At 42.9% G+C, this 114,324-nt stretch overlaps 2 protein-coding genes across 4 annotated transcripts; both read left to right on the forward strand.

The window, feature by feature from the left end:
* Positions 1 to 4,412: 4,412 nt before the first annotated feature.
* Positions 4,413 to 19,141, forward strand: UHRF1 (ubiquitin like with PHD and ring finger domains 1). Its single transcript, XM_037382673.1, has 17 exons — positions 4,413 to 4,496; positions 5,390 to 5,554; positions 8,386 to 8,649; positions 9,422 to 9,594; positions 10,029 to 10,244; positions 11,057 to 11,163; positions 11,348 to 11,534; positions 12,236 to 12,359; positions 12,448 to 12,555; positions 13,429 to 13,533; positions 14,423 to 14,529; positions 15,339 to 15,501; positions 15,604 to 15,741; positions 16,110 to 16,221; positions 16,339 to 16,496; positions 16,857 to 16,955; positions 17,655 to 19,141. Exons 2-17 carry the CDS (start codon positions 5,402 to 5,404, stop codon positions 17,799 to 17,801), a joined length of 2,361 nt encoding a protein of 786 aa, XP_037238570.1. The 5' UTR covers positions 4,413 to 4,496; positions 5,390 to 5,401; the 3' UTR covers positions 17,802 to 19,141.
* Positions 19,142 to 21,320: 2,179 nt separating this feature from the next.
* On the forward strand, positions 21,321 to 112,306 carry KDM4B (lysine demethylase 4B). Of its 3 annotated transcripts, none has more exons than XM_037385131.1 (23): positions 21,321 to 21,477; positions 34,560 to 34,716; positions 36,868 to 37,043; positions 37,916 to 38,030; positions 40,120 to 40,313; positions 57,860 to 57,909; positions 61,115 to 61,218; positions 65,520 to 65,657; positions 79,540 to 79,736; positions 80,219 to 80,251; positions 84,327 to 84,496; positions 90,094 to 90,605; positions 91,443 to 91,560; positions 94,810 to 94,988; positions 96,129 to 96,351; positions 98,964 to 99,040; positions 99,229 to 99,284; positions 99,769 to 99,877; positions 105,465 to 105,650; positions 105,805 to 105,969; positions 106,707 to 106,826; positions 109,641 to 109,733; positions 111,641 to 112,306. In XM_037385131.1, exons 2-23 carry the CDS (start codon positions 34,582 to 34,584, stop codon positions 111,821 to 111,823), a joined length of 3,333 nt encoding a protein of 1,110 aa, XP_037241028.1. In that variant the 5' UTR covers positions 21,321 to 21,477; positions 34,560 to 34,581; the 3' UTR covers positions 111,824 to 112,306. The 3 variants fall into 3 exon arrangements, with proteins under 3 accessions (XP_037241028.1, XP_037241029.1, XP_037241030.1); XM_037385132.1 differs by having other exon boundaries at positions 90,094 to 90,590; XM_037385133.1 differs by lacking the exon at positions 80,219 to 80,251.
* The last annotated feature ends 2,018 nt before the right edge of the window (positions 112,307 to 114,324 follow it).

Below are 114,324 nucleotides of genomic sequence, written 5' to 3' on the forward strand. Positions count from 1 at the left end.
AGTAATCAGGAACACAGGCTTTCCATTGCACTCCCCAGTCTTGGAGTTTGGCTAGCTTTACCCCAGTTATTTTGGAAATTGTGGGAGCATGAAGGAGGGCAACGTTTGTCCTGAACTCCAGCATCATCTCTTTCATTTTGGTCTTCTGTGAAGTGGTGAAGATCTCATACAGGACAACTGAGTGCAAAATAAATAGTATGCTTTAAAAGTATTTGCTTAACCTGTTGTTGGTATCTGTTGCGCAGACAGTGGTTTTGCCAAGGGCAGATATGTTTTTCCCTAGGGAAATCTGAAGAATCACAGAGCCTCTCTGCTGAAGCAGCAGAGAGAAACTGCTTCTTGTTCAGCTTCCACCACAAAAGAGCCTTGCATGGAGGGAGAGTAAAATGAAATCTTCCAAGTTCCTGTTGCTGGATGCAGCATAACTGCATCATCCCAATGCATGTGGAAACTTGAACATACCTGCTGAGACCACTTGCCCTTACCTATGGGCCCTACTGTTCAACCTAGGGGAAAGTCTCTTGCTGTGGTGGTGCATGTGACATGACTGAATCATCACTAGTCCTGTGAACATGTGCAACGAATACATATTTGCACACATAAAAGCGTAAATGTAAGCACCTGTAAGGAAGGCCAGAAAAAAAATGATTAAAAGCAGTATGTTCTAGCTGTCTTGATTTTCTCTGACCAGCTGTCCTGGTTCAGGGAGTCCTGGCTCAGGAGGTTAAGCCATACAATGCATCATGTGCTAGAAGAGAAACATAGTACAAACCCCAGGACAGAGATGGCAGAATTCAGTTAAGGCCTCAAATGCTAAAAGGAAGAACATTCAGCGAAGTGATGGAAGTTCATGGATGCTGAGCAGTAGAAAGTTAAGGCTTTGAATGGGAACATGAGGACTCTGTGTCCCCAGCTCAGATAGTTTTGCTTTGGGACCCATGTTTTCCTGCACTGGTTTCCACATCTAAGCACTGATTTCCAAGCTCCATAAAAATCAAACTATTTTAGAAAAGGTGGAAGACAGAATTAAGTTATTTGCCCATCAATTTGTGAGGACATTCAACTCTTAGTGATGGGAGGCCAATAAACAGCTAGCTGGGTAAAAGGTCAGTTCTTGGCATTTTTTCTGCCTGTGTCAGGTAGAATAGTCTCTTTCCCTTCCCTGGTCTTGCTTGTGTCCTTCATGATTCGCAAGGGATCCCCTCTGTAGCTGCATGTAGCTAATCCTCTATAGCTGCGTCTTCTCTATAGTTGGGATTACCTCAGAGCCACAGCAAGTCTCTTGGACAGAGCAGATGTGGCCTCTTGGGCTGGTGAGTGTGGAGGGGAGCCAGGGGGATTAGCTGGAGGAGAAGTCAAAGGTGCACGTCCCTGAGCCTCGCCAGCCTTCTGCAAGCTAAGCAGCTTGCTGTTACCATGAGTCTTTTAAACATTTAGGGTGTTTGTACCTCTGTTGATGCTTCTTGTGGTTTTATGGGACCAGACCCCCTTCTATTTTTCCCTGGGAAGTGCTGTAAAGGCATTGTCAGGGATGGATAGTGAGTCATAGTAACTGTAACGGGAAGACTGCGCTGCCTACCCAAGGATAAATTTGGCCCCTTTGGAACTGATAAGACCAGCTATCAGTTCTTCATCCAATACTTGTTTTAATGACATTTATCAGCTGGTAGTTCTTATGTGTGTGCCTGGACTTCTGTTTCTCCTAAAACATTATGCCAAAACTTCACTTTGAACAGTATTTCCATGGGCTGGGAGACTGTTCGAATTTTGTCTTGCTAACTGCATCATTTTGCAAATGAATTCAACAATGCTTTAAGTTTTCATAAACTGAACTGGATATCCCCGCTGGCAGGAGAACCGAGATATTGTTTCTTCACAGCGTGGGGCATTTACCAGACAGCAGAACAGTGTTTTCAATCAGAATTGTAACTCCAAAGAAAAGAAATGCTTGAAACAATCTGAAAGGGAGGAAACTAAAACTCATCAGCCTCTTAGATAACTGCAACATAACCAAGTCAGGTTTTTTTTCCTGATAGTCTGAGGAAACCTGAAGCTCCCAGGGCTTTATCTCACTGACACCAAGTTCTCTGTAAGCTACTTGGGCAATGTTTTTTGTTTTAATAGAAGAGAGGACCTTAAAAGGAGAGCATACATAATTTAACCTCTAGTGAAATCAATGTTCCACTGCTAGAATTATCTAGAATTGAGCCTTATTTCGAGTGATTTGTAGACCCAACCGAACAGTGTGTAGGGTGCAGCACAGTTTTTTCAGTGTGTGGATTCACTGAATGAGTAAAACTTCCTCTAGAAAGTGGGCTTCTTGTTTCCTGACTGAGAGTTCTAGGGACGCTACTAGTCATACGCAGCAACTGGCCGGAGCCTGTTCCTTGAACAGGCCGTGTCTTACAGTCAGGCTGCCTTCCGCACGCTGTGATGGGAATTGCTGAGGGCAGAAGGATGTACGTGTGTGTATAATTCTTAAATGGACGTGAGATGGGACCCAAATGGGACATATGGTAGGGTCAAATGCAAGGCAACAAGGTGCTGTCACAAACACATTTAGCATCTGAGCATGCGTGACATGAATGGCTGACTGTTCAGATAGATAACCCTTGTTTGTCAGCTTAATGGGACATGGAGTAATCAAGGCAAGAAGGCTCAGGTCTGCGTCTTAAAGTGGCTTTTTTGACCTTCTTCTGGCACTTCTATAGAGGTGTAAGTGATGCTGAAACGGTCCGAAATAGTCCAAAACGGTAAAATCTGTTGTTAAACTGTCCTGCATCTGGAAGTTGTGGGGGATGTGGGTTCTCAGCTCCTCTGGCAATGGGACTGGCACGGGTGATGGAATACGGATCCAGGTATGCTGTTAAACGGCACTAATTTGAGCTTGAGGCTGGGAGATCCAAACCTGAGACATGTTAGACGTCTGCCCTGTCCTTATAAGAGTGAAAATGGTTTTTCCAACGCTCAGCCTTTCCCCCTGCTCCCTGCTAGGTCTGTAACATCTGCAAAGCCTCTCAGCCTGTAGGAAGGGTTTGCTGCTGTGCTCGGTCAAGGTTAAGACTCTAGTACACCTAAAAGGGGGAAAAATTTTTTTTTTTTTTGCAAGGCAAAGCCTTTGGATCTGGGAGGAAATGAAGCCTGACTGCTGCAGGTCGCAGGTCAGCTTCAAGGCTTTAGTGCCCTGACACACGCCTAACCTTTGGTACTAACCTCATCTCGGCCAGCGACTTCTGACCGGTGATCTGTGGCTCAGCTGGGGGATCCCCAACAGACCCCAAGGAAGGAGGGGAATAAGGCAGAGGTGCACGCTGCTTTAGGAGGCTTTCGCCTGCTGCATGCCTTCCCTACAGCAGTCTGCAAATCAGGGGGGTGGGAGGGTGCTGCATCCCTCAGATTTTGCATTTTTTGAGCGGGAGAGGTTAGCTCTGTGGGTGCGGTGGGGGGACAACCCGGGAAACACTGTTTTGCATTTATCTTCAGCGCGCCTCATGTTCCCTTTGTCCATAGAGGCAGGACAGTGGCTCTGCGGGGCCTCGGCAGGTTGCAGTGTCACCAGAGCTGTTCCGGCAGCGCCAATCCCGCCGCCATTCCCGCTTTCCCACCCCGGAATCTCTCCACCTCCAACCACCAGTTTTTGTGTTTTTATACTTTTGAAGCTGACTTTTCTCAGCACTCACTTGGTAATCCCCCACTTACAGTTTCCTCCATCCGATGGCCACTTTAAGCAAACTTTATCATTTTGAACTTCCTCGTACCGTTAGTAGTTTTGGAGACAAACATCCCCCTGGACCAGCCGTTTTTGTCAGCTCCTGCGGCCACGCGCGCGGCCTTGCCGTGGCACCCAGGCCCCGTTTCGGGAGCAGGGCGGTACACTAGCCCCAGAAGCCACCCAGAGCTAACAGCCTGGGGGGTTAGAGGCCTTTTGTGGGTTATTATCCGGATTATTCGGATTATTTGCATCGCTGCAGGGCCTGGCGCTCCTGGGGTACCTGACCCCTCGGGGAGGAGGTGGCTATTAGAGGGAGAATCCCTCGGGTCTCCGCTCCCCCGGGGGCTGCTCGCAGGGGTCTCCGTCACCCGGTTTTTACAACAATCACCCGGGTTTGGGGATAATAACGGCACCGTGCCGTGGCCCCGGAGGGTGAGGGACTTCCCCGGCGCGGGAGTGTTGGGGGAATGGGTTTTACTCCGGGCAGCAGAACGAGGGGCGCCGGGCCGGCGAGATCGCCGGGCCGGCGAGATCGCCGGGGCCACCCCCGGGGGGGCGCCAGTTCCGGCGGGTGAGCCGTAACCCCCCCCCCCCCCCCAGCGGCGCGGCGGTCTCGGGAGGTGGTGGCGGCCCCGCCCCGCCCGCCCGTTCCCGCCAGCGGCGGCCAATGGGCACCCGCCCGCCGCGCACGGGGCTTTTCCGCGCCAAACTCCAAAGTCCGGGGAGCGCGCAGGCGGCGGCCGCGGGGCGCAGCGCGGCACCGGCCTCCAGCACTGCCACGCCGGTGAGTCCCGCCGCGCCGCGGGCGGCCGGCGGCAGCGGGAGGGGGGGGATGGCGGCGGCGCGGGGTGGGGGTGCTGGCGGGGAGCGGCTGACACCGAGTCGGTGACAGCTGCCGGGGGGTGGTGCGCGGCTCCGCTGCTCCCGCCGCCAGCCCCGCTCCCCGGGGGGGGCGAGCGCTCCGGTGCCGGGATGCGCCGCTGTGGCAGGGGACGGCCCCGCCGGTCCCGACACGGGACAGCGGGAGGGGATTGTGACCGGCGGTGCCGGGGGTGGGGGGATGCTTGGCTTTCGGGGCTGATGCAGAACGGCGCTGGCGGGGGTCGCTGACACTCCCCCGTTTTTTTCCGCCGACGGAACGAAAGCAACCCCCGCCGCGGGGTGAGGTTGCCCTTTCCCCCCCCCCCCGCTCCCGCCGCGGGGAGCTCCCACCGGGCTGCGGCGTCAGCGGTGTGGGCCACTGGCTGTGGCGGCCCCTTTAAGACGGTCCGTTTTCCCCGCTTTCATTTGCATAATCGCGCGAGACTTGGGGAGGGGAGGGGGGGTGGGTCGCGCGGAGGGAACGTTTCAATTGTGGCGCGAGATACAGTTGGCGCGCGCCGCCCGCCCGCGAGGCGGCAGAGAGGCACGGGCGCAACCAAAGCCGTTAGGCTCAGCGTGGGAGGGGCTGGGTTAAAACTGGACTGACCAATCGGTGCTGACACCGGCCGGGCTATTGACCAATCGGAGGCGGGGGTAGAGCGGGAGGGCGGGCCGGCCGGCTGGCTGGCGGGCCGGGCGGCGGGGGCCGGGCCGGCGCGGTAGGTTGAGCGGTCTCATTGATACGGTGCCCGACGGGCCGGACTCGACGGGTCTCCGTCGCTCAGCACCCGGTTTGTTTTCTCCCGTTGCGGCCAGGGGACCGGCGCCATGTGGATCCAGGTGCGGACCATGGACGGGAAGGAGACCCACCGTGTGGATTCGCTTTCTAAACTCACCAAGGTGGAGGGGCTGCGGCTACGGATACACGAGGTTTTCGGTGTCGAGCCCCAACGGCAACGGCTCTTCTACCGCGGCAAGCAGGTACCAACGGGGCGGGGGGATGTTTGACAGCACCAGCCCTTGACCAACGGGGGGCGGGGGCCGGCGGGGTGGGGTGGGATGGGGGCCCCCAGCCGCGGCCCCCGCCAGCCCTGTCCCCGCCAGCTGGGGAAGGCTATTTTAATTTTTTTTTTTTTTTTTTTAATTTCGTGAAAATGGGGGGTTCTGCTGCCATCTAGTGACTCCCGGAGCTGCTGCCCGCGCCGCTCAGGCGGCGGGTCTGCAAGGAGTCAGCAAGTGGGCTTTTTTTTGTAGTTGTAAAGCTTTTTTTTTTTTTTTTCCTCTTTCTTATTTTTTGTCCAGCCTGTTGCTTTTCTGCCTTGACACCGCCTTTGCGAAGTCTTTGAAAATACAGATATGACCAGGGGTTTTGGGGGCTTAAAATTTTGAGCCTTGCCAGTTTTACCATTACAAAAGCTGTAAAGATCCTGTTTCCCATTTTTCTTTGTAAATGGGGATAGCAGCTCGTGATTTTGAAGTTCTCCTCCTCCATTAAAATCTTATTGGGTACATAACTTGCTGTAAAATAGTGAGTGGCTCAGCAGTATATGTTGTGTTCTCGACAGTATGTTTGCGATCACAATTGTACAGCAACAGTTTTCTTCTGCGTGAATTAATAACGTATCTAAGTTAGTATTAAGGACAACCGAAACCGTTTTCAGATGCGTTTTCCGTATCCTGTGTAGCACTGCACTGTGAAACCTTCATGCTAAAGAAACTTCTGAACCGGTGGTTGGTTGTTTAAAGAAATTTATTTCAGAAATAGCGGGCTGCTTTAGCCTGCAATTGGAATGCTCTGAGATGGGTGGAGTTAGACAATCTTTAGTAATTTTTTTTCCCTACCTTTCCCTCCATTTTAAGATGACTCGAACTAGCTGTGCATTATAATTAGCAGGTGTGACTGTAGGATATGGAAACACACCTGGACTAGCTTTAGTTTAACAAGCTTGGGTACCAGCAGTAATAAAAAAGGCTTGTAGGAATACATAGCATCTCTGAAGGGCTCGTGTCACCTCCTTTCTGTTGTGTTAGTGTAGATTCGGGTGCAGTAATTACCCATTTGTGGTCGCAGATAAAGCGATAAGGGAGGATTGGCCCAGGGCACACCAACTGTCAGCCTGGCTCGCGCTGAAGTCTGTGCAGATAATTAAGGTTAAACAGATTTTTAGTGGAAGTGGTAACTTTTTCCAGGAAGGATGCGCTTGCCTTACAAAGATGATTCCTCTTTGTGTAATTCCAGTAGTTCTTGATTTAGGCGTGGTTTTAGACAGAAACATTTATCCGGTGTGATCTAACCTCTCTTAGTCATTGTTCTGCTGTGCTCATTTGTGTTTTGTCTGGCTTTTGGAATCATTTGAAATGTTCAAATTCTTACTAGTTACTGTTTTAAAATGCTGTTAGGACAATACTTGTTAATTAACAAAACAAAAAAGCAAAACCCCACCTCCTTTGTTAGCGGTACCTCCTCTGATGCTGGCGCTTCTTTCAGACTGTCCTTTGAACTCCTGTGGTTTCATGTCCTGTTCATGTTCTCTGCCTTTCCATTTCTGTTTGCACCTGTTGTCACTCGTGTTCTTTGGTGATAATGATCCCCTATTTGTGATACTGTTTCTTTGTTAAGAAGAAACAACCGATTCCTGGTTTGTTCTGTGTGACTCGATGAGTTTTCATCTCTGAACCAGAGAAAGTCCAGATCACTTCCTGTACAGTCAGATTTCCAGGGATTGTTCCATAGCCATTTTATGCTATAAATCAGAGTTGAATTATCATAGTGATTCCTGTGAAGTGTAAATTTTTGTGGTTTTGCTCTGTTTCCCGCTGATAGAGAACAAAGCTCTGGGGATTGCTTTTTCTGGTGGTTTGGACTGGAAGGGGATGATCATTTCCTGTATAATTTCTTAGTCAGACCTTAAATATGTGGTGGAAGCTTGTCTAAACTTCTAACTGCACTGTGGTCTCGCGTATTACATTTTAACTCTAAAAGGGTAGTGCTCCTCAGAGTTCTTGAAAGGTAATTGAGAGACCTATTTGGCCCTCTTGCCTCTCTTCCTTTCTGCAGGGGTAGGATCTTGGTTTGACTAACACTCAATGCCAGACTTGTGAAACAGACTTTTAAAATTAGAGAGGGTGTGAAATTAGGACATGCTTGGCTACACTGAGAAATGTTTGGGTGGTTTCAAGTTGAACTGAATCTTTTTTGATTTTACTTTCAATGGAAAGATTGTGTGCTTGCCCAGAGAGAAGTAGGTGATTAACTCTTTGGCTTCTACTTGATGCCACATTTAACAGAGCGATGCTGTAACAATAATCTGGAACATACACAATCAAAATATAAAGGCCAGTCCGCGTTAACATTTGTGTTATGGGATGTGTCTGAATTAAGGAAGAAAGAACTTCCTTTTGAGTCTGTAGGTAATGCGGTGTGATCCTTAAATCCTGATGGGAATGTAGAGGATCTGTAGTTACTTTTAAGTCTTTCTTCCCAGAACTGATATTTCTAGGGAATGTGCTGCAAACCTTTTCAGATCTCCTAGAATGCTGTGGCTTTGTCTGGGTAGCAAGTCTACCACAGCATGGGAGTCTTGTTTTTCTAGCTTGTAGAGTCCGTTGAAAAAAGAACATTTGAAATAGTAAGAATAACAATCTATAAGTAACTGTGAATCTGAAGAACTGCCAAGTTCCTTGTTTGTTAATGGTTTTCAAGCGATGTGGTCTGTCTTGGCGCACAGAGAATTACACCCCGATGGGTGGTTTTGAATTGGCAGACCTCCGCTGAATGAAATAACCAGATTATTTTGATGCTTTCCCTGTAGATGGAAGATGGTCACTCCCTTTTTGATTACAGCGTTGGACTGAATGATATTGTTCAGCTCTTGGTCAGACAAAGCCCAGCAGTGCTTCCTGCTGTTAGTAAGGAAAAGGATTCTGAACTCTCCGACACAGACTCTGGCTGTGGCTCAGGCCAAAGCGAATCTGACAAAAGCTCTCACAATGGAGAAGGTGCCATGGAACTGGAGGGACAGCCAAGCACAGCTGCGCAGCCCGACTGGACTGACCCGGGATTTGGCCTCTATAAGGTGAGCTATTAAAAAACCCTATGGTTACTTAAAACTGCGCTTCGGGAGGGGAGTTGTTTCTCTGTAGTTGAGAATTTCTAAAAATCCGCACAATGGGGACAGAAAGATAGTTTGGGTTTTTTTTGTTTTTTCTTAAACCCTCCAACAACAAACAAAAAAATACCAACCAACCCACAAACCAATTAAATGCAACATGTTGTAGGTCAAAATATTTTATTTTTCATTTTATCCTCCTAGCTAAAACTACAATACATTAATTGATTAATAAAAAAAAAAGAAAAGCATTCTGAGTGCCTGTTTTGATTTTAAAAAAATTTCCCAATATTTTTGCTTGGAGGAGTCACTTATTTGTCAAAGCTTGAACTTTCTTGAATGAACAAAAGAAAATCTCAACCAGCTGTTCAGAGTCATTTTGTCTGTTTCAATGGACTTTATTACAGATCTAGTGATGTCTTTGCCAGCCTATGAGCAAGACAGTTCTGAAACCCTGTTATAGACTAATTAATAATGGTTTATACTAGATAAGAAAGTTGTTTGTACACACGTGGGTGTAGAATGGTTTTTTAGCCTCTGTTAGAGGTTCAGCCTGAGAAGACTATAGGGGTGTCCAATGGGATCAGGAAGGCAAAGGAAATCTTAATTTTTAAGATGATCTGTTAAATATCTTGGTAATGGTGAAGCTCTTGAGATGGTTAAGTCTTCAAGGAGACTCAGAAATTAATGCTTAATTTGAAAATCCACTTTGGTGAGCTGTATGCTTTGCTTTGTGTAGATCAATGACTTGGTTGACGCTCGCGATACGAATATGGGAGCGTGGTTTGAAGCCCAGGTTGTAAATGTAACCAGAAAAAAGCATACAAATGAAGCAGTGGACAGCTGCACAGATCCCGATCAGCCAACAGCCATTCCTGAAGAAGATGTAATATATCACGTGAAATACGAAGAGTGAGTTTTGTTATCTTCTTGGCTATTAAAGATACTTGGATGGCGATGTGATAGGAATTTTTATTGTAGAGATCCACAAGGTAAAACAGAATGGGGTTGACACAGTAATTACATTACTGAGCCCGATTAACTCTTTAAGTTTCTCTTACAGTTGGAATTCTGACTGGCATTCCAGGGGGCTGGAATCATGGTTTCAGAAATATACACTGGTTATCCAATTTTAAGTGGGATACAATAGCAGCAGAGTTAGACTGCCCAATTCCGGCTATGTTTGTGTGGGAGAAGGAGATTTTATTGTTGATGGTTTTTTTTATATGTCACATGGCATCAGTTCTTAAATTGACCTGTCTGTATAAAACCTATCACTTGCAAAAACTATGATGTCGAAACTGATTTTTCTTCTCTGTCCTTCCACGCCTCCCTTCTACTTCAAGTTATCCAGAGAATGGAGTTGTACAACTGAGTTCGAGTGATGTACGGGCTCGCGCACGGACTATTTTGAAGTGGCACCAGCTAGAAGTAGGACAGGTGGTGATGGTCAACTATAATCCCGATGAACCAAAAGAGAGAGGTTTTTGGTACGATGCAGAGATTCTGCAAAAAAGGGAAACAAAAATGATCAAAGAGATAAATGCAAAGATATTACTTGGGTAAGCAAATTCATAACATGGAATAAATTGAATTCCCCAACTCTGCTTAAGCTTTCATGAGGTCTGGTGACTGCTGAAAAAAATGAGGCAACAAAACTCGTGTAACAGAAGTGCTGGGGAGAGGTGAGAAGCGGGACCGTCCTTTCTGGGCGACAGACTGAGTCAGATTGTACCTGTCATTAATTTCCATTGGAGGAATTGGATGTAATGCTGGGAGGATGTAAAGCCCCACGTTCGCCAAGAGGTGAAAAATAGTTTGCTGTGTTAGCTATCCATAGCGGTTTTACAAAACCTTTGGTGTAATATTTTGTGCCAGTATACTGAACCCTCACTTTATAAAGATGATGAAAAATTACTCCAGTTCTCTCCTGAAGGAGAAAACAAGGCTACATATGAGGGACTCTCAACTTCGGGGTGCAGGGGAAGTACATAATAATTCTTAAAGTTTCAGATAAGTTTCACAGGTTTGCCAGAACATTCCTCTTTTTGTCCTCTCACCACAGTGATTTTAACTTTATAAAATATGAGAAGAATTAGGCTGAAATATATTTTAGGGGAGGAACAGTCACTAATGACAATTGGAATCCTATAAATGCCTGGATTCTCATTGAGACAAGAGGGATATGCTTTAATTGCATGAAAATGCAATTAATTGTGGTGCTGTCATACCACTGTCCCAGACCGTGTGATGCTTTAACAGGTTTCTTGTGATGAAGGACTAATACCAGCCCAGTCTGTTACTGACGTGCATGTGAATTCATGCTGTATGATACTTTCAGAGTCTGATTCCTTTTATCAACAACTTCTTACAGGGAAGCTGGCGATTCCTTGAATGACTGCAGAATTACATTAGTGGATGAAATTTATAAAATTGAAGAACCAGGCAGTGCTTGTCCAGTTAGTGCCTGCCCATTAAAACGTGAGTCTGTGGCATAGTTCTTGCATTGTCTGTCTTACGTTGTGATGTTCTGTGTATTGTCTTTGTGGGGATCAAAGGTCTAAGAGTGCCAAGATACGCTGGAAAGGGTGAAAGGAGTTGTAGCTACACATGTCTCAGCACTTTCTGGAGTCTGACATAGGCTCTGGTCTCTCTTTGCCAACAGGACAAAGTGGACCTGTGTGTAAAGCTTGTAAGGACAACCCGAACAAGACCTGCAGAATTTGTGCTTGCCATATCTGTGGGGGTAAACAAGATCCAGATAAGCAGCTGATGTGTGATGAGTGTGATATGGCTTTTCACATCTACTGCCTCAACCCCCCCCTTAGCAGCATACCAGATGATGAGGACTGGTAAGTTCTAAGTATGTGTGTGTGGTATCGCATTTACAGTGTAATTAGGAGCAGAAAGTGAGGTCTAGGGTTTCGGGCTGCCCTTGGTGACAATATTATGACTCTACAAGGTGAAGAGATGTTTCTGTCATTTTTTTGGTTGGTTTTTTGGTAGGACTTCATAGCTTTTCTTGAGCATCAGTTTAGTGAGAGTATGTTTTAAACCCAGTGGTGCTGGGATCTATATCCCTTTTGGAAGAGAAGTGGAACTACCCATAAACCAAACGCAGACCTGATGCCAGGAGGCTTAACTTGTGTAATGTTTTTTATGGGTTAGTTACAGGTCGTCTGCAGGCCCCATCACCATATTAAGCTGGTGATATATACTGTTTTATATAGGACATGTTTCTGGTGATAGCTGTATTTCACCATCTAGATCTATATCTATACAGATAGGTAGTGAAATACACTGTTTTGTGTCCTGTGTCAGCATTTTATACAACAATTTTGATAACAGCTGATTTCCTGACACATGTGCAATGGCTTAGAAGATTGGGTAAGGACATTAGCTAATACAGATACAATTTCACTATGGAGAGTTGTTTGTCTTGCTCTAGTTACACATGAGGAAATGTGAGATAACAACTCAGTATGTTTTGAGGAAATTATTTTTTAGTTTAAGGCGTTGCTACTAATTAATTTTCGTTAACCACTGACTTTAGGTATTGCCCTGAATGTCGAAATGATGCGAGTGAGGTGGTCTTAGCAGGAGAGAAATTAAAAGAAAGTAAAAAGAAACAAAAGATGGCGTCTGCTAATTCATCCTCGCGGAGAGACTGGGGCAAGGTGAGTTCAAAAGCCGTTTTATTTTGAAGAGTAGTGTGCGTTTAGTTCCTTGTAATTCTTGGCTGATTGGTCTCGCTCTTTGAAACAGGGCATGGCATGTGTCGGTCGCACAAAGGAATGTACCATTGTCCCCTCGAACCACTATGGACCGATTCCTGGGATTCCCGTTGGCACCATGTGGAAGTTCAGAGTTCAGGTATGAAGCTGAATCCTGGCCCAAGCTGCTGCAGGGGAAAATGGGAATGATCCAGCTCTTACGAGAAACCTGAAACAGTTAATGTTGGAGTGTATATCACTGGATATGTAAGTGCAGAAAGGAAAGAATTTGGCTTTGTCTAGATCAAGTGTTCCATAACTAATGCTGCATTGTCTAGGCATTTTGAGTGTGGGTGTTTGGTTTTTTTTTTCTTTTTTTTTTTCTTTAGTGCTTTTTTTTTTTTTTGGTAACTCGGAAACCCCAAACCAAATGTATTTGTTTCCAGTAGTTTTTCCTGGAGATGCGTAGTATCTCCCACTTGTTCTCCTGGTAAGGGTGTCTCTCTAATATCTCGACATATTAGACAGAAGATTTTCTCATCCTGTTAGAAGGTTGGGGAAGAAAAAGCACTGACCTGTCCAGACCTTGTTTTCAAGGTTGAGACCTTGAAAGCAACCTTAGGTGAAGGTTGCTATTACAACTCTTTCAAAAAATCCCCTTATGCAAACATTTAATTTTAATATTTATATTATTCTTAAAGTCTGGGAGCTTTTTAATAAGCAATCTCAGTGAGAAAGCTCTAAATTTTCACCACGAAAAGATCCCTATGTGTTCAATTTACTGAAATATTCAATGGCTTATTTTTTAAAACCATTTTTCCTTTTCTTTCTTCTGCCTGGAGCTTTTTAGAGGATAGTGGCGAGAACACAGTGTCACTCTGTAATAGATGCAAACCGAATCTGAAATAGTACTATGAGTTCATTTAGTTCCAAGACCAATGGGTAGTCATACTGTTTGTAGCCTGTTGACAGCAGCTGCCTAGCAAGCTGCTTTTTTTTTTTTTTTTTTTTTTTTTTTTTTTTTTTTTTTCAGGTGAGCGAATCTGGTGTTCACAGGCCCCACGTAGCAGGTATTCATGGCAGAAGTAACGATGGCGCCTATTCCTTGGTTCTGGCAGGAGGCTATGAAGATGACATAGTAAGTGAATCTTGATCATTTACGCCTGAGAACCAAATCCACTTGTCGTTAAAACAAAGATTTGGCCTTAGTTACTTTTAACATTTTGTATCAGACACTTCTCTGATACTGATGTTCTTCAGAAGACAACTAGGCAAACTATGATCCAGTAATATGTGCCAACTTGAGAAACAGGATAATCTAAATTAAGTTTAATATCCATATGTCAGCTTTTAATCCAGGAGTCTTTAGCTGCCTTCTCAGGGTTTCCGTCACATCCTCAGTTTGAACAGTCTCATGGTATATGCTGCCAGAGAGCTTTGCGTGTCACGGGAGCCTTTAGAACAGAACTAGGGACTGAAGCCCGTCTTCTGAGTATCCCATGTGGTTCTGCCAGCCAAATCTTCCCCTGCTGAGGCTGTATCAGGCTCCGCTACTCATTCCTTTTGCAGCTCACCAGTGCGTTACTCACCTGCACCCCCCTACCCCGAATGCCTGTCAGAACTCTTGTAGAACAGGTAGCCACGAATCGCAGCAGCCATGCTCAGCCTTAATTCTGACTGCAGGGTCATGTAACGGTGTAAGTACTGAGGCACGAGTTAGGTTATCCTTATCTGGAACATGCCCCTGCACTTCCACGCTGATCCTGCGCGAGGGGAGTGCTGCTCCCTTGGCAGAGGCCCCTTGGCACTGTTACATGTGTGACAACACAACAGTTGTCACCCGGACTCTTCTCTCTTGGCGACATAAGGGAGGACCACGGGCTAACTGATGAGTCTGCAAGCTTAAGAAGGGGAAGTATCTTTCCCTTTAATATGGTATTCTCAAAAAGCTACTTGATTTAAAAGACTCCTCTGCTTTTATTGAATTATTTTTGTGAATGTGTCGAAACCATCCATATACATTTCAGGATCATGGAAATTCCTTCACATATACAGGGAGCGGAGGGCGTGATCTTTCTGGAAACAAACGCACAGCGGAACAGTCTTGTGATCAAAAACTCACCAATATGAACAGGTTAGCAGCATTCGCACTTCGTTCCTAACTTTGGTAGCTGGCAATCTGTCAGCCTGAAAAATTGTATCAAAAGAAACTGTCTTAAGTCAAAAAACTGTCAAAATTTGGTATCATCTGTGGTGTAGGTTGCAGATCAGTTTCACAATGGAAATGCTTCTTACGCTGCGCTATAAGCGAAACGGTACTGTGAATGGTATTAGTCTCACGTTTGATATTGACTGAAACTTAAGGAACAGAGGAGTAAATTAGCGTGAAAGTCTTCACACTCTCTCTTGAAGACCTTTCACCTTTGGCAGACCAGATCACTCTTATTTTTGAGAGGAACAGTTCAGAATTGTGCGGACTTGAGTGGAGGAGGTGGTCTGTGCAATTAACATTAGGGTAATGTAATGAATAATCAGCATATTTAACATGTGGTCCCCACTCAGGAGGCTTAGTTACTGTCTCCCAGAGTTCTTGGTGTTATGCAAGATACTTGAAAGTGTAACTATTTAAGACAAACAAACAAAAAAGCCTGGCTACATCCTTTTTCTCTGGAAGGGATTCAGAAGGGGCTCCAGTATCTGCAGAGAGGCCGTGGTTTCCAGTTTTTTCGGTAGCTGTTGCTGTGGTTCAGCACAGTGCCAGTATGCTGCTGCTCTTGGTATTGTACTCAACTGGATCAACGTGTTGCTCTGAGTAAAATAGTATAGTTATATTCATTACTTCTTAGTAGCTCATTTACCATGCAAGGTTTGCTTTATCCTGCCTCTGATGCTGAAGAGTTCTGCCTGGTAAATACACTAAGTTGACTGGACTTTCTCTTCCAGAGCTCTGGCTCTGAACTGCAGTGCCCCCATCAACGACAAAAATGGAGCTGAAGCCAAGGACTGGAGGGCTGGAAAGCCGGTCCGAGTGGTGAGGAATGTAAAAGGAGGCAAACATAGTAAATATGCTCCTGTAGAAGGGAACAGATATGATGGAATATACAAGGTAAGAAGGATTTGAATTCACGTACTGAATTAGGGAAGGATAATTTGGTTATGGCCAAGGGGTTTTTATAGAGTTTGATGGACTTGCATCTGACTTTTTTAGGTTGTGAAATACTGGCCTGAGACAGGGAAGTCTGGATTTTTAGTGTGGCGTTACCTGCTTAGGAGGGATGATGAAGAACCTGCTCCTTGGACCAAAGAAGGAAAGGACAGGATGAAAAAGCTTGGCCTTACGATGCAGGTACTCTTTTGGAACATCATCAGGGTTACCTTGAGGGACAGCAGGAATCTTTCTATTCTACATTCTTACTGAGGATGATCCTTGCGTAAGAATCAAGACAGCCCCTCTTACACCGAGGGGGACCCAGGAAAACAAACAACCCACAAGACTGAAAGCACTTCTTACATCAGGAGGCTAAATGGACCAAACTCACTTTCTTGTATAGAATTTCTATAGCCTGAACAAGTGCCCCATAAGAGTGGGGATCTATTGCTTAAAATAGAGAACCCCTGGAGCAGCTCTCTGTGGGTCATTCTTCTGACCTGAAGTAGTCTGTCTGTGAATGGGCGTGTTTATATTGGATATTTTTGGTTTGTGTTTTCCTGCAGTATCCGGAAGGGTATTTGGAAGCTGTTGCAAACAAAGATAAGGAGAAAGAAAATAATGGAGATGATGAGTTTGATACCCCGGGGAAAGGAAAGAGGAAAAGGAAATCAGCAGGTTTGTGGAGTAGGCAAGTGGATATAGAAAGCCCTGTAGGTTTTTGTGCATTTTACCTAGTTGCTCTTTTCTGGTTACTGTTTGTTTGTTTGTTTAGGAAGTTGTGTTTTCTTTCAGGTGGGGAGGAAAAACTTATCAACTCTCCTACAGGCACTCCAAAGAAAACTAAAGTTGAGCCATACAAGCTGACACCTCAGCAAAAATCTCTTATAAAAAGTGATGAAGCCAATGAAAAACTGTGGAATGAAGTACTAGAAGCTCTTAAAGATGGACCGGTATATCATGCTTTATTTCTGCAGAAATAAAGTGACAACAAACTACTGTATTATCCCTAGACAGAAACCTTTTGGCTGCATTGAAGAAACAGCCTCAGACCTATAGTGGGTTTTTTATGTTTTTTTTAGTGTAGACATCCACAGCATAAATTTTAAAACAGTGTATTTGAGGTCAGTAAGAAGACAGTTACCAGAACTTGTTTAATATGACTATTTTTTTCCCTTGTTAAGCTTTGTAGAAAAACTTTCTGTAGCTAAAGTAATCCCTTGCATTTAACATGGGGTGGTAGTTTGGTTTGGTTTTTTCTGTATCTTTCAGAGGGTAGTGGCAATAAGTTAATTCAAATGTTTTCTTTACAGAAATTCCTAAATAAAGTTGAAGAGGCCTTCTTGTGTATTTGCTGTCAGGAGGTTGTGTTTCGGCCAGTCACAACTGTATGCCAGCACAATGTGTGCAAGGTGAGCAGCTGGTACAACTCTCCTGGAGAGTTCTGTTGAGCCAAGCTTTGAGCTGACTCGTTTCATGGTGAGAGGAAGCTGGGGGGTGTCTGGGGAGCTGGTTTGTTTGGGTTTTTTGTGAGTCTTTAGTCTTCTAGCACAAGTCAGGTTTATGTGTGAAAACTTTGTGATTTGATGAAAGTTCTTTGGCATAGAAAAGTCTGCTTTAAAGAAAGTTTTCCAGTATTGTGTCGCTGCTCTCCGATTCTTGTAAAAGATGATGAGAGCAACTCTGTGGGCTCGGTGGTACTGCGAGGTGGCACCTATGGATTCGGCAGTGTCACGGAGTGCGTGGGGTTTTGTTTTGCTTTTTGAAGAATGCTGCAAAGTGTTTACGCAGAAGTTCCAACAGTCTTTGACAGCTGCAGAACTCTTGATCTTGAGAAACATAATGGAATGAAATACCTCTACCAGGTACCTAAATGCTGTGTCAGTGACTGATGGGCTCTGTTGAAGTGCACGTGCTGTTACACGCAGTGAAGGAAGCTTTCTCTCCCGCTGCCAGCCTTGCGTTGCTCTTGGTCTTTCTCAGCTCTTGTCAACACCAGGGTGAACTGGGATATAAAAAGAATCTCATTCTTTCCAGTGGCAGCTTTGTAGAACAAGCTACACTGCACATCTCTCTTAACCAAGTAGTTTTCTTCTTTTTGTTCTCACCAGGATTGTTTGGATAGATCCTTCAAAGCTGATGTGTACAGTTGTCCCGCCTGCCGCTACGATCTTGGCAAAAATTACACCATGCAACTGAACGAAACACTGCAGACCATTCTAACTCAGCTCTTCCCTGGATATGGCAATGGACGGTGATTCTGTAAAGCACTTCTAACTTTCTTTTGTTCAGACTTATTAATGGGTTGTCAATGGGCTTAATTTAAAAAAAAAAAAGTAGTCCGTGTTCTCCCAGACCCCTAAAAGTTTAAAGTCTTCCGTGTTTTTTTTTTTTAAAATATTAAACTTCAAGGAATATCCTTTTGTATGTTTGTGGATTTTGTTTTTGTTCTAAATGTTGAACTTTGCATTATTTCTTTTCCCCCTCCTCAAAACTGCCATTCATTAGCACAGAATTTATATTTTCTAGCGGACTTAAAGTGCTTCCGGTAAGGCTGCTAATGATCATGAAAGTTCTCAGAGTGCCCCATGTGCCCCCTCTTTTTTTATTGTTTTTTTAAATTCCAAAAAATGGCTTGGTTGCTAGAACAATCTTCAATGTTTAAGGATTTGGCCATAAAGGTAGACAAGGGCATGACCTTGGCAGCATTTTGATGCTCAGTTTGTACTAGATGGTTCCTGGCTTACGATCTTTTTACTGCGAGTATTTACTATTTTTTTTTAGAGAACTGTTTTTTATACATTTGACAAACCTATCAAAAGCCATTTCCTGCTAATTTTGTATATTGGGGGAAAAAAAAAAAAATAAAGCAAGCTGCTTGCATATAGCCAAGTAGCTGGAGCAATATGAAGTACTACCTCAGCTGGACTTCTTTCTTATTAGGGAACTATTTGTTCAGCCAGGTGCTGTCTTCTATCCAGAAATGCCATTGTGGAATATACTAAAGCCATTCTTAAGTGCCTTTTGTCCTTTTCTGAAAGACTGGGCTCTGAATCACCATATATATATTTTTCATAAGCACTGAATTGTTTAAACTTGCCAACCGGATTTTATTCTTTGAGTAAAATATAACACTGTAGCTGTATATGATTAGCATGGTTTTGCAAACTTTCAGGTTTCCTCCTAATGCTAGCTGTATTATGGTAACATGACTTTTTGTATCTTTGATTTACTGCGCTTCTACGTGGAAATGGAGAATAAGCATTTCTGACTTTTCTTTTTGTTTAGGAAACATTTTGTTTATTGTACATGACACCGAGAAGGCATACTTTTGTGAATGGGTTTTCTTTTTCTAACATTACCAAAGTTTGCAGTTTAATACCTCAGCGAGACAGGGAATTTTTTAATCACACTTTACTGCGGACAGACTGGAACAAATATGCCTATTTTTGGTTCTCTTAACTCCTACCCTCTTAAAATTATAATGTTAATATGTTAGGGGAAAAAATACGTTTTATAGTGTTTTTTGCTGAATTTGTCAATTTTTTGTACAATGTGCAACCTGAAGTTCTCAAAATAAATATCTTTTCAGATAAAAGTGACTGTTCTCCTTTTTATCTCAAGCAGGTTTCCAGACCTAATTGCTTGTGCAGGAATTTGTGTTTGTTCCATTATGCTAAGCCTTTTATTTTCTAAGGCCTATTATTTTCATTATGATTTTTCACTACAAAGAAATCGGGTAAAGTACTAATTTGATATTCTCGTCCTCAAAATAGTTGTTTCTAGGCTCTAGTGAAAGGCAGGTGTGATGTACAACTAAAAGAACAAAGATTCCCCAAATCTCTTTCTCTCTGGGGCGTAACTTACATAAGGTTACCAAAATGCAAATATTGACTGGCAGTTGGAATTGTCTGCATGTTTAATGAATAAACCCAGAATTGTGAAGCGCTGTGTCATTCATTGTATGAGAGGTGTTTATAGCAAGTAGTGTGAGCATCTCCATCAACTTACCAAACCAGGGAAATCAATTAAAACCCTGACATTTTCATAAACAAATGCAGATGAAGTAAATGAAGAAAACATACAGGCATTTTGCAGACAAAAGCTGTGAAATTAGGCATCTGGTCTCTTTATTTGAAGGTTAGAGTTAACGTGAAACACTCAATTCAGGTATTTAATTGAAAATGTCCTTCCACTCTTTATTCTGTATTGTGATGGGAAGAATTTGGGGTGAGGGGTGAAACTGAGGAAGTGTGTGTGTATTTAAATTGACAGAACCTGTTGCAATGACTTCCTTAGTATATTGTTTTTGCTGTTATTTGGAAAACAGTTTCCCTAGGTAAGTTTCAGCAGACTGTTCTGAGCGTTAAGCGTTTGTTTAGCACGAATCAGAATTTCTCTGCTAATTCGATGCTTTGTAATTTGGAGTTTGCAGATCTCAGCCTAAAGTTCTACTAGGAAAATCCTGCTGCTGTCAGGTGAGCTTCTGTGTGGTTTTGGATACGAAGAGGTTGTGCGTTTAGCGGTGGAGGTTATTAGTAGGATGGTGCTTCGTTTCCCATACATGCTTGTGTATGCTTGAGATTTGAAATGCTGGAGTAAATATCCAATGTGTGATTTGGTAAAGTGTTTCGTGGATAAGGAAGGGGGAAGCAAGAATTACAATGTTGCAGAAAACCCAACCCAAGGATCTTCTATTTTGGGAATTCCCATCTCGCTTCCCAGCAAGTGTACAGAATCTATGGTCTGCGCAGTTTAATTGAGCGCAAATTAAAAAATACCCCTGATAGTTCTTTCTCCTGGCAGGCTTTCAGGGTTTCTTTAACCGCAGCCAGTTTGTGTCCTGCGGGGACGCTGGGGTGCTGGGGGCACAGGTACCGGCCCCTCGGCCCAGGCCGGGCGGCCATGGCAGCCTGGCACGGCGGGGGCCGAACTGGGCCGAGGCGCTGGCAGATCCCGGCGCTTTCCGAGCGGCCCGGGGAGGCGGTTCCGCGCCGACCAGCCGGTGGGTCGCTCCCTTTTGTTTTCTTTTTTAAAAGCTCCAGGTACCGGGGGGCTACGTGGCTCCGCCAACTCCCCCACGAGCGCCGCACGGGCGAGCTGGGCCCGCCGCGGTACATCCCCCTCACGGGGGGGCGCTGGCCGGGGCCGCAGCAGGCCCGGTGCGCTGAGCGGGGCCGGAGCCCCCCGAGTGCGCCAGCCCCGGGCTGGGACCCCCCGCTTCCGAAGGCTCTAGGCCACCTTGGCCGCCTCCAGCACCTTTGTGCCGCCGCTCAGGGCACCCCCGGGGCGCAGCGGAGTATGCCGCGGGGGCCGGGCGGGCTGAGGCGGGACCCGGCCGGGGGGCGGCGGGGCGGTCCCTGCCCGCCCCATTGGCGCAGGGCGGCCGCAGCGCCCCCCCCCCCCCGCGCGCTGCTGTGCGGCTCCTCACGTCCTCACCGCCTCGCGCCCCCGCCGGCGCGCGGAGCCGTGGGGCGCTGACGGGCACCCCGCGCTGCCTATGGAAGCCCGCCTTGCTTCTCTCTCGCCCAATAGCAGCTGAGGGCGAACTGCCGTCTCCCAAAGGCCGTGTTCTATTGGCGGAAAGCCGCTGAGCGACGCGTGAGCGACCGGCTGCCCTCCCTGCCGGTGGGCGGGCCGTTACTCGGCAGCGTTTTCCAATCAACGGACGCTCTTGTCTTGTTGTTCAGTTACCGGCTCCGCCACGGGCGGGAGCCGCCGCCTCTCAGCGGCGATGCGCCCAATCACCGCGAAGGGGGTGGCGGCCGCAGCCAACGAGCGGGGCGAGGAGGCGGGCGGCAGGTGCTGGCCGCGGGGCGCTGCGCTCTCCTCACAGCCCCCCTCCCGCTCTGCCCCTCCGGCCGGGCCGCTCGGCGCTCCGCTGACGGGCAGCCCGGGGCCGCCGCCGCCGCCGGGGACCGCCGCCGGGCTCAGGTACGGGGGTGGCCGGTGCCTCCCTCCCTCCCCGCGGGGCCCTGCCACCGCCCGCAGCTCCACCCCCGGGCCCGCGGCGCCGGAGCCCCCCGCAGCTCGGCGCTGCCCGCCCCCCTGGGGCTCCGTCCCGCCGCCGCTCCCCGGTCTGAGCCCCTTCCCCGCCGCTTCTTCTCGGCGGGGGTCCCGGCTTTGCCGCTCGCTTCCGGACGGCGGCCCCGCCGCGCCTCCCTCCGCCGGCCGGCCCTCCTCCTCCTCCACCTCCTCCTCCTTCTCCTCACGGCCCGGCCCTCGGCCGCGGCCCCGCCGCCACTGGCCTGTGCGGCCGGCGGAGTGGCCCTGCCCCGCGGCCCGCTCCTGGCGGCCCCACCGCCCGCTTTGTCTCGGGGCGGCGCGGTGGGCGCCCCTCGCCGCCCCCCCCCCGGCCCCGCGGGAGGTTCCGCGTCTGGGCGCGGTGTGAGCGCAGGGCGCTGGCGGTGGGGAGGCCCCGGGTGGTCCCTGCCCCGCCCCGGGGCGCCGCGGTCGTTGTGCCCGGGGGCGGCAGAGCCCCGCGGCCGGTGGCGGGTTCCGGCCGGGCGATGGCGGCTGGACCCCGCAGGGGGGGCCGCGGTTCCACTGGGATCTCCCTTATCCCAGATCTCCGAGACCTGCTGGCAGGGACAGGGCGCTGCTGTGCGGTTCTTTTTTTCCTCTTTATTTTTAATTTTTTATTTATTTTTTCTCCTTCAGACGCTGTCAGAGTCTAGAGACAAACCTAACCTTTTTTCTGTTTTGGTTTATTTTTTTTTAATTTTCCTGTAACGAGCCCGATGCCAACAGAAAGGCCCGTAGTTGCACGTGGAGGTCCTTCCCTTCACTCTTGTCTTGAGCATGAACGTTGCAGGCTGGAAAAGTGAGACGACCGGCTCTGAAACTGTTGTGGTCTGCAGAAATGGTTTGTCCGGTCAAGCTTTGGTGGCTTGCCCTGGGTTTTAGCTGTTCTGTTTGCACTCTTTTTTTTTTTTTTTTTTTTTTTAAGTTGGAATTACTTGGAAGATGCATCCGGCTCTTTTGGGATGTAGCGTGTGGTGGAAGGGGAAACTCTTCAGGGGAGCCCTGAGCCAAAGGTGGCACTTGGCTTTGCTTTAAAGCTGGTGCTTCTGCTGCTCCTGGAAGATGGGCTGTGTAGCTACTTAGGAGCTTGGTGCCTGGCAGAAAGGCTGTTTTGGACTGCTTTGTTTTAAAGGGTTACATTCACAGATTAGATTTGTTTTTATGCCCGTTCTTTTAACTTTCATTCTTTCTAGTAAAAGCAGCTGTAAAGAATGGGTGCTGTGCAGGGGCACAGGCTGTTTTTGTGTTGCTGTTAAGGCCTAGAACATTGGATTTTTGCTGTGTGACTCTGTTGTCTTTGTACTGGGGTGGTGTAAACACGTTACCGTATTACATCAAGGTTGACCCTTCCAAAGTTGTTTCCTTTAACCAAAAGGAGTTAATTTCAAGGAACTCTGTTCATCAGAAACCTAATAGCATAGTTTTCCCCCCCTTTTCATACACAGTAAGTCACTTTGTTCTTACAAACTTTTCCTTTTTTCTCTTCCGTTTCCTTTTCCTGATATGTAAAAATTCACATAATCACTAGAAATGTCAAGACTAGATTTTAAAACTTACAGTTACATTTCAGCAATTACGTAAAATAACTGTTGGAGTATGTAGGGGTAATTGCTTTTTGACAGTAAGTTCCTAATTCTTAAGTTCCCCTGTAATAAGTGAAAGAAGTTGAGGCAGGTAGACTGACTCCTCCAATGCCAAAAGGAACCGACAGCTGGTTTTTTCTCATTAGTGGTAGGAGTTACTCCTATGCAAAGTATATGTAGGTGGATATACTTGATTCCTTGTTCCAGAGCTAATGTTCAAGTATAAGACACTCACTGAAACATCTTTTGACAGGAGGATGCTGTCCAACACTCAGTAACATATTATTCTTTCTCCTTTTTCTGAAAAGAGATGATTCCTTCGACCATCTGGTGGGACCAAAATATATATAAAGATATATATTTTGTGTGTGTATATATAAGCTTAGATATAAAGGCCTTGTACGTGAAGACTGTAGTTTTCTCACTAAGTTGAACACATGGGCGAAAGAGCAAAGTATGCGGGTCTGACATTCAGAGTTTGACTTCAGGGTGAACTTGGGCTTCTCTAATTAAGACCTTACATACATAAGAGGTTTCATCAGCTGTTGATGAGAAGTTGATAGCAAAATGCAATTTGAGGGAGAATCCCACCTATTTCCTTTAGATAATTCTGGTTATTGGTCTGAGGCAAACACGGTGCTTGGAGCTACTTGCCGGCCTGTTAAATTGAACTGTTGGAGCAAAATGAAGTGAAAACTATTTCTAGCCGTACCATCAACTCCTGTCACTTACCGGGTAATGCAAGTGATGGTTTTACAGATGTGCGGGCACAAGGTGTTCTAAATTACAAAAAATATAGACAACTTCTTATTTTCATATAAGTCAAACTTATTTTCATATAAGATGTCTTGAGAAATTACATATGAGTTGGAAAAACCAGTTTGTCCAGACGTGCTGGATAAGCATGGTAGTTATATGGGTTTTTTTTGTACATTTATCAGGAGTTATGTATTCTTATTTTCTACTAGGATGTCCAGCTGTAAGACAATAAACAATGTGTTGGCATTCAGGTAGCTGTAATTAGCCTTCAAAGTTTACATCTAATTTCAATGAATAGGGAAGTTCACATGTAAGCAGAAATAATAACTCAGTCTTGCTGCAGGCTGAGACAACCATGCATTGGTTAACAAGTTATGAAAATCTCTCTGCAGTCAGAAGAATTAGAAACTTTGTTTCCTTTTAATTAATCCTAGGCAATATAGAAGAACTGCGGAACGGTGAATTTTCCACCCTTTCTGGCTCTCTTTTTAATGTCTTGCTGTGTGCTGTTGAAAAGGGTTTGCAGCGCCTGTTACTGTCTGTCCATTCGTTGTCTGCTTATGCTATACGCAGCATTACTTGCACTATAGCATCTGTTAATATCAAAGATGGATGACAGCTAAATATGTCACTGCAAGCGAGGGATTTGCTTAATATATTTGGATGCCATCAGGATTCTCTGTGGACGTGGAAGACACTGTTTAAGTATTTGTAATCTATTTAAGAATCAAAGATGATTTGTCCATTTGATGCCCTAGCAAACTGAAATCATTGAATACTGCAGAATATTGGCAGAAATCGTGTCATTTTGTATAGGTTTAGTGATACTAATGCCATGTTAGCATTCTCAGTACTAAATCGTCATGGGATGAGAAAGGTGTTTTTCCATTTTCAGTATTTTTCAGTAAATGTGACCATTGCTTAGTAAGATTTTTTTTTTTTTAAATCTTTGTTTTGGACCAAATGTGTTCATTCTTCTCACAACCTATGGATATGGTCACTTATTACCATGGCTTAATTAAAGTACTTAGTTTTTTTCATGGAGTAAATTATTCTCTTTTATAAATTAAACAGTTCCTCAATGACATTCTTAGTGGATGGCTGCTGACATAGGAGAACAGACTTGTATTCTGTTGTAATATTTTTGTGTAGTATCAGATCCTCACTTGGTCACTGTGTGCCTTGGTCATGGCAAAAATGACCTTCAATGAAATTTTTTTCTTTATTTTCTTTGCTGTTTTAGAAGGCTCATGAACAAGCCACAATTCCAAGTTTCTTGGAAAATACAGGATTGTTCTTTTGTTTCCTAAACCTGTTTGTTATAAAGACTGTGTTTGAATACAGCCTAAGAAGACCAGGTTGGAAGCTGATGCTGTGTTAAGGTGATTTCCTGAGGTGTTCTGATGTGCCTTCACAATTTCCGATACGTGTTCAGAGTAGTGGGGAGGATTTTGATGAGCCTCTGTGGGTTTTTGTGTTGTAGATAAGACGTTCATATGAAGTTTTCCACGTTCTCGGTTCTGTGTTAGCAAAACAAGCAGTGCAGCTCTGGCTGTGGTGTATGTGGTAGGGTTTGGAGCGGTAGCTTCCAGACAGAACTGGATAAAATTGAGATGGGAGAGTTTAAAATTGTCTAATGTTACTTTGAGGCTGATGTGAAACTAGCTTGGATTTCTGCTGGGTTTTGCTTTAATTTAGGGTTTAAATTGCCGCTCCTTTCAGTTGCAGTTTTGGTTTAAGAGTGTGAAATGGCTGTGAGATGAGGTAGGCACCACCTAAGTGAAGACTTTGGGGTTCCCCCCCACTTCTCTCTGTGCAGATGAGGAGTTTGAGCTAGTTACAGGTGCAGCTGAGCATAGATACTTCTGCTGAGGTGCGCTTCTGGAGCCACAGGAGTGGAGCTGTGTTACCCTTCTTGGTCCTTTCTTCCGCCTGCCGGTTGTTCCTCTTGCTCAGGCTCTTCCCGAGTAGATCATTTTCTGGCAATGCAGTTGCTCTTAAGCCTGGAATCTGGGTCAGTGTGTCACACCCACTCTAGGCAGGACCTAAAGCACCTTGTGCAAAAAATGCAACCAAGATGTTGATTTTCTATTGGCAAAGGAGTCAGAAGCACTTAAGACAATCAAATTTGTTGAAATTTTGTCTAAAAAAAGCTGAAGCAACCTAGAGAAGAAATTGAGCAAGATACTGAGAACATTGCTGCAGGCTTGCAGTTCTGGCAGGTTTGTCGAAAGACGACTGTTGGGAATTAGTCCTTGTTAAGGTATTAATCTGATGTAGGAATTAGGTTTTTGTCGAAGCGGTGCAGTAATCAAGTTTTCTGAAATGCCTATGCTTTCTGATAAGAATAATGGACTGCGGGTTACTTTCCAGTATTTTAAGGTTTGCAGCACTCTTGCCTTCTATTCGGGTGTTGTGGGTTGAGACTTTGAATTCTTGTTCAGACCGGTCAGGAATACATAAAAAAGAGGTATTTTTTTCTACCTCGTTTGCTCCAGGTCTGGGCAGGAGGTTTCTCCTTTCGCTGTTGTCCTGCAATTTGAAATGGTGAGCTCCTAAATCCTGTTCCTCACATTTCAGCAAAGCGAACCCAAAGTAGTTTTGTGTACCAGGCGTCAAAGATCCAAGTCACGGCAAAGCTGCTGAGAAGCAGCAATCCAGGTTAAACGAACCTTTTTTTTTCTTTTTTAAATACTTCTATAACCTTGCAGTAAACATAGCGAAGATAATAAAAGACAGCAAAAGTAAGTATTGGGTGACGCAGCAGATGGAAGTTTGTAGGACACCTGGTTGAAGGGTCGGCTCAGTGGCGGTGTGCTAACGGAGCCGGGTGGTTGTAGTACGGCTTTATCTTGCCTGTTCAGTGTAACGTGGAATTTGAGGAGGGAGACAGTTGGGTACTGATTCTGAACTTAGAAATAAACATTACATGTTGACTACCTTGCTTCAGCTGATAATGAACTGTTTAAATTTCTTACAGATTTATTGCTCTTAAATCTAGACACTTCTTCTGCTTTTAAATGCTGTTTGTGATTAAATAATTTTGCTGCATTTTGAAGAAATGTATGAATAACTGTACACTTCTATAGCTAAGAGGATATTTTGAGGGAAAATTTTATTTTTCTTTAATGAGCTACATATGCTGCTTGATTTCAAGTACAGGAGAATCTGTAAATCTGGAGGAGCCTTGTGGAGTGTAAAATTTAATAGAAGATACTCTTAATTTGGCAAATCCCAAGCACTGTAGATCTTAATCTGCTGGGCTGGTGGGTACTCGCTGTGCCTGGATGGGAATGTCTCTTCCTGTCTCTCAGATCTTGCCTCTGTTATGTTTACTTAGACCTTATGAAGGATATACAAAACTTAAAGCAATTTGGAGTTTAAAAACCGTAATGAATTGAATACATAAATAATTTTGAGGAAGAGACGTGCGTTTAAAATTCTCGCTGTAATCTTGCAGTCATTTCAAACGGGGCTGAGCGGTACCACAGTGAACTGCAGACTTAATTCACACTCTCTTTGTCTAAATGCTGTAATCTGATTCTTGGGAAGAAAGGAAAGTTGTCTCGGCTATGCTCGCAACGTGTAATTCTTCCCTAAAACTAGTGATGTGTAATTGCCTATTTTATATACAGTCTCGATGCTTTGCAAAAGTTTGTCTTTTGTCCTGTTAAGTAACTTTTGATAATGCCTGATCCATGAGAATCTAGGTATAAATTTGAGTATAGTTGGCTTACTGAGAAAAGTAGTAGATGGAAGTAGAAGAATCCGCCCTCTATGTTCCAGCCTAATTAATCAAAAAAATGCCATTTCAAATAAACACATGAGGTTTCCATTAATATTTGTGCACAGTACTTAGTAGTCAGATAATGAGTTAAGAGTAAATGTAAGGAATTCTTTCATGAACAGCGTTCTTACCTTGTCATATGGGAAGTGCCTCAGAAATACTAAATGAGTCCGAAGAAGTTAATTGAGACAGACTTAAAATCTGTATTTTGGTGGTTTTGGTTTCATCTTGTAACTTTACAGTGTTTTCAGTTGAGGATCAGATCATATTTTTGTTCCGAAATAGAACTTGCTTTTGTTCCCAGTTTGGCAGGGACCTGAAGCCGGCTGGGGCGAAATGGGGGTGCTCCGGGGGCTGTGACGCCTGGGGCAGAGGTTCCCCCCAAAGCGGTTCTCGGAGCCCTTCTGGCAGAGAGCAGCGGGAGATAAAAACTTGCAAAAAGGCCGTGAGTCTTGATTTCTTGTGATGCTACTTGGCTGTCTGACCCAGTGCCCGGTGCTCCTGCTGAGAGGGTGTGTGTTACTGCAGGCAGGGGGGTTGCTGCGCCCTCCGTCAGTGCCCGGCTTGGCCTTGGCTCCCTGAGAATGGGTGTAAAGTTGGCCTGATTGACAAATTAATTGGAGACAGTGAGATAAATGGCCAAGTTCAAGTTCTTCATTCAGGTTTTCAGTTCTCCAGGTGCTGGCAGAAGTAGTTTGAACATTTTGCCCACACCTGTGGGGAAAACAACGATGCCCTACCATCGTGGCAGGCTTGGAAGAGGAGGTAGCTCCAAGGAGGAGCTGTGGGTACCGCTGCAGGGACAGGGCAGTGTGAGGTAAGCGGTGAGGTCAGAATGGGTTTCCAGGGTGCTGAACATTCCACAGCAGTCTCCAGCGTGGGCGCAGTGGTAGCTGTGTGGCAGTTTGCTTGGAGTGATGGTGAAGTAAGGCACGTCGCGTCGGCTGGTCGGCACCATGGCCAGGTAATGAGGACAGCTTGTGCTGTCCATCCTGCCCTGAGATGGGGAATCCTGGGATGAGTCAAACCACTCTTTTTCTAGTTATTTTTGAAAGGTTGGGGGAGGTTTAGTAGTTGTATTTGGCTCCATAGACCTGAGTTTTCAAGGGGGATTGCCAGGTAAGGCAAGAAGACGGAAGGTTGAACAATTTGGGTGTTGAAACCAGATTAGGGATTTTGTCACCGTTGATATTCGGATTCCCGTTGTGTTTTAGCTGTGCTGCCGGGCTTTGATTGTGCATTGATGCATCCAGAGGGTTACAGTGAAAAATGGTGGGGGGAAAAACGGAGGCTTTAAGATTTTGTTTTTATGATTTAAAAACCTTGCCTAAGATATGGCATGTCTCTCTTATCTTTCTAAAGTATTAAACCAGTAAATTGCCTCATAGCAGCTTTCTCCACTCAGGAGTAGAATGCGCTCAGAATTTCTTCCCCAAAGAGGGAGCTGCTATGTTTTCAGCATTGAAATGAATAATTTGTTATATATTAATGATTTTTGTACTTTGTGCTGGAAACGACATCTTCTTTATGTCTTCAATTATCTAAGCTATTTAGATGTGCCTCATTTAGATCTTCTCATTATATCTCCTCTAATTTTTTTTCCTCCTCAGTATCTGGGATTTATTACACTTCCCTGACTTGGTTTGGTGTGTGTTGTCCTTAGATGGTCTCCTGCAAGGGTGTATAATTACTCACTGTCCTTAACTTGGTGTAACGAGCTGTGGAACTTAATTTTCTTAACTGCTAACAGCAGTTTTACTGGTGTTACAAGTGCAGTGATGTTTGTTGTCTGCATTGATTAGATTAAGAGTTGGTAGGTTCAGTGTTCTGTAATAAAAGGGAAATTCGATTGAAGAGCACCAGTAACCCTCAATCCATTTTTAGGTGTGTACGGGCTCTGGTTTGCATAGGAGCTAACAAGCTCTCCTGTTCGGGGAAGAGAGACTATGTTGTAGGAGGACAATCTGTTGTAAGCCTGCCTCCTCAAAAAGTTCAATCCATTCAGATTATTCCTATAACTGTTTTGGGTGTTTGAAACTGTCTCTGTGGCGTGATGAGGCTGTGGTTGGAGATGGTGGCTTTGCCCCGTTGCCATAAAAGTCCAGTCCATGCTTGTGTTGAAGCATGGTCATGTAACCAGAGTCAGCTCCCTGGTCGTTTTGCACTGTGGCAACACAAATCATAGTATTTGGCACAGGAGAAGAACAAATGGCCATGGATGGGAGCTCAGTAGCTATCCAAGTTGGTACTGCTGTGAAATTTCCTCTTGCTTCAAACTGCGGCCAGCACTTTATTCTGTGAAATTTTGATGGCTGCGGTTCCTTTTCCCTTCAGCGGGTGTGATGCCCTTGCCGGTGTGTGTGCCCACCACCCGTGCAAGCAGGTGCAAGCGACTCTGAGTTGGCAGCAGGTTGCAGGGTGCACTCAGGAGGGTATTTCCATGTGTCTTTTCTGCCCCTTCCAACACAACCCAACTAAAATCTTGTGGAGTCACTGTGGATGCTATATATCCTCTTCCCATAAAGTTATTTTTGCTGCTTCTGGCTTCCATGCAATGTTTTTGACTACCAGGCTTCCAACGCCTGCTTTCTCTTTTTGTGTTATAAGCATATGTTCCAAAGGGCATTTTCCTTTGTCTTTTTGAATTTTGGTCATCTGGCTTCAAGGCCTTTGGGCAAAAAGCTAGTGGGAGTTTTTGTGGGGTTGATGGTGGAAAACTGCACCTTTGGAGAGACAGGAGGTGGTTCAAAGGCGGTGTTTTGTCTGTTGTATGCGGTGTAATGTACATGGTAGCAGGGTGTGCAGCACTTGGGTAGAAGTTTACCTGTAGACCTGGTGCCTTCTTTAAAGGGCTCCGAAGGTACACGCATTCTGTTTTATTGAAGAAACTGATAATCCCAGGGAGCTTGTTAAGTTTGTTTAGCAAGATTAAAGATGGTCTTCTAGTGTTACTGTACAAACAAAGTGAGTCCTCTGTCATAAGTTCTGCTGTGTTTTGGCTGTTCAAATCCAGATTGGTAACGGAGGGTTTATAGCAAACCAGCAGGACTAGTTTGCTTCACATCTGTGGACATGTGCCCTGGGTGTGGATACAGGATTTAGCTCCAGTGCTGGTGCCTAAAGGCAGGTTTGTTGCCCCTAACGGTTGCTACCTTTAGCCAGAGTTACCCCCCTGACTTGAAGGTGGAGGAGAATGAGTTGGCATTATCCGCTCCTCTGGGATCAGTAGTGGGGGAGCAGTGGGGAACTACTTGAAAGTCCCAAATCCTTCCCTGGAGGAAGGATTCCCAGTCCTGAAAGTCCTTTAGCAAGTACAAGTCATTGATCTCAGCTGGGTTTCTTGGGCTTTTCTCTGCTGCACAAAGGTTTCAACCAACAGGTGTAGGATTACAGTCACAAAAGTGTCTTGGTTCACATGAATTTTAGACGGGAACGTCACTTGTAAAAAGTCATTGAAATTAAAAACTCAGCTCTTTGTGTCTGGAGATCATCCCTTGGAGGCAAGTTTTAGTGGTTCCTTAGCATGGTTGCAAATTAGAAGGTTTTCATAGTATTTCAGGTTGTTACTCTGCCTTACAAAGAAACAGAATGCACCCAGCTGAGAAAAATACTTCAATACTTCTTTTCAAGAACTAATAGGGGGCTTAGACTCCGCAAAATCATCCTTTTCAGTATTAATAGTGAAGAGAGAAGAGTGTGTTCGCGTTGTCACCATCCACCCCGCTGCATGGCAGAGCCATGGGTGAAAAATGCTTTCAGTGTTCTCAGAACAGTGTGCTTCTGCTGTGAAATCTTCCCCAGTGATGCTGGTGAGCTGATTTCAGCGCTGTTTTATTGAGGCGGTCTCCTGAAAATCCTGTCAGGAAGCTGCAGCATGGCTGGGCTGCTGTCGCAGCCCTGCGCCTGTCCCGCTGCCCTGGCCTCCTGTCCTCTGACAGGTAACAGTAGATACTGCTGCTTGTAATCCAAACCACATCAGTGCTGCTCTGTGCAAAGTAGTTGAGGGGGGAAAAAAACCCACCATTTTCTCCCAAAGCTTTCTCTGTGGCTTGGGTGTTTCAAGCTCCTTGGGGCTGGCGGGGGGAAGCATGTGGCCGCCTCTCTGGCTGAAGTAGCTGAACTGATTTTCCCTTTGCCTGTGCTCCGCGGCTATTTTTTTGTAAGAGCTTAATTAGTTTAGTGAGATGAACATACATTGCAGCAAACATTATCTAGCGTAGGTGTTAAGATGTTCCTTAGAATAAAGAGATGGGATTAAACATGGAAAAATCCGCTGTGCTTTGCGGTCTTGCACTACAGCGTTCCTGACTGCCGAGCGACACTGCTTGCATTGAGGCACGTAGGCCCTTTAATTAATTAATTAAACTTTGCATGAAGTAGTTTTTGATTTCCTCCCTCTTGTTGGAGCATGAATTTTTGACTATTTGCTCCCAGTTCATTGAATAAAAATTGGAATCACTGGAGATGGTCTTGAGGGAAAGATGGGATAAAACCTGGCTTTGACTATGTTTACCCACGACTGGGGAGGGGGGAAAGCTGCGAATACTGGGAAGGCATCCCTGGAGCAGATGGTGCTGGCACGGATCCTCCTCAGGATGGGATTCAAGTTCCTTTCCCCGAGCCATGTACTCCCGATCAGCCGGCGTGCAGTGCTGCTGCAGAGCCTCGCTCCTCGCTCCGTGCTTCCTGGCCGGCTGAACTTGCTTGGCATTTCTTGACCTGGTTCAAAAATAGCCGGAGTATTCTCAGTAAGGGTGCGTTGGAACAGAGGTTTGGGGGTGGTTTCTGCCCGTGTCCCGCTGCTCCAACAGTCACTTTTCTTTTTCTTCTGACTCTTCACCAGGATCAGCTGTATTTTCCTGGTGAACAGTGTTTTTCTTCAGTAGTTTGGAGGAAAGCTCTGGCAGATGGAGGCCTGGAGCTTATCATCTCCCGTGGTTAGTCTGGGGGACAGGAGATGCTGTTTCCTCTTTTTGTATTTGTGCAAAACATTGGTGTAGTAAATAGTTCTTGTAGGTATGGATCAAGTATACTTCTTATCTTCAAATGCTGACCCTGAAATATAGCAAATTGTTTTTTCTGTATGGCAAGACTGGAAATGTCTTGGGGCATGGCCACCCTGGAGATGGGAGGGGTTGGTTAAAGGGCCTTTTTGTTTTAAGGCTGTAACAATTTCTGTTGGAAACACAGCTGTTGGAATATCTGTGGGGGTGAAGAGAGTGAACAGTATCTCTTTCCTCAGTCGGTTGTGCTCTGGGATCTTGTGCAATATTGGGATTTATAGTTTGATGTTTATTATGGAGCGTGCCTTGCACCTCTGGCTCCTGGCTTGGGAAGAGCTCTTTGGTCATCGCGTTTAGGGGCGCAGTAACGCTGCGGTTGAGGAGGCAGCAGGCAAATGCTAGAGGATAGGATGAGCGTGCAAGGGGCCCTGATTTTATGCATGAAATTCCTTTAAAGGCCGTACTGGGGAGGGGCTTAGACTCGCAGACCATAGTTTGGAAACAAATTTTATGTAAAAGTTACTCTGACAAGTTCTAAAATTTTCTGTTCTTTAGAATTTCAAGTCAAAACTGTTTGTTTGCCTTTGAGATTAAAAAATTGTTTTAGCCAGGTAAAAGTGTAAGAGAAACCTTGGTGACCTGCGTGTTGAGTGTCTCCAAATTCATATCTGGTATTTGTTTTAATTATAGGAGGCAGGCAAGAGCATCTGCTGTCTCTTTGGGGGAGTCTGAGCTTTATGCCGTGCATGCTGATTAAAACGCTGATACAGCACTGTTTCTCTATTTTGTTTTTCCTAACACAAAGAGTACTTTTAGTAGCATCTGGAATACTTCTTGGCTAGTTTGAAATCAACTGAAATGCAAACATACTTTGCTTGTGATTCAGAAATCACGTTTGACATCGTGTTGCTGCGCCTTTTATTCCTTAGAAGCCCCGTGCTGCCCTCCCGTGGTAGCGTGAGCGTATTGAACGTGCCGTAGCTGCTTTTCGGACATGGAGGATATTTTCGTAGTTGTGTTTGCAACTGAAATGCCACTAAAACATTTTGTTTGCCTTGTAAGTTTCTAGCATAATCTTACAAAGGTACATTTTAAAAATTGTGATCTCATCCTGAACTGTTCTGGATTCCTACCCCCGCGTCCCCCCCCCCCCCCCCCCCCCCAATTTTGAAGTAAATTTAAATTGAGCAATTTTATTCTTCACATTGAAAGATGCGTTGGAATTGTGTATCTACATTTAAAAGTTTTCTGACACTTTGTTTTGTCTATGTACGTTGCAAATAATGAAGTGTAGCGAAGTTATATTTAAAATCCCCTAATGTTACGATTTCTAATGTAACCTAGCATGTGGATGAAAAAGAATGTTGGTCAGAGCTGTTGGTTTTGAACCTAGATACAGACAAGGATGAAACATTCTGGTGGAAGGCTTTGAGGGACAGCTAGTTCTACACACGCTGAATAGATGCTGAAGGTAGCGGGGGGTTTGTTCGTGACCGCCATTCTGATGACACACAACTTCATATGATGAATGGAGGGGGCGATGTCAAGTCTACGGTCTATATTTAGACCCTATCCCATCTCACAGATGATACCGGTATCGGGAGCTCCCTGATACCTGACGCGTCTTAGGGCCCTGCTAACAAATTGGTGAAGTGGATTTTTGCTCAGGAGCTCTTCAATGTTAGAGGATAATACTTACAAGTGCTTTCTGGGGGGGAATAGGGGAGAGAAATGAAAAATACATCCGTGTCTTTTTGTGAAACCCATTAAAGCAAGTAGAAAGAAAACAAAGTTTTTTAACCAGTGTGGTTTTTTTCTGCCCCTTTTCTTTCTTTCTCCCTTTTCGTTTCCTCTCTTCAGGCGCTGCCGCCGTACTAGAAATATGGGGTCGGAAAACCCGCAGAACCCTGGCTGTAAGATCATGACCTTTCGTCCCACCCTTGAGGAGTTTCGGGACTTTGGGAAATACATTGCTTACATGGAATCGCAAGGAGCTCACCGAGCAGGGCTTGCCAAGGTGAGTTGCCCCAGGTTAGGTAGTTGAAAGCCTCCTGAAGGCTGCCCTCCCCAGGCTTGGCATTGTCTAAGGTGCCTGTGAAGCGGTACCACTCACAAGCAGTTCGCTTTCATGTAGTCAAGCAGAATGTGGTTTTGAAAATCGTGCTTGCAATCTCTGTTTCCGTTTACCGAGAGAGGAAAAGCAGCAGAGTTGCAGGCCTTGCATAAAGGTGAAAAGAAGTGTTTATTTGCAGGATGTCTTTTCCTGATCCCTAAGTGGAAAAAAAGGACGTTCCCAGCTCTGGTGGAGATGGGTTGAGGGTATTTCCACGTCCTTGTTCTGTTGCTGGCCATACAGACAGGCGTAGCCAGGGTCCTTGAGGGCTGGGGCTGTGAGTTTGCAGCTTCCCTGGAGTGTCGGGTAAAGCATCAAGCTTTTGAAGTCTGCTCAGGTTTGGATGGGGAAGAGGGCCTAAATCTGCACCGTGTGAATGGGTGCAGACTTTTTACTCCGACCTTTTTAATATTCTGGGCTACTACTTCAGGCTGACTTGAATCTAGACCTGTAAATGGGTGGTGTACATGTGTGCCATTCCCAAAATACCTGAAAGCCTTTTTGAACTTTAGGAAGCAGTTCTCCAGCCTGCTTGAAAACATCATTCTGCTTCCTTCCCATCAGCATCTTTACACTGAAACTGATGAAACATTGTGAGAACTTTGCATGTGAAGCTTCTGAAGTCCAGTACTTGATGTAGAACTGCTTGGAAAAATTCAGGACTAGGTGATTAGAAAGAGTATTTCTGTGCCTGTGTCATGTTGCACCATAGGCTGAGAGAGGTCATTTATTCTGACAAGGTAGTTATATATGGTATTTAGCAGAACTTAATAAAGCTGTTAGGCGTGTAATAATTCTTATTTCTTCTAAAACACAGGTCAATTACTGTTTTTATTACAGTTCTAAATAGAGCTGGGTATTGATAAAAAGCTCTCTGTGAAATGTTTCCTTGTCCACTCAAGTGTACTAGCAATTACGTTCTGTGAGTCTGCTAGGGTAGATTATTAAAATAGAGGTTGTTGGTGAATTCCAGATGTTGTAAAGAAATTACTCTACTTGTAGGACTACATCTAAGCATTTCAAGTTAATTTTTGTATGTCTCTGTTGCAACTGCAGTTCAGAGCCTTGTAATGGAAGCAGGGCTCATCATATCCTGGAGGAGCCATTCCCACAAAAATCAGTAACTTGTTCTCCAGTTCCCCTAACTTTTTTTGGTTAATCCTTACAGCAAATTAGATTGCAGATATTTTATTTTTTCATTCCACATGCCCACTGAATGTCCTACTGATTGTTCTCTGATCTTGAGCCTAGAATTGTTGGCAGCCCTTCTGTTTAAAATCGCAGCTTTTTCTTCCAGGTTCAGCACTGCTTTGCAGCAGTTTTTTTGCGCAGCCTCCAAGAGTGAGGAAAGCGTCTGGATGTGTTCCTGATGGTTTTCTTTTGTTCTTCTCTACCCCTTACCCTTTTCGTTTAAGGAGTTGGTCTCTGATATGTCACCTACAAATACAGGAACATCAGCAGCACTAACGCAACAGGATTTTCAGCCTTCCTAGTTAGAAAAAAACCCTAAACAAATGATACACACACCTTTGATACACACCCCCCTCCCAAAATCTACCCCCTCAAGAAAACCCTAATGTAAGTAATCTTCTAGATGGAGTAGTTGTTTAGACTACTGTAAAAGGACTTCTACATATGCAACATACTGATAAAGCTGCTGGAGTCTTCAGGAAGCTCTGTGGAATGGTAGGTGAGAGAGAAATGCTGTTCTGGAGGGAAAGCATGTGCAGTCCTTCTGGCATGCAGTGTATTTCCTTGGTATAACTATCTTTTTATCATCACTGGCCGCCTTCTGTGACACTGTGCTGGTGGGATTGCTAGCAGGCAGGCTGTCAGCCCTCTGACTATGCCAGCTAGTCCTGTACTTCAGCAGATGCAGAACAGGTGTCTTGTCATATGTGTTGGTTATTTGAGAGGCTGCTGATATCTGATAACCTGCAGCAGCAGGATGAAATGCCTTCCACTTAAAACAGCTTTTTCTTCAGTTGAAGTTGTGTTTGCCTGCTGTGAACATGGTTTGTTTTTGTGTGTGTTTTTTTCCCCTCCCAATTCTAGGTGATACCTCCTAAGGAATGGAAGCCCCGAAAAACCTATGATGACATAGATGACATGGTTATCCCAGCCCCTATTCAGCAGGTGGTTACTGGACAGTCGGGCTTATTCACCCAGTATAATATACAGAAGAAACCTATGACTGTGGGAGAATACCGGCGTCTGGCTAATAGTGAGAAGTATGTTGGTGTTAAGTGATGCGCTTTTGTTGTGAGTGGGGGAGTTGTGTGGAAAGCCTTTCTTTCTAGAATCAAGCTGAAAAGAAAATGCAGCCTTGTTAAATAGGAAGCATTTTGGAGGAAATTGCTTTTTCTTGAAAGCTTACATCCAGAATCTCAAAGAAGTTTGTGGGTTTTGGTGTATCTTAGATCTTTTTCTGGGAGCTGACATAGAAAGATTCTTCAAAGTCAGTATTTGGCTAAGAATCTACCTGGAAAGAATGGCTTGGGACTCAAGGGAGAGTTCTCAATGTATTAATGGTTGTTCTGGAAAATGGGTTTCATTGCTGAGGTAGAAATGCAAATATCATGGGGTGCCTGAGCCATTATTAGTAACGTGAGTGTCTTCCAAAGTGCCTGGGAACTTTGCAGAGCGCTTCAGTTAGCTGGGACAAGCCAACTGATACCAACCGCAGTGGCATCCTTTTTCCAGAGTCACTCTTTAATGCTCTGGAGTACCTTGTGTTTTAACTCGAGCAATGCTGGCATTATGCAATCAACTTTGAAATACTGTTAATGCAGCACACACCTGAGTGCTTTACCTGCCTTCAGCTCCCTGTGTAAAACTGCATCTCGGGTGTCTTTAGGGTGGGCATCTGGTGCTTCACGTAAGTGCACATCCTGTTTGTCAGTGTGTGCAAAGAGGTTTTGTAGAAAGGTGTAAAAGGCAATAAATGGTATTAATCTGAGCAGAATTAAAAATGAAGTGCACCTTCAATAACCTCCTGAGTGTGCCTACTTTGAAATGCATGCTTCTTTTCAGTCATTCATCCTTCTGTGATGAGTGTTCCTTAGGTGGTCTTACATTCTTATCTTTTCCATGTTCTTATCAGGTATTGTACTCCACGCCATCAAGATTTTGAAGACTTGGAGCGCAAGTACTGGAAGAATCTCACTTTTGTCTCACCAATTTATGGGGCTGATATCAGTGGCTCACTATATGATGCAGTAAGTTAAATGCTTCTGTTTTATTTATTTTAAATATGGACACTGACTTCCTTGTTGCTCTTTTCTCATTAAGGAAAAGAGTAATTCAGTATTTATTTGATTAGCAGTCTTAAAAAAAAAAAAAGTAATATCTTTATTTTTCCCTCATTATGGAAGTGTGACTAAACTTTCCACCTTCCCCAGAGTTTTAAGGTAACAGAGTCAGTGGAAGCTGTGAAAAGTTTAGTTTTACTAGAAAAATGAGGAAAAAAGTAATTTAAATGAGTTCTTACAAAGCGTGTGGCCAGAAATTGTATTTAGCTTGCAGAAAAGTTTGTTAAAGAAGCCTGGACTGGTATAATGTTGTGCCCAGATGTATGTGATGGCATGCAGGTAAATTAAAAGTAAGCTGCTGATCCTGATCCCTATTATGCTAGGGTTTGGGTTTGTGTTTTGTTTTGTCTTCTTTATTTCCTATTTTTAAAAAGGGGATAAAAAATAGCTATTTCTGCTGAAGCATCTTCGAGAGCCAGAAAAAAGCAGCATTTTAAGAAATTGGATGCTTAATCAAAAATACTTTTGATTCTTAACACAACGAAAGTATTTGCATTTGGATTTTTCCTTTGTAGGCAGCTATACTGGGATGCAATGCACCTGTGCGCTAAATTATTTTACACTTCAAATTGTTTAAGCTTTTCCTTTGTGAAATTGCATCCTAGGCTTAAAGTAACTCTGTTGCTGTTTCTTCTGCTGTAAATGATAAAGGTTGCTTATCTTCTTGCTCTGTTTAGGCAGATAATTTAAAGCAGTGCCCTTTCTCTGTAGTCTCCTTTTGAGGGGAAAGTGGCCCTTTTTTGGAGTGGTGTCTGATTGTCTGCAGTATAAACTGAATGTTAATGTAAGAGTTTATTATCAACATGGTTTAAGATGGAATTATTTGGGATACACGTAGATATCTGAGGTCTTCACAGCCATGGACGTCAAAGTTATCCATAGTATTTGGTGCTTTGATGAGAATTTCACATTCTTGTCCATGATACGACCAAGGGGAGGTGACATAACCAGGCACAAATGCAAACTTCAGGAGAGGTAGCTTCTGCTATGTACTGAATACACATTGTGTTGCCTTCTATTTCCTTCAGGTTCCTATAAGCAGAAATTAAGTAGTTGAATCACCAGTCACATCTAAAGAACATTTCCTATTGCCCAATTACTGACATTGCTGCAAGTATTGAGGTGTGAGAGTCATGAAACACATTCTTCCTCTGCATTGTCTCACTTTTCATCTCGCTTTTTAGCCATTTCCTCCCTGCCCCTGGGTGATTATTTTTTTTTTTCAGGTTGATGTAGAAAGTTTCAGGATTGAGCAGCCTGTGTTTCACTGTCCTGCAGTTACTCCTGCAAGCAGCATGAAGCTGGGATTGCTCGCATGCTTACCAGTTACTTGCATGCGTGTTAAGTAGGCTGGGGAAAGGGGTGTGAAGTAGACTCTTGGTTTCCTTTTGGAGTCTATTACTCTCGGGTCATCTCAAGGTTACAGATTTATACCAGTTTATGCGACTTCACCATTTCATACTGAAGTAGAGAAAGCCAGCTTTCAGATGTAGAATGTCTTACTGCTTTTTCTGTTTGAATGTTGATAACAAGAAGACTGTCTTCCCTGCTCTTTCTGTGAAGCACTGAGCTGAGGTACAGGTCTCTGCCACTTTGGCCACCTTGAAGTCTAGCTGCTATGTGTTCATCAGGTGAAGAACATCTGGATGGAATATATCATTGAGAGAAGTGTATTTTACCCTTGGTTTATCTTGTGTTTAGTAGTAGAACAGTTATTTAATAGTAGGGTATTGCGTAGTACAAGTGCCTCTTCAGAGAACACATTTAGTGAGAAGTTAGCAATCAATTCCTTTGCCATGAAGTAGCGGTAAGGCATGCTTTTCATGGTTATTGATGAACATTAAAAGTAAGCGTTCTGGAAGGAGGTGGAATTAAATTAACACAAATAACACTAGGATATCCACGTTTGAAGGCATTGAAAGGAAGCTGTGGGCTGTTACTCTGCTATAGCAAGTCCTGATCTGCTCCAATACAAACCATTTATCCCAAACTACAGGATGTGGAAGAGTGGAATATTGGCAATCTGAATACCCTCTTAGACATGGTGGAACACGAGTGTGGCATTATCATAGAAGGTGTAAACACTCCCTACCTCTACTTTGGGATGTGGAAGACAACGTTTGCTTGGCATACAGAGGACATGGATCTCTACAGTATCAACTACTTGCATTTTGGGGAGCCAAAATCCTGGTAAGTGACAGAGCACTAATAGATGGTGGCTGCGTACCTTTGCCCTCTTCTTAGAGACCACTGCAATATCCTTTTCTTCACATCTACCTGATCCCATTAGGCTTACTAATCTCTCACTTCCTCCTTTTTTTGTTTTTTTTTTTTTATTTTATTTTTTGCTCCTCTCCTACTCAACACTTTCTTTCATGCTGACTTGCTCAGAGGCCTAATTCTAACTTTCTAGAAAAGCAGTAGAATTAGGGAGACTTGCTGACACCACGATTAAAAACAGGTTTCAACACTTGGGGATTTTTGAGAACTAATGTGCAGGAGAGCACTCCCACCAATATGGGAGAGCAAATCGTGATGGGAATGTGTGGTTGCTTCAGATGCACTTTAATAATGAAAGTCTGTTGCACTTGGGTTGTGCTGTAGGCAGGAAACATCTGTTACTTTAAAATTTCCATTATTTAAATGTGTAAATATGCTTACAACTCCAGGGATAAGGTAGGTCAAAGGGTTGCTTTTTCATGGTTAGTTCTTAGAAATTCTAACAGTAAGCATTTTTCAACATGGCTGATGCATAGACTGGTTGGAAGTAACTTTCCACAAAAATGACCAGTAGATAAGGATGAAATTAACAACCTGAGAAATCTGAAATAAGTTACCAAGAGTCTGTATTCTTCTTTCTCAAGCCTCCTACTTAAAAGTATAACCACAGAGACTTAGCAACCCAGAAGAGCTTTGCTGAAGATCTTGATGTGACTAATAAATATTGACATTTGCGTGCAAATTAGAGCTTAAATGTCATTGTGAAGCTGCTGTCATTGTGCCCTGGCAGTGGCAGACGAGATTCTCCCATCTCTCTGTGATATGAGTCCCCAGTGACACCAAGTATCTCCAGGCTGTTAGTGCCTGTGGGCATATAAAAGCTACCGACAGCAAAGAGGCTGTAATGAATGGATATAGTGTTCTTTTAATCTTGAAAGGGAGTGGAAGGGAGGGGCTGAATCTGTAACATCCAGCTATAGTCTTAATGTGAATTTAAAAAATCTTTCCAACGTGTCAGAAAATCTGTTTCCTCAGCATACCTGATCCTTAGTCTCCCTCTTTCAGGCAGATGTGCATGGAATTTGCAGAATCTCTTATGATACCTCTGTTTAAACAAGCTTGATCTCAAGAAACATGTCTCTGGCTTACAAATGAAATGTGACATGCTCTTAGTTTAGATGCTGTCAGGTTTTTCCTTCAGCTTCAGAAGTGTTCATTCAGAGCCCTGTTTATTTGGTTCCTGTTCCCAGTAGATGGTGCCACCAGCACGCGAGAAGCACTGCCTCTCCTTTGCCCATACAGCACAGCGACCACCAGCAAAGCCAGTGTTGCCTTCAGTGTGGTGGTCTCAGCATGTCAGCACCAAAGAGCTGGCTGCTCAGAGTTGTACGAGCATCTGACCTGACGTTTGCATTAGGGTCGTGCGATCATGGCTGCCTCTGACTGCTCCTTTCCTCCCTGAGTGTTACAGTTCTGCCTCATCTGTCATCATCTTGCTTTTTGTTCCGAGCCCAGAATAGGGTTATTGCTTTCAAAAAGTGGAAATCGGAACAGATGACCTTGAAAAAAGAAGCTGGTTATGGCATGAAAATAACGGCTGTTCTGCAGACTCTCACATTGTGAGCAACAGTTAAGAGAACAGATGCTAAATGAAGTATAGATGAAGTATTTCTAGCCTGACCTAAACTGTTTTTCTGCTTGCGTGCATCTTAAGAACATCATGCTGTTGTTTGGTTTGGTCATGTTTTGGGGGTTTTTGGTGATTTGGGTGTTTTTTGAGTTTTGGTGTTTTTTTTTAATACTATAGATACAATGTGTGCGTATCTTCACATACTGTGTACATTATAAGGATGATAAAGTCATTGCATGAAGCTGTTGCCTCATCTTTACTAAACAGAGTTTTTTCCTTATGTCTTTATGTTTGCTTTTGTTTCCGTGGGGAATACAGATTGCGTAGTAGAGAAACAAACAAACGTCCAGACAGGAAAACCTGAAACAGCTTTGTGTAGTGTGTTTGTGTGAAGAGGTTAAGAATCAGAAAGAGGTAGAAATTGTAGATGGAAACTTGTATCTGGCACATATCAGATCTTACAAGTTCTTGGTAGCTCTTATTTCTGTCTGATCGTCTGAGGATTTTGAGATGCTGGGGAACACCTAATATTCCCCTAAGAAGGGTTTCAGCTGTTGAAATGTTCAGTCACTACTGCTTGTTTGGAACAGAGAAGAGAAATCATAAAAACCTGGAAGAGCTCAGGTGTTGCTGGTTAAAAATCAAAGCAGGAACATGCTCTGCATCTGGTTGTTTTTTGGTTGTTTGTTGGTTGGGGTTTTTTGTGGTTTTGGTGGTTTTTAAAAAAAGTATTTACTCAGGAGGGGATGATTTTTAACCAACCATTCTGTGTTTGTATAGTTCTTTTACAGTAACTGGTTCTAGAAACCTTACACAGCTGGGGGAAAACAAGGATTTTGAGGTCAGACCATGTTTTGGGCAAAACGTTTTCCCGTTCAGTGGAGTTTTTTTTTTTTTAAATAGATGACAGTGTGTAACAGAACTAGATACATTGTGACAGGACGCCACTGCTGGTTTGGCAGCCCCTCCCCCCGTTCCCAGGAGTATGCCGCTTGCCCGAGTCGTTTCTTCCTTGTTTTCCACTATGACAGCTTCTGCTGACGAGTTCTCACGCTCCTCTCTGAACAAGCATTGGCTTGGGAAGAGCGAATGTGAACCCCTTTGAGCAGCCCCGGAACGCTCCGGGTACCCGCGATGACAAGCCGTCCATCCCGGAGCTCGGCTGGGGGAGCTCTTGGGCTGCGGTGATGAGATGCCGGCAGCGCAGCCTGGCTTTGCTCAAGGATGGCTAAAATGTTGGTTCTGTTTTTCTGGCACCACCTCTGCGGAAATTTCCCAGCTTCCTCCATCCTTTTTATAGACTCTCTGACTCTGACAGTGATCATCTTAGAAGCACCTCGGGGAATAGCAGGAGTATGGAGAGTTACGAAGTCTACCGGTTTGGGGCTGAGCTCTAAAATAAGATGCAGAGTTATTGTTTGGGCTGTCAGAGATATTTATATAGTGAAACCAAGCACTCTGTGTATTGGTAGTATTCTACTTCAAAATTATGTGTTAAAAACCATAACTCTTTCTTCATGTCCCTCATAAATTATCTTAGGCTGCTTTATTCCAGGTTGTGCGACAAGAAGCCCTGCTTTTCAGGGTAGCGTGTAGGAGTGGTGAGAAGCCACCAGCTCTGTTTCCTTATGAAGGCAAGGTGAGGAAGGAATCGGGCCGATTGAGGTTGCCTCCCAGACCTCATTCAAGTGTGTTCTACAAGAAAATTCAATGTTTATTTGCTGTGAGGTGAAGTACCTTCTCAGGGAGGTCTGGGTGGTATGTTTGGACCATGAGAAGCCACCTCAGTGGACAGAGATAAGCTGAGACAGGAATCTGGCTCATGGGTCAGGGAGATGGTTATTGAAGTATGATTTTGTATGTGTCTCTCACTTCTGTCTCTGGAATTTTGGGTTATACCTCTTATAAAACAGGTGCTTTGGGGGCTGTTGGGATTACAGTTAAAATAAATGTCTGCGCTTCAACAGCTGAAGGTGGCTCCTTTGTATAACCTAATGAGCATCTGCTTCGTCATACAGCTCCTTGATTAATGTGTGTCTCTGTCACTGCAGAGAAGTCCTGCTGCCAACACTTTCTGGTGCTGTTTCTTTCTGTAAGCAGAGTAGAACAGGCTGCAGCAATATGAGTTGTCTACACAGAGTTGTGTCTCGGGGGGTGCAGGGTGAAAAATCGTTCAGTGCTAAGTGAAGTACTTGAGCAGTAAAGGGTCATCCAGTGATGAGGGAGAGGAAAGGGGGTAATGGAAGACAGCTTTTTTTTTCCCTGCTTTTCCCATCTCATGAAGTGATTTATCTATACCTGTACATTGCAGTGCATTTATTTCTTAAATTCTGTCTTCTTGTATACCAAGAAGAATGAGCACTGTTATATATCTTTAGCCGTAATGACTGCTGCTGCAAAGATACCTATGCTGCCCCTTTCGGGTTATACTTGCCTCATATTGAAGATGATAATCTCTTCTGATGCACCGTTTCTCAGGCGTATGCATCTGGTCTACATTGTAGTCACACTGCTGTTGTTTTTTAGCTGGAAAATCAGTCTGACAGGCTGAAGAGGTAGCCTGAAAGGTGTGGGCACTTTCCATCAAAAATACCAGGAATTAGGAGCTGTTGTGTAACTTCATGTTAAGCTTCTCGGGCAGGGAGCTGCCAGATTGAGTTGCTTGCTTGCTTGCTTTTTTCTCAGATGACAATAAAATGTCCCTCTCCCATTAGTAGTTTAATTACAACCTTTTCATAGTCTCTCTTGATTTTGCAGCCTATATTAAACCTCTTGTGGTAGGAGTTTTTACTGTATCAATTATACATATTATGTATAATTACCTTATATGTTCATATGCTGAGATCTAACATAAGAGCATATTATCAAAAGATGCTGACAGAAGACTGATTTTTATAATGACAGAAGCAACAAAACTGAATGCCAAGCCTCATACTTCATGGTTATAATAGCATTTTATTGAGGAACGTATGCTTCTCAGCCCTTGCAATTTCAAAAGCTTATTTTTAAACACTGCGATACTCCACCATCACTTCGTTTCATTTCTATAAAAATGTGCAGTACCTACCTTGAGGGCTTGCTGTGGTAGGGAAGTGCTGAAGGAAACTTTAAATCTCAATAATGTGAATTTGATGGATATATTTTGGAGGTGTAATGTCTCTATCTTGTTTTGTCAACACTGCAACACCTGACTGGGTAATAAGGTTATTTTTCCTCATATATTTTGTGACTGATCCTGCTGTATAATATTTAATATACATTCTGTAAGTACTAATGGGATGTTATACTGTATTCTTTCTTTTGGAAACGGCGTATGTTAAAACAGAGTGACAGTGAGGATGGTAATTGATTTTTATGAAATGTCCCTGTTTCCTTATCATGATGGATGCTTAATCTCATTTAATTAAAATAAGGAACCAGCTTTAGCTTAAAGTTATATGGTCTCCTCTCCAAAACATTCCCTTGCTGAAAGTGGATCATGCATAATCTGTTTGACTTTGATATCACAAAGTACACTTTATGCCAGAACAGCAGTTTAGGCAGAACTAAGGACGAATTACCAAAGGAACTTTTAAAATAATATGATTAGTTGAAAGCACTGGTCACAGATACAATTACATTTTAAAAAAAAACACTTCTAGAATTCTGACTTGTAAAAGTCTAAAGACTACTCACTTGAAAGTACATAGTTACCTGAAAACTTGGTTGGTTAAAGTGTTTTAGAATTTCTGCTTCCATTCCTCCAGGTATCTAGCAAGGTTCCCAGTGTTGGGTAAGTCTGTAGGAATCGAGGAAAACAAGTCCACCGAAGGACTTGCGTGTAATACCTACAGTTTAATAAATTTGTAGTATCTGTAACTGATGCCACCATCAACAGGGAAAGCTTACGTTTTTTAACAGTGATATGATGGGGAGATTTAAAGCAAGACATGATTGTTCCCCTGGGAGAGGATTGTAAAAGGAGCGCTCTGTATTCTTGGCTGAAAGCATATACTAAAGTAGCTGCAGATATGAAGTGCTGAGAATCACACTGCTGATTTTATTTTTCATTGTTTTATTTTTCATGTTGCTCCCTTCTTAGGGAACATTGCAGCTGTCTTAATCGGTACTTTTGTCCTATCCTTCCCCCCAGGGCAGAAAACGTTAGTCCCTGGAAAACTATCTTGGAGAATGAAAATGACCTAATACAGCCATGGAGCTTAATTCTTGCAGCTTCTCTCCTGCCTTTTCCATGCAGGATGCAGGGTCCTTATCCCCATTTCCCCCATGTGGCATGCTGCACCATCCCTCTGCTTTAACACACTCTCACATATGTTGCAGTTTGTTGGGAGCTTGATGTAATCTCATTTAAAGCAGCTGGGTTTCATGTTTGATACTGAATTGTGTGGCAGCAGGGGGGAAGGGCACTTGTCCCTTGCATCATTTATTGCCTTCTAACTGTTACATTTCCTTAGGAGGCCATTGCATGAGGTGGTTGAGTTGCTGAATTGATCAGATGTGATTATAAGTCTTGATTGTTGGGATCTCAGTAACCCTTGCACCCGGGAGATCCTGTGAGTTTCTTGAAGCTAGATTACCTGGGATCACATGTGTGTTTTGCCCTTGAGGGAACTGAGGACTCTGAATTTGCTACACTCTGACTTTTCATTTTGCTCCATATGGATACTTTTTTTTCCCCCTGACTTTTCCTGTTTCTTGGCATTAGGGGAATTTAGAAGAAGACTGCAGCCTTTCCTCTCTTGATCCCCCAAGGTCTGCATCAGCCTTCCATGCAAAGTGTGTGAGGTTGCCTTGCTCTTAAATGTGTGTGCATGTTTGCTGTTTGTGTGTTCCACGCCTGACAATAAGAGATTTATAGGCTTGTTGGGGTGGACTGGGGGAGAAAGGAGGGGCAGGGGAAGGCCATTTGGCCATGATGGACTCCTTGCAGCTCACAAATTTCCTTCCTGCCTTTGCTATCCTGTGTAATCTGTTTTACAGCTCTGCAGTTTTGGACGGAGAAAGAGTAGAATTTATGGTGATGGTTGATTTATAGATTAACTGCAACACCATTTGCTCTCAGGCAGATTTGGCAAAGCAGGACCCTTTTCTGGTGATAAAGGGATAGAGGAAGGAACAGTGATATTCATTAAAAGCATTAAGAGGAAAGTGAGATTAAGTTTGGCCAGGCCAAACAGCTTTCCACTCTCCTACCCCTTCCAAAACTGTTACGTGAAAGCTGCTTTGGAATAGGCTTTCTGCATTGAGAATCCACGTGCATGTTGATTTGCTCTGAGATTCATGAAAGGAGTGATATATTGAGATGCAGAGTTGCATCCTCCTGTAATTCACTGATAAATGAGAGCAGTGCAGCAGCGAGTTATTAATACAGCCTTTCAGGCTTCATATACCGCAGACATTAGTTAATCAATATAAACCACACTATACTACTCCTATTCAAACAAGCCTTCCTCTGGGCTGCCTCCGGGTCTGAGGCGTGCTGTGCGTCCTGGAGGTGGTGCTGTGGGTGAAGGATGATGTAAAGCTCATTAGAAAGGGAATGGTGCTAGCTGAGCGTCTGCTCTAAAATACGGAGACGGAAGGAGTTCTAACTTGTGTGATGTGGATTGTCTTCCCAATTGGGTGCCTGCAATTGGAATAGTGGAGATTTTTCTTTTTAATAGACTTGGAGTTTTGTTGTGTTTTATTATGCTGTTGCAGACAGATTATTAAAAGATAATTTTTCTGATGCAGGGGAGGCAGGTCTGGTGTGTTGCCTTTCTTCATTCACCCTCATCTAGTTTCGAGAGAAAATGCTATGAAGATCAAGCCAGAGGCTTGGACTGATGGGGTCAGCTATGGAACTTGTCTGAGGAGGGACTGTTGCTCTGTCTGAGAACAGATGAAACTACCTCAGCCAGCTGGCTGCCTGTACCCACTTGGTCTCCTTTCCTCTCACTCAGTTTTGTGCTGTGTATGTCACCCCCCCCCCCCCCCCCCCCCCCCCCGCCCCCGGAGTCCTCTTTATGTTTCTTACTCTTGTCTAAACCGACTGCAAAAGACACTGGTATTAGTATGTACTTTGCTGCCATGTTAGTTTTCAGTCTGTGCATTTTATGTCCATCTTTACTTGGCCTGTTGTGTTTGCTGAAATTATAAGCTCTTAGAGGTTGGGTTTCATCTGTGACTTGTGCCTAACCTAGCAAAGTGCAGATCCTTCTGATCTATGGTTTGTCTTTGTACCTTTCCATAATGATCTTGGCAGGTGGCGATGCTGATCTGTGATCACATCCTTGTTTTTAGAGTAGTGTCTGCAAATGGGCTTCTACTCTGCTGACAGTGTTTATTGTGTGTACTGCTCTTTCCACCAGCACTAATAATTCATCACAGCTCAGTGGTCCCAGTCTGGATCGAGAGCAGCATGTCTTTGATCCAAGAAGGCTCTAGCTGCGGCTTACTCTTGCGTTTTGAAAGGGTCTGCTCAAAGCTTAGGCCTGATTTGAAATGAAGATCTATGGAAGTTTGACAGGATCACAGATTGGTTTTAATAACTGAGGCTTCTGAACAGTGCACTCTGCCACTGAGACAAGATGGGAGGGAGATGTGCTTCCACGCTTCATACAGCTCTTTCAGCCTGATCTGACTTGGGCCCTGTGGGAGACTGAGCTTGCAAATTCTGGCACGGTATGGCACGGAAAGCAGGGGTTGGAAGGACCAGAAGGAACCGACAGTGGTACTGCAGAGCTTTGTCTTTATTCACGTTTTGTTAGCACGTTGGCAGAAATCGGGGTGGGGTGATGTTTCTTTACTAATCGGAGAAAACTGACGTTAGGTGATGCCAAGTGCAGTGCAAGTGTAGTTTAAAATAGCAGAAGGCTATAGTAATGACAGTACTTAAATAGCAGTCTGCATTGTCCCAGTGCTGTGCAATTGTTAACCAGTTAATGTTCCGAGTAATACATATGCCGGGTTTCTATCCACTTGATTTCTAATTGGCCAATCAATGTGACAAAGGGGATCAAGTAGAAGAGATAAAGGAAACTTTACAAACTGTCTCTGATCTTTATCAAATCTTAGTTGTAACACTTCTAGCTTTGATGCTGACAAGAGCATAGGCACTGGCTTCAAAGTAGTAGCTGTGGTTTGAAACTGCAGCTTGATGACGGGTGAGGAGCATTAAACCTTTGGTATGTGGGTTTTTTTCTCCTCAAAAAAGAAAAGTGTGTGTGTATAGAAGCATTGCGCCTCTAGCTCAAGGGGTTTCCTAATCCAAAAATACCTTTCATTACTAGTGAGCAGATTTCTTTTGTTCTGTAGCAATTATCCATATTTTTTTTCCAAAGGCAGTGAGCAGGAGCATGTGTCCTAAGCCCAGTGAATCATAAGATTGTAGAACGGTTTGGGTTGGAAGGGACCTTAACGCCTCCCTGCTACAGGAAGGGACACCTGCCACCAGCCCAGGTTGCTCCAAGCCCTGTGCAACCTGCCCTTGAGCACTGCCAGGGATGGGGCATCCACAGCTGCTCTGGGCAACGTGTGCCAGCGCCTCGCTCCCCTCACAGTGAATATTTTTTTCTTTATATCTAATCTAAATCTCCCCTCTTTCAGTTCAAAATTGTTACCCCTCCCCCTATCACTACACTCCCTGACAAAGAGTCCCTCCCCAGCGTCCCTGTGGGTCCCCTTTGGGTACCAGGAGCTGCCCTAAGGTCTCCTTTCTCCAGGCTGAACACCCCCAGCTCTCCCAGCCTGTCTGTGTAGGAGAGGTGCTCCAGCCCTTGGATGGTCTTTGGGACCACCTCTGCACTTGCTCCAACAGGTCCAACTCCTCTTTATCTTCTGATGATCTCCCCTGGTTACCTTGTTCTCCCCTTGTTTCTTGAATTGCAGTGAGGTGGCTTTTTTTTAGAACACAAGGTCTTTGAAGCATAATCTTCCCTTTTCTTTATATTTGTACAGTATCCACTACAAAAAGCAACTGGTAATTAATAATCTGATTGCCAGTTTTGGGAAATAAATCTAATGTGAACAGGTTCTTCAAAACAAATAATGTAGAATGGCAAGGGGATGAATATTGTAGTCATTCATCTCTGTTGAATTGTACACTAATTATCTTCTTGGCCAAACTGAATGGATAAATGATTTCATAATGTTTTTCCCAAAACACCTTTTCTTAGTAAAATACCTCCTTCATGCTGCTGATTCACTGGATGCAGAAGCAGACGATGGGTTTATTTTGTACATGTGGAAGGAGAGTCACTCCAATGTGATCTGTAATTTTCTGCTTTGTGCCTGGCGTTTGTTGCTACGAAGCTAACTGGACTGGTACATTAATAGTCTTTCCAGGAGCAGATGGTTGTTCATATTAAACTCTCTGGTTTAAAATAGTATTTAAAAATTGCATTTGAGTTCTGGAAAAATCTCCTTTTTGTATTCATTGAATTTTGGATTAGTGAAATACTGTGAAAGTAGCTCGTTGCCCGGTTGTTTCATGCAGATCTTGTAGTTAGGAGTTCAGGTGTACCTCTTGAAAATTCAACTTGCTTTAAAATTGGAGTTCTAAAAAGCTGCTGTCTCATGTCAGTTCTTGAAACTAATGCCTCTTCAACACCATTTCTGCCTCATTACGAATTGAATGGTTAAAGAGTCTTTTAGCAGTGTGTGATCGACACAGGTGAGGTTTGACTGTAATCTCCCAATAGTCAACCCGTAAGGATTTGGTCCCAGCTCCAGAGTGAGCTGAGATTTTCTGCCTGTTGTTACTGGAAAACAAATGGAGATTTGCTATTGCACTGACTTAGTTTCTCGAGGGAGGGAGGAAGTTTCTCATTTTGCTTACTGTTCTATTAGCAAAATTGCTTCCCGTTTCTTCATATTGTGCTTGGCAATGGGATTGATAATTAGCGATGCACGTGGAAAAGAGATCTTACAGAGTGAAACAGGCGCTGCGGTGCCAGTGCTGAGAACGCGTACTGTTAGCCAGCCCTTTCTGAGCAGGTTTTGTCCTGATTTTCTTCCTGTGCTGGTTCCCAAAGGACTGTGTTTGAGCAGCTGTCTGCAGAGCTCATTTTTCTCCGAGCTTTAGAAGACAGGTTGATTTGGTGTGTTTGTGTGGTTGTAATCTTGTTCTGTCATTACCTATTTACTCCTTATTATGGCTTTTTGAGCAGATACTCCCCAGCCTCTGTGTTTATCTTTCTCCCTATGTGTATTTCAATAAAAATACCATTATTTGAAATCATTGACACTGCTGGTTAAAGATACTGAATTCCATCATCTATTGTCCTGTAAAATGATCCATTAAAGATAAAACTGCAGACACTTGATAAAGGTTCTTTCCTAGGAACAAGGAGCTCTCTGATCCATGTGCGATCTTATCTCCAGAGCAGGGGTTTGCATTCTTGATGTAAAGGAGCCACAACAGAAGGGGACGGATGAGGGAGGCCAGAGATTTTAATTTCCAATGGTGATCTTGAGGAGGGGAACTGGATGCTTACAACAATTTTACTGTGGGGTAACTTCAGATATTGACAAAGAGGAGGAGAGTTGATTTCTGTCTTTTAACAAACTGAGAGGGAGAGGGGGATGAAGAGAGGTTGAACATGGAGGAAAGCAAAGGTGAGAAAAAGAGAGCTGAGCATGAAAGGCAGGGAGATGACAATGCTGTTCATGGAGCAATCCATTCTTCTTGTTGAAATGCCTTTTCTTTTTGGTGATTATTTTTTTTTTTTTTTTTTTAGTTTTCTTTCATACAGGCTGCAAAACAGCTTAAAAATATTGTGGAAAACCCCTGCTTTTGTTGCTGTGAGCTTTAATTTGACACTGCTAGGAGATGTAATATTCTAAGTGTTTTACCTTGCAGAAATACTTGGCCTTAGGAGCAGGATGCAAACATTGCAAATGAGGGACTACCCTGTATGTAGTCGTGGTTCTTAATGGTTTCTATTGGGTGATAAATATTCTTGATAGACTAAGGGGTTTTCTTTGGAGGCATTGCTGCTGTCGTGTGGGCTAAAGATGTTGAAGGTCAGGGTTCAGATTATGCATTTATGGACACACTTTGTCTTGCAGAGATTGAAATAATAGTTTTTTATTCTGCCTGTCATGATTGAGAGTAGGTTGGTATTTGAATCTTCAAAGGGTCAGTATTCCTGGCACAGATAAATCTGCTTTGAAGACAGATAACTAACCCCCAGCCTGACACATGGTCATAGGCATTTTAAATGCACTGTTCTGTTTTGGTTTCTGTTCCTTATTTCAGTAATTATAGCATGTTAAACTATGTGGGGCTTGTTTGGCCAGACCTTGTGCAGACACTGTGAAATTAACTTTCTTACTTTCTCACATGAGTCGGACTGAAGTGACATTTCCAAAGCCTTGTGGTTGAACCTCCTGCCCATGGTGCCCAGTCTCCAGTCGAGAGTGGGTGCATGAGGTTTAGTAGTCTAATCACTGCTTAATTGTTCTGTGTTGGTGCAAGGAGAGACTGACGTGTAATGAGGTGGGGAGGCAAGGTGGTGTAACTGTCAGAAATTCTCCGTGCGTGTGTGTCACTGTAGCAAGAAAAGGTCTTGGAAGCTTTTGGAGGAGGTTGAACTAAGGGACGGGACAGTCTGGTCCTCTGCCAGAGCTAGTGATAGCTTCAGGAGAGAACAGCTCGTCTTACAGGGAGGAAACCTGCGGCCAGGGTGTGAGCAGGCTGAGGACTGCCTTTGTTACAGGTAAAGTTTTTAATAGCGTTCAGTGGCCAAGAAGATGGCAAAATTGCATTGCACCCCCTTTGAAGAAGCAGCGGTGAGGACAGAATCTGAGCTAGACTGGAAAGTCCCTGAAGAGCACTTGATGCTGGAAGCTGCCGCTGCTGTGGTGAACTCCCTGTTAACCATCCCTTAATGGCTTCTGAACTGGTCCTTGTATCCCAGGATGGTCCGTCTGCTCTTTTTTACTGCCACACTCGTTTAATTCCTAACTTGCAAGACATTTGCTTATTTATTTTCATTGTTCCTGATAATAATTCTAAGCCATTAGAGGGGAAAATTGTATTCAGAAATGCTGTTTCACACTTTATTTGTTTGATGATTTAGAGCGATAGAAAATAGCACATTTGCTGGCTTTTATAGTCTGATAATTATCCGTATCCATCAAGCCATTCCAGGGGAATAAACAAAACACCAAGAAAATTACGCTATTAATGACATCCTTTATGGCAAATAGGAAGGATCTTTCTTTTGTGTTAAGGATAAAAAGGGGACTGTCCAGTTAACTTAAGTTTAACGAAGGCAAACTACCACTGTAGGGGAATGATTGTCTAACATGTGTAGCTTTGGGGCAGATACCTTGTGGACCTGTGACCCTGGTGCCTGGTAATTACAACAGTTTTGCAGGATATTCAAGAAATCAAAAAATTACATGGAGGTAAAGATCACAAATGCTGGAATTAGGTTTCATGAAACAAATTTGGAAGATGAAAGTCTTTCATGTAGAACAGTAAGTTCCGTATTTGTAGAAGTGATACTTAATCTATTTCAGAGACCTTCTCTTGTTTTGGTAGAAAGAGTAGAAAAATGTAATTTAAAAGGATCAGTATATTACTTTCAGATTGTTGACTCTGGGGTAAGATGACATTTTGAGTCATATAGCTTTAACTTTTTCTTGTCTTGAAATTTTATTTTTTTCCCGTTCTGTAAATCTCGTGTTCCCTGGCAGCGCAGCAGGACGTTATTCATGCTGTAATCCGGCAGAGTGCTGAGTGGCAGGTTTTCAGGTTAAGCTTGGCCCTTTGTCTTGGTCAGTCACTGCAAGGCTGACCCTTGGAAGTACGTACTTAAAAAAATCAGTCACTTGGTTTGTTTGCAAGCCCAGTTTTCTTGGTAGCTCGATATATCTTAACACAGTTGCTGGTTTAGCACTATGTACGTAGACTTCGCTTTCTTTGGGGAACCGGGTTGAACCCAAAGGGACAGATTTGGCACCTGAAGCAGTGGCTCAAGGTCAGCGTTTTCAGCACTGTTGTGCTTTCTGTTGGCTGTTGCAGATGCTTTCTCTGAAGCAGAAGTAGTCTATAAAAAAATGGTTCTTAAATGTTTTAACAGCCCTTATGCTACCACTGTTGCTTCCCTTTACTTTGGCTTGTTTGGGGCGATGGAAAATCCTTGCTCCATCTTTGCTGTGGTTAAAAGGGAGTGTCAGCTCGCGGCTGGGTCGAAGCTAATCCTGCTCTGTGCTAATTGAGTCTTGCCCAGGCAGAGAGATGTGATGAAACTGCTTCTGTCAACGTGGGTGAAGGGCTGGGAAGTTCTGAGTCTGGTAGTCTTGACCCAGCTCAATTTGTGGAAACTGTAGTTTATTTTGGCCAATTGATACAAAAGTGGTATTTTGCTTGTTTGAGGTTTTTTTCATCTCTTTTTCCTTGTCTTCATGGAGTGTATTTGTGCTATGATCTCAATGGGACAGAGAAGGGAAGTAATTTAACATGTGTTTTGATTTGTCTTGTTTGTTTGCCTGCTTTTTTTAAAGATTTTGATAGGGTGGAGTGGGTTAGTTGTTTTTTGGTTTGTTTGTGTTGTGTTTTTTTTTTTTCTAGAGGAAACCTATTATGTTTATTATTTGGGCTGGGGTACTAAAGGAAAATAACCATACTATTTGTGGGTTAAAAAAATCTTGAAGTATTCAAGGGCATGCATATAGAAAAGGCAATTACTGGATGTGCTTTGCCATGCATAATCTTGTCAGTTGTCCCTGGAATTAAAGATGTTTTTGCTGTTGATCTGAGCCCCAGCCTGTGGGTGCAGGAGGGATAGTAACAAATCGTACTGAATGACAGCATTTTGTCAGTTCCCTCTGTCAAGGATTTTTGTCCCCCACAAGTGCCTGGCCATTTTTCATAGTGAAAGCAGGAGGATGGTACCATAAGGTCGTACACAAAAGCCAGCCCTTCATGGATGTTTATGTGCTCAGTAACAGTACTCCTTTGATTGCAGCAATTTTTAATCTTTCCATGTCGCCTCCATTGTTATTCTGCCTTGTAATCAATCATTTTCTGTCTAGGTTGAGCTAGCTAGCTCAATCTGTGCGATACTTGCTGAAGCCTTCTGTTGCTGATTTTAAATAGCAGTCCAAATTCTTTCTTTATTGCCTATCTTTATGTAAATCAGTCAGATTTGTGAGTGTAACTTAAAGCAGAATTTGACCTACTTCTCATTCTCTTCTGCAGTTAATTTTTTTAATTCCTCAGAATAGATGTATAAGGATGTATAGGCTTTGCTTCCTAAAAGACCGGCTCAAACACAAAAGTTAATTTCTAAAATTGGAGTCAGCTATTGCCAGGAGGCTGTTCTGTGGTAGAGTATTCTGATTTGTATATTATTACACATAGTTCTTTTTTATAAGCTGGAAATTCCTCCTCTCTCGCTGGTTTCTATCCAAGCAAGTCCTTTTTCTTTGTCTCTCCATGGACCGTTTTCTCCAAAGCTCAGCTTGGCTTTTTGCAGTCTGCAGTTTCAGATAACACAATAAGCATGTTCCAATGTATTAAACTTTTAACATCCTCAAGATTCAATTAATCTTATCTTTACAACTCCCAATTACAGGCACTAATTAAGTGAAGGTTGCATTGTAGGCTGGGGATATTACATTAATCATTGGCAGCCTTGTAGCCATAAATTAGTTCTTTCCCAATCCTTCAGCATTTTTCCCAGAAGGAATGGAATGTCTCATTTCCCTGTTTTAAGGGCCATTAATCCCACAAAGGAGCTTTGGATCAGGATTAGTTTTATCACATTTATGTAAGTGATGAATGGTCTTTGTAAAATGAAAGCTACTAGCTTTGTCCCAGACAAATGAAATTGAATTGTTTTATAATTATGCAGTTTAAGGCACTGTCAAACTTTGGTCGGAGGATGTTGGGAGTCCATTGCTGCATTTATTATTTTACAAGATTAGGTACTACATAGTGTTTTCCCTTGGATTTTTTTTTTAAGCCATCAGTTTAAATCGGCTTAATGTCTACGTCTTGAAGCATCCTATGTATGATTTCTGTCCTTTGTTATCCTTTCTAGCCTGCCAGACCACAATAGGTAAATACTGGTTTTGTACGAAAGCAATATGGGATATGACTTCTATCTATTTCTCCTTACATTGTTGATAAACTTTAGACTTGAAAATTCAGAAGCTGAGCAAGGGGACTGGCTCTAAGTCCTCTAAAATCAAGTGTATTTTGAGAGATCCTATCATAAGTAGAGCAATACCGTTTACCTGTTGCAGAGATCACGTGGTTGCCTGCTACAATATCCTGTTTTCAGTTTGTAATAATGAGATGTGATGGTTTGACATCTTTATTGGAAATAACAAAAATAATGCATTTTTTATTATTCACGCTGAACAAAAGTTATAGCTGGCAATAAATGTCATTCTCACAAATGTAAATTTTCAAAATTCTGTAAAAAAAAAATAAATGGTGTGAGAGCCACATTTAATTTGGCGCTGTATGTAAACGATATAATTTACAAAATTCCATTGACTTTATTATGTGTGTCATCATGTTAAATGTGTTTTAAGTGTATCATGGTATTTAGTACCCTTGGTATAACCTGAGTGCATAACATCTTATTTGCCTGATTTTGGTTCTGTGACTATTGAGGTAGTTTAACTTCAAAGCAGTAAGGTAACAACAACTTTTGGGAGGAAAACCAACAGATTCCAACTTTCCTGATTTTTGTAAATAATCGTTGCACATGGCACTTTCTGCAACTATTAGAAATGCTTTTGCAGGTTTTTTTCAAGTTGTTCTTAACTTCTTCCTTACGCGAATGCACACTGAAGTGTCCACATTGCCTGTAAGAAAACAGAAATTTCTTGTTCTTAACTGTCTGCAGCGGGCTGAGCGCATGTGCAGTGGCTGTGAGCTGTTCCACGCGCAGAAGAGCTTGGAAGGCCCCTGAGTGATGGAAGTGGACGGTCTGCATTTTTCCATAGCCTAGCGCATCATCTTTTTGCATGGCAGTGTTGGTTTAGAACTCTTGTTGCTGTTTTCCAATGATCACAGGAGAATATTGCCATTAGGCTTGTGTGTGATTTTAGGCAGCTGATCATTTTTCCAGAGTTACGTTCAGTACTTTGCACTTGTGGGGAAATCCCCCCCCTCCATGTTACAAATTCTTTTGTGCTCTTTTTACTCCTAATCTAACAAAACTGTATTTACAAAAGTCTACAGTTGTTACCTATACCATATAATGTTTTTATTTCTCAAAGACCCTGCTGTTTCATTTTCACATCATCAAGAAAATTATCAAAGAGTTTAATTCTGTTACTTCACATCAGACAATACCATCCAGCGTAGATAGGATTGACTGCTTCAGCCTTTGTGAAGAATATTTACTTTCTTGAATAAAATGAAACAGAGTTTTCTTTGAAAAAGTTTATCTTAACGTGCTCTAAATATGCTGGTGCACACAGACCCTCCTTCACACCTTTTCAGCCCATCCAAAACGTCTTGTGTGTTAATCATTAACACAGCCTCATGTGTTTATTTTGCAGATACCTTTCCAGCAGAAAACCTGCTTGCTGTTCCCTAGACCAACTTATTTCTGTTTTTTCCCACGCTGTATCATCACTTTGTCTTCTCAGTTTTCCTTCTACCTTGTGAAGTCTTGTGGAGCCGTTTGCAGGAAAATTACACACATCATATATTATATCTAAGCATTTTTATTAAAATACTGGCATTCTCCCATGTATTACGTGTTACTAATACCTTCCAGACTTAGAAAATTCTTGTATTTCCAGACGGTGATAGTAAATGTGATGTGCTCTAAGTTATAACCACACTTGTTTCTAGACTTTTTCTTTCACTGTTTTTACATTATACAGTGATTTTAATTCTTTCTGTTCTTCTGTGTTAACTTTCTTCTAGGTATGCCATACCTCCAGAACATGGCAAGAGATTGGAACGCCTGGCGAAAGGTAAGCTTTACTTCCTCCTGTGTTTGGACAAACGTGTGGGTGTGTTGTTGGTGAAAACTGAATTATCCCAGCAGAGAATCCTACCCTTGAGTTTTAAATAGATTGATAAAGAATTGATGTTGAACTGGCTGCTATGATTTGCTCTTGCAAGAGCTGCTTGATGAACTCACTGCACTGGTATAATATCTTCAGAATCAGGAAAACTGTCAATGAATTTTCCTACTAGTGCAGCTCTTTCTCAAAGTCTTCATCTTCTGACACACCGTGACCATAACTAAAATTCATAGGACAAACCCCTTGAATTCTGAGGCATTGAGACCAGACGCTTCCATGTCTGGGAAATGGGTTTAATTAGACACCCATCATTCATCTCCATGTGTAATACGAGGTTTGTCACGGTGAGGTGAGAACTGTTGCTCCCATTGTGTGGGGTGCACCCCTGGGGGCTCTTTCCAATACACACACACACACACACACAGGCACACTCCCAACCCATTCTGCAGGGAGAAAGGGTGGTAGGAACTGTTCTTTCCTCCTAGATTACAAATGTTACGTACTCAGTATTAGCATTGGTTACTTTCAGCCTTAAATAGGAAAGCGCTTACAAATTGATCAACAGTGTTCGTGGAGAATAGCTAGTGGAGTTCTCGCTTCACTCCGTAGTGATGCTTTATTTGGTTACTTTCCTTTTATTCCAGCCTCATCCTCCTTTATCTTTTCAATACAAGAAAGGCTATCTGGGGGTGAGGGGGAAAGGGAGAATAAAGGGGGGGAAAAAAGCAGGGCTAGCGTGAGCTGTGGTGAGCTGCCACCCCTTCGCAGGCTGTGTGTATGTGTTTGGCTGAACCAGGCGCAGCCTTGGCTGCCGTGAGCCCACCTTGGGTTTGGGATCTTGCCCAGCTGCCTGCCAGGGTCGCCCTGCCAGCGCCCGCCTACCCCCAGCACAAGCAGTGAGCGCAGGCTGCCCTGTCCTGTCCTTGGCATTCCTGCTGGTTTTCAGTTGGTAGTGCTGGCAGCTTCAGGAAAGATGTCTGACTGCAGAAGTATATATTTTTTTAATTTGTTGATGTTGTGTTTGGGGTTTTTTTTGTTGCTATTTTGGTTCACTTGCAAATGTTCTAGGCGCTTCTCAGCTAAAAAAAGCTCCTGTCCTGGAATAATTAACTCAAAATCTACATGTTCCACCTTCAGTGAGGCATATTTTAATGATTTAAATCTGTTGTTGAAGTTAGTGCGGCAGAAACAGGCAGGAAAATCTGGAAGACACTGTTCTGATGCAAAATGAAAAAAATTACTGATACTGCCTTTCCAGAAAGGAGGCAAATTCATAGTAAAGATACTTCTAGTTGACAGTCTGACATTCTGTTGACCGTTTTGTACTGGAATAGAAAAGGGGAGGGTGCTGGAGGGAGCAACTGGTTGTGTGGAATAAACGCAGAATGAATGGGGATAAACATCCTGCAGCATGGTAGTGGTGGTTTCCTGTGCACTGAGAGCCACGATCCCTAAATACAAATTATATTGAGAATTACTGCTCAGAGATGTTGCAGTTCAAAGCTACCATCCAGTTTAGTCATTTCCCCGGTTTTATAAAAGTTAATTTCCATCTATTAAGTCAGTAAATCCAGACGACCTGTTCCATGGAACCTGAAATAGCACACAGAAGTCTGACATAAGCAATTGCTGTTTGTAACAACTTTTTGCCAATGATCAGGTTTTGAGACACATCGATGGCTGGCAATGTATAAACCAAAAGCAAATTATCAACCACCTAGTCTTTGAGTTTTCTGTTGCTTGGTACCTTTTGGAAGTTGGGATAGGTAATGTTTTGAGACTGCAGTGACACAGTGTTACTGCTTGGGCGTTCTCCCTGTCCTGGGCAGTGGTCTATACCCTGAAGAAGTTTACTGTGGAGAAATGAGTGTGCAATTAATATGGAAAATGAATAACTGAGCTGTAAATGGGCACACTGGGAGAGCTGTGGAGCCCATGGGGAGAATGTTAATGTGTTGCCATGTTATTGGTGCTAATCACTTAAAATGTGGTTCTTTATTAGTAGCTTAATGAGAGCCACTTAAACTGTGCATTAAAAAGAGGAACTGCAGAGAGGGATGACAGACTGGGTAGCAGACAGTCATAACTTTAATTGAAATGCTTTTAGTACAAAAATATAAGAAAACCTGGAACCCAGTAATCCTTTTTACTTTCTGAAACCCCTTCCATTATGTCTCATCAATTAGTTTTGTTTCCAAAGCTTGGGTTATTTATTTTCCGAAATGGTGATGTTTTTTAATCCCTATAAACACATAATTTGTTATCAAATCACCCACTTGGAGTGAAACACATGGTCTGGAAGAAAATGGTGTTACATTGGTTGAGCTGACGTTTCTGGGAGCAAAGTGCCGGCATCAAGGGGTTTGTTCAGTTTTTGCCACAATTGTAGTGATTATTTGCGGGTTGTTTTAATAGCTCAACATGGATCTTGTAGCTCTGGTAGAATTTTAACACTTAACAGAGCTGAGATGGCGAGTCAGATGGCACTGCCTCTGCCGGGTTTGGTAGTGACCTCTGTGGGCAGTGAGCAAGTGTCCCTCCTTCCGCTGCTTTGTGATGGATGTGTTTTGTTTCCTTTCTTTCTTATGGTTGAATGTTAACATCTACATGCTTATTTTTTTGGGGTGGTATGTGGAGCGGATCGGTTGGAAATCATAGGAGTTGTATTACTTTCCCAAGGATAATAACAGCAGCCTGTCAGAGCAGGTATAAAAAGGACGTGGCAGTGTTTGGAGCAGGGGGTACATGCTGTTACTTTTTCCTTGTCCGTATTCAGAACCAGGGTGGCTCAGGGTTTGGGGCATGAACCAAAACTTGAGACAGACAGCTTCTGTTTTTCATTTGCTAGAGGTCTGCTGAGATTTTGGCCAAGATACTTATTCCCAGACACAAAAGACGTAGATGCTAACTCTCAACTTGAATGGAATTTAGACTTACGTGCCTCAATGTGCAGTTTTTTGTCACAAAATTTATGTAGTATTTTAAACAATGAGGGATGTACTAATTACTTGCATCTTCAGTTGTATGCCTATTGTTCTGATCTATATCAAGTATTTAGGCAGGTTTCCACTTTGTCATTTTGTCTCTGCTTAAATAATTGAGTGGATATACTATTCCTATAGTGATTCTCCTCTTGTTAATGTCTCCACAGGATTTTTCCCAGGAAGCTCTCAGGGATGTGATGCTTTCCTCCGTCACAAGATGACCCTAATTTCGCCCTCAATCCTGAAGAAATATGGCATTCCTTTTGACCGGGTACGTACAAAGGATGCATTGAAGACACTGGCAAGTTGTAGAGGTGCACAAAGCACAGCACCCCTCTTTTAAGGAAACAATTCATTGCAAGCTGCTGGGGAGCAATTAGCTTAATTTCTAAATGCATTATTATGTTAAATGTATTCTGTCGGTTTAAAGCAGGTGGCTGCCTGTAATTGAGGATTTGTGGTTTGGCTAAGACACTTTCTGTGAAGTGCTGCTTTCTCTTCATAAAAGCTTCTGCTAGAACTAACTTTGTCAACTGGGGAGTCTCTCCAGGTAGAGAGGGGCAAACTGCAGTACAGATGCTGTGGCGTATCAATCGGCAGCATAACTCATTGCCAATTCTGGAACACAGACTTTTTTTTCTCCTGGATCCGATATGAACTGGAGTTAGGCGTGCTGGGTCTTTGTTGTGTAAGCGTTTGTTCTGCACTAAGCCAGTAAGGATTCATGAATCTCTTAAGTCCTCTTATTTGAAATGAAGGGTCATGTTTATTTGGTATGATCGTTTTAATGTGCTTATTCTTAAAGTCTTCTGGCAAGAAGTAAATCTCCTCAGCCAAGCATGCTTACCACGGATTTAGTATCTGTGCAGAATCAATCAAACAACTACCGCTGCTGTGTGTTACCAGCACACAGAGCCTGTCCTGCCAGGATGCCCTGCCTTTGGATGTGGAAAAAGGCACTGAGTTAGAGGTAATGGGACTCAACTCCAGTGGGAAGTGTCAAAGAATGCCTGGTGTGAACTGATTTCATCCTTCCCTGTTCCCTTTGCATCATCATCTGTAGATATTATGGCCATCTTTCATAAAGTAAGAACTCTCGAGTTCTGATCACTTCTTAATATTTCTTAGGCATGGTTTTGTTAGAGTTAGTCCACCTGAGACAAAGCGTAGCACCTGTTTGATGAGCCTGGTGATTCTTTGAGATGGAAGTAAAAGATCTTGACTTTTTTTATAGCATAAAAACTGAATTCATTCAATTTACTGCTCCAGAGACTGTTTCATTTTTCCTAGTGGTAGGCTATGATGAATGAAATTTGAAGTGTGATCATCTGGCTTGTCAGATGAGCTTGCTGTCAGTGCAGGGGAGACTTGCACGAAGCGATGTGGTACTTATGGTTCAACATCAGTGGCTAGGCTTGGCCTAGTTTGCACGATGGTTGATAATAAATTGTTCGTAGAGAGCAACAAACCATTTTTCTTGTAATTCTATCTGTGGAACCTAATTCGCAAGTGTGAAAACATAGGTACCTGCTACACATGGTTGAAAATAATAATGAAAATATCTAATTACAGAATTTGAGTTTTTTGGTAAGGATTTTAACGTTACATATTTCAGAAAAGTGGATATGTGGATTGGAATAGGGGAGGCATCTCCATTTAATGCATAGACAGACCTTTAGAAATTACTTTTGCTAGAGGATAAAAGATGTTCTCTATACCAACCATAATCAGAAAAGAGCACAAAATCTGTAGCCAGTGCAAGCTCTGAAAAATCTGTCTGACCTTATCTTTATTTGCCTAAACCGTAAAATTTTAAAGACTTCTTTTTATGCTGGCTTCTGCTTCAATTATGAGCTGAACACTGTGTCTTGCTACTTCTTGCAGTGTTTTCCTTATGAAGTTTTTTTGACCAGAAGCCATAAGTTGTGCAATAATTGGCTGAACAGAGCCTAAAAGGCATGCACTGCTCATCTAAAGGAGCTGAAGTGATAATGTAAGAAGTCCTTGTTGGTGCGCGCTAGCTGTTGTAAGTGAAGTTTGCTGTGCCATCCCCTGGTGACATGCTGTCATCCAGCAGAATGGAGGAGAATAGGAAATGGGAATTAATTTCTGCCATGTCATTCAAGCAGCGTGTTGGGGCAGTGCTCTTGGGTCTGGTGGAGGTCAGAATGCAAAGGAAATTCTTGCAGAACTTGTAATATTTGTGTTTTGTAGGCAGGCATATTTTTCTCCAGTATAACACACTGTTATATGTTTGATTTTTTTTATCTATCTGAGAAAAGTGGCATCAACTAGTAATTGTATAATAACCTATTTCTGATTGATAACCAAGCAAGAGGAGCAAAGGAGTTTTTAAAAAGGCAAGAGAGGAAAACTTCCTTCCAAGCTTATTCCAAGTCATCTTTGCTGAGCTGTACGGTGATAGGGATGGGATACAGAGGGGTTTAAATAAGGAGGTTCCTAATTTATTGCTTGGTAAAAAGTCTTCGCCTGTTTAGCTAGGCTTCCCACTATGAATTTTCTGATTTGTGATGTAAAAGCTTTTTGCAGATTGATGTCTGGTGTCTCCTTCATGCTGAGTGTATGCAGAAATTTTAATGCTAAGAATCTGGGGTGTGCCTCCCTGTTTCTTACACCACCACCCCCCAAAAAAAAAAAAAAAAAGACCAGTATACAGAAAGGATGATATTAATGTCAAAAATAAACTTTCTTTTTTTCAAGCAAGAGGGATTATTAATATGTTACTTAAATATAATCCCAATTTAGAGACTGTGGGGGGTAGTGTGTGTTTTATGATAGGTACTTCCTCCTCCATGGCGCTCCCTGGAAGGATGTTTTTAGATGTGAAAAGGAGGAGGAGATCTCTCTAGTCTGAGCAGCCTATATCTGAATACCTCCTGTCTGGAAATAGTAGCTTTTGAAGGAGGATCACTACTATTCAGAAACAGTGAACATGTGCCATTTTTCTTTAGAAACAGAGATAGGATCCCTTCATCTAAATTCTTGGCAGATTTCAATGAAGTGAATAGGCACGCATTTATAAATCTCTATAATGGTATTCTGGGAAAAAAAAGAAACAGATCAATACTAGGGCTTTTTAATAATTAAAAATGTGTATTTCTGTAATCTCCTATTGATTTCTCCATTTATTCCTCAAGAGCTTGCAGAAGTCAGTAAATTTAGGGCTTTCTCCATGAGTGGCAGTTGGTGCTGGCTTTCCTTCAATAGTTATTACTTTTCTGCATGGCCTATCCATCATCTTGAGTGCTTTCTAATTTATTGTAAGGATAATGTTGACAGCAGTGACATGGAGGACATACACTGTGGGCTTGAAATGAAGACACCAGGATGTAGATTTACGGACAGAAACATAATCTTTCCGTCTTCTGAAGCTAGCAATCTACCACTCTGTTTTGATTTATGGAGGGGTGTGGACAGGAGGATGCTCTGTGGAGCTGGGTACATGCAGGACTTCGGCACCTCTTGTCCAGAAATACTGCAGAAGCTTCTTGTATTACCATAATCAGTTTTTATTCTCCCTTTTTTCCATTATTCTGCTGATGTTAATGACATTAGCAAGTTTAGGTGTTAGTCCAGCCAAGTGGGTATGTGTTTTAAGTTCTGCCCGTTTACACTTTCTGTTTGCACCCATCCTTGTGTTTGTAAGTGGAAGTTCTTTGAGATCTCCAGGCTCTGAACTGCTGTGGTGTGAGTTACTGCTGGTGGGAAGGGATCCAGATGGAGCTGTTTGGCATGTGGCTGCTATGAAAGGTCTGTCAGCACTTCTGGGCTGGAAAGACGGGGAAGGTCAAACTTTGCCTCTTTCCTAATCGGTGGAAGGGAGGTGCTGCCGCCTGCTCGCTGGGCTGGAAGGATCGCTCCAAGCGCGCTGTGTTGCTGCCAGTTGCTCTTACGATCCGTGCCATACTCTTTTTAACACTTACCTTCCTTTTTCCCCCAATGTCTTCTCTGCGTAAGATGTAAAAAGAGGATTTTCTAGAAGCATTGCAGATAGATTGGCCTCTGATTGCAGCTGTAATCTGTGGAGTTTCTAACCCTTGTATTAATAATATCCATAATGCTTATTGTCGTTTTAATTTTGCTTAAGTAGACAAAATGGTGGGCTGTAATTTTTAGGGTGTTTGACTTACAGGTGAACAAATGGGAGAGGAAAATCCATGTCTCTTGGCTCCACTAACATGCTGGTGGGAGTGTAGGTTTGGACTTAAGGTGAGCGGAAGTGGTCATGATCTGAAGATTTGTTGATCATTTGGAATTTTGCAGTCTGAGACCCTTTTTGTAACAGGAACCTGAATCTAAATAGTTCAGATCTTGTAACCCCTTCCATCCATTGTGCTGTCTTTTTTCCTTCACAGAAATACTTAGTATTTCTGCAATTAACCAGAAATTGTTCTAGATTTAGCCAAGAATTGGCAATGACTATTCTACCTGCCCTCCAGTTGAAAGAGAGATTTAACCAGTGATTTATTTAATTTTTTTTAGGTCTCTGTTTTCAAGCTGCTACATTAACTGATCTGTGGGCTCTCTCTTCCTTTTGGTTTTGGTTTTCAGATCACCCAGGAAGCTGGAGAGTTTATGATTACATTTCCTTACGGTTACCACGCTGGCTTCAATCATGGATTCAACTGTGCTGAGTCTACTAACTTTGCCACTTTGCGATGGATTGACTATGGAAAAATGGCAACCCAAGTAGGTGTCCGTTGGGATGAAGGATTATTTAAAACCACTAGCTCATGAAATACAAGGGAATGAGAGCGGGAGACTTACCCTTAAGAACAAAATGGAAAGTGCTGTTGTTTTGACAGTGTGCTCTTTCATTGTGCCATGTTGCTGTTTTATGCCTGTTGATAATTTGTGTCATTTTGAGGGCATAGAAATGACTTTCTCAAATGCTAGGTGTTACGTACACCTTGCAAAGAGGTTGTTTTGAGGCTGGGATTAGTTTTCTGATGCATCCAAACTGCATTTCACAGTGAATAAGGTGACTGATGTAACTGAATACAATTCATTAGGTACACACCGAAGGGGAAGGAATAAGCTGGAAGTACTTTAAGCTTTAATAGGACTGTGGTAATAACCTTCTGAAAATATCTGAATTTCTCTAATCTGTGCACTCAGTTAAGTTTGAAGAGGAGAGTCATTCTGAAATGACTTTGTGTGGCTATTTCTCATTAGGGCAGATTTCTTGTACTATTTGTTACTTTTGGCAGTTCTGAAATCAGTGACAGTTTTCACGACAGCACGCATACTACATTCTCTTGTTTTTAAGTTTGAAGTATAACTGATTCAATAGGATCTGTGAATTTTTAAATCAGCGGTCAGTTCTACACAGTCTTTGGGAAAGGATAAGTGATTACAGAGGGGGGGTAGCACTTGAAAAGTGCCTTAGATGTTCCTTTCCAGAAAGGCAGATGTAGTCTTCACTCTAGAATAGCACTTCTGATACCTCCTTCACTTAATTTCTTTCTGTCAACTCAGCTTGATTGTAACTTTTGTAATGCATCCTAATGCTTTCTTTTGGACAAAACCAACTCCGTTCCAAACGGACAGCCAGTACATTTGTGTCTGTGTGTGGAACAATGTAGTGATGTCCATTTTTATTTACAAAGGTTTATATTCTGAGAGTAGCAAAAGGTAGAGGATTACCAAATGGCGTAATGCTTTTCTCAGCTTTGGGATCCTGGGGTCCTGGACAGTGCACTCTTTAACCCTCCACCTTTATGCTGTGATGCCTTTGGCCACTTTTGAGCCAAGCTGAAACTTTCTATGCAGAATTATATTTGGTTGTGATCTATGTTGTGTGTTGTTCAGCCTGAGTGGATGCTTGGTGACTAATGTGAGTCACTCTTTTTTGCTTCTGGAGGCTAGTGCTGTTCTGGCTCTGCAGGCTTCAAGGGATCTTGTAGAATCACAAAAAAAACCCCCTGTGCGGTTTCTTTCTATTTTTCCTTTTTGCTAAGTGACTATCATTAACCCAACTAGAAAAGGAAGATGGTTGTCACCCCACAGGAGCCTTTTTCCTGCTTTTCCCCCTCTTTGTTGTTCTATAGCCTCCCTCAGCAGCTGCAGGCGGGCAGTCTTTGACTATCCAATGGCACAATAATTAGTGTCGGAGAAGCTCATCCCATGGAAAGCAAGCTCAGCCGATCAGGTTCCTGAAATGTGAAGTGTCTGTCTTGTTTATTTTTTTTCAGTAATGTTCAGCCAATAGTTTCAAGGACTCTGCTGTTAGCCAATAAATTTGGTATTTGAGCTCTTTTTTAAAAATAAACAGATTTTATTACTTCATTTCTGAAATTACAGGGGTGTAAAAGCATCTTGTTAGGTATGCTAGGGGCTGTGCCATGAAATATAAAAATGAAATATGCCATAAAATGTGCCATAATACACGAACTTGCAGTGCCAGTGTGGTAACATCTCTAAATTTCTAGTGATGGCAACTGAAATTACTCTCACAACAGAGAAATCCTCATGCTGAAAAGTTTCATATTTGGCTTCTCTGTCTCCCACCACTATTCAAGTGGCAAACTCTACAGTGGTGCTTGTAATCTCTTCATATCCCATCAGGTCCGTAGATGAGACCCCACGGTAGCAATCGAGGCTCCAGGGCCAGGTAGAGGCTGGGGTGGGAGTTGTACATTTGCATTTGTTCTGGAGTTAAAGGGATGGTAAGAAAAACCTAGAACCGTAAGAGTCCTCAGTCAGTGTTCAGTGTCTTAACCTCAAAAATAGCCAAGCAAACTTGGTTTGAAAATTTTTTAAAAATCGTGTTTGTCTGCTGTGACCTTGTATACCAGGTTTATCTGTAGCAAACGGTCATGGTATTACACCCCAGAAAATGGGGTTTATCATGGAAATTCTGACAGACCCTTAACTACAGCAGTGCCAGCAGGCACCGCTCTAATATTAAAAGCAATTTTGGGTTCAGCCATGTGTTCACAAACAAGTGACATTTGGGAAGTGCAGTTTTAGATTGAGCCTCCATGCTTACATTGTTAAGCAGCGTAGCGTGAAATTACTGAACAAGCAGCACAGAGAGCTCTGAGCAAATCTAGGGAGAGGAAGTTGAAGTGTGGAAGGAGACGCCCAATTTATTTCCATTGCACTCAGTGGCACTTGTCTGTTCAGAGATTTCCATTTAATATTGCCTAAACCAAGCACTGCATACATGTTAATTAACCCTTTGATACCTTACTATCAGGTTCCAGATGAGGTATGAATGCTGTTACGCTGTAAGGGCAAAAGGTGTGTTTAAATCTCATTTTAAGTTAAACAGGGACTTAATGAAGTATCGGCTGACTGTGTACACTTGAGCCGCCTGCACGTTTGTGGAGAGAGAATTTGTGGAGAGACACATACTCTGGAGGGTGTGATTTTTGGTTTAACTACTGCAGGTTTAGTAAATGTAAGAAACAGCTATATTGATTTCTGTGCTCTCAGGCACAATTAAATTATCCTTTCCCACATCCAGGCAGGTTTTTGTTTTTACTTGTCATACATTCTGTTGTGAAGTTCCTGGAAACTCTTGGCTGGGCAGCACTCTGCCGGCCCACACTCCTGCTGCAGTGGAAGCTGATTCTCCTTTCCTCAGGTTAGCAATACCTTGTCCTACCAGTACTCATGAGATCAGGGACAAGGTAAGGTTCAAAATTAGTCAGCTGTAATGTTCTCCTGGACGTTATCCTGGGGATGAAATCTGGATTCTGCTCTACTGAGAGCAATAGATGTCGATGGCATAGCGTAAGAGAGCACTCACACAGGAAGGTAATGGCTCACCTCAGAGAAACAGACAGAGCTGTGCTAATTACCTGCCAGATGGATGAAATGTTCTGCTAACCACAGCAGAACCTGCCTAGGCTGTAAAAAATACATAATAACTAGGTGAAGTCTAAAGATCAGCTTCTTTAGACACTAGTTCTGCTCTAATTGTAGAACAAGCATCAGCATTAGCCAAAAAAAAAAAAAAAAAAAAGGCAAGGGCTGCAGAGTTGTGTAGCAAACTGATAGTGTGTAAATATGCTTGTGTCTGTGTAACCTTGTAACCAGGATGGTTACAAGTTACTAAACCAAGTGGAAATTGGTTTAGTCAATACCCAAGTGAATAAACTAGCTGTCCTGTGCAGTTCAAAGCTTTTTGAAAACCTAGGGAGAGGTTTTGGAGTCTTTCAGAACTGCTTAGAAGTTGATGCTGTATCCCTGGAGACATTCAAGGTCAGGCTGGACCAGGCTCTGGGCAACCTGGTGTGGTTGCAGATGTCCCTGCTCATGGCAGGGGGTTGGACTGGATGACCTTTAAAGGTCCTTTCCCATCCAAACTATTCTGATTCTATGACTCTGTGAAGGAATTGGAGGGGTGTAGGTGTAATGATTTCATGCCTTTAGATGGAAGTTGTAACCGCTGCTGATAAGGAGCCTCGTGCCATAAGAGCAAACCTTGACTGAAGTATCTTTATGAACCGAACATAGGGCCAGTATGCAGAGATGTCTTCATCTGCATCGGACATCTCCAGCGTCTGTTTAGCGCGTCCTAGGCTCAGGTGGGCAGCTGAGCGCCGATGGCTTTTGGCACGTGGGTTACCACCAACATTCAGCAGAATTCTCTGCTTTCTGTCTTAGTTTTTCCCTGGTCTTGTTCCAGCTTTGTAGTTGTAGCAGGTGCTTGCCTCTTAAGTCTGATTTGCTGATCCTTCTAATGATTGCTTCTCCAGCTTCAGTGCTGGTGTGTGACAGACAAAATTCATGTCATCTCTCGTGATGTGTATAAATCCTCAGGACTGATTGCTCTCTGTTCTTAGCAAATGTCAATCTCTTTAGACTCAGAGGAAGGGTATAACATTCTCCTTTACTTCATGTCTTTAATTACATGGTGGTGTACCACTGGGAAATAGATGTCTTGCCTACAGCTGGACATTGTGCCCAGAAGTGTAAGAATTAACAGCTCTTTAGCTGTTCTCCCATTTACTGGCAATGTAAATGTCTCTGTCCTCAAGGATCCTTGTGTTGCAGCTGACTGACTTTCCAGTCAAGGTGACTTTGAGGCCAACCACAGCTTGCCTGCTCCACCTGATGTGTGTGGAAAAGCTGTGGTTGAACAGCACATCTGTCAGTTACCTGTCTAGGGGTGGAGAGGGACCTTCAGTTAATCTTGGGACTCCTGTAGATAGTTCTGGTGTGCTGTCACTACGTCTTCCCAAAGACGTGATGGGAATTCATTTCAGCACTCTTCGCAGATCAGACTCTGGCAGGGAAAGCTCTCTTCAAGGTACAGTCCTGTTTGACTAACATGAGTATCAGTGTGTCACAGGGTGCATAGTAAAAAGAGATCCAGAAGGAGCGAGTTTGCATTAAAGGGGTTTTCACAGTGTTGGAGGTATTGGCACGATATTTCAGGAGTGAGCTTTGAACCGAATACCCTGCTTCAGACCTTAATAGTACTGATTAAATAATACAGTTGAGTAGGGATAGTTTTATTTTTATATACTATAGTTCATGTTTACCTGCATAGGCAGAGCCTAGAAAATTAGGAAGAAGTATTTTCCTTTGTACTCTGTAGTTGGAGTTCTTCAGTCATTTGTCTTCTGTGAACTTTGTCATGTGTGGGTTTTGTTTTTGTTTTGTTTTCTTTTTTCTGTTCCATTGTTGAAAGCATCTTGGTGAACAAAAGGCAGTGGAAGTTAATTTTAATTTCTTACCATTTGGGTTTCTTTTTTCTTTTTGTTTTGCTACATGAGCCTGCAGTTCCTTTCTGCATTACTGGTTTGATTTGTGTCGTTTCTGAAAACTCTGGGATGCAGCCATCAACAGACAGAGGGCCTTAATAGCTGTGTATTTTTTATATATATATAAAAATATACATAATATGGTTTTATACATTGTTGTATATTTATTATATAATATACATTGTATTATTTTGTATAACATATATTCAATAATACTGATTATAATAATTACAACTGATATAATTATTTTTATTTGTTAAATTTAATTTATAAAATGTAAATATAAACCCAACCCTTTTAAACCCAAGTGTTTTACTGAAGTGTCCTTCCTGAAGTCGAGGTGGCCTGTAAATCTCCTGGTTTTCAAAAGGCGCTTTGAGAGCGTACGCTTTTGTAAGAAATTGAAGTGTACCTCATGAGTAGGCTTTTCCATTTCTTTTGCAAACCAGACTGGTAATAAGTGGATGGGAGGGGAACATTAAATTAAACTTTCGCTTACGCTAATAGCAGACACTCCTGGGTGATAATGCCTGTGTTACTATCAGTTGACATTTTCATACCTTAATTTTATCTCCTGTTTACTCCAGAGATAGTGCTGGAATTATCTATCTCAATATAAAATGGGGTCAAGTTGCCCTTCCTTCCCGAATCCTACGTTTTACGTTCTGAAATAAGTAGCCTTCATCTCATCCTGTGCCGTGTTCCCACACAGCCCTTCACTCTGCGCAGTTAGTCCCGCTCTGCTGCTCAGTCATTCCTCTGGGGAGCGGGGGAAGGCAAGTAAGACTCTTATCCTTGGATTTTACTGATAGATAAAGGCATCTTTGAGAGAGGTGCCTTTTGGATCTCAGACTTAGCTTATTTCTTCTGAACCCTTTCCTCACATGTTTGGGGTTTTTTTTGTGTAATATTGGAATAACAGATTTCAAATTTATATTTGGAGTATTGGTGATTTACAGTTGTCTGGCATACAATTTTCCTTGTGAAGTTGAAGCTTGCTTCAAACAAGGACATTTAAAGATGTCCTTATTTTCGAAGATAACAAAATTCATAAGGATTTTGCAGAAACTGTTTAGTAATACTAAAAAAAAAGGGGAAGAAGAATTGTATTTTTGCATTACTTTGTATGTGTGCCTTAACTGACTCTAGACCTTTTAAGCTTAGAATACATTTAAAAATCTATTATGGAATGGCATTTCCATAGTTTTTTGTCAGATTCAGAATTACTCTTGTACAAAATCTCTTCCGCCTTTAACTTTGTACATATTTTATTACTTGTAAACATCCCTAATACCTTACTCTTGACAAAACACTGATTTTGTGCAATAAAAAGGAATTTTTACAGTGTTTTTCATGCTAAGATGGAAAGGAGACAGTTTTTTTTCTGAAATGGTCTTGGAGCTTCATTTTACCGGCTTTCTTCCAAGATCATCTTCTGAAGTACTTACTGGAAGGTTGCTTGTCATCATTTTTGTTAATGCAGGAAGAACACTTGCTGTTCTGTCAGCAGAAAAAAATACATCCTGGAGGTTTCCGGGGTTTCAGTCCCTGGGATGCCCAGCTGCTGCTGGACCCGACAACTGAGGTCCGTGCAGATGGGTGGGTGCTGAGCAGGTATATGCCTTGTCCCTTCGGGATGTCCTGCCCTGGAGAAGGAGCATCTGAAAGACTAGTTTTAGATCCAGAATGTAATTATAAACAGTTCAGGCTTTGATTGACAGTAGATGGGACATATGCACCTTGGGGCAGGCAGCTGGGGGCAGTGATGATGCAGGCAGCCTGTCCTTCTGCTCAGTGTTTGGCGGTACCCTTAGGGCACGGGACTGGGGAGGGTCTGGTGTGTGTTAGACCAGGCCTATTGATGTGACTCAGCCTAACTTACGCCTTGCAGTAATGAAAAAATTTAGAAATCATAAAAATTTAAAAAAGTAAAAAGAAGTAAAGCATACTGTTCTTGATGTTTTGAACGCTGCTTAGTAATGACTCCCCAGGAGTGAGTGATGGAAACTGCTGGATCTCTGGGATGGAAAGCTGCCCTGAACCCATGCAGTCTTGATGTTGCTGGGTTGACACAGTCTCCTGTTCTCTCTCTGCCTCACTAACCCTGTGATTTATGTTGTGGTGCGCTTTGCGGCTGTAGTAAATAGCAATGTGAGGAATGTGCTCCCTGCAGCTTATTCGTTCAGCTCCTCTGTCACACGGGAGACCCTCATAAAGTACCAGCCCACATCATTTATGTGTCAGAGCAGAGGCTTAAGGGTCATCTGGCTTTGGGGATGCTAGTATGGCAAGGCCATCAACAATCCCTCTTAAAAGCTGCCTTAGCATTGTGCCTTCCTACGTGGCTGGTGTTGCTCCATTGGAATTGCTTCAGAGGTGACACGTGGCGGGGCCCTTCCTGCCCTCCAGCACATCAGCATTCCCACCCAGCTTGGTGTCATCTGCAAACTGACTGAGGGACACTCGATCCCTCTGTCTGGGTCATTGATAAAGTTATTAAACAGGGCTGGCCCCACCGCCAAGCCCTGGGGATCACCACGTGTGACCGGCTGCCAGTGGGGTGCGACTCCCCTCACCACCGCTCCTCGGGCTCAGCCATCCAGCGGTGTTTTACCGTGTTCTGGCCATGAGCAGCCTGTTTCTGCAGGGGAATGCTGTGGGAAACGGTGTCAAGGTAGACGCCATCTGCAGCCTTTCCCTCAGCCGCTAAGCTTGTCACTGAAAATGAGGTTAGTCAAGCAGGACCTGCCTTTTGTAACCCCGTGCTGGCTGGGCCTGATCCCCTGGCTGTCCTGTGTGTGCCGTGTGATGGCACTTGGGGTGATCAGCTCCTGACCTCTGGCACCGGGGTCAGGCTGGCAGCCTGTACGTCCCCAGATCCTCCTTCTGGCCCTCCTTGTAGGTGGGCATCAACGTTGGCCAACCCCCATCTGCTGGGACCTCCCAGGTAAGCCAGGGCTGCTGGTTTCAGCTTTGTATCTTTTGGAAAATGTTACTGAGGAATACTCGTTATTACCTTGGGGAAGAGTTTGATAGCGTGCTAGAAGCAGATCTTGAGTTGTCACTTTAGATACTGACACTTCATGTTCCCCCCAACATAATTATTCATGCTTCTTCTACAAACTGTCTATAGATCATGGTTGTCATACATGGGATACAAAATAGTGGATTTTACTACTTCATCTGTTACAGGTTTACAGGCATGTAATAGAGCACAGCATTTGGCTTTCTTTTGAAAAGAGACGAATAAAAAGCAGATGATCAAACAGGAGGATAAAAGGATAACTTTAGTCACTTAGCAAGAATTGTCTGGCGTGTCTGTCACTTCAGAGCTGTAGATCTTCACCAAGCCATGTCAGTTCGTGCTTGCTGCTTGCTTAACGCATGAACGCGGGGTGCTGACCTGCTGAAACGACGTGCTTTCTGCCAGCCACAGTGGTTGGTGGTAGGCTTCTTTCACCAACTGCAAGTCTTAGGATGCGGAAGAAATAATAGCTTGAGATAACCTCAGAGTGATCTTCACTATAGACCGCATCATAATGACTGGATAAAAGTCTTATTTTGTTTATCCCTTCTACTGGAATGAGTCTGTCAAAACAGAAAGGAACTGGTACTTCATTGAATCCCCTTCTTGCAGTACCACTGAATTTCCTCCTGCGTTCTTTCAGCCTTAGCCGAGACCTGCAACTCGGGGCCCACCGAGGTCAACCTCCCACCCTGCCCCTCCGCTGTGGTTGTGTTTGTCTTGCAGGAAGGAGGATTGTGTATATGTGAGAGAGATTCAGGAGTGGCTGGCATCCTTACAAGGTAGTCTACAGAGTAGTAAAAGATAAAAAAGAATTCTGGCAGAGGCTGTAAAATAGTTTTGCCAAAAAACTGAACCCCCCCCCCCCCCAAAACCCCCAAAACTTTCCATGTGACGTATCAGCAGAAGCCTAATGCAGTTGGAATGGGTTATTATTTTATATGCCTAAAATGAAGCAGGTCACATAGCATTTTATATTCTGTCATAAACCAGAATCCTCTTATTACAAATGCCGTGGCGTGGGGTAAATCTGACTCCCTGCCTAATGCCACTTGCTATTTACCCAACTCTTCTATGCACAAAAATCCGCATGGAATATTACGGAAGCAAGTTAAGGAAGCACACAAGTGTGCCCTGCAGCCAGGGACCAGGGGGAGTCCTTGGAAATCTTTGCCTAATTGTTTTGTTTATGAAACTCTGTGGAAGATTTCCAGTGGGTTTCCTAATGAACTGGTTTGTTGTTGAGACTTACGGCGATGCTGGTAATTATGCTCGGAACAGGGGGTCAAGACTCATCTTCTTTCCCACAAGCTTTCAACTACCAAGCATTAAACACGCGAACTATGCATTTTAGGGTTTTTTTTTTTCCTCCTTCTCAAAGTTTAACTCCTCATTAACTTGCAGAATATCCGCCACTCATCTTTGAGGCACATCCTTGCCATTTGTCTGCCTTTGTCACTTTGCAAGCCTTGGCTGTCTGGGAGAGCACTGCTGTACGGGGACTGAGTAGAAGGAAAATTAAACCAGAGGCCAGGCTGCTTTATTTTTTTTTTTTATTACATTGGATGAGTATTAACTAGTTTTCAAGTAACACGTCTATAATATGATAACAAATTGGATAGCTGTTTAAGAGTATTATTCTGGGAGGACTTTGTGTTTCTCCCGAAGGCTGAAACTCTATACCTTGTCCTAGAAATTTATGGAGAGCAGCTTCGGAGCGGTGCCTCCGTTAGCAGTATGTGGTCCTGTAATACACAACAAGAATTTCTTGGCTGCCTTTTGAATGTAACCGTCTTGCTTTCCCAGTAACTTGCCTTTAGGCTTCATTGTTAGGAAAAAGCAGACAGAAGAGCTTTAAGCAAAGATTTTGGTCTGGCATTTAATGGTGGCATAATAGCTGAAGGAACTTCAACTTTGAGTTTGTTGAGTTTTCTTATATTTAAATTTCCATTATGGCAAAATGGCTTAAGACTGCCTGAGTCTTAAGCAACTGTGCGGTGGGCCCTGATTTCCTCTAAATGTGAGGGGTTTTTCCATGGGAACCAGTGGTGCCAATTTAAATATATCGTTCTTGTGACTATTTCTGCATAAAGAGTTATTTTACATTAACTTTTTATATGTTGTGAAACAGATGGGGCTCAGCCTAGTGTGAATAGCTTACACAAAAGCTGTGCTGAAGGTTGAGGTTGAATGAGGCTGTGTTTTTCCATATATCATTTGATTTTATTACTTCAAGGAGACAGTCTTTTTATTTGACTGTTATTTTATATAGACTTATTAGTGTTTTTATTTTTTAAATGAAATTGCAAATAACTGTTACACGTTCAGTAGCCATAAATTCCCCCTCTATCAGTCTTTGAGTTATAATTGATGAGACAGGGTTCCTGATGCGGTCAGATATTTTACCGCAGCCTCCAAGTTTTAGTAGCAGATAACAAAATAATAAGTAGAGGAAGAATGTTGGCTTTCTGTATTTGAGAAGAGCTTCACTGTGCATTTCCTTGCAGTGTTTTTGTATGTGCTGAGATTGCAAGTTGCCTTTGCGTGTTCTTGCTCTGTACGGTTAACGGTCATTAGCTTACGAGGAACGAGGGGTGAGGCTAAGGAGAGCCTCGGAGGGTGGAACAAATTCCGTTCCTGCAGATTTAGCGAAAGTGGAAGCTCCTCTTGTCTTGTTGCTGTTTTGGGTCTCAGATCCTCTGTGTAACTGAAGGCAAAAAGCTAACCCTAGAATTGTTAAGAGTTTTATTTTGCTTTTTTCTACCCCCATTTTCAGGACTTGCAGTCAGTCCTTGGAGATCCTCATTATTAATATTCTGTGGTTTATTCTGTTGTTTGACCTGTTGCTCTGACAGCCTTGCTGTTCCCGAGCAGTTTGGCGTGGTGGTCTGGCTACCAAATGGAGAATGACAGAGGAGGGACGGGAAGATACTTGATTAGATCTCCGAGTTCCTTAAATTTCTCACCTGTCATTTTGACATGACAGACGTATCCTTCATGTTGCCATTTAGTCATGGCCTGTGCTTTGGGCAACCATAGCGCTCTTAAATTTTTCACAGGTCTACAGGTACGTAGGAGTTCTGTGAATACCTGAGTCGGGGCTCTGTGGTGCAGTTTTGGCTCACATAAAGGAAGAGCTTCTGTATTTCTTCTTAGTGGTGGTGGCGAAATGTAGATTTGTTAATTCTTTTTTTCTTTGTTTCTATAAAGTTTAACAATAGTGGAAGATTGAAGTGTTATAATTTGAGGGGGGGAAAGGGAACACAGAAGGATGTGTTCTGCAGAAGCTGGGAGAGACAAAGGTGGAGGGTGTAGGCTTAATGTGTCTTAGGAAATACACGTGTTCATGACTGCAGTTAAATATTTTGAAAGAAAAGCAACTCTGTGTACATGGAAGGGGAGGCAACACATGGAATTGGGTATCATTGACAGGGAAGCACAAGCTTGCTGTTTTTGTCCTGCCGTAATGGAATAAAGCAGGTAATTAATTGCAAAGGAAATTTTTTGCCCTTCTCCACCCACAGTCTCCCCCTCTGATCTCCCCCCTTCTCCTCCTTCTCCCACCCCTCACACATTCCCTTTTGCAGTTGTATTGGAAGCATCTGCTGTATTAAGCAGGATCTTGCTGCTGGATCTGAGGGGAGGGAATGGCAAAATACCCTGGCCATTATGGGAACGTGAGTGTGATACAACTGCAGCAGCTGAGGAAATATAACTGTATGGTCCAGAAGAAGCCCCAAAGGAAAGAGGCTTTGTAAATTATTCATGCTTGCTAGTGTGAAAGCAATAAAATGAAATTAAAATTGGAATATAAACATGCATCATGTTAGATTTGTGTAAAGAAAGGAAGTTGGCGGTACGCAGGCTTCTAGTTTTGTGGTATGCTGGAGATTGCAGCCCACAGTGTCATTTCTCTGAACAGCATCCAGATAGCTCAGTATGTGGTTTCTTGATAATCTGTGTGTACTTTACGTTTTCGTGGGACTCTTAAGCTGGTGGTGGTTGGAGACCGTACTGCAGACCTTTAGGCCCATCTGACTTGGGATTTGCTGTGCTTGATTTGAAGGAGTTGACATAGGTGTGCTGCAGCATGTTGGTTCCAGGTTAGGATCAGAAAACGGGCTCTTCCCCTTTTAAGCCATTTTTTCATGCTTTGTAAAGGCAGAGGAGGTCAATCTCCATAGCTCATTGATGATGTGTGCTGTGAGGTGCTCTCCTGTATTCCTCTTTGTAGCGGTGCACAGGTGCTTTTAAAATTTCTTAAGGGAAAGTGATTGAAAATCTGCTCAATGCAAATCCCTTGAGCCAGCATTGATGGTGGTGCTGGTGAGAGGCTTCTGCCTGGCCAGGAGTGCGGAGCATGGCTACCATCTGTGTCCTGCCGTCCTTTGGCCAAATTGCATTTCCATCCTTTCTGTCCCGTGTTACTTTTCATTAAATGAATTGGGTTTTCCTGAAAGTGCCTGTCTGTAAATGAATGCTCCTTCCCACTCAGCACACTTGGGTCATTAGAGCTCTCCCAGTCAGAGCAGCAGAAGGTAGCCAGCGGTCTTTGCAAAATGGAAAGTAGGAGTTGGGAGGGAAGTGGCATAGCAGAGAACTGTGCAGAGAGAATCTCTTCTGTCTCTCTCAGTGGCTTCTTAACTATTGCTATAAATTTTTTTATAATGGTAGTAAAAAAATTAAAGAAGAAAGGGGAGCAGCAAGCTGAATTTCATGCATTTCTGCTAAGAGAATGATAGAATAGTTTTGAAAAGGTATGGAGGAGGGGTGGAAAAAAAGATTCCTGCAAAGTGGCTATAATTCCCTCATCCTCACCTTGAAAAGCAATTTAGTGCATACTGAGGAAAGCTTTGCACCTTAGAGCAGAACTGAAAGGGGACTCAACGTTTCACACACAGCAGCAGAGCCGTAGTTGCAGCCCCCATGAGGCCAGTGGGTGTTGGGGTGTCCTTTTCAGTCCAGCACCTTCTTTTGAGTTAAAAGTTTATAAAGAATAGACCGTTCAGTCTGGTGTCCGTCCTGCATGCAGATCGTGTTGCTAGACTCAGTCTGTTAATTCTGTGCTTCATCAGAGCAAACGGACATCCAAGCAAAAATGCCTGTAAGTACTCTTTGTGTAGGCTTGTACAATGGCAAGGGTGTAATTCCAGGAGTTAATTTTAATGAGTGTATGTTAGTTGAAATGAATAATGCACATTTTCTTTGACTTAGGCATAGGTGGTTTAGATGCAGAATGTATTGTTGTAGCCTTTTTTATTTTTCTACAGTCTTGTGAAGGATTTATGTGCGGTGTCATGTGTAATTATGAAGTTCAACTGCCTTGTTCACTAGGTTAGTCTTTTATTCCTATAAGGCTTTCTTCAGTTATGAAGTGATACTAATAATCTCTTTTTAGCCTGAGAAACTCTGCAAGAGACCAGCTAATGGAGGGAAAGTAGGTTTGAGGTCAGACTCAGACCTGGTCTACATCAGCCAAAGTTACTGCTGTCCGATGATTGTAAGACAGCAGATGAGTGGTATACTGGGTACCAGTCACCAGAAAGTTCTAGCTTTGTTGGCAGGCTTAGAGGGAGAAGAGTCTTGGAGAGCATGGCAGTTTGTGCTGTCTCTGGTTTTGCCAAGGGCAGGCAGAGGCAGCGCTTTCCCTTAAGCTGAAACAGCCACGTATACATCAGTGCCGTTCCTAGCCTTGACCCCCTCTAGTAACCCACCTTGCAAATGGTGGAGCATTGGTTTGCCTCTGGAGAAAGGCAGACTCAGCTGACGAGGAAAGAAGGCGTTCCTCTGCTCTGACGTGGTGTTGGTGTCTGGGTATCTCTTGCAGTGTACCTGCCGCAAAGACATGGTGAAGATTTCCATGGATGTCTTTGTGAGGGTTCTACAACCGGAACGTTATGATTTATGGAAACAAGGAAAAGACATTGCTGTCCTGGACCATATGAAACCCACAGCTCTGACTAGCCCAGAACTAGATGCCTGGAACGAGACAAAGGCAGAGCTGAAGACTAAATTGCTTCGCAGGTAAGGAGAAAAAAGGAAAAATGCTGTGTCCGAGCACTGTGTTTGATTTTAATTGCTAAGATTTTAAGTGCTGTAATTCTTAGTTTGGGGTAGTTCAAACTTTTTTGTTGTTGTTTCTGTTTTGTTTTGTTACAATTCCTCTTGTAATTTTTCTTAGGTAGTGTGCTCCCTCATTGTCCAGTTAACTTGAAATGTTACAGAAGCACATGTTTTCTGGAAGTAGGACGCTGTGTGCCCCCTCACATCTCATCTCTTATCCTCGAAGACAAAAAATCTATAGTAAACATTTATAGCTTCACTTATCAGAAAGCAGGAGGAGAAAAACCCCCATCAATTACAAAAGGGATTTTATGCATGCCTTTCTATGCTTCCTTTGATCTCTGTATTAATTTTCTACAAGTTTGTGGGGTTTGTGTGTTACAGCATGCTTGAATTGAAAATCTGGCATGCTAACCTTTTACTGTTGGAATCTTGCCTTATAGGATAGGAGATGAGGAAGAGGACAACAAACACCGGTATGTGACTTCCATCATCAACTTAAATGACTCCTTTTTTTTTTTCCTGTCAAGTTTCTTAAAATAGTAACTCTGAAAGTGTTTTCCTTTTCCAGTTAGTTTTTTCATGTCTGCTTCCTTGAAATGGCACAGGAAATCTTTGGGCATCGAGGTTTCTCATGTCATCTTGGTTTTGTGTAGTTTTCTGAATTCTCCTCTTGCTTCATTGGGGAACCTCAGCTATCTTGTGCCTGTTTTGGTTTTCCATTCTTGAGTCGGCAGTTAATCTATTGAATTAGTAAGGACATGTAACGATTAACTGGTTGTGGATAAAGCTAACTGGTCACCAAAGCAGGTAGTTAATAAAAAGCTGCCGCTGTCTCAGAAAGAGGGATTTGGAACTGGGATTCTGAAACACTGGAGTGTTTTAGACAGGGGCTGCTGATGGGAGAACCTTCCCTTCCTCATCAAGCTTGCTTGAAGAATGAGACTCTACATTCTAGGAAACTGAATCGTCATAGGACTTTAGTGTACTCAGATGTGAGGTGTGTGCCCTTCCATATGCTCGCTTACCCTTTTTTACGTCATTCTCATTCCTGCTCCGCCTGTTACCCAGAGTGCCCGCAGTACAGCACACGAGCTTACTTCTTTCTGCTCTCATCTAGTAGTTGTTGAAAGTCTGGTATGAGTGTTGGCAGTCTCTGGAAATTGTACCGCTTCATCCAGATGCAGTATTCTGCTTGTAATTTCAGTTCCAGTATCGCTTCATTGAAATACAGGGAAAAAAAACAACTTTAGAAAGACTTTTAAGTTTCTGGGACCATCTTTGATAGGGACTTGGAGTAAGTTTAAAAACCGTTGACCTGATAATTTGATGATTGCTGATGTATTTAGGCATTCTAGCAAAGGAAAAGGTAATACACTAGTAAGGGTGTCTCTCTTCCTCTAGCACTGGTGTTTATGGTCTTCCAGGAGATTTCAGTCACCCCCTGTTCCTTTGGACTGGCGGTCCGGTGTCTTGCCTTTTCTACGTGAAATGTTTGGTCCCTTATTTTACAAAGATTGAAATGGGAAAGTGTGTTGCCCACTAAGTCCAAGCCCCAAAAGACATAACATATACAGTATTTGGCAGAAAACCAATCTCTGTGATGTTGCTCCACTCCAGAAATTATATTTCTAAAATATTTTCAGCCATTCATTCTGCAGCAAGCTTCAGGAAAAGCAGCGTAGTCTCAGTCAGAAGTTGCCACTTAGGCTTTGTGGGCAGTGACAGGACTCCAGTGGGCCCCTGGAGTCTGCTACATCTGGAAATTTACTGCCTATGGCTGTTAAGGGTTACTTAAATATATGTAATGTTTGCATGGTGTGAGGTACTATATGAACACCAAGGATTATTTTCCCCTCTTCAAGCCTATTGCTTAGCAGAGGAGCCTCTCTCTTAACCTGAGCCTATTGCAAAAGATCCGGGTTACTTTTTTTCCTTATCTGCTCATTGTTTCCTAGATTATTTCAGCATTATCCTGAAGCAGTTTTGAAACTGTTGATTACTGCTTAGCAATAGTCTTTCTCCTATGTGTAAGTCTTGGAAAGACATCGTTTTACTTGAAGACTGACTTTTCTTAGTGGGATGGACTTTACTGGAAGAATGGGATTCACCTCTGCCCAAACCTCTTCACAGTTGTATCTACTTAATTTAAGTCACTTTGTGGTCTGTTCTTCAAAGAGTACAAATGGGGCTTTTTTGCCAGCTCTCCTGGAAAATGCAGCTTTTAAACTTTGCAGAGAGGTATGTTATTTCTTCTCTAAGGTCATTCATAGTTAGTTACCTTGAAAAACTCAGCTTTGTTTACTTTATGGCTTCAGCGAGAGACTGTTTTAATCTAGTCCACAAAAAGCCTGTTTCTGGTATGCGAATTATGTCAGCTACAGAACATCTTCCCTTCTGGAAATGTACAGCCTTCAGCTTGTAGTTTTGGAAGCAGAGTTTCTTTAAATGATGTGCCTTCCGCCTCTCTCAATTTCCCCTCAACTTCAGAGTGAGAAGAGTACTGCAAAAAGATCTTTTTTTTTAAATCTACTGTGAGTATAAAGCTTTGTGATTTAATTTTTGCCTGGCATTTCTACACCACAGGAGTAAAACACACACTTAACTAAAAATAGCTTGTAACACTTGCTTCTGCTCTGATGCTTTCTTCAACAACACTGGAAAGTTCCAGCTGCAATGGATAAGTCTTACAGATTTATCTTCTTCTCCCACCTTGCTTTTCCCCTGCAGAGAAGGTGATGTGTACTTAGAATGTGGGTGAAAAGTTGATCCTTCTGGGTTCAGCTGTCTGTTCCTGCTAATGAATGTCTTGCAGGTGTGAAGTTAACATCTATACTTGGAGGGCTACCATATGGTTAGAGTCTAGTAATTATAAATCACTGTGCATATGGATCAACTTTCTTTTCTATTAATCATTTCATCTCAGGTTGAATTTTTTTCTGCTGCCTTTGTTGGTTAGCTGATTAAGGGTTCTTAACTTCATTGTACTCCAAATCTAATAGCAGCTGAGTTTCTGGGCTCTGAGGATGGAAAGCTGAATTTCAGCTTTTCGGGGGTTTTGGGCAGTGTGATTGCGTTTTCCATGATGGTAGATGCGAGGCCGTACGGAAGATGCTGCTTTCAGAAAAACCCAAATAGGTGTCTGCATGCTAAAAATGGTGTAAAAGCTGCAGGTCTCTTCTGAAAAAGACAGTTTGTTAGACTTAAAGCCAACATTCAACAAGCTGTTTGATAGATCCTGTAGAAAGAATCATACTGGGTCTGGCGGGGATGGAGTTAACTTTCCTCCTAGCAGCCCACAGGGCTGTGTTTGGGATTTGTGGCTACAACAGTGCTGATAAGGCACCGATGTTTTGGCTGTTGCTGAAAGGTGCTTGCACAGCCTCAAGGCTTTATTTTTTTCCCACTCTTCCCCCTGCCCAGTGAGTAGGCTGGGGGTGGGCAAGGGATTGGGAGGGGACACAGCTGGGACAGCTGACCCGAAGTGGCCACAGGGATGTTCTATGCCATAAAGCGTCATGCTGAGCAATAGAAACTGGGACAGAGAGAGAAGGAGGGGTTGACTTCCAAGGTGGCTGTGGTTTGGAGACTGGCTGGGCATTGGTCTGCCTGTGGGAGATGGTGAGTGGATTTCCTTTGCTTATTTCTTTCCCTTTTTTATTCTTTCCTCTTTCCTTCACTTATTAAACTGTCTTTGTCTTGACCTACAAGTTTTCTGGCTCTTACTTCTTCCTGTTTTACCTCCTTGTCCCACTTGAGCAGTGGGGAGTGAGTGAGTGTCTGTGTGGGTGCTTGGCTCCCAGTACGGTTCCTAACCAAGAGCCTTGATCCTGACATCTGAATTTGCATTTGTCTTTGCATTATGGCTACTGCCATCTCTTTGTCTTAGTGGCGTTGACTCTTCAGAAAGAATGGAATTGCTATTGGCCTCTTGGTATTAGTCTGATCATATTAATGTGCACTTTTTTTAGTTAGACTTTTTCACAGGCCTTGGACCTGGTGAATTATACTACTGAAAAATCATAGACTGCCTATTGATTATGCTATAAGCATTCATTGGACTGTGCTTTTAGAAACTGGCAGTGCTGGGTAATGTTTCGGAGCTGGAAGATGATGCTTTGCAGGCTTCCAGCACTTTGCCAAAGGGAAGCACGTATAGAATGAAAAGAAATGTTGGAATGGAGGCAGAAGATGAAAGAAAGATGTGTAACGAGTTGTCATCTATATTTTGAAATACAAGCAAAATAAATTTAAAATACAATTAAGATAATTTTAACTGCAGCTCGTGAGCTTACGTTAGTAATGGTGGGAAAAAGCTCTTCAAGAAATCCATTCGTAGCAGCCATTAATGTCCAGATCTTAAATGTTGTGTTAAGCAAGGTTCATCTGTTTCCTTTCAGATATCTCTTTTGCCCTGTAGCTATTGTTAGCTACCTTGTGTTTTCTCTCCAAAGAAGATCCTTTTGTTTTGTATTCAGCTTTTTAAGTCAGTGATCGTTTTATATATTGAAGACTGTGCTTTTATGTCAGATCACAATTCTGTACTTCTAGGTCTCACCGAAAAAGAAGTCAACCCAGAAGACATAAAACAGAGGATCAGAAGTCTCTTGGCGATGTCATGGCTATTGAAACTGCCTTGGAAGATGTGAAAGTAAAAGAGGAGCTGAAAAGAGGGACAGATCTAGAGGAAGAGGAGAGAAGCAAAGTGATTGAGGGAGAAGGTGAGGGCCCTGCTCACTGATGGTAGATCACTTCGGTGAAATACTGGGGCAAGCTATCTCTCTAAAACACATTTGTAAATAACTTGTCTGCTGATGTTTATTTCCATGGAAATACCAGTGGAGTCTCTCCCAATATTAAATCTAGGGTCACTGAAATGCACCATCATTTACAGCAGCAATTGATTTTTTCCTCTCTTTAAGGATTCAGTCCAAATATCTTTTTTGGCAGGGCTTGAATATTCTGCCCAAACTATTACAGGTTTGTAAGAATATATATTAGCGGAGGAATATTTTTAAATATTTCATAGAGAAACAAATATGTTTTGTGTCCTCCTGTGAAAGGGAATGATTTGTGCACTCCCTTGTGCAATTAATCTTTCCCCTTTCCCTCCCTCCCTCCCCATTTCTTGCAGAGGCTGTGAATAAAGTCAGCCTTAGGTTGTGTGGGATCCACAGCTGCTGCGTGAGTTCAGGTTCCAGGTTTCGTTTCAAGTCTAGCTGTAGGAGGGAAGCGTTTCAGCTTTCTTTGCATGGCTGAAGTTAATAACCAGTCCATGACAACTCCCAGTCCTTTATGATTTCTTCTGCATATGGTTAGTCCAAAGGCCTGACCTCAGCCAACTTGCTGGAGGCCCTTTTTGTGATAGCTTTTTTTTTTCTTGGCTGTGTATGAAAGGATGCAATTCTTGCTGGGAGTAAGCTTCTTTTTTTCCGCCTGTGTGCATGGTTAAGTAGTTGATGTGTCTGTGATGCACTCTCCCTTAGAGGCACTCTCGAGCATTTCATAAACACTAGTGAATTCATTTTCATATATTCTATATACCCGTTATTTGTTTAGCATTTGGCAGAAACTGACGCTGCAAACTGTTTGGAGAGCCTTGATAATGATCTTAAAGGAAATCTGTGGAAGCTCTGGGAAGAGAATAGAGGTCTTTGTTCAGTTCCAGAGTCTCCTAGCTAGACAGTGTGTTTTCACTTCTCATGGGAAATAAGGAGTTTGAAAATGATCGTTGTACAGAGCAGGAGTAGCACAGTGCAGATAGTTGATTTCTATTGCCCTAAGCTTGAGAGTGTCATCAGGGCGTTAAATTGTACGCTCTTAGGTCTTGTACAAGTTTAACAGTTGATGCTTGTAATAAATGGCCTGAAAATGCTGATATCCCTTTGGAGACAAGAGATAAGTGACAAGGACAGATCAGAGATCATTAGAATGGCAGAGGAACAATAAAGTCTCTGTTCTAGCTGAACAGGTTCCAAATCATACACTTAGACTACATGTTACGAGCTCTTTAACTGTTAGCACAGGAAGGAAAAACTTATTTTCAGCACCATTGCAGAAAACGTCACTAGAATTAGACTATTTGCTTTGCAGTTTCTGAGCGGTCTAGTGCTTAGTGTGGCTGTTAGCAAGTACACGAGTTTCGTAATGCAATATGACACTTAAATACCAATAAGTTCGCTAGTTTTCTACATCCTAATGCCTGCATTACCTCTCACAAGTGCCTTACAGTTTCATCTTGGGGGAAAAAAAAAAAAGCATCTGTTTGGATGGCCCTGTTCATTGCAATTGAGCTTCCCTCCCCCTTGCCTTCACGTTTTATATTCCTCTGTTTTTAATTTGGCTTGATTTTCTACTTACACCAGAACAGATGACCTCGAGAAGGAGGACGAATGAGATTTCAAAGTGATCATTGGTAGTTTCAAAGTAGGTCTTATGCTTCGTTTTAGTTATTTGGACTAGCTGAGTATTAATAACTTGAGGTTTTCAGGATTTTTGACACAGATACCTTAAGGTGTTTTCTTTTGTTTCTTATGACTCAGCTTTATATTAATAATTTATTATGTTGCTATTAATGTATTTAGAATTCTTAGCAGGTTGTCTTGGGACTTGAAATTAAAAACGAGAGTCTTTAAGCCTTGCTTCTCTCTGGATGTGCTAAACAGCACACATACATCCTGTGAGTCTGCAGGTATGATTTGCGACACTGTGCTTGTTGAGTCCTGCAGACATGGGCTACAAACCATATATCTTACAGGATTCTCTTTTTTTTTTTTTTTTTTTTTTTAATGTGAAAAAAAGCAGCGAGGTGCTGAACTGCAAAATAGTTGTGTGTTATTTTCCACTGTGTTTCATTAAAAGGCATTCCCTCGTATCCTCTTGAGTGCTGGTGATTGTAAACTAAGTACATAATTACATGAAGTAATACTGTGATCAAGATGCCGGTAAACCAGAACCGAAAACTTCTTTGCTGTTATCTGTATATAATAGCAAATCAGTTCATAACTGGTTTTTAGATAGCCATTTGCTACGTGAGGGTTTTACTTCGGGCAAAATCTCAAGAATTGGCCAAATGTCAAGTAGTGGCTGGTCTCTCCCCACTTGTAAGCAACTTGTGTTGCTTAAGTTGGCGATGTAAAGTCATTAGGAAATGAGAATTTTAATGGGGTGGAAGGGCTATCATGAAACAATGTCATAGCATGAGAGCTTGTCCTGGAGACTTTCTGGACTTTCCTAGCATCATGTATTAAAAATAGAGCCTTTTCAGAAATCTGCTGACAGTCACTGTGGCCATCTATGTATTTGTAGCTTGTGCTGTATGAAGTTCTGAGCAGACACAAGCCCCTAGAAGCAAGTAGAAGGTGTTTTCCTACTTTTGATTTCTGCTTTTGTATCATCATCATGTTTGCATGTTCTGTTAGCATGGGTATGTACGGACTATAAACACTGGGCGTGTAGGATTGCTCTAGGTAGTATTCTCCTCCTAGAAGGAGGGACTCTATTCTAAGTGAAAACGTGAACTCAGTGTTCAGGAGTAACTTCGGGGTGGTGGAATAGTTTTTGTGATTATCCGCAGCAGTCTCCCACGTGGATTGAAGGAAAAACCTTGTATGCAACACAGATGTTTCTGCAGGTGCAGTGCTGTATTAGAGGGACGTACTGGCAGAATTCTCCTGCTTTCTTCTGTGTTAAGTTTCATCTTATCTCTGTGCTTGTGCTTCTGCTAGATAAATAAGTCTAATTTACAGTTTCTTTTTGAGCTGTTGACAGTAGAAATTATTCAAAGTTGTGGCTGAATTACTGATGCTGAAGTCCATTTCTAATTGTCTTTGCCTAGTACCAGGAGGTACTGCTCTAGCTCTTGTAGCAACTTTTTATAATCCATTTGCCCAAACCCTACGATGTACAGTCCTGTGTAAGTACTTGGACTTCCCCACCAACACCCCTTCCCCTCAAAGTTATTGTACACCTACAACTTCATGAACTCCGTATAGCATTTCAAATTAGAGAAGCAAGTCTTCTCGCCATGAAAAAAGTCACAATACTGTTTTCCATGCGTACCAGCTCTACTACGTGTGCCTTCATGCTTCAGCAGGAGGTGGCTGATAGGCATTCCTCTGTTAACTTGTGTGTTGATTTATGCATAAAGATCCCTTTCCCTTCTAGAAGTATTCACAACAGCCAGATAAGGACTTTGAATTTTACATCACTTTTTCCTGGCTTCTGATTTTATAGATTCACTTGCAAACTATTTTGTTCATCTTAATGCAGAAAGTTTTAAACAAAGTTCTACCTGCCAGCTGCTGTCAAATTACCCATTTAGAAGTCAATAAAGCTGGTGAGTGGCATTTGTTTTGTTGTTGGATAGAGAATTCTCTGAGTGTATAGAGAGTAAATATGATCCGGTTTTGTGCAACTGGGGAAAAATCCAATTTGCCTTTCATTCAATATGTTTGTTTCTCTAAGGAAATTCAATATTCCTTTCTCTGTGATAGAACAAACCAGTTTATCTGCTGGACTGCCTACGCAAGTACAGCAATATTTGGGCTGGACTTGGGCAAATTGGGCTAGACTTGTTCCCATTTTTTAGAAGTCTGTGTAAATAAAGACATCAGACCAGACTTCTGGGAAATGTCAAGGTTGAGGTATCCCCTAGAAGATTTCAGCAGGGATTTTAGCACTTAATCTTAGTGTGGGATTATTTACCTTTTCTTTTCAAACCCTTCCTCCTGCAGATACCTTGTTATTGTGTGATGGTTTATCTGATCTCCTGTTTACTGTGTTTGGCTGGTCAGCTTTCGTCTAGTCCTTCATGGAAGAGTTGGAATTGGTGAAGCATCATTATTAGGGTGAATGGTCTCTGTCTTTCCTTGTCATCAGCCCTCCTCCCCATCCTGTTAGGGGGAAAATGGCCTTTTGCAACACAGTCATCTAGTCATAGCATCTGCAGGTGAAAAACAATCTCTTATGAAATAAATTGAGCACTGGCATCTGTCCGTGGAGCATCTATTATTTAGTTTCCTTTGAGTGAACTGATAACTTCATTCATGAATTGAGGGAAGAGTTGAGCAAAGGGAACATACATCATTTTAGATGGAATAAGGCAAGATGTGAAAGCATCTCCTGTCCTAACCTAGAGGCGCTCGCTCAGGGGCCAACAGGAATTTCAATTACTGCTGTAAAATCGGAGTGTGTAGATCCTTTAACAGAGTTGTATTGGGAATATAGGTGGGGAAGACTTTTATGGGTCATCACTGCCTTGGGTAAAAATATTAAGACGTGTGTCTGTTCCAGAAGTGGTTTTGTTGTCGCAGCTATGTAAGAGACCTGCAATGCTATGCAGATAAGATGAATGACAGTAAGCTGGGAGAAACAAGGACAAACGGAGTCGGTGTTGGGAAAGGATGTCTCAGTACTGGCATGGTGTCTATAACAGGCTTAGTTCAATGCTGTACTTGATTTATGCTTTAAAGGCATCTTTTTAAAAGACCTTGCAGTAGAAATCTTTTGGTAATAATGATTCAGGTATCTTTGTTCGGTTCTTCATTTCCTGGGGCTGTTGAATGCATTGACACGCAGTGATAGTCAGATAAGAGCTATGCTTGTAAATAGAGGGAACAGTAAATGGGGGTGGTCCAGAGGCTAGGGCAGACTAGTGGTATAGAACGGTGGTCTCCAAATTTTTTTGATTGTGCCCCCTTATCAGCAAAAAAATTTTGAGTGCACCTCCTGATGCATGTATATTTATTTATAAAATCTATACATGTAATGCTGTGCTAACATATTGTGTCCGTTATAAAATACACACAAAAATAGAGATTGAAAAAAAGGATCAGATAAAGATAAAATAAACATTATTAAAGACTTACTTCATTCATTAGTGGTAAAAAAAATATTTTCTTCCTGCACTCCAGCTGATGTATTTGTGCACCCCACCTTGGAGACGGCTTAAGCAGAAAATTTGAAATACAGAGTCAGGGCTAATGCAATACATTACATGTTTTTTGGCACACTGTGCAGTTTCTTAGGGGTTTAGAAATTTTCCCTCCAGGCAACATTCGTTTTGGCAGTCTTTCTGCTCCAGTCAAGAATTAAATAGTCCATAGAAATGACACAAGTCTTTTCTTTCTAAGGTGGGCTTCTCCAAGTCAATGCTGAATAAGTCTAGAGCTTTCAGTCTGCCTGTTGGAAAGGAAGAATAGTACCATAATGTAGTGTGTTAGCCCAGCATTAGAGCTTTTTGGTGAAAGGAGAAAAAAGTTAAATGCCCAGAAATCGTGGCATATGAAGCTAAATGTTGCCTATTGCCTTGAAACAGGTGACTGCAAAGCAAAGGCCCGTCCTCCAAAAGTAAAAGGAGAGAGAAAGAAGAAACACCTTTTCCATCAACACCAACACCAGCTGCAAGCACCTCAGCCTCCTCTACAGCAGCAGCAGCTGCCACCACCGCCTGCACTGCAGCAGCAGCTGGCAGAGGACAAGGCACCGGCAGCACGACCACCGGTGCCCCCAGCAGTACCCACATCGTCTGCAGCAGAAAAGAGCTTGCCCCCAGCTCCACTGAATATTGTCCACCCCTCAGAGGCACCCGTGGAGGAGGATGACTTTAAACCTCGGCCGATCATTCCCATGCTTTATGTGGTTCCACGGACCAAAAAGGTGGTGTTTGACAAGGAGCACATGTCCTGCCAGCAGGCGTTTGAGCAGTTTGCCACGCAGAAGAGTCCAAGCTGGCGGGAGCAGACGGTCCCTATGGAAATCCCTATGAAGGAGGAGGAGAACGTGGAAGCAGAAAATACAGAGATGGCTGCAGAGGTCAGTGATTTACAGGTATGCATGACCGGGGAGTTGACTATAAGATATGCCAGTTTTAAGCAACAGGTTGAGGACCAAACTATTAGAAATGGTGGGGATAGGGGGAAATGTGCATTGCCATACCACATGGCACAATTAGCATAGCTTTCATGTAGATGTTTCCAAGACACAATGGTGCAGACCAGAGAGGAAAAAAATGCTGTGCTGCCCTAACTACCTTCCTCTCCGCTCACTCCTGCGTAGTGTGGAATGTAGTTGGATTTCAGTCCTGATGCTGTAGCACTGCTGCTTGTGTTATGTTTGTGAACCGAAGTGTGTGGTTCTGTCAGTTCCTAGTGCAGAGTAAGTCTCTGTAACATGTTCAGCGCCTTGCACCGGAGAGGGCTGTGAGCCACTGTAATTAGGTTGCATGCGGCATTTACAGTGTTGGCTGGCGCGTGGGGCAGTGTGTACAGTACAATATAAACATGCTTGTCGTAAAACAAACTGTAATGTTCTAGTAAAACGTTTCTGGTCCTATACGCCCTGTACGTAATTTTTATGCTAGAGTTCCTAGCTGTTTATGTGATGGACCAAACTTTCCGTAAGCTAATGGAGTTGGCAGGCTTGAAGCTGTTAAAAAAACCACTGTAGTTTACCTTTACCCGACATCTTAAGAGATAGCGTTGGTTTCATCTACTCCAGTAATTGGCTTGGGAGGCTTTACTGATGGCAGCCAGAAGGCAGTGAAAAGTTTGCTGTGTAAATTCAAGTACTTTTTACGATAAGGATTCTGTCTCTGTTGTCCTGTACTCTCCTTTGTTTGCCAAGATATTTTGGGGTTCCCAGCTAGCTTGTCCTGGTTTGTTACAGACTGCTGCTTTTTCAAAAATGAAGATGGAGATAAAAAAGAGTCGTCGTCATCCACTGGGCAAACCACCAACCCGCTCCCCATTGTCAGTGGTGAAACAGGAGACCTCGAGCGATGAGGGTGAGTGCACTAGCATTAGGAATGCTTGTATATCTTCTCTGATCTGAAAAATTGCTGAAGTCATTAACATAACTAGATGGCCTGCAACTTTGTGCGTTACACTTAACTGATAGGAAATGTAGCATGTTCCCGTTTTGATAACCCAGCTGGAAACAAAATTCATCTGTGGGAGGTGTACCTTCTCACTTCCCACCCTTTTTCTCTCAAGAAAAATATTTTGCTGGATGCCACATGAGGCAGTGTTTTGGACAAAGGGAGAAAAGAGTTCGCAGAAAATAACATCCTAAAGTAAAAGCTCCGTCACACATATTGCATTAAAATGAGATCTGTTCACCTCAAAGGGCTGTGGGGGTTAGGTCTGCTGTTATGTGTCTGGGGAAAGTTAATGCAACTTTTTGGTTGGCTTTGTCATCTGTGTGAGTGGTGGAGTCCCAACTTTTCTTGGCAGAGCCAGAAATGAGAATTGGAAAGTCTCTCAGTGCTTAACTGTACATCACTGATTTTTCTTTTCCCACATTCCAGTCACTGCGAATGCCCTAACAGTCTGAACAGGGTGGGGGGGGAAGACTCCTGTTGTGTAGTATAATTTACCATTCTGGGTCTTCCCCACATTATAAAGTACTCAGAATGTAAAAAGTCCACAGTAAGAAGCTTTTGCGTGCTGGGGCAGGTGCGGGAAGGTGCAGCTGGCAGTCCCTGCTGCTTTCAAGGTACTTACAACCTTATATTCAAAAGGACATCTTTCCTGTTCATTTTCCTTCAGAGAATATATCCATTGATTTTAGAGAAACTTGGTGTAGGAAGGGGATATTCTGTACGTACATAGCTCCATTTCCTTACCAAGGGTGATGCGTTTCATGTCTTGCATATGTGTAATGTGGAGTGAAGCACTGAAAGGCAGTTGAGACTAGTTATTTTCTTCTGGTGTGAGACCTTGCATCAAACTTTGTGCTGAAGGATCCTCATTAGATGGATTCTTTTCACTGTTTTGACTTGTTGGATGGTGCATGGGGACTTTGCTGGCTGACTCAGGAGCAACTTTCTGTGAAAGCTGGCATTTCTCGGGGACTGATTTGCAGCACTGTTGGGCAAAATCTGATCAAGCAGATTCTACCCTTCCCCACCAGGGAATAGAAGTAGCTCTCTGCACTCCTTAATTTTTCAAGGCTAATGTATAAGCATGATCTGCAGGTTGCAGTGAGGAAGTGTGAGCATGTAAATTAAGCAATCACATATGCTACACTAAGATTTGGTTGGGACAAATTGTTAGTCTTTTCTACTTGCTTGAAGTATAGGAGCCATCCTGAATGCTGTGTGTCACCTAGAATCCATCCCGGAATGAGTGAAGGTGGTGATAATGTGCAACAGTCACTTCCTTTTTTCTCTCAGTCTGTCACTCTGGATTACAATGCTGGTTTCATTGATTTCAGTGTATTATAAATCCTTGCCTGTCTCCTGATGTGCCTTGACTAAAATTTGGCGAAACATGTGGTTTGGGTTTTGGCTTAGGTCTTGAAATGTCATTAAAGGTGCTTGATTTCTTCGAAAGGTGAGGGTTGAGCCCTGCTTTGGAAGTAAGACATCGTGAAAGTATCAATCTATGTACCCGAGGTCACTGGCCTTTTTAAAATTTTGTCTGTGCCTTACACAGGGCCGGACACATAAGCATGTGTGGCTGAAGTTAAGACTGTGGAACACCTCCTTGTAAATCTGTTTTGTTGGAGGGCTGGCTCTGGTGTGATGCACACTGAACTGGCAGCCAGCTCCTGGCATGAGCGGTATCTTCCTTGGGGAAGGAAAGCCCAACCTGCCTGCTGGCCCGGCTGCTCCTGGTGGGCTCCCTTTCCAGGAGCATCCTGGGCGGTGTTGTGGAAAAGGCGATGGTATCGGTGATTACTGTTAGCCTTTGGATACAGAGATGAAAATAAAAAGACAGTAAGAAAAGACACTTTTTAGGAAGTAACTCTCATTTGAAGTGTGATAGAGATACAGAGATACACAGACAGCATTCATCGTGTCAGAAAAAGGATTGATTAATTAACGCAATAACGTTTCCCACGTTGTGTGGCAAACATATATCCAATTAGTTGGGGGAACCTTTGAAATCTGAGATGTAAACTTAGCCATTAGTGTTTTACTACAAGTTCCTTCTGTCCTTTCTGGTAACCTAAGAGTCCGAAAATCTGAAAAGGGAGGTAGAAGTAGGGAGGAGACTTAGGCTTGTTGAGAGCAGAACATTTAACTGTGTCTTTCCAGTAATTAACAGTGAAGCAGTGAACAGTTTGGTTTAACGTGCTGAGCTCTGGGGACAATGTTCCACGGAGATGTTTTTGAGTTCCCCTGGCCAAAGCTGTTCTTTTGGAAACTTTGCAGATTGTCAGTGCAGTGAGGGATTTACACATACCTTTGTGTGGAAAATTTCTTTAACACTTACAGTGACTCAAAAGTCCTTAACAAGGAATGGTAAGAAACTTGGACCCCCAAACTGACACAAATGGATTCTGTGGTGGTAAAATGCCAAGGGCCCTTTAAAGGTTTTGTAAAAACAAAGAATTAGCGAACTAATTAGCACAAGCAGTACCTATCAGAGCTCTGGCAGAAGCAGAGCTGGTGGTGAATGCAAATTGAAGGCTTAGTGGCTGCTTGATGGAAGTAGCTGTGAAGCAGCTGCAGAAAAGTAAAATGAAAACTTGAGCCCAGGATATCTTATCTTATGGCCAAGATTTGTGTTTGCAGAAACAGGTATGGGATATGCTTTGGCAAGGTTGGAAGTGACTTGCTGCTGACTGGTGGGAACTGGGAGCTGGCCTAACCAAACCGGTGTGAACTGCATGCGCATCTTCTGGAGAGTGCATCTCCCAGTGGGGGACAGGAAAGGGGGATTTCCTTGCACTTGCATCATGCATTTTGAACTTGTCTTCATTAGGAGGATATCTTAGGTTTCCACAGCTAGAAAGTAGAGAGAGTTAGGAAGGTTGTACATCTAGATTCTCTTCCTCCTCCTTCCTCATGGTCTGTTCTGTTAGGGCATTGGTGTGTCTGTCTTGTCTGTTTTACCATAAAGTGTAAATTATACCCAATGAAAGAAGTACTTGAGGCATACACATAAGAGGGATCGTGGATGAGTTGACCTGTTTTTACATATTGAACTTCTTGTGTTGTTGAAACGTAAGCTGTTAACCCTGTCTTGCTGTGTTTTGTCTCTGCTGACTGTCTGTTGTTTTGGGATTATTTTTTTTTCCTTTATAGAAACCTTTCCATTTTCTGGAGAGGAAGATATGAGTGACCCAGAGGCTTTGAAATCTTTACTTTCACTCCAGTGGAAGAATAAAGCACATAATTTCCCAGCTGAAAGAAAATTCAATGCCGCTGCTGCCCTGAGTGAGCCATACTGTGCTGTCTGTACCCTCTTTTACCCGTATAACCAGGTAATTCCTGATACAGCTCAGATGGACATGTCAGTGGTGGGTGCTGAGTGGGTGGCTGCTGTGTAAGTTGTGGTGCAGACCTTTGTAATACAGAAAGAAGACTCATATAAATTTGCACACCAAAGTATGTTTGCATTTGGCAGAGGCAGTGGATGGAGCCTTCTTTTGTTACCTTTCCTGACTTCGCTGGCTTTCTCAGCTTTCATTTTTTAAGTCATGTTTAAAGAGTTTTGCAGTACCAACACCATTTCGTGCAGGGGAATGTATGTTACTGGGCATGTGATTGCTCTTGTTTAGATATGGGCCAGGAGTTCTGAATATATGCAAACAAGGAACAAAAGAAAAATTTACTGAGTAAGCACATATATCAGTTTTTGGAAACTACCAATATGCTTTGGAATATGTTAGGAGCAGAAAGGCAGAATTTATCAGATTAATTAGTTATTTGCCCAGTTGTGTATGGATTTGCTCTTGCATGCTTGTAGAGCCATATCTGGCTTTCTGTGTCCGCTAGGAATATGTACCTTAGATGCACGTATATGTGTGTTGTAAACTTCCTCTAAGAAAAGCAAAACCCACCTACCCCTTCAATAAAATCTCTTGATTTATTATACAGACTGAAAACAAAGTATCTGTTCCGATTGCCGGATGTTGTTGTGTAATGCTTGTAAGGAAAACTGAGTACACCTGGACTGTTCTAATCCATTTTTTTAAACTCTGGTCTGCTACCAGAAACCTTGAAATGCCCTTCAGGAGAAATTCTTGCAGCGAGAGTAGGGAAGGATGCCAAAAGGATGGGAGAGGGGTAGGGAAGGTCTTGCTTTTACTATTTTCCTTTTTCAGCTGCAAATGAGGAATTTAGATTTTTACAGAAGAAAATCAGGGAAAGCTTCTCATTATTCTAATACTTCTTTGAGCTTTCAGAATAAATTACAGATCTCAGTACAGGCCTACGGAGGAGAGAGGAGCAAAAGAAAGGGGTGGGGGTGTGCATGAGAAGACAGGATTTAAAGTTCATTATTTGTGCTGCATGGCATCAAGTGTTGGATGACTTTTTTTGCAAGGGTAGCACTGTGATTTTAAAGTTAAAACTCTGACCAGGGAAGAGGTGATTCCATACAATGATATTTTCTCTTTAAGTCCTTACAGATGGATAAAGAAGCTGTCCCAGTCTCAGCAGGGGAGACCACCTCTTTTGTCCACCTTTCTAAGTGCGGACAAAATACCAAGCCTCTGATCCCGGAGATGTGCTTTACCTCGAGTGGAGAAAACACGGAGCCCCTTCCTTCAAATTCATACATTGGAGAAGATGGAACCAGTCCTTTGATATCCTGTGCCAAATGCTGCCTGCAGGTTCATGCTAGTGAGTGTCTCCTTCTTCACCAAAGCGTTTTGGGTATTGAGAAACTCACATGTTAGTTTGTTTGTGGCCTGTATTTAATTTCTTTTGGCACGCTTGCTATGCCTGTCGCTTCCACTTTTTCCTTTTGTGGTACTAGTAGGCCTGTATATTCGAGTCCTCCTTGGCAGTCAGTGATCTTAAAAATATGCACAAATATCCTTTTTACTGTTTGTTTTGTTGGCTGATTCTTCTCTGTCTCACAGAGAAGATTCTTTGTTCGGTTATCTTCCATTTTTTGTAATAAAGCAGAAATCACAAAGCTGATCACACTCTTTTCGCTTGTTCAGATATTGGTCTGCTGGGTAAGGCTGTATTGTTCCTGCGTGCATCAGAGATTATGGAGTAGTTTCTGAGATATGTTATTAGTGTCTGTGTTACTGCTTGTAGTAATGGCAGTTGATTACAAAAAGCAACATATGTCTGTCTGTTTCCCTGATAGTTACGTCTAAAAGAAGATCTGATTAATCCTAGTAGAGTGTACCTTCACTGTAGATTGTACAACATCTAGTTAACATTTGCACTCATACTAGGAGATGTGACAAATTACTGTTCAGCTGTTTGATCTTGACAGATGGGAAATCTTATTTGACTTGCATCAGCTGGAATTACTTTTGTTGTTTCAATTTTATAGTCCGCAGGTCACCATGCAGCTCAGCATGACCGTCTCTTGTGGAGAACTAGAATGCAACTTTTATTTCTGTACTGAATCCACGATTTTGGTCGCTTTTGGCTCATGTGAGCATGTGACGCAGAGTGAGCATGAGGATAGAGACTGCTTTCTTCACAAATTGCAGTCTCTGTAGCGATCAGAACAGAGACGCTGCATCTTGTACATCCATATATGTCTTCAATAGTCCAGTCTATCAAAATAGTTTCAGTGGCCAAATTCTGTTTAGGGACGGAGGGATGCGGGCAAGATGATCTCAGACAGGGCGTAGAGAAATTTGGCTTTCTATTTTGGCTGCGCTCTGCCCTTGAGGATAGGACAGAAGTTAAATCTAGTTTGATGTAGTCCCTTGTTGTTTCCTTGTTGCTGTTTGTACTTCTAGACTGTGATATCCCTTTGACTTTGCTGCAGAGAATCTGTTTGCTTTTATTATAGGATTGCAGTGTTGAGGTGTATTTTGGTTAATCTGGCAGCATGCTGTAAAACCAGTTGGCAGTCTGCTTGTTATTGAGAAGTGCCCTCACCCAACTGTGCTAGTTTATGACAACAGCAAGGGCGTACAGAGAAGAAAGCTTTTGCAAAGGTTTCCGGGCTTTTAAGGTGTTGACAAAAATCTATAAGAGCGTACTTTTTTTGGTCCCCTAGGATCATCCTTATGGGACAACGCAGTGTTCTGTAAGTGTGAGCATTTCTCCCACCAGGTCCCATAGTCCAGCTGCCTGTCATCCTGCAGCAAGAAGTCAGTGCTGAAATTTCAGCCCGTTCTACACCGGTTTGTGGTCCAGCAGTATTTCAGTTAAGGCTGTCTACTTTTCTTTCAGTTTCCAGATCAGTTTTTTAGACTCAACTCCCCTGCCTGTTTTCTAGGACTAGGCTGAATCTGCTTTCTTGATTTGCTGTATGATGAAAAGAGACATCAGGTGTGGAGAAAACAGCTGTGGATCTATATTATTGACTTTTTTTTGACATAATGTTTATCTGGTTAAGTGGATGATTTTTATAAATCAGGTTATTGTGGCAATCTCAGTGCTTTCTGAGTAACTTCTAAGTTTAATTCAGTAATTTGAGACTGTCATGCCCACTGGAAATTTTAGGTTCAGTTTTGTTAGGATAGGCAAAAGCCATGGGATGAGCTTTGTGTTAGTTAGGATGCTGGCCAGCAATCTGCAATATGTTTAATTCTCTGCTTGCTTGGCAAGCTTGCGGGAATCTGGTAGATACACTTTTTTAAAACTGTTTCTGTGTCTTTTCCCTGTTGTCTTTGATGGCAAACCTCAGTGCCTCTTACTTTTTTGTTTTAATTTCTAATTTTAAGGGCTTTTTTGGTCTTATTTCCCTGTCTTTATAATGGGTGTAGTACCATTTTACTATTCTGGTGCTGCAGGAGAAGTAGGTAGGAGGATTTGGTGCTAAAATTGAATGTTTCTAACACTTTGTATAACGAGATATTAGTATTAGTTTAAATACTGTTAAGTATGTGAAATACATGCATTTGATTTCCGTGCAATGTACTGTGTTTGTCCTTCCTCATACCACTTAGCAAAGATGACTGCTTTAATCATGCTAAAATGCAGTGGGTTTAACTGGTTTGATAACGTGAATGCATTCCAGTAGTGGCACCATCACTTTTGAGCCCAGTTCTTGCCTGAAGGATCAAAGTACTGCTATTGTAGTCCTTACAAAAGAGAAAAAAAAGAAAATGTTGAGGGTTACCTGTGGGGGGGGGGGTTTGTTTGGTTTGGTTTTAGACCTGCTGGTCCCAAATTCTCCCCCACTTCCCAAAGATGTCTTTGCTTATGACTTTTGTCTAGACCTGTTTTCAGAGATGTTTCTGAACTGAAAAGTCAACAAGTCAATACTGTAGATGTTAGAATAACTCTGAAAAATATAACCTTATTTCTTTCAGGCTGTTATGGAATACGTCCAGACTTGGTGAATGAAAGTTGGTCTTGCTCACGGTGCTCAGCCAACGCATGGGCAGCGGTAAGCATCTGCTCTTCTGGAGACAAAAGAAAACTTCGTGCAGGAATTAATTAGATACTTCAACGGAGATGGGTGGTGGGATGGTACAATTGGCCTTGGCATTCCAGATGTGGTTAGTCATTTTTTGGGAAAGATAGGCTGCCTAGCAGAGGTTTTTGTTCGGTTCTGAAGGAGTTTCATTCCTACAGGAATGCTGCCTGTGTAATCTCAGGGGAGGAGCTCTTCAGATGACCACTGATGGACGGTAAGTGGTGTTTTTTAGTATTTTTTCCTACCATACTGTATTTGATCTCCTAGTGTTGTGAATTTGGTCCTGATGCTCAGTGTAGCACCTAGTTTTGGCATTACAGAGGTCACTGCTAATTGCTGACTTGGCTGTCTGAGCTTGGGTAACTGTGCTGTCTTACACTGGGCACCAGGCTTCTCAACAGCAGAGGTAACGTGGCTCTGACTGCTTGCTGAGTTTGGTTATTTCTTGGAGAAAAGTCTTTTCAGGGAATGTTTAGTAACATGCAAGATCAGATGCACAAGAAGGTTGATCCCTGTTGTTTCAGAGACATTTGCCTTGTGCGACCATGATTGTTAATGAGTTGGTAATGTTGCCCAGGCTGCCTACCACCATAAATATGCCTTGATACTGAGGGAGTCAGAGAAATGTTAACAGCCCTCTTGAGTATTTGAATTAAATAATGGTAGACTCAGATTTGTCTCTTCACTTTTTTTCCCAGGTGGGTCCATGTAATCTGTGCTATTGCTGTCCCCGAAGCCCGTTTTCTCAATGTAATAGAGCGTCATCCTGTGGATATCAGTGCTATTCCAGAGCAGAGATGGAAACTGGTACGTGTCTTTTACCTGTAGAGAGTGAAAACAAGAGCGGAAAAAAAGAAAAAGACTTAAGCTAGACAGAACATTGTGGGATCATAAAGTAGCTGAGACTGGAGGTGGTGTTCTCATTCTTAGTTCCAACAAATGCTGTAGGAAGCTGTATCATTTGGATTTCTTCTGAGGTACTGTCTCAGTGCTCTGACACACAAGTTGTGATGACCAGATCTGCCTTTACTCTAGGAGTGTGCTCCTACCCTGGGCAGAGCCTAGGACGCATACCCACCTGGCAATCGGGTCTAAACTACCTAAAAACTTCATTTACCGAAAGTGCTGCATAGCAGAAGCGTGAAGGGATGTGGTCACTAGAAAGGAGCTGACATGCTGCTGACTTGTTCATCTGTAATTTATTCATCTTTCTTTACAACATTCCTCTTTTTCTTGTCAGGAAATCTCTTTCAGAAAATAATAAACATTTCTTTGTGACCATGACTCTGAGGTGAGGGACTGCAAAGATTTTAATAAAAGTCCAGCTACAACTTGTTATTTAGTTGCATAGCCTCATCTGAGGGATTAGTAAATGGATGATTCGTTAGCTCAGAGCAATTAATCTTAATGTTAGTTAATGCCCTGTCATTATAGTGTGCTATTGCAAAATAAATGGTGCTTTTGCTGCGCTTTTTTTTTCCATACAGAAATCAGCTGGGCGACATTTGGGAGTGTGGTACGGGGGAAGGTGATGTAGCAGTGATACGTTGGTTAGCACTGATGTATTTGTTAACGCACAGCTATTTAGTGCGCACAGCCCAGCCAGGGCCTGGCTGAGAGATTAGGAAGAATCTCTGTCTGCTTCCAGAGTTATTTCTCTATTGTGCAAATGGGTTTTGTACACAAATGTGAATGTAAAAAGCATTCATTATTCAGGCGGAGTGATGGAGCGGTGTGATGTGAGAGTGATAAATCTTGCAGCAGTGGTTCTTTATGGATCATCTGACATTTCCAGCATGCATCCTCTTCATTACCAGCACTTGTAACGATGAACTAAAAATCCTTTTACACAAGACTCACTTGTATTGCTTAATGGAGCCTCACAAGGAAACATGACTTAATTCTTTAACTCTTCGATGGTTGCCTTACAGTCCTATAGAGCCAGGGCAGTATTAATTTACGTAAAACCCTGTTGCTTCGTTCTGCGCTGAATACCGTCCAAAGCCTCTGTGCAGACCTACTACACATCTTCCTGTTTCATTCCTGAATTAAAGTTTCATAGCTTTGTTGATTTCTTCAGCATTGTATTCCGTTTGCACCTCATGTTTTCTTTATGTCTCAGGAAAGATAGAGAATTTTTGTATTAAGTACTTGGACTTACACAGTCCAATGATGTGCTTCCTTAGGCTGAAGTTAGCCAGGTTGGAAGCTCAGTTCTTTCCAAAGCCTGGCCTTAAGCCCTTCCCTTGGAAAGTGTTAGCGTGGGTGGTGCTGCACACTGCTTCGTCATAATTGGAGTAACTTTCCTAGAGGTGCAATGCTGTTTGATTTCTGCCAGGATCTGTGCCGCCTCTGCCAGTAGGGCACGTTGGCTAGTCCAGGTGGCTTTGGACACAGCTCCAGGTCTTGGTCCTGAGTTTCTGTCAGCACGCCAGCATGATCCCTCTGTAAAACAGACCAGCTGTTAGGATGTAAGAAGTAGGCTTTCAGCCTCACTACTCTATGCTCAAGAATGTCATCATGTAAGTACTGTTGTATTTAGACTGATTAGTGAAAAATTCTTCTCCTCTGTGTTACTTTGAGCACCATGACGGTATGTATACATGCACCATCAGTGTCTGTTGAAAACAGTTTGTTGGCATTGTCCCCATGTACAGTGAGTGACACATTATGAGTGTTGTTTCCTACAGGAAAGAAAGAAGTAAATTATCTTGTGCTAAAATGGAAATGGGTTTTAGAGTTATGAACTAGGTAAGGATTAAAAAAAGGTCATTTGGGTAGCAGGATGTAAAGGCAGTGGTGGTCGTTGTAGCACCATTGGTACGAGAAGTACAAAGGAAATTTAAACTGGATGAGGGGGTGCAGAGAAACACACTCGTGAGCTATCGTGGAGAGTTGTAGGATCCTTTATAGGAAGTTGCAGCACATGAGGAGTCAGTGGAGGACTTGCTGTGTTTTGGAGGTGTGCAGCTGCGATTAGGAAGATAAACTGAATCCGAGTAAAAGGTGGTGGTGTTGGATCTGATGACTTTGGTAATGGTGGAGTTGATGTGGTACTAGATAAAATTGGAGATGGCCTTTTGCTGAAAAAGGAAAGAAGGAATGATGTGAAAGCTGAGGACAGTTGAAGTGAATGGATTAAGATAACGGAGGAAAGAGGGGGGTAGGGGTTATCTGTGATTATTTTTTTATTTTTTAATATATTTTTGTATTGTTTTAAGTTACTGTGAGAGGGCTGAGGTGGCAAGGAGTTACAGCGATCTGTTTAAAGGTATATTTTGTTCTTTGAGATGCACGAGCCCTCCCCTTTCAGGCACAGACTTTTCAGTGCATTTGTAGGCATCACATCATTTTAAAGAATGCAGTTTGCATGCTTCCTGATTAATGGTGTATTACGGGCCTCTGTGCGTAAATTATTTATGACGTGGAAATTTGGAATAATTAGCTGTCATTCCTCAGTGGAGTAAATGAATTGCAGTGTTCATCATGCAGGAGACAGCCTATTTCTTACTCTTAGCTATGACCCGACTCTCTGGTGTGCATTTATTCTGCAGATTTTTCTCCTGTGCTTTGCACCTTCTCTCTCCCTGCTACCTCCCCTCCCACAGAAAATGTCTTTAAATCTAAATATGCTGCTTTACTGCAGCACTTGGTACCACTGCTTCTGTCCATCCCATCTCCCATGCTTCCAGGTCTGCGTTTTCACCCTTTCCACCACCCTCTACATTTCAGTCTCATTCTAGCTCATGTTTTTCTTTCATCTTTTTGATCGTATTTCCTCTGAATATTCCATTAGTGTAGCTCTTTTGCCTGTCGTAAGAAGTTTGTCTTGCTGCTGGGGTGTCATTAGGTGCATGCTAATCCTTCTGGCTGGGAAGAACCCTGTTTACATCAATAAGGCAGATCCTGATATGGGAGGGTTAATGCTCCCCTGAGAGGCAGGACTGAGCAAGCTGTATATCAGCAGGTGTCCCTGCTGGTGGGAGAATTAGGTATTGACAGTTTAATAATGAGATCTCATTGCTATTGACTTGCTTTCAGCGCCGTGTTCCTGCTGTGCACTTTGCTGTGGTGCTTATCTAGCTTTGGAACATGGTTTACAGAGCGATAAAGGCATAGCTTATTAAATACTAAACCCCACGTTCTGGCAGCACTGAGGCTCTGGCTTTGAATTTCCTGGCTTTTGTTAGTTTAAGCAAAAAGGCCAAATTAATCTTTGGTGTAAACATACTGACTTCAGTTAATTCACAGGAAGTGAAATTGACTGATTTCATATACATGTGGGGCAGACCCTGGTTAGGAGGGGTGGTGTTGCGCAGAAATAGTGAAGAACGTGTCTCCCTTTTGCACGTTTTGCTTTCAAGGAAGAGAAATACTTTTTGGAGAAGGGCTGGTCTTTTATTTGTCTTGGCAACACATTGTAGCTAGCACAGTGGGGCCCTGCCTCTTAGCTATGATAACACAAATAAAACCTAACATTGAAATGTGGCAATTCTTTTTTTGCATTTACTGGATAGTTTATAATATGGTACACCTCTTCGTATTTTTGCGGGTACGCTTTTAAAATCGCCCCACATCTAGAAGCAGAGTGAATTTATACTTCTGGGGGTTGTGTTGGCTTATTGTGTGATCTTATGCAGCTTATGTTGCGTTTCTAGTCCCGTGGGATGGAGTAATTTATACGGATCTGAAAATTTAGGTCATGTGTTCTGTGATGTTACGTACTTTTGAGCAGCGTTTTAATGGGAGTGAGGTAAATGAGAGGCCCTGAAGAGTGAGCGAGGGGAGGAAAGGCTCTGTTTAACATCAGATGCTGTAGAGGGAAGAAGAATCTGTCATTCGTGTGTTGTAGCATATTTGCAGGACATATGTGTTTAGAGGATGGATGGATTGGGAAGGGGCAGTGGCTGGAGTGAGCTGGTTGGTGTGCGTTGGAGGCGGTCATCTGGAAATGGGCACTAAAAATTACTGCTTTCCTCTGGCCCTCCTTATACGTGGAAATTATTTCTTTCTAATAAATAAATTACATAGCTGTATAGTCATTCATGAGCATATAAGAATCTCTCAGGATTTTATTTATGTGAGCTGTTCATGCTAACAAATAAAATGCATGTTCGTCTCGTGTGTGATATTAATTTTCCCCTGATTTGCCTTGTCCAAGCCTCGGATAAGGTAAAGATGCTGCCATCAATCAGTGACAGATTCCCTAGACTTAAGACGTTAAAAGCTGAAATGGTGTTTCCAAATAGTTCCCTGGAAACATTATGCAAGAATCCAACTTGCACAATTTCTTTCTTTTTCTCTTTTCTAATTCCTTCAGATTTTTATTCCCAAAATCTGGTCTTCTGTATTTCTGAGGGGCTGGAAACAAGACTTTGGTGCTGTTAGGGAATGAGGAGATGTCTCTCGTTTCCCACTGACACCTAAAGCTTGCTGCCAAGTCTACAGTGCCATAAGGCTTATGATTTTTAGCTTTGAAAAAATTTAGATTTCTTTCTTTAAAGTAGTCACACATCTTAAGTTGATGACCTACCTTTCCCCCTAAGTGCTGCCTGATTAGAGCAGCCTAATAACTGGGTCTGCTTTGCAGACAGTGAGTTTTAAAAAATACTGAAAGATTTCATACCTCTTTTTCCCCTGTAATTCTGGTGTCTGGTACAATGTTTGTATTTCTTTTGTTTGAAAAACAGTGACTGAATGATCTAAAATAGCTAATCTGGCATGGATACCAATAAAAAAGTTACGGTTGATATGTTTACGCGTGTGAAATAAACATGCAATATCTTTGTTCCGCTGTATAAAATTATATTCTATTAGATCTAATAGGTATAATGTTCCATTAAATATAATAGAACAAATTATTGCACAGTTATTCTGTGTTCTGTTCCTTCAAAAAATGAAAACGTTATTTTCTATCAGTGTAGCTGTGAAGATCCAGCTGCCGTTTGAATTAACGCAGGTACGTTTTGTGTACCTAAGGAGGATGAGTACTGAGCTGCAGCAGTTCTCTGCTGTCAGGGGTGCCTGTGTGCCTGCTGCGCCCTCCCTTCCCCTCGGCCCTCCCGCCGACAGGCTCAGCCTGGATTTCGGGCTGCTCCGCTGTCCAGTGTGGTGCCGGAGCGCTGACCTCCTGGCCACGTTTGAGGGAATGAGAAGTTGGTATCTGCTGGAGTTTCTTGGCTTATGAGTGACTGTAGGCAAGTGTATGCAGGCAATTCTGGAAGCGTTGGACTTGACCTCTCAGCGGCAAACATCACTGTTTGTGGCTGTGGCTTCTGGGCCCCAGACACGAACGATACAGACTTCTCTACCACGTCACGTAACACGGTGCCCTACGACAGGCGTTAAGCTGCTGTCAGCTGCCCACGTAACACTGACCTGTGTTTCTTTTCAGAAATGCGTGTACTGTCGGAAACGGATGAAGAAAGTGTCTGGTGCCTGCATCCAGTGCTCCTATGAGCACTGCTCCACGTCCTTCCACGTGACCTGCGCACACGCAGCCGGCGTGCCCATGGAGCCAGATGACTGGCCCTATGTTGTGTCCATCACTTGCTTCAAACACAAAGCAGCTAACCAGAATGTACGTGTCTTGGGTTTGGGTTGGGGTTTTTTGGTTTAGTTTGGTTTGTTATTTGGTGGCGGGTTTTTTTGTAGAGCAGTCTGTCTGCGCCTATATTTTCGATGCAGCTTTTATGGTTGAAAATTACAGGTTATTCCCCTTTCTCTATGCACAGATTCAGTTTCGAAGGGAAGTGACCCTTGGACAGACCGTGATCACAAAGAACCGGAATGGACTCTACTACAGATGTAAAGTTATTGGCATGACAACACAGACTTTCTATGAAGTGAACTTTGACGATGGCTCATACAGTGACAACGTGTACCCAGAAAGCATTATTGTAAGCAGCCCTCTGTGGAGACTGTTACCCTTACAGATCAGCGCAGTGTCATGCATGCATTCCTCTTCTGTGCGCTTTGGGGTGGGGCAGCAAAGTAAAACTTAGAAGTTGCTGCTTGCATAGAAAAGCTCATGCTGCTCTTTGTTACTCTTGTTTATGATATTTCATTCTTTTTTGTTCCTTTACAAAGATGTGATTTTGCTGTATGCAGATGGCTTAACAGAAAGCGGTGTTTGTTTTAAGTTGCATCCTCTTTGTTCTGTGGTTGAATAATCTATTTTTCAACTGACAAGTGAGATTCATGGGGGAAGTGGATTGTCTGTAAGCACTTTTGGTTCAAAATAGGGATTCGCTTAATAGAAGGAATGTCTAGAAGAGACTGGCTTGTCAGCTCATGAATTCTCTTCCTGATTGCACCACTGATTCACCAGTGAAGCAGAGCAGGTCACCCCCCTTGCTTTTGTTGATACAGGAGCTCTGATCTTTTGGGGTTTGTAATAAGAAACTTCCTAGAACTGAGTACTCTCACCAAAAGCAGGTGTTTCTGGCCTCTCGTGGGTGAATGGTTTTGTTTGAGATAACTGCAGTTAATCAGAAGTGCAGAAACTCCCTTTTACTTAATTACAGCATTACGTAGCAAGTGCCTTGAGCAGTGACTTTAACACACCTCTTTACCTACTTGTTGAGCTTTGTTGGTGTGTGTGGGCTGTCTGACCTCTTTCACTCTGTGTCTTCAGAGCAGAGACTGCATCCAAATGGGACCCCCTCCAGAGGGTGAGTTGGTTCAACTGCAGTGGACAGATGGAATCATCTATAAGGCCAAGTTTATTGCAGCCCAGATCAGTCAGATTTACCAGGTGAGTATGGAAGAGTACCCACAGACTTCATGTCAACATGTCTGATTGTTGCTCGAATTGTATAGCTCACTAGTGTTGAATATTTGCTCTGGTCAGGAAGGGAGAATTTGCCTTCTGAAATTAATAGTGCTGGTAGTCTAGAGAGAAATACAGTGTTAAAATAGGATCAGGGTAAAGGGTTTCTGTCACAGAATGTGGACGTGGGGACAGGCATATGTCTAGACTGTACCTGCTTTTAAGATATAAAATAAATTTGCCCATTTCATTATAGCTCAGATGTGACTCGGGTCAGAAGTGACCCATTTGAACTGTTCTCTGGCGGCTGTCCTGTGGCTGGAGCTGAGCTTGTCATCTGTAGCTCCCCATGAGTTGATAACTCCGTAATTACAACTTTTCTAGATGCTTTGAGAGGAAGTAAGGGAAACAATGGGTCAGGAGACTACTTCAGGGTGGGAATAATCCTCTGGTCATGGGAGGGTACTTTGTGGAGCATCATCATCATATGGGAATAATGTCCTGATGCTCTTGTTTGAGGAGCTGGGAACCTTCAGTCATACGCTCTCACCATCTCTGGTTTTAAGGTGAGAAAAACAGCAGACAGTATTTTTTTGTCTTTGAATTTGTTCCACATACAAGATTCTTGTTTGTGGAAGGTTGTAATAGTCACTAAAGGAAGATTTAACCTGGTACACTGTGTTAGTATTTCAGTAAAGAAAATTCTATAAAATGCAGTACATTCATTTGATTAAATCCTTTTTAAATGGTACCAAGAAATTGAAAATAACAGTGATTTGGAAAGTATACTTTATGTACATCCTTTTGAAAAATACGCTGAAATTTGCAAGTAATTGTTATTTTTAAGAGATTGATGCCTCTGGACAAAAGGGAGAGGAAGTCCCTTATCTTATATTTGTTTGGAATGGAGTTCTGTTTTCTGTCCTTTCTACACAGAGCGTTGCATATCTGTGTGAAGAGCACAATGATCCACCTTGTCAGTTAACAGTCTTTTTGGTGTGTATAATGGATGTTAACTGCTTCAGAGAAGGTGTGATCTGAGGTGACCGTGGTTATGAATAAAGTACAACATATAGTTCCATAAAGATCTATTGTTATGCATGCTTTCCAGTTTAATCACAGTATAGGAAATTGTCATTGATTTCTCTAAGGCACAATAATTTGAAATAGGCTATTCCGCTGATAGTGCCAGATGACAGAAAAATATGCATGAGTCGCCTGTGTTTTTCAAATCAAGCAGTTACCTGTAAGTAAAGCTCTTCTCCATGGGGGAAATAGCCTGAATGGCTTTCCACATTGGTTCCCTATGTAGATACTTATTCAGTGCTTATGGTGCATATCTTTTATCTGATTTGGAATAGGATTATATTTATAAACACAGTTTTGTTACGAAATAAGTGTGTTCATAGGAGGAAGGCATGGATTAGCTTTGGCATGTTAAACTTTTTGCAGTGGCTTCCCAGTTCACATCTCTTTAAGTCTGTACTTTGTGTGCTCAGATGAGATATGTGGGGTTTTTTTTACAATTAAGCCGAAATGACTGTCTTGTAACTTGCTCTAAGGTGTGTTCATAACAGGGGTCTAACCCATACCCATAATTTGGAACTTAAACAAAATCCAGTCAGTGGTAGTTGAGATGGCACTACCCTCAGTTGCAAGTCCTGTGCTTCTGCTGGAAGTTGTGCTTGTGTAGTGGAAATGGCAGATGGCAACTGCTTGTGCTTCCCCTGTTAAACTTTGTAATTCGTGTTCCCTCCTGACTCAGTTACGGTAGCGGTGCTCTGTAAAACCACAGAGTAAACGGGACCAGTAGCATCTTAAACCACCTCAGCAGGGCTCATCTTTCCAAGCCTGTTCTCCCACCTGTGTAGCTCTTGCAGCTGATGTATCTGCTCAGTTAAGGGACCTCAGCAGGCATCGCTGAGCTTGCTTAACTGATGAGCAGCAAGACCTGGGCAGCGCACGAGGAGGAGTTCAGAGCACGGATGCTTTCTTCCTTCTGAATTTACCCTGTCTGAAGCTGACACCCTGCGTTGACCTGTGGCTTATGTCCTGCATTATCCTGAAAGGCGTAATAACTCTTGAGCAAAGGAAATGAGAATCTCTTAAAAACTTTCAATAGTTTTAACATTTCTATATGCACGTTTCCATAAATAAACTTTCCTGTAACATGTGATGCATAATTGATACAATCAGTGCTTAGCAAAAAAGGTTGGACATGAGGAGTTACCACCATTTGTTGTACCTGGCTGACTTATTTCTGCTTGTTAAAATACAAATGTATTTTAGTAGCTGGAGTCGTTTCCCTCTGACATGTGAAAATGCTTTGTTTAAGATGAAAGGAATTATTATTACCATATTGGCCTGAATACAGGGCTGCCTTTTATTGTAAGTGAAAAGCTGCTTTTCTCAGGATTTGAATCAAAAATCAGTGGAAATCTTTAGTGCTCTGGCTGGGAGCGGGGAGCAGAGGTGCTGGTCCAGCTGGAATGTAGACATTTTAGGATCCGTAGGAGCACTTGAATGAAACCACTTGGGCTGGATAAGACCGGGGTGTCTGAGCAGCACTGAAACTGGCACTTTTTGGGTTCAGCATCCTTAACACAGCTTAGGGTTGCTCATTCTAGGGCAATCCTAGAGATGTGCAGTGCCGAGAACAGGGGATCATCCGTGGGAGCTGGCCCCTGATGCTTCCTTGGTATTCCCATGAAACGACTGTGTGTGGCGTAGTCTGGGAACGGACTGTTCAAGTACTGTGTCGAAGCCAAGTTCTTATTTCATCTTCTGCCTACTCTGCAGGTTGAGTTTGAAGATGGTTCTCAACTAATGGTAAAGCGTGGTGATATTTATACCTTGGAGGAAGAGCTTCCCAAGAGAGTGAAGTCTCGCCTGGTGGGTATCAAAGGAACAAAACCTGTGAAAATAGCTGTGGGTTGCGATACTCATTCACATTTCCTTAGCATATTGTTTAGACATTAGGTCAATGCAGCCTCCAGTTTCTGTGGCTGCAAAACCACTTGTCTTTCACAAAATACGCAGAGTAGAAGAAATCCTTGAGGGTACATGCTTGAGAAGCATTTAAATGATTTTCCCCTTTCACGTGTTCAGATCTGATTTTTGGTTTCTCTGGTTAAAAGGTTATGTTCATATCATTTTACACCGTATGAATTTAGTTATGTGGACTGCCATTCTGTCTGAATACTGCCTTTCATCAGAAGTGAGGTGAATCGGTCTACAGCTGAGTCGTTTCTGGAGAACCAATAAGCGACGGGGGCTGAACCCCCGTTTTTCAGCAAATAGGAGATTTAGAACATAAGTCTTATCTATAAAGCTCTTAATCGGCTGTCTTTAGCTGCATACAATGGAATTACTGAGCGCATATAATAGGAGGAATTTATTTCATAGCTTTTTTGGTTCCGGACTTGCTGGGTGTTTTCAAACCCGGTGTTCTAACCTTTGAAGTTACCCCATTTAAACAAATGGTGAGACTGGTTTCTATGCAAATCCAGAATATACGGTTTTCTTCTTCATTCCAAATGTTTGTCACGTCAGCCACTGCAGGATAGGGACAGATCCACAAAGTTAACCTGTGATAAGGTTCTGGGCTTCTGTCTCTTTTACAAGACAAAAAGAGGCTGCACCAACCTTCCCTTGAGATGATAGGAATCGCTGTGCCGAGTTAACTACTGGTGTAGTTCACTGAACCTGTGAATCCATGGCCGCTAGCAGGAGTGCAAGATGCACATCGTCAAAAGTGGCCTGGTGACAGGCAGTTCTGTGGAAGAACTGATGACAATTTGGAGAAAACTTGTTTACTTATGCATGAAATGTTCTACCCAAAAACCACTTGTGTAAAATGCTTCCTGTAATGTCGCTCTGAGTGGCTTCTCCATCTTGTTTAAGGTTGTTCGTATCAGTAAGACCTCATGGCATAGATTTTCAGAGGTTAATAATAATTTACCTTGTTATCCTTGAAAGACTTCTGGTGGCAAAGCAGCACTGTAGAATTAATTTCCAAGATGTGCACAATATTCCAGTTTACTTAAGCTTGTCTAATAATAGAGACAACCTGTTGGAGCCCTGAAGTACAGGATTTGGAAAGAACATACTCTCTGCAGCGGAGACATCGGGCTTTAGAACAGTTCCAGAGAACGGAATGTGAGCTGGAGAGTGAACAGGAAGTCTTGAGTCAGTTTGAAACTCGGGCTTTTCTCGTGTCCTTTCAGCTGCCAGAAGTGTTTGACTGTGCTCTGTGGGAAGTGATGCTCACGGGGCTTTAATGCAGTACAGCAGAAGGAGGAACAAAGCCATAGGAGATGATAATTTCTACCCAGAAATGCATCTCATTTGAGGGTTTAAGAGCAGGACGAACAGAAGCCGGTTGTCGGTATAGTGATGCCCACGTGCTTCCTCTGGGTCTTTGTTTTTTAAACACGTTAGGGAAGCCCCATTTTCCTCTCTGCCTTCTACTGGGAATGAACAACCTGAAGAGGCGGAGGAGGATAGGAGTAAACAGAGAATTGACGAGGCAGGAGCTGAAGTGAAGGATATTCTGAAACAGAAAGAAGGCAACGTGAGGGTTTCTCTTTCCAGTTTGGTTTCAGGAGCCCAGAATTTTTAATTCGCGCTGTGTGCTTTGCATGTTTCAGGGTTCTCTTTTTCTGCAGAAATGCTGTGAACCAAATTGTTCACTTGCTATGCCTGCTGTCGTTACGCAGGCATGCTCCATCGTCTGCACCTGTGTGTCTGCCTGTTTTCCTGCTGTGCCTCTAATGATTGTACTTTCGTGTCTCCTGCAGTCCCTCAGCACTGGGGCCCCTCAGGAAGATGTATTTTCGGGAGATGAAGTGAGAGCCAAGCGTCCCCGGCTGGGGAATTCAAGAAATCCTGAAGAATACGGACAAAACCCAGATTACTTGGCCTTTATGGAGAGCCTGTTGCAGACACAGTACCAGCCAGGAACTCAGAGCAACATGTTTTAACCAGAATTGATTAAAAATATTCAATTAACCCTTTTCAGGCCTATGGAAAAATAAAATAACGAGGAAACGGTGGAAGACCAGCCCTGTGCAGTAGCCTGCTGTGAATTTCTTTCATCTGCTCTTGGTTTGGACGGCAAGGAAATCCCGTCTGGCTGCACGCTACCTCCACTTTGCCAGATGTTGCTGACCAGTAGAGTAGGGACCTTGAAAAAACCTTCAGACAGCATTTCACACAGAGACTTTGGAAGAGTTTGTACTAATGTACTTTGTGACGGGCTCCTTGTTACGAGGCTTGGAAAGGGTTAAAGTATAACAAGATGACTTTTTAAAATATGTCAAACTTTTGTCTTTAAAGGTGCTATTACATTGACTACTGAAGCAGCCTTTGGAATTGTGTTTTCTGTACATAGACGTAACCTTTGTGAAGTTTTCTATAAATGAGCATTATTAAAAAAAAAAGCAAACAAAAATAGGAAAACAAAAGTTTCCACAAAAAATTTTTCTAGATTATGGCTTTAAAACAGAAAATAAATAAAATCCTCCTCCCCTTTCACCCCCAAATGAAATGTGACTAGTATTACAGTGGGGGGAGAGAGAGAGAGAAAGACCAGGTGTCCTGGAAGGTTCTGGGTTCTTTTTTGTAAAGAAACACTATCTTCTTTGTAAGCTGGGGAAGATGGGGAAAGAAATATTTCATAGCTGGGATGTTTCTTAACGTTAGTTCTCTTACAGACATATGATAGATGTGTGCATTTCTGCCATGTCACCAGGAAGGGACTTAGGGAAGAAATGGCCAGGTTTTGGTCATTCTTGTCATCTTCCTTCCCCATCTTTTGCCATCACAGTTGCTTTCTAGTTAAAAATCAGCATGGCTTTCAGTTACATTATGCCACTCCGTTTTTGGCAAGTTGCTGCTTCTTGTGTTAGTTCCTTTATGAGCCATCCCGCTTCCCCACTGCAGACTAGAGCGTCAAGGGGTTGCTCTAGCTCTCTGGTAGGCATGTCTCCCATAGGAACCTTTTTCTTTGTCTCTTTTTTTTTTTTTTTTTTTTTTGAGTTGTGCTCCTTACAGTTGTGAGAATCATTCCATGACAGAAGCCTGGGAGGTGTTTTGTATGTTTTTCTTTTATCTTATTAAAGAAGAAATTCCCCAAACATCTTTGATTGTTGTGACATCCTTTACTTAAGTAAAGACTGAGCCTTTGAGTTATTCATGGGGAAGAAGAATGCAAGCCCTTCCTTTGATTGGACTCAGTTCACTAAGAATTGAATGAACGTTAAAAGCAAAAACAAATCCTAAAGTATTGAGTGGGCAGCTCCCACTTGGAACACTTGAAAATCACCTCCGGTTGAAGAGCTGTTATGGAGCAGTGTTTCGTAAAAAAGCCTGATCCAAACCCCTGCTGAAGTCACTGGAAAGTCTTCCCCTCTCTCTGGAGGACCTCTATCAATTCAGAGGGAAAGAAAAAGGCAGCCTTAGTGCAGAGCTGGGAAGGGGCCACGGCTCCCAGTGTCTGGGTGAAGGGGGGCAAGGGCATGGGGTACCACTCACCTGCCTTGGCCCGCCAGCAGCAGAGCTGTCCAGCATGCTGCACAGCAATCTTTTCCACTTAATTCCCTGAAATTACTGGACAGAAAGAGACAATATTCTGGTTTTTTTCTTTTTTTTTTTTTTAATTTAAAAGCCCCTTTGCAAGGTGGTCATTGTTCCGTGGAGAGGTTTTTAAGCAACACTATAGCTGGATCTTTAAGGGAATAAGTGGGAAGGATTTGTGGGCTAGCAGATGGTAGATTAGCATCTTAAGAGACTTGATGGGTTTTAAACTGTCCTAGTGAAGGAGTGGAGATAGAATAAAGCAATTTTTAAATTTTTTTTATTATTATTATTTTGGATTTTGCTCTCCCTTGAGAGACTTGGAGTTCCCTTGATTTCTTACTGCCTCTGCTACGGGTTATTTTGTTTGTGTGTGGTGTCTGTGCGCGTGTGCACGCGTGCGTGTTTGTAAGACGTTTGAAACAGGTTTTTTTTTTTATTTCTGAGTTTTTGACATTTTCAGTAGATGTCTCCAAGAATAAAAACAAACTGAGACTAATAAAAGTTTTAAAAATTGGCAAGGTTCTTAAAAGCGTTGGTTGTTACTCCTACATGTCTGTCTCTTGTTGGTTAAGACATGATTTCGTGGAAAACTTGCTTGTATAAAAGAGTAAGAGTGTTGCCAGGCCACAAGAGAAATATTCAAAACAATTGAAAGAGAATTTAAACAGCAGAGGATTTTTTTTTTGGAGGTGGGAGGGGAAGGGGGGGTGGGATGAGTGGTTGTGAGCAATGGGGAATTTCCTCTGCATGTTGAAGTCCTGACTGAAATAGCACCATTGCTGTATTCATATGTAGTACCTTTTCAAAATTTTATTTATATTGTAAAAACAAAGTGTGTTTCCTCCCCCCATATTCAGATGCTGAGTTATGTTTAAACGTGAACCTGGAACTGTGGAATACCCTT

The sequence above is a fragment of the Falco rusticolus genome, chromosome 4, assembly GCF_015220075.1.
Source record: "Falco rusticolus isolate bFalRus1 chromosome 4, bFalRus1.pri, whole genome shotgun sequence".
NCBI lineage: Eukaryota > Metazoa > Chordata > Aves > Falconiformes > Falconidae > Falco > Falco rusticolus.

What these genes read in the sequence shown, in the direction of transcription:
- UHRF1 (XM_037382673.1), top strand. Translation starts at nt 5,402, where the DNA reads ATGTGGATCCAGGTGCGGACCATGGACGGGAAGGAGACCCACCGTGTG. An exon ending in TATCACGTGAAATACGAAGA is followed by an intron (nt 9,595 to 10,028) that starts GTGAGTTTTGTT and finishes TTCTACTTCAAG; the next exon opens with TTATCCAGAGAATGGAGTTG. An exon ending in CGCGGAGAGACTGGGGCAAG is followed by an intron (nt 12,360 to 12,447) that starts GTGAGTTCAAAA and finishes TCTTTGAAACAG; the next exon opens with GGCATGGCATGTGTCGGTCG.
- KDM4B (XM_037385131.1), top strand. Translation starts at nt 34,582, where the DNA reads ATGGGGTCGGAAAACCCGCAGAACCCTGGCTGTAAGATCATGACCTTT. An exon ending in ATGGCATTCCTTTTGACCGG is followed by an intron (nt 61,219 to 65,519) that starts GTACGTACAAAG and finishes TTTGGTTTTCAG; the next exon opens with ATCACCCAGGAAGCTGGAGA. An exon ending in TGTACCCAGAAAGCATTATT is followed by an intron (nt 105,970 to 106,706) that starts GTAAGCAGCCCT and finishes CTGTGTCTTCAG; the next exon opens with AGCAGAGACTGCATCCAAAT.